The following is a 116,867-nucleotide window of genomic DNA, read 5'->3' on the forward strand; positions in this document are numbered from 1 at the left end:
TGGGTTCACAGAGTCGAACACAACTTAGCGACTGAGCACACACACACACCATATGATCAGTAGAGCTGGAGATAGGAATACCAACTCCTTCTGACACTGGAGCAGTTTAATGAGGATCCCACTTCAGTGAGAGGCCTTTCCATCTCTTCTCAAAAGTAATCTTAAGAGCACCCAGTTAGAGACAAGATTTTCCCAAAAACTTTTGGATCTGTTCCAACTGAACAACTACGTAGAGAATCACATTCTGCCTCCACGGAGTATGAGTACTATGATTTTAGCCTGGAATTAAAAAAAAAAATATGCCCCCGCTGAGTCCCAACTTTATCTGGCTCCAAAGTACTCCTAACGTGCCCATGGACATGGCCCATATTTGACTTTGGTTTGATCAATGCATTTAGAAAGACTGGCAGGAACCCAGAAGGGGCCTGTATGAATGTTGATTCCTACATTCAAACTTGGGACATCAGACTCTCAATCTCATTTACTTTTATATGAAAGGCAAACACAGGTTTTCGTCACAACTGAGGCCACCACAAAGAGTGTATGTCTAAAAAACAAGAGGGAAAACAAAGAAAGTTGGAACTGTATCAAATGGGTATAGAGTAGGTAAATCATATTTCCATTCAAGGCACATTTCAAAAGAATGTTCAGAAAGTTTTAATATAGGCTATGTATATACAATTCCCTATAGCTTTTGTTAGCACCAGTACATATCCTGTGGCCCCATTTTCAAATGGCTTAACAGATTGAGGGATTTTATCAGTGAAGGTGAGGATAGGAGACAAAAGCAGACATTTAAACAGGGAAATTTTAATGAAATCATTGTTAATTAGTAGAAAGTGGCTATTTTAAGAGTTTTTAAAAAAAGAACTCTTAAGGAGTTCAAAAGTAGAAGTGGCAAAAAAAAGGAACTACCTCTAGGCTGGGAAAAAGGAAAAAGAGAATTAAGGAACTAAAGACTAGGAAAGGCTTTCCTCCCCACTCTGAGCACTCAAGCTGAGCGTAGGACTCTTCAGTGAAGGCGTGGCTTCCACAGGAACATTCAGCAACCACCCCCGCGCCCCACCTCCGGTAGTGAAGAAACTGTCAGAGGGCCAGAGTGGGAGACAGTTGCTTGAGGGAGGGGCTGAAAGCAGCCCACTGGAGCTCCTCCAAAGTGGGCCACGTGACTAAGGCACAGCTGGGGCTCTTCTGCTGGGGCTGCTGGGTTCCTGTGGTGATTACAAATGGAGAACCAGAATCCAGAAGGGACTTCATGCTGCTATTGCTTTGCAGTGCCACTTTAGGACATGACCCTCATCAACGAAGCCTAATACTCTGCCAAGCTGGCAAAGGCAGACATGTTTATAGGGTCCAGTATCACAAAGCAGGGTAGAGAAGGATGGATTTGGAGCTGGGAGTTGATATCAACAGTAAGGTGATAATTGCTATAGTTCACTCTTTTGTCTTCTTACCTTCCATGTATACCTACACCAACACAGGAGCTACTAGTCACATGTGGTTGCTGCTGCTAAGGCGCTTCAGTAGTGTCGGACTCTGTGCGACCCCACAGACAGCAGCCCACCAGGCCTCACCGTCCCTGGGATTCTCCAGGCAAGAACACTGGAGTGGGTTGCCATTTCCCGCTCCAGTGCGTGAAAGTGAAGTCGCTCAGTTGTGTCCCACTCTTTGGGAGCCCATGGACTGCAGCCTACCAGGCTCCTCTGTCCATGGGATTCTCCAGGCAAGAGTACTGGAGTGGGGTGCCATTGCCTTCTTCAAGTCACACGTGGTTACTAAGTACTCAAAATGTGACTAACCTGAATTGAGATGTCCTAAGTGTAAAATATACACTGCCTCTCAAGATGAGGTACAAAAAATATATATATATCATTAAATTTTCTATCAATTCATGTTGAAAAGGTATTTTGGCTCTATTAAGTTAAACAAAATATATTACAATTAACTTCATCCATTTTTACTTTCTAATGTGGTTACTAGGAAATTTTAAATTACTTATGTTTTCTGCATTCCATATAGTTAAATCCTCTCTGTGACGCTGGAGCAACTTGGCTGCTTTGGATAAAGCTTTCTATCAATAATAGCTGTGTGTGTGCTGTGCTCAGCTCTTTTCAGCTCTTTGTGACCCCATGGACTATAGCCTGCCAGGCTCCTCTGTCCATGGGAGTATCCCAGCAAGAATACTGGAATGGGTTCCCATTTCCTCCACCATCAATAATATCTAACAAGCTCTAGTATGGTAAAATGGCTTTTTCCACCATACTGCTTCCTCCTCAACCAAAACTGTATGCTTTTATTCTATTATTAATACATGTCTGGGTTCTGCAAGCACTGCTGACCTGGCTCCCCCAACCATTCTCATCACAATTCAGAGAAAAAGCCCAAAGGCTGATTTTGAGCATTTCTATTCTATCACCTTCAGAATGGACTGGCTGGATCTCCTTGCAGTCCAAGGGACTCTCAAGAGTCTTCTCCAACACCACAGTTCAAAAGTATCAATTCTTCGCTGCTCAGCCTTCTTCACAGTCCAACTCTCACATCCATACATGACCACTGGAAAAACCATAGCCTTGACTAGACGAACCTTTGTTGGCAAAGTAATGTCTCTGCTTTTCAATATGCTATCTAGGTTGGTCATAACTTTCCTTCCAAGGAGTAAGCGTCTTTTAATTTCATGGCTGCAGTCACCATCTGTAGTGATTTTGGAGCCCAGAAAAATAAAGTCTGACACTGTTTCCACTGTTTCCCCATCTATTTCCCATGAAGTGGTGGGACCAGATGCCATGATCTTCATTTTCTGAATGTTGAGCTTTAAGCCAACTTTTTCACTCTCTTCTTTCACTTTCATCAAGAGGCTTTTGAGTTCCTCTTCACTTTCTGCCATAAGGGTGGTGTCATCTGCATATCTGAGGTTATTGATATTTCTCCTGGCAATCATTGGAAAAGACTCTGATGCTGGGAAGGATTGGGGGCAGGAGGAGAAGGGGACAACAGAGGATGAGATGGCTGGATGGCATCACTGACTTGATGGACGTGAGTCTCAGTGAACCCTGGGAGTTGGTGATGGACAGGGAGCCCTGGCGTGCTGCGATTCATGGGGTCGCAAAGAGTCGGACACAACTGAGCGACTGACCTGATCTGATCTGATTCTATCACCTCCATCTTCCACTGCAACACCAATTTTTCCAACATAAACATATTTATGGTACCAAATAATTCCTGAACACATAACACTCACCATATTTAACCATTTTGACGAAAGCAACTCCAGAATTCATATAATAAAGGATATAAAGGATGCCACTATGATAAAAAGCACTGGACTGCAGAATAGCGAAAAAAAGAAAATCTAGCCTCTATTTCTGGCCCTAACCTTCTTGGGTTAGGCCATGTAAATCTCTGATCCTCTGTTCCTACACCTGCTTGGAAAAAGAGAGCAATGAATTATTTCAGTTTTACCCAAATGACATAATGAAATCCTTTTAGGGATTATAACCATATTTTTTAAAATTAATAGGATAGAATAATAATAATATACTATATGTGTTAAAGGTTTTATGAAACTTTTGTTTCAGATATAAATCTCATATACTGGGTTTGTAATGTAAGCTATATTTCTTACTGTCACAGTAATAGTTTGAGAGCCAGCCATATAATCTCTTAAAATCCTATACTGTTTGAATTCATATAATTTGTTCTGTTCTAAAATTATTTCAAGACCAGTGAATAACAAAGCATGAAATTACAACTTAATATAGAAAGTTTTATAAAAGCTGAAATTTATTTGGTGCATACTCTGTGCTTGCTATCAGGTACTTTCACATATACCTTTTCCTTTAATATGTAAAAGCAACCATGTGAGGTATTTTACAAGTTGAAAAAAACAGCAAAAACCTATGTCCTTAACTTATTCACATGAAAGGTTATATGTGTCCCCAGATAAAAATAAAATTAAACAAACAAACCCCAACCAAGTACATAGTCTATTTCCATTTTCTTTTGTGCATCCTCCAAATACACCACACACTTTAGCATTAGGAGAATAAAGAACCAATTCAAATAAAGGGAATCTTTCTTGTAATTTTTGGAGACAGGTGCTTTTTAACTACCAATTTTCTACTCTATGCACAAGGGACTTAAATGCTGTCGATGTCTGAAATAATTTTAAGGTAATTCAATACTTTGAAAATTTTGTTCACATAGACATACAAGCCTAAAAACAGCACTATTTTTAGAGGCAATTTCACAACAGAAAAAGGCAATGGTAACAGTTCAAGTGATAGAAAGGACTTAAACAAAATACCTTCAAGAAAGGAGGAAAAATGTATAGAAAATTTTCTAAAAATATAGCACCATTACCTCAATGAATGAACAAATTTCAAGATGTGGAAATTATCCAACAATCACAAATATTTCTCAAATAATCTGTTTTTATATTTAGACTTTCAAATTATATAGTTATAGTAAATTTTATTAGGAGTTTAACACTGACATCAAGTTATTTTATAAAATAAAAAGCAACTTCCTAAAGAACAGTGACTACTGAATTGTTACTATGAAAAATTCTTCAACATTATGCAATTTTATTCCTTATGTAAACTTTTCTCAAGATAGATATTATGTTACAAATAAGACACAATCTGGTATGAATGCATTTGCCAAAAACATTTGATCTCCCTAGTGCTTTTCATTTCTTGGTTAAGTTTCTTCAGCATTCCTGAGTCCTTTCCTAAAACCATGTAAAAAGTACCACTCGAAGAAAAATCAGACATAAAGCTGACTTTTTATTTTTTTAAATACCTTCTTACTGAATGCTGCCAGCAATATTATCAAATTATATCTTATAATTAAGTAGCATATGTTCAATGTGAGGATATATATTTTTTCAATGAATAAATGTAGTGTCAGCACAGTAAAGTTCATAGGATTTATTTTAAATGATTGCTGGTTTCTGATAATTAAAATCCACAACTCTATGGCAGCAGTTACAATATAATACATTATAGTTCTCTGAAAGATCACTTTAAAGTTATAATGATGGAATATAACTTAACAGAGTACAAATGATATCTATGGCATAAGACTCCACAGTTGACTGATTAGCTAATCAAAGAAAAACATCTGAGAAAGGCCTTGAAAAAGAAAGCATATTTCCTGTTAGAATTTATCCTTTTTTTCCCTAAAAATGGCTAATTATGAACATAGAAATGTTTGAATGAAAGACCCTAAAATTCAGAGAAAAGAACTAAACTTCAGATGCAGTAAGTGATGAGGTCAGACTTAACGAGCTGAAACTTAATCTGTTAGCAGCCAGAAGATGCAAGTGCTCATTTTTAGAGAAGTAAAGTTTATTACATTTGAAACAATACAGCAGAAATCTCAAAAGTTTACTCATTAAATATAGTTTAATTCTTACAAATCTCCTTTTGAAAATGCAATTCATATATGCTGCAACCTCTGAAGTTTCAATTCAAAATGAAGCATGAAGGCAGCAATCAGGAAAAAGCACAGAGACGGCTTTGTCAAATACCTGTACAAATCAGTACATACCTCTTCTGTCTGTGACACAGGAGGAAAAAAAGTGACTCTAAACATATCCAAGTAAACAGAGAAAAATACATTACTACTTGAGGCAGACCATGCTAAAAAATAATTTACAATGATCAGTTTGCATTTATGGTAGTTAATAATGCCTTTAGTTTGAACCAATGAAATTAAGGTTAAATTAAATTTTGCAATAGTTTCTCAGTCTTTTGTACTAAACATTAGTTCATCTGAGAAGTAATAAGATTGGAAAAGCAAATGACCTGATCCTTTTCATTATGCGTATCATTTTCTCAGTTGTACTAAATGCAAACAAATCAATACAGCATCAAGATTTTTCACATATTTAAAATGAAAACTAATGACTTGTGAAGGCAGACTGTGTACCATGTAGTATTTAACAGATGAAACTTGCAATTACCATCAACTCAACTTTTAAAATAACACCAAGATATACAAGCCAAAATAAACATTTGATTTAAAAATTCTGCTATTCAAGATACTCAGGTGTCTTTTTGTTCTCATTGAGATTGATATGGGTCGGGTCTTTTAAAAACCTGAAGAGGAGTTGGTAAGAGGAAAAAATCCTCAATGTTTTAAAAACCTCAACTGTTAGGAGTCCATACAACTACTCTGCTGGCATGAAAACAGTTTTTTCCCTATCATAGGACCACTTTCCCATAGAAGTACTTCCTCCAAGCCAGCTATATACAGATGTAAATCAGCTTACCCATGATTAAAACTGAAGTAATCCTTTAAAAATAGGAGCATGACACCTCACCCAAAAAGATCTTTTAAATCATTGCTAGCTGAACTGCTACTGGTCATAGTGGTTGGTGGCTGTGCAAAGTTCTGCGGGTTAAAGAAAGGATTAGCCTGCATTCCAAAGGCAGATTGTCCCATCACGTTCACCTGTGTTCCCATTACTGAACTGCCCATACCTGGAGACCCTTGAGGAGGTACAAACTGATTAAGCCACTGGTTTGGTTTCTGTTGTGATAACTGGTTCATGCTAACTTTGGGTTTCTGAGGGCCAAAGAGATTATTAAGAGCAGACATATCTGTGGGTCTTTGCTGAGTCTGCTTTCCACCTGCAGGAGGAACACTCACAGCATTGAAGTTTGGCAAGGTGGAAGGTGTTCCCAGTGCCATCTTGGTCACTCCAGGTGTGCTTGGACTACTGAAGAAGTTCTGGTTTGTATTAACTGGCATATTGAATCCTGAAGTCTGAAAGCCCATGTTAGCATTTAGGCCATTTGTTAAATTTCTCTTTGTATTGTCAATTGGTGTAGAAAACATCATGCCAAGGCCCGTGGAAGGAACAGAAGTGAAGGAACTTGAAGCAGAAATTTTAGGGGTGCTAACAGAAAGACTGGTCAAAGATGACATGTTATCCATCAAAGTGTCTGTCAGGTCCTTAGTCTGAAAAATACAAGGAAATTACTTTATTCCAAATTACTTTAAAATTAGTAAAATGCTTGATAAATTTTATTATAAAGGACAAGTTAAAATTAAGCTTGTCTACACTGAGACAGCAAACTACACAGTTCACAGGCCAAACCCAGTTTGCCACATACTTAAGGCTCTTTAAAGATGAACATTTGCAACAATTTGATGACAAGGAACAAAACTTTGAACTCCAATTAAATGAAATGTTGTCTCCCCCACTGTGCCTCCACCAAAAAGCAGAATTGCATTTTTCTCATTAGATCTGTACTATAGAAAAAGATGTTGTTGCTGTTTAGTCGCTAAGTTGTGTGCCTCTTTTGCAACCCATGGCCTGTAGCCTGTCAGGCTCTGTGGGATTTCTCAGGCAAGAACACTGGAGCGGGTTGCCATTTCCTTCTCCATGGGATCTTCCCAACACAGGGATAGAACCTGGGTCTCCTGCATGGGCAGGCGGATTCCTTATCAGTGAGCAACCAGGGAAGCCCCACAGAAAAGGATACTTCATTATTTTTGTATTTTGACTTTCATCACAATTGTGTGGAAATTTAGTTTTCTAAATTTATTCTTATATAAGTACATACAAAATGCTTTATTTTGCCTCTTGGCCCACAAAGATTTTTCCCAGAGGAAAAAGTTTAATGATTAGGAGACAAAAACTACAAAAAAAATTTAAAGAAAGCTTTTAAGATAAAGTTATTTCTGAAACCAGTAAGAGTGTAAACTTTCTCCAAGCAGAGAACTTAATCACTGTTCTAAAACTAGCACCTAAAACAGTGCCTAAAACACAGAAGGAAATAAATACTGGTCAAGACATATAGGTAAGAATCCCTAAATCAAGTTACAAACATGACTCTAACAAAAAAGCCAAAAAATGAAAATTATTTCTTGCTCAAAAATACATAAATGCATGAACATAATATTCCTGATCAATTCAAAGTGAGCAGAGTTGAATTAGTATCACAGACCTAGTATTTTTAAAGAACCGTCCCATTAATCTAGCTTCTTCTATATTGGTAACAAGCACTATCACAAAACATCGTACATTAGGCAGGTTATTGAGGAGGTGCTGGAAAATCCTTTATGCCCATACTTCTTAGAAATTACATATTAAAGTATTTTCTGAAATACATTTTCATAAAACACTAGTAGGTAGACTAGGTTCTATACTACCTTACTCCTTAAGAGTAGTATAATTACACAAAAAAATGAACTCTGACCTGCTTGACTGGAGCAATAGGTGTGTGAACTTGAGGTTTAAGAGGCTGCTGGCTTTTCAACTTCTGGGCCTGCTCCTGTTCTTTTGCTAATTTTTGTTTTTCTTCAAGTGTAAGTGATGCCTTAAAACAACAGCAAAAAAAAGTTAACTGACAGCTTTCATAATTTCATTTGTAAAGCAGAACATTGCTTTTTTGTCTGTGTGGCAATACCATGTGACAACACTTGACAGTACCAAGTAGTTTACGAACTACTGTATTGGTGACTGCCACAACAGTATAACTAAGGTCAGTCATACTTTAGTTTTGTGGGTTTTCTATTTGTTTTTTTTCCTTTTTTAATATATACCTTTCATTTATTTATTTTTTTAATTAGAGGATAATTGCTTTACAATGTTGTATCAGTTTCTGCTGTATAACATGAATTAGCCATAAAATTGGGAGATTCTTGTTCAACTGTTTTTATCTTACTCCAAAAAATATTTTAAGAACTCATCAAAAGCTAAGTAAGAATTAAACAACTTAAAAAAAAAAAACATGAACAAACAATATTTTTGATACTAACGTCTGCATCAAATTCAGTGTCTTTTTTCTTAGATCTGCTTTGCCAACCTTTAAGCCCACAGTATGTCCTCGTACAATTTTGTAAACCACAGTGTCTTGGTTCTACACATACAGGTACTCATACATGTTGAATGAATAGAAGAAAACTGCCCTTAGTGAAATTCAAAGTTGATATATTTTTTATATTGGATGCTAACCAATATTTCAGCTGGAAACTACAGTTTTATAGTTTATTATTCAAAATCAGGAGCAAAGAAGAGACACTGTAAAATTTATCAAGGGATGTGACTGGCAAAGTACAATAGAAAGGACAAGAAGTCAGGCAACCTAGAAACATTACCAATGTGGGAGAATGAATAAAAGAGGAAGTTAAAAATATTAAGCATTTTTATTCTCAACATGGTTAGGTCATGATCCACTGATAACTTTTAAATTTCATAAAGATAATTAAAGAATGTTTCTATTAAGCTAAATAGTATTTCTCAACAAAACAATCTATGGTTTATAGAAGTCATATAATATAAATATGAATGTCAAAAGAACAGTAAAGAAACTTACTCTTTTTTGTTTATTCTGTAACCCATCCTCTTTATTTTCTGATTCACCACCAGTCAGAAGGTCTGCTCCAATGTTGTTAAAGACTTTGTCAATCTGCTGAAACAGAAAAAAACCAACCAGTTGAACAATGCGCAAAACTTTACTACTTAAAGATCAGAAGCTTCTGAAATGGAGTGCAATGTCAGGCACTTCCCGCCCCCCCCCCCCCCCCACCCAGAATTAGAATGATCTAAATATCTTCTTACCTGAGACCCAACATTTGTAACTTTTGTCTCCTCGGAAGCATTCATTTGATTTCCTATATCCAAAGATCTGTAAGAAAGAGCTGAGTTATGACAAAGCTATAAAAAGAAATGTTTTTAAAATACTTCTTAAAAATAGTTTACCCACATAGAAGTTATTACAACTTCAACAAACTGCAACTTATTAAGGACAGTCATAATCTTTTTCATTATTTACTACTATTAGTATCTGCTTGCCCCTACAAGTAACATTTGTATACAAGTCTTTTTTTAAAAACTAAACATTTGAGATTAACTGGAGAATTTACTCAGGGTGTCATAAAATCATGCAAGGATGGTTCTTACCATACAAGAGTTCAGAGCTTACTGAGAGACAAGATACAATATGGGAACTTAACATGATTAAGTTCAGAATCTATGATTCTAACAATAAATTCTATAATCACTGAATGAAAGATGTGGGCAAGATCTATGCCTTGAAAAATAGGTAACATTTATTTAGATAGGAAGAAAAAAACGAGAAGGTTCATTTACACCTCAAGTATAAATACTAGATAGAAAATTTCTCTGTTGTAATTTTTAATGATTTTCAGGGTTCCTATGCTAACATAGTCAATCCATTAATAGCATATATATATATATATACACACACACATACATATATACATGTATGTATAGACATATATATCTCACAAAATATTTAGCATATACAAATGGCTATTTCATGTCATTCTACGCCTTGTGTATTTACTTCCATAAAGCCTTTACCTTACACTGGAACAAGACCAAAAAAGCTTCTTTTGGAGGACTTGGCTCGTGACTGGTATCAATTTTACTGATTTTCAGATGTCTTTGGCTCAGGGTTAAACATTAATGGGCATTCTAAACTCATGTGTTTTTCTTTGGAGCAAAGAATATAGTGAAGATTTGATCATAAAAACTAGCACTTTCTGTTGAATAATTTTCATCTTTCCCCTCATCCTTTGTACACTAATATTTTGCAAATAATTTAGAAAATCCTCTCTATAAGACACACACACACAAAAGGTGGATGCTGTGGTACGACATACGGAATGAATTCTCTGTAAATGTTTCAAAGGTTAGATAAAAGAGAAAAGGAGAAATCAAAACACAAGGATTTCACAGATCTGAAAAAAAACTTTTAAGTGGTGCTCCTGGTGATCAGCACCCTGACTTTACAATGCTGGTGGCTAATATGACAAGAGATTTTTCTCAGAAACAGAATTTTCTTTATGTAGAGAAAACATTAAGATTATATCATGTTATGCTTTTGTATTTAGCAATAACATCAGATTTTCAACAACATTCTATTTAAACTCAGTTTAACTTAATCTGCTGGAAAATTTTTACAGGCTTTCAGTTCAGTCGCTCAGTCATGTCCGACTCTTTGCGACCCCATGAATCGCAGCACGCCAGGCCTTCCTGTCCATCACCAACTCCCGGAGTTCACCCAGATTCACGTCCATCGAGTCAGTGATGCCATCCAGCCATCTCATCCTCTGTCGTCCCCTTCTCCTCCTGACCCCAATCCCTCCCAGCATCAGGGTCTTTTCCATATAGTCAAATTGAAATCCTTCAAGTTTTATCATCCATATTCTAGGAAATCAACCATGACATAACTTTAATGTCACTCCTGGACCATGTGCAATTCATATTCAACCTACTTACTTCTGCTGTTCTTGCATTATATGAAGTTGCTCCAGTTTAGTCTTATGTTCTGACTCCAATCTATTAAGCATCTCTTTTATGACGGAAATGAAAGAATTGAACTGATATAATAAGAAATTGATATAGTTAGGATGTTTCAAGTTAGCAACAAAGTTATTGAATAAAAAAATTCAACAAGTTATTCATAATATTCTCTATTTTTACCAGAATATGACAAATAGGTCTGATGACACAAGAATAGATTATACATATTTTAGCTCAGAATATCATAGCAAGCTTTTACAGTATCTTTGTACAGTGGTGATATTTAAAGTTCCAGAAAACATGTCTCAATAAGTTTTATATTCTGAGCTAATTGCTATTACTCAGCAGTCTTAAATAAATTCAACTCCACCAGTTATTACACATTGATTTTTTTTTAGACTAATCCAAAACTGACCACCTAATATGTGCATATCTAAACACAATCTGTTTGCATGCGTGTGTGCCTGCTAAGTCACTTCAGTCATGTCCGACTCTTTGCAACCCCACAGACTCGCCAGCTCCTCTGTCCACGGAATTCTACAGGCAAAAATACTGCAGTGGGTTCCCATGACCTCCTTCAGAGCACCTTCCCAACCTAGGAATTAAACCCGCATCTCTTGTATCTCCTGCTTGGCAAACGGGTTCTTTACCATTAGCACCACCTGGGAAGCCCACAATCTGTTTAATGATGCATAAAAAATTACTCTTTATTCGATCATTATAAAAATGACATGTTTGGCTAAAATAAACCTTGTTTTCTAAAAAGCTAGTAGAAATATTAAATATACATAATCTAACTTTCAAATAATTAAAGTTTATAAGAATACCCAACTCAATGTCTAAACATAGTTCAAGTTTTAGTTAAAATTTAGTTAAATAATTATGGTACTTCAGAAACAATTTATTTCAGTAATACCACATATTACAGGAAGACTCTAGAAACTTTCTTGCCTCCCCAAATGCAGTAGATATATACAAATGTAAGAGCTGGACCATAAAGAAAGCTGAGAGCCAAAGAATTGATGTTTTTGAACTGTGGTGTTGGAGAAGACTCTTGAGAGTCCCTTGGACGGCAAGGAGATCCAACCAGTCCATCCTAAAGGAAATCAGTCCTGAATATTCATTGGAAGGGCTGATGTTGAAGCTGAAACTCCAATACTTTGGCCACCTGATGCGAAGAGCTGACTCATTGGCAAAGACCCTGACGCTGGGAAAGACTGAAGGCAGGAGAGGAAGGGGACAAAGAACTGACTCATTGGAAAAGACCCTGATGCTGGGAAAGACTCAATGCAGGAGAGGAAGCAGACAACAGAGGACTAGATGGTTGGATGGCATCACTGACTCAATGGACATGAGTTTGCACAAGTTCCAGAGTTGGTGATGGACAGGAAGTCTGGCGTGCTGCAGTTCATGGGGTTGCAAAGAGTTGGACACAACTGAGTGACTTAACTGATTGACTGAACAAGGCTTTCAATAATCCCTCTTTCTAACTCACATACTCCTTACTTTGAATATAAAAAGCACTTTCTTCATATACCTCTTCAACGTATTTTTCCTTGTTTTATCAATGTTTATTTGTAATATATTTATACATTCAATGCCGAGAAAAGAGTAAGCTGAATAAACTGAATAAAGCACAAAAATATTCCTACCTGATTGAGATTAAGATTGTTTTCAATACTCAGGGGAATCAGATGAGGCAATACTTTTCCAGCCAGCTGCTCTTTGGTGATTCCCAACTTCTTATGGGTAAATGTACATTTGTAAATACCTGATTTAAAAAAAAGAATGTTATAATTCAATACTACAAAATTAATAGAAATCAGAAAAACAATGTATCTATATAAAATCTCTTGATAATCAGTACAGTTACAAATTTTTCCTTATAAATGCTTTAAGAAGAATGTTCTTACATATGTATCAGAATGATTTCAGCTTTACTGTCGGTTTAGATTTAACATACCATGACACACTTATCCCATATTCTTTGGCTAAAAATAGTGTAACTGTAAAAGCCTGTATTTTTTTTGTAGATATACACATCTGAATGCAGAATTCCAAAGCATAGCAAGGAGAGATAAGAAAGCCTTCCTATGTGAACAATGCAAAGAAATAGAGGAAAATAATAGAATGGGAAAGACTAGAGATCTCTTCAAAAAATTAGAGATACCAAGGGAACATTTCATGCAAAGATGGGCACAATAAAGGACAGAAATGGTATGGACCTAACAGAAGCAGAAGATATTAAGAAGAGGTGAAAAGAATACATAGAAGAACTATACAAAAGACCGTAATGACCCAGTAACCACAATGGTGTGATCGCTCACCTAGAGCCAGACATCTTGCTGTGTGAAGTCAAGTGGGCCTTTGGAAGCATTACTGCAAACAAAGCTAGTGGAGGTAATGGAATTCCAGCTGAGCTATTTCAAATCCTATAAGACGATGCTGTGAAAGTGCTGCACTCAATATGCCAGCAAATTTGGAAACCTCAGCAGTGGCCACAGGGCTGGAAAAGTTCAGTTTTCATTCCAATCCCAAAGAAGAGCAATGCCAAAGAATGTTCAAACTACCACACCACTGCACTCATTTTACAGGCTACCAAAGTAACGCTCAAAATTCTCCAAGCTAGGCTTCAACAGTAAGTGAACTGAGAACTTCCAGATGTTCAAGCTGGACTTAGAAAAGGGAGAGGAACCAGAGATCAAGTTGCCAACATCTACTGGATCACAGAAAAAGCAAGAGAATTCTAGAAAAAATACTTCTGCTTCACTAACTACACTAAAGCCTTTGACTGTGTGGATCACAATAAACTGTGGAAAATTCTTCAAGAGATGGGAATACCAGACCACCTTACCTGCCTCCTGAGAAATCTGCATGCAGGTGAAGAAGCAACAGTCAGAACTGGACATGGAACAACAGACTGGTTCAAAATTGGGAAAAGAGTATGTCAAGGCTGTATATTGTTACCCTGCTCATTTAACTTCTATGCAGAGTACAATCACGGAGGCAGATTAGACCACCCTGGCAGAAAGCGAAGAAGAACTAAAGAGCCTCTTGATGAAGGTGAAAGAGGAGAGTGAAAAAGCTGGCTTAAAACTCAACATTCAAAAAATGAAGATCACGGCATCTGGTCCCATCATTTCATGGCAAATAGACAGGGAAACAATGGAATCAGTGACAGACTTTATTTTGGGGGGCTTCAAAATCACTGCAGATGGTGACTGCAGCCATGAAATTAAAAGACACTTGTTCCTTGGAAGAAAAGCTGTGACAAACCTGCACAGTGTATTAAAAAGCAGAGACATTACTTTGTCAACAAAGGTCCATTTAGTCAAAGCTATGGTTTTTCCTGTAGTCATGTACGGATGTGAGAGTTGGACATAAAGAAGGCTGAGCACTGAAGAACTGATGCTTTTGAACTGTGATGTTGGAAAAGACTCTTGAGAGTCTCTTGGAGAGCAAGAAGATCAAACTAGTCAATCCTAAAGGAAATCAATCTTGAATATTCACTGGAAGGACTGATGCTGAAGCTGAAGCTTCAATACTTTAGCCACCTAATACGAAAGAGCTGCCTCATTACAAAAGGCCCTGATGCTGGGAAAGATTGAAGGCAGGAGGAGAAGGGGACGACAGAGGACAAGATGGTTGGATGGCATCACCAACTCAATGGACATGAGATTGAGCAAGGCCCGGGGAGATGGTGAAGGACAGGAAGCCTGGTGTGCTGCAGTCCATGGTCCGCAGAGAGTCACACACAACTGAGCGAGACTAAACAACAATGACCGTACCAGGAAAAGCCTATTCGAATCAGGTATAGTTCTTACAGTGTAGCAGTAAGGCTACAGAAATGTCTTTGTATTCTGAACACAGCTAAATATATATTTCATACTACTCACTCAAACTTAAAAGTGTCTAAGCATAGGTCTTATACCTTTATTCACTTCAACCAATCAGACTCAACATCTCTAAACTCTAATAATTTAACTCCACAAAATCCTTCCCTGTTGTCTTACATATTTACTCAACTTTCAAGACCCTACTGTTATACCTATTTCACAAAGCCTTCATTTGGTAAACTGGGCACATCTGCTCCTCAATCTCTGAATGCTTTCATTGCATAACAGTTTTGTATATAAGCTAAAGCTTTAGAACACACTACCTCCTATTATTCTCCAGTGAATGCACACTTCACTTATATATTCAAAGAACTCTGTGTGCCCACTAAATGCTTATTTGCAGAGCACTATGCTCATAACTTTCCCTTCAGTTGGTCTCACTGAACTCTCACAAAACTCCTTTAATGATATTATTTTACCCTTATGTGATAGATAAAGAAACTTTTCAAAGTCAATCCAGGAACTGGCACAGCCAGAATTAGGGTTAGGGCTCTTTTCATTGTATCAGACTCCTTGTCAAGAAGACTAATTTCCTTGAGCTCAAAAGTTTCATAACATATCAGAAAATTTCTATGTCCACAGAGGTCCACAACAGATTACTTACTGACCATTCCTATAAATATTTACTGAGGATATTCTATAAATCAGGTGCTATAGTAGGTATTTAAGATACATGGCTGAATAACATAGATTTTCTTCAAAATTAACACAGAACTTCAAGTTTAGTAACGTGTTAATGTTTATGTGATTCTACAGCTAATAGTGTAGCAGACCCTAGCATTTCCAGATTGGACTTCAACTATTTATAAACAATTTCAGAGTTTTTTTAATAGAGTGATTTATAATTAGCACGCTGATGACTAGAAGGTGCTGTAAGGCTCATAATACTTTATCAGCACTTAGCATTGAAAAATATATGCTCATATTTTGTTGTTGTTGCTTAGTTGGTAAGTTGTCTCCAACTCTTTTGCGACCCCATGGGCTGTAACCCACCAGATTCCTCTGTCCATGGGATTTCCCAGGCAAGAATCCTGGAGTGGGTTGCCATTTCCTTCTCCAGACAATCTTCTCAACCCAGGGACTGAACCCATGTCTCCTGCATTGGTAGGTAGGTTCTTTACCAGTGGGCCACCACAGAAGCCCTGTGTTCATATTTAAACATATCTAAATTAAGAGCCAACTCTACCACTTTTTAGCTGTATAATCTTGAATAACTTACTTCATTTAGCTAAACCTCATGGCCTTATTGTAAAACAGAAATAAAAGTACCAAATCTCATTAGATTTTAGAGAGGACAAAATAAGATAATGCAGAAAAGACTTAGCAGAGTGCCTCTTATAAATCGGGTAACAAATAAACATTAGGTATTACTATTATGATTGGTATCAGCATTTCAAGTAGCTTTGTTTGCCTCTCTTATTTAGTATCATTTTTAGAGGGAAAACTACATGCTATTTGTGAAGCTGGGATTCACAAATGTTTTTATCCCTTTGTAAATGTCAGGTACTACCACTTTCGCTAAAATTAACAGAGGGAAAAGTTACATCATGGCATTTACACCATCATTCTTCAGTTACATGAAAAGAGAGCAAAATGGTTTTACAGACTGAGAAGTTTACTTGCATGATTATAAAACAGTAAAGTAGCATCAAATGACATTAAGTTTTCAGCTACCTAAAATTCCCATGAGGACCGCAGGTTCCTTGGATGGAATTTGTTGTAAGAAGGGTAGAATATCATCAAGTACAAACCATTTATCCAAGTATTCCAAAATCTTTCCTAAGCACACTAATGAATTTACACGTACCTATTAAAAGAGGTAAACTGAATTAGTCATTTAAAGTCTTCACAATCTAGACCAAAGTATTTTAAGCATGAGTCTAATCTTCATATAAGTATATGTTAAAATCTCAAAAATGAAAGAAAAGTTAAAAGCTCTCATCCTTTATTAATATAGAAAATTCACATATTTATAAATTCCCCTGATTTGTTTCAGAAAATTTATGATTGCTTTACCAGGACACTAAGTAGCTAAAGGCAAAGAATGATATTACTTTCATGTCATTTTAAGTAAAGTAATTAGGATTTGAAAAGCTTTACTATATATTTGCTTGCTAAGAATATTTTCTTGAGGTCATTTTAACTATAAAAAGGACTACATTCTCCCAACAAATTACTGGGCCTCTAGTATATTTCTCTAATTCATGTTCAAGTCATTCTTAAATATTTTAACAATATGTGAAAATTCTATCTGCCATACCTGAAGTTTTATATTTCTAAATATATTTTTAATATAGTCACTAAAACCTGGTATTTAGGAGCTCTTTTATCAAAATTTTATCTGTAGTCTCTTGACTATTTTGATAAACATTTCACACCCTACTTTCTTTGCTAGAATTTTTTAAGATAGAATACTTTGAATCAGGATCATAATATTAATAAAATTATTTTTTTTTTAAGTAAACTAAGAAAAGCAGAAAACAATTTAGGTGGTTAAAAAAAAATAACTTGTGGCTTAAAGCGAAAGAGGATTAAGAAAAAAATTACTTGAATTTTCTACTGGAACACTAGCAGACAGAGTAATGTCAGGGATGGAATACTATAAAATAATATATCTGGGCAAACTACAGCTATTGCTCACTTTCACTGTACTATTTATAGGCTACTTAGAGCCAAGATGAAACTATATGAACAAACTATAAAAAGATTACTAAACAATAAGAAAATTACTAAGCCAATAAGAAGTGAGAGACAAATAAAAATATGTAATTACTTACAGCAAGGGAAGATGTTTGCAGACATGCATTCTTAATTCTTGGTATTAGAGCATTTTTCATGGATGGGTAGTCTATAAGATTTGCAAAGGTTGGAATGATGTTTAGACAGAGTTCCTATTAATAAAATAAATTGGATCAATCTCAGAGAAACATATTAAAAAGCATTTTGTATTTGCATGGTTAATTTTGTCACATAGTTTGAAATAAACTCTTATCTATCATTTGATCCTTTCAAAAGCTATTTGAAAGAAAAATACTTATTACCAATTTTCTACTTTACAGCCTGAGAAAACAGGCTCAGAAGACCTCATTCAAATTCATGCTAGGTCACACAACTAGCACATATACCAAAATTTCCTGATAACATTCCTAATTTCTTCCTCTGAAAACACAATTCTTCATTTAATTTTAAAAACAGGAACATCTTAAAAAAAGAAAGTAACATCTAAGTTTTGCTATCTCTCACGAGAGAAAAATCAAATATTATACCAATTCACGTAAAACTATTCCTCCTAAATAATGAATTTCTTAGCTGTTACAATATCCATATCATGGAATATAATACAAATATTTTAAAATACATGTTCAAAGATTGTTTAATAATATCGATGATAAATGTAATAAAACACTATTATATCATTCCAATTTTTAAAACATGTATGTGTCTACAGACTTAGGAAAAAGAACTGGAAGGATATATCTGGAAATGTTAACTGAACTGTGGGCACCTCTGAGAGAGGATTTAAATTTTCTTTATATTGATATTTTCAAGTATTTCTAAAATCTGAAACTAAAGCAAATATAATGGATAGAAACAGGAAAAGTCATTTAAAACATTCTTGTTAACTAATGCTATGCCACAGTGTAAATGACTGGAACTGGGAACTCTTGAGTATAACAGAGGAAAGGAAGGATGACGGAGGATTGTATGAGATAAGAAAAAGAACAGGAAATGGCTTGAGAAAAAACTGGCTGAAGAACCCACATCTCAGATATCTTATAAGGCAGAATGATTCTTATAGAAAAGCACAAAAGAGATTACTGAAGAAAACAGAGGTATAAATGTGTATCAGAGAAGGAGTTATTGATGATATCTGGCAAACAAATATATACTTATTTGTAGTTAGTAGACAGAAATGAATTAATCACTAAGAATCTGATATCAGAATTTTGGCAAATATTTTATCTACTTAAACTTATTCCCAGATTTCCAAAAGGCAGACAGAAAGAAGAGAGTTAATATTAATATCCATTTAGAAGTATAATAATTAAGCAGGTGACATAATTTGAAGATAAGAAATACAAGCTACATTTAAGGGACTGTTTTTCCACAGTTGGTAGAGGAGAATGAGCAAGGCTGAGCAGTCAGTGAGACACTGTGCTCCTGTTACCAGAGGGGAACAGTAAAGTTCAGTCTTTAATTCATCTGAGACAGACTGGACTGAACACGCCATATAGGCACTATGCCATACAATCGAGGAGTAGGTTATAAAGAGGCAAATGTCTAAATCACTTAGCTAAAGGAGGGGAGAGCTCTCTCCATACAAGGAGACCTAAGAACAGGGGACTGAAAAAATAAAACAAAAAGAAGTCCAATTAGTGTGTTTGCAGCAACTTCTGCCTTTTCCGTTCTATTTTCTCTATAATCGGTGGTGGGGAGGGGAGAACGAACACAAGTTCTCCATGTAATTTTAAAGGTAAATAATTTTAAAAACTGGTTCTCATTTATCAATGTCTCTAATGATCCTAACTTTTCTAAACCATCTTTTAATTTTCCAAATGTTTTTCTAAACTCTCTCTAGCCTCTTAAATGTTCATAGTTCCAATCAAACTTCACTTTAAAAATACCACTCCAAAAATGAGTTTCACGTTACTTCCTAGCCTTCTTACTTGCATGAGGCCTGAGGAAAAAAGATTTTTGTTTCATGCTCTTGCTCTCTCTCCCAAACCTTAGACAGGTTTTAACTTTATCAGACTCTTACCAAGCAATGCAGATACTAGTTAATTGGACTGGTGACTAAACACTTCTACTGAAATGACATCAGAAATGCTGGTTTCTAAAACTTGGCAAAGTTGCACAAGTCCATTTGAATTATATATTAATTATTTTAGTAAAATACTGGCTGATAACTTATTTGCCAAACTAACCCCCTTATGAAGAAAAGACTTCCCTGGTGGCTCAGACAGTAAAGCGTCTGCCTACAATGCGGGAGACCGGGGTTCAATCCCTGGGTGGGGAAGATCCTCTGGAGAAGGAAATGGAATACTCCATGCCAGTATTCTTGCCTGGAGAATCCCATGGACGGAGGAGCCTGGTAGGCTACAGTCCATGGGGTCGCAAAGAGTCGGACACAACTGAGCAACTTCACTTCATTTCATTTTATGAAGAAAAATGACTTTCACATCACTTTACCCTCCCTTTCCTCCCTAATCTCGCTGAATATATAATCAGGTTGGTTACACAGGGCCTGTGGGAATGTTTCAAGCTGTAATTCACAATTCCTTTGTAAAGTGCCAAAAAGTAACAGTAAGTACACCTTTCCCAATCATTCCATGTCATTTGGACAAAGGAAGTAAGAAATGATGTTATAAGGAAAAATTTTTAAATCAACTTCACAACTTTGAATAATATAAAAGACCTCAGATAAAGACTGAAGTGAATCAAAAAAGTGACCATGTATGTATGGTATTAGGTTCACATTAAAAAAAAAAAAAAGCTTGGTCATCAACTTATAAAAATTAAACTTCTATGTTTTTCTTTACTAGAATCTCTACACTGGCAAAGAGAGTATAAACTTTTAAATATGAAACCTTTTATGCAATGAGATGTTCTTTCTACAGTAGGGGGGAAAAAGCTCAAACTAAATTATGCTTTTAATAGCAATCCAAACTTTTTTTCTAGATAATCCATAGAACCAAAATTTTAGTAGCAAAGAACTAAAAGTTTGGCAAAGTATGCGATGAACCGGAAGTTTGGCAAAGTATGCCATGTTTTAAAGCACTTCTGTAACATGAATGCATGACTTTTCATGCATTAGGGATGCTCACACTAAATTATTATCTGCTTTTCTACCTACCTGCTATACAAATTAACTTCAATTCAAAAGCAACAACATTTCTGAATAGAAGACTGAGTTACCAAGCATGAAAAAATCATGAGTATGGGGAGTACCTGCTTAATGCTTCCATAAGAAAAAGGCACATACATGTTTGTCATTTTCATTCATACGTTAATTACTCATTTAGGAAGAAGGTATATAGCAATACAAACTATAGTAAATCAAACCTTCCAGAATAGTACATTTCTGATAAGTAAAAAGAACAATAATCATTTTACTTTATTAATACCGGTATTCATCAACTGATTCTTCAAATTAGTTAGGAGTGGATATACTTTAAAAGTACATAATGAAATTCACTAACTCATTAATATGTATTATTGAGCTTTATATACAAATTTTATGACAAACTTAAAATGTACTTTACTTTTTTCTTTTGCTTTACTAATCAAAATCATCATTAAAAGAAAAAAACTGAATATTATACCTGGATCTGAATGGAGGGAGCCTCTAAGGCTCTGTAAACCATTGGTAGGACACTGTTCTTTATCTCGTCAGGAGGAGTTTTGGTTAGTAGCAAATCCATTTTTTGGAGGAAGATTAATAAAATCTGTGTATACAAGGGGAACAACATATCAAAGTTTAGAATTTTTATTCCACTTTACATATGCCAAAATTTAAAGTTGCTTCAAAAGAATAAGTTATGTGCTTTGACACTTACCATGTTGCTAGCCTGAAGGCATGGAAGACAAAAACATATAAATCAAGTCTCTTATGTTTCTAGAAGTACAATATTTAACATCTGTTCTTGGCTTAAATATTTAAATAAAAGCTAATTTCCTAACTTTCACATATCTTCAGTAATACATCACTCACCCACAAGTACCAACTATCTACAAAGCTACTGGGTAAAAAATAAAAGTCTGGGGGCAGCAAAGTCAGACGTTGCAAAGAATAAATTACATCACTTGGCTTCTATGAAGTTCAAAACAAGAAAAGGTACAGAAATGAAAAGGACTGTCAGGAAAAATTCTAGAAAGAAACATTTTCAGTTGTCCCTGATCATTTGTCTGCCACCTCATAGCTAAGTGATAGGAACAAACCATCCCTTCTATTTATGCAGACTAGTTTTGTCAAGGCTCAGTTAAAATTTTTCAGAAGGGATTTTTAGCTAGACTAGTAAGGGGGAAAAAAATGCAAAGAATGAAGGCAAATAAGTGCTCAGATGATAGATTCCTTAGGTTCCTATATGATGCACAGCTTGGTGGACATGAGACTTCACTGCTTTTCTTCCAGACACCTTGACCATGTTTGGAGAACTCTGCTTCAAACCCTACATTTCCCTCACCTGCCCCTTTCTTAGGCAGAGGAATTCTTGCCTTACTACCACAGACTTCCTTCTGTTTCCCTCCCTTCAAGGGAAGGACCACAAACAGCCTGTCATTAAACCGTTAAATTAGGTAATCAACAGTTTACCAATAAGTTACTGCCGTGTAGTATCAGAAACTTAGTAATATTTCCCATGTGCTAGAAAATTTCAATTAATTTCAACAACTCCTTTCACTTCAGAAATGATGAAAATAGAAGCTGTAAGAGAGTAATGACTTGTCCAAGGAAATGAAAGTGGTCAGATTCTAACTGAAGTATGGGACCCTACTGCTCCCTTAAATCCAAGTCCACCTTGAATCTGGGGGATAAATATTTTAATAGAGTCTATATCAGATTCTAATTAAATTTTCTCTTAACAATACACATAATACTTCCATGGTGCTGGAAGCATTTTCCCTCTTCTAGTGAAACTATTTATTAGCAATAAAATAAAGGGAACAACTGGCACAAACCATCTACAAATTAAAGATTCAATAACAAAGCTGAAAAACAGAAATATTTAAAAGTGCAGGAGAAAAATAAATATTTATTTTACTAAATCTGTAACATTCAATAAGGTCAATGGGAACAATATAACACATGTAAAACCTCACTACAATTTGTTTTTTGAGATAGTAACTTGTTGAGAGCTATAGACATTCACTTGCAAAGTTCAACTATAACTTTGGGAATGGTTCACTTCAAGCATATGAAAAATAGCTTCTGACTAATGGAAAAGCAAGTCTTTCACATTTACCTCAATTTTTAAAAAGCCAGATATCCATTCCTTTTGTTTTCAGTGATAGTTATCATTGATTAAGACCACTGAATAACCGCAGATAAACAGGAAAAAATAACTACATACATACCTGGATTGGCTCCTGCTGTTTAAAGACAGGCCCAAGTTCAGGTAGAATTAACTTAACGTATTCTTCTTTGGTACATTCTTCAGCAATGAGTAGAACATTGGGCAAAACAAAAGGTACCATGTCAGGGTTTACAAATTCTGAAGTCAAACAAGGCAAAATTCTCTGCACAATCACACGCTGAAAAGCAAAAATGTTTTCTTAAAATTAATCTTTATATCAGGTTTTTGTATTAACATTGAAGTTAAGCGTCTAACACCTCCAATCCCTTTGGGTAAAGTGACTATATAATTGATAGCTGAAACTGGGACACTTTTGAGAATAAAATATTACTATTGCTAACTATGCCAGGACAAAAGACATAACCTGGGAACATTACAGAGAAAGGGGGACATATGGTCACTTTTTAGGAAAACTTTCCTAATTAGTCTTCATTAATATAGTTCTCCTCTTAATTTCTTCATTACTTATGATTTATATCCCATATTGTAAATTATAGTTTCGTGCACGTTAACTCCATTTACATTTACTAAAAGGGCCTTGAAAACAAGGACAATATTTTGTTTCCCATTTATTCTCCAGGGAGTCTAGGTAAAGGGCTAGACAAACAGTATATAACCAATGAATATCTGATAGATTAAACAATGGAATTATTTTTACAAAAGAATTAGCTAGTTTTCCAGACAGTGGCTTTTTCAGCATTCATTAATATTTTTAGACTATGTTATCCTCACAATTTACTAAGCCAGGAAGGGAGAGTAGAAGAATTGGAGAGACTAGTATCATACCGAAGTAACCTCTTAATTGCTAGTGAGACAGTGATTTCCACAACAGTTTACAACTTCTCTTCTGATGTTTAATGTCCAAGTGCTGACAGAATGTGGTCCACTGGAGAAGGGAATGGCAAACCACTTCAGTATTCTTGCCTTGAGAACCCATGAACAATATGAAAAGGCAAAAAGACAGGACAGTGAAAGATGAACTCCCCAGGTTGGTCAGTGCCCAATATGCTACTGGAAATCAGTGGAAAATAACTCCAGAAAGAATGAAGGGATGGAGCCAAAACAAAAACAACACCCAGTGTGGATTTGACTGGTGATGGAAGCAAGGTCCGATGCTGTAAAAAGCAATATTGCATTGGAACCTGGAATGTTAGGTCCATGAATCAAGGCAAATTGGAAGTGGTCAAACAGGAGATGGCAAGAGCAAACGTCATCATTCTAGGAATCGGTGAACTAAGATGGACTGGAATGGGTGAATTTAACTCAGATGACCATTATATCTACTACTGAGGGCAGAAATCCCTTAGAAGAAATGGATAGCCACCATAGTCAACAAAAGAGTCCGAAATGCAGTATTCAGACGCAATCCCAAAATCGAAAGAATGAACTCTGTTCGTTTCCAAGGCAAACCATTCAATATCATGGTAATCCAAGCCTATACCCCAACCAGTAACACTGAAGAAGCTGAAGTTGAACGGTTCTGTGAAGACCTACAAGACCTTTTAGAACTAACACTCAAAAAAGATGTCCTTTTCATTATAGGGGACTGGAATACAAAAGTAGGAAGTCAAGAAATACCTGGAGTAACAAGCAAATTTGGCCTTGGAATACAAAATGAAGCAGGGCAATGACTAATAGAGTTTTGCCAAAGAACGCACTGGTCATAGCAAACACCTTCTTCCAACAACACAAGAGAAGACTCTACACATGGACATCACCAGATGGTCAACACCAAAATCAGATTGATTATATTCTTTGCAGCCAAAGATGGAGAAGCTCTATACAGTCAGCAAAAACAAGACTGGGAGCTGACTGTGACTCAGATCATGAACTCCTTATTGCCAAATTCAGACTTAAATTGAAGAAAGTGGGGAAAACCACTAGACCATTCAGGTATGACCTAAATCAAATCCCTTACAATTATACAGTGGAAGTGAGAAATAGATTTAAGGGCCTAGATCTGATAGATAGAGTGCCTGATGAACTATGGACAGAGGTTTGTGACACTGTACAGGAGACAGGGATCAAAACTATCCCCAAGAAAAAGAAATGCAAAAAAGCAAAATGGCTGTCTGAGGAGGCCTTACAAATAGCTATGAAAAGAAGAGAAGCCAAAAGCAAAGGAGGAAAGGAAAGATATAAGCATCTGAATGCAGAGTTCCAAAGAATAGCAAGGAGAGATATGAAAGCCTTCCTCAGCGAGCAATGCAAATAGAGGAAAACAACAGAATGGGAAAGACTAGCAAGAAAATTAGAGTTACCAAGGGAACATTTCATGCAAAGATGGGCACAATAAAGGACAGAAATGGTATGGACCTGACAGAAGCAGAAGATATTAAAAAGAGGTGGCAAGAATACACAGAAGAACTGTACAAAAAAGAGGTTCACGACCCAGATAATCACGATGGTGTGCTCACTCACCTAGAGCCAGACATCCTGGAATGTGAAGTCAAGTGGGCCTTAGAAAGCATCACTACGAACAAAGCTAGCGGAGCTGATAGAATTCCAGTTAAGCTATTTCAAATTCTGAAAGATGATGCTGTAAAAGTGCTGCACTCAATATGCCAGCAAATTTGGAAAACTCAGCAGTTGCCATGGGACTGGAAAAGGTCAGTGTTTATTCCAATCCCAAAGAAAGGCAATGCCAAAGAATGCTCAAACTACTGCACAACTGCACTCACCTCACACGCTAGTAAAGTAATGCTCAAAATTCTCCAAGCCAGGCTTCAGCAATATGTGAACCGTGAACTTCCTGATGTTCAAGCTGGTTTTAGAAAAGGCAGAGGAACCAGAGATCAAATTGCCAACATCTGCTGGATCATGGAAAAACCAGGAGAGTTCCAGAAAAACATCTATTTCTGCTTTATTGACTATGTCAAAGCCTTTGACTGTGTGGATCACAATAAACTGTGGAAAATTCTGAAAGAGATGGGAATACCAGACCACCTGACCTGCCTCTTGAGAAACCTGTATGCAAGTCAGGAAGCAACAGTTAGAACTGGACATGGAACAGACTGGTTCCAAATAAAAAAAGGAGTACGTCAAGGCTGTATATTGTCACCCTGCTTATTTAACTTCTATGCAGAGTACATCATGAGAAACACTGGGCTGGATGAAGCACAAGCTGGAATCAAGATTGCCGGGAGAAATATCAATAACCTCAGATATGCAGATGACACCACCCTTATGGCAGAAAGTGAAGAGGAACTAAAGAGCCTCTTGATAAAAGTGAAAGAGGAGAGTGAAAAAGTTGGCTTAAAACTCAACATTCGGAAAACGAAGATCATGGCATCTGGTCTGATCACTTCATGGCAAATAGATGGGGAAACAGTGGAAACAGTGGCTGACTTTATTTTTTTGGGCTGCAAAATCACTAGATGGTGATTGCAACCATGAAATTAAAAGACGCTTACTCCTTGAAAGGAAAGTTATGACCAACCTAGACAGCATATTAAAAAGCAGAGACATTACTTTATCAACAAAGGTCTGTCTAGTCAAAGCTACGGTTTTTCCAGTAGTCATATATGGATGTGAGAATTGAACTATAAAGAAAGCTGAGCTCAGAAGAATTGATGCTTTTGAACTGTGGTGTTGGAGAAGACTCTTGAGAGCCCCTTGGACTGCAAGGAGATCCAACCAACTAAAGGAGATCAGTCCTGGGTGTTCATTGGAAGGACTGATGTTGAAGCTGAAACTCCAATATTTTGGCTATCTGATGCGAAGAGCTGACCTATTTGAAAAGACCCTGATGTTGGGAAAGACTGAAAGCAGGAGAAGGGGACAACAGAGGATGAGATGGTTAGATGGCATCATCAACTCAACGGACATGAGTTTGGGTAGACTCCGGGAGTTGGTGATGGACAGGAAGGCCTGGCGTGCTGCGGTTCATGGAGTCGCAAAGAGTTGGACACTACTGAGCAACTCAACTGAACTGAACCCTTCTAATTTTTTTATCCTATTTAATTATTTTTCCACCATGTAAAAAAGTACCACTAAACTTTTATGACTTCAGTCGGTAGCCTTTTAGACATTTATGTATCCTTGGCAAAAGTTACATTTTGGGGGCAAGTGTTATTATAGTGAAGTCAAAGTAAATTTTAAATGCTTAACTCCTGACTACAATAACAGACTGATCAACAGCAAACCTTAGGGTTCCCTGGTGGCCCCAGTGGAAAAGAACCCACCTACCAAGGTAGGAGATACGAGTTTTATCCCTGATACAGAAAGATCCCACATGCCACAGAGAAACTAAGGCCATGCACCACATCTATTGAGCCTGTGCTCTGCAACAAGAGAAGCCACCGGAATGGGAAACCTGTGCATCACAACTAGAGAGTAGCCCCTGCTTGCTACAACTAGAGAAAAGCCCATGTAGCAACAAAGACCTAGCACAGCCAAAAATACACACATGCAACGCCCCTCTCTGCAAACAAGTGGAAGACAGCATATAATGAAACATAGAGAAGGGACCATTTGTTTAAAAAAACAACAACAAACCTTAGGCAGTTTTGGCAGAACCTTTGGCAGTCCTTTGAAAAATTGTGATTTCTGAAGGTTATCTCTTTGGAATAAGGTATCAAAATATTGCAGTGTTACTGCACCAACATCATCAAAGAAGGGAATCTAAAAACAGAAAAGTAAAATTATTTTGATAAATATTGAAATACTTCTCATATGTGAAACTGACACAGTATGGTGAAAAAAAATACTCAGAAACATTTAGCAAAATGCTTAAGACAACTTAATAAAAATGCTAATTGTAAAAATCAGAATAAGAAAAAATAAACTACTCCTCTTTTTGAAGTCAATTTTTCAGAATCAAAATCTGTGAACTGGCTACACGATAACATTTACTTTACATAACTAGTAAAATATTAAAACATTAACTAAAATATCTTGAGGCCATAAACAGTACCATTTATTAAAATCCATGCTTATATGAGTGAATTAAGAGGGTTATAAACTCTTAGCATGTCTAGAACTTCTGCATGCCCAATTATAACTATTATGTCTCTTTATTTGAAATCTTAACTTTATATCAGAGCACTTATATCATAAATTGTTTAATTCCTTAAGATTAAAGGACACTGAATATTTAATACACTCACAAACATAGACGTTATCTGGGGACTATATATTAAATCTTCAGAAGCATTTAATCAACTTGAACTCATCTTTCATCCCTCCATCTAAGGCAGGAATTAATACATACTCACCTTTGTCATTTGATCTGCATCTGGTCTTACAGTTGGAGCTACATTTAACAGTAGCTTTACATGTTCGCGGACTTCCTCAGGTATGTTTGTAAGTGAACTAGATCCTAAACGACTCAACTGTTCAAGAGTAATAATGTTAAATATGAATATAAAGTATTCAAAAGATATACATTTATATTGTGAACAGTCCATTTCAATCTTTTTGAAATTTACTAAATGTATTTTTAGACTGAACAAACTGCTGTTGCAAGATAACTAAAACATGTCTTTTAATACCTGAAATTGCCTCTATTCCTAAAGCAAAATGCCCAGTATTTTAGGCCATATTTCATTTTTCACTCTAGTAAATAAATGCCATGATTAAAGTTGTAGTAACAAATATTAATCCTAAGAATTACTTTTGTTAAGTTGACTTTATGAAAACAAAATATGAGACACTCCTCCCAGTTTGGAGAATTTTCTGAAAATATTTTAGAAAAAAATACTAAGAAACACTTCATACATTTTTAATGCAAGCAAATATTTAAAGGCAAATACCTGATCCAATTGTCTGCTGAAACTCTTGTAAATATCTTGCTTGTTAACTTCAAATACAGGTTTCCCTTTATTAAATACAGCATACATGACAGTTCCTAAAGAGTACATATCACTGGCTGTTTCACAGGTCACAGAAAGTATATATTCAGGAGCCAAATATTCAGGATTTGGAAGACACAATGATGGTAAATTTGGGTCCCATTCTTTACATGGAAACTTAGGCTATAAAAGGATAGAAAAATGATCACATGGATTAAATATGTCAAATTAAAGCAAACCATTGTCAAGTACTAACAATTGAGTTTTAAATTCATACTCAGTCATGCAAGTAAAAATGTCACCACCACTTTCAATTCTAAATTTCCCCAAATCCCAAAACTACAACATGCATGAAAAAGCTAAGAGATAGAATAAGAACTCTTATAACTTTGAGATTATTGGCACTCTCTTCCAGAAAACAAATTATCAGTATACTATATGATGCATTTTGAATGTGAGAAGGTATGGCCTATGTTTTCTGATACAGGCTTCAAACTTACAAGCTCAAGTAGATTATAGTTGTTTGATACCTTGTTCTTTCACTAATGAGCTATGTGATTTAATTAACAGGTTCAAAAAGCTGTTGTAAAATTAAACAAATGTATGGAAAACAGGCCCAGCACAATGCCTGACCCATAGTATATCTCAACCAATACTAATTCTTTCTGCTTCCCCTGAAAATGTTTACTTATGTTACAAATATATCTTAGGTCAAATCATAGTTTCTTTAACAACTACATAGTAAAAACGAAATATTGCAGTGTTTTCCTAAGTATAAATAGGTAGGTTTTATAATCACTAAGTAACAGGTGCTTTTTAGCCAGAAAAACTGGGTTCAAATCTTAGCTCTACTGCTTACCACCTGCCTAAACTTAAAGCAGGTTAGTTCATTCTGTGAGTCTAAGTTGCTCATCTGTATTATTCCTATACCTCACTGAGTTGTTGCAAGGATAATAAGTAAATACACAGGTAGTGTTTAGAAAGAGCTTCAATAAACATTAGCCATAACTGTCACTGCTACTGTTGCTATCATGCTCCCTAAACAAGATTCTGTGGTTCAATAAGTTGGGGAAACACTGCTAAATTCACAATGTTTGTTCCTGCATCTGACATTCTGAGGGGGAAAAAACCAACCTAACCCAAAAGTGCTCAAATTTGCTTAACTCTAGCACCTTCTTCTCAAGTAACATTAGTGTGGAATTAGTGTACTAAATATTTGTAGGTACAATGAACATTAGAAATTTTCTGTAAAGCTATAAATTTAAACATACCATTGTACCACAAAGCCTATTTATACACATTTATCAGACTTCCCAGGTGACGCCAGTGGTAAAAAATCTGCCTGCCAGTGTAGGAGACATAAGAGATGCAAGTTAGATCCCTGGGTTGGGAAGATCCCCTGGAGGAGGAAATGGCAACCCACTCCAGTATTCTTTTCTGAAAACTCTCATGGATGGAGGAGCCTGGCACACTGTGTAGTCCATGGGGTCACAAAGAGTTAGACACGACTAAGCAACTAAGCACAGGCTTCTCTGTCCTCTACTATCTATCTACTCTCAAACTCATGTCCACTGAGTTGGTGATACCATCCAATCATCTCATCATTAGACATATAAATTCTGTAATTTATTTCAGATGCAATTCAAAAATTTTCAGAGCTTTAAAAAAAATTAGAAGAATAAAACCTTTATTACCTCTTGTTCAGAAGGATTGGTTGATGATACACAAAAATCAAAGCCCATTATTTTCCAGGCTCCACTTTTATTCAAAATTATATTTTCAGGTGTAATATTTCTATGAACCATTTTCACACTGCTGTGCAAAAATGACAATCCTTCAGAAACCTGTAAATGGGAATAAAAGTTTTTTTACATTCAAGTACATTAATAAATGTCTCATACTAATCAAATTTGCTGTTTCTCCCAATAAAAATTTTTACTTGTCAGGTTATTAAATTTCATAAATGCAAACGTGTAGAGAAAGTTGCCAGAGCATTCTAAGCATTAGCAAGAAAAACTCCCAAAACAGAGAGCAACTACTTATTTAAGTTCCTTTCTACATACACAAAAGCAAAAGAAAAGACTTTGTGTTCCAAATTTATTCAGTTCCTGAGTTTGAAAAGTGAGAGAATCTGGTTTCTGAGTTAACAGTAAATATCAAGAAATACCTTCGTAAATTTGATTCTAATTCTTAATATTTTTTATACTTACACTCCACATTGAAATTAAGTTTTTCTTATTATTGTGCTCAGTTTTCAAACTGATGTTCACTCATTCTTACTTTGGATTAATATTTGATAATTTTATATTTGTGCCTGAGATCACCATGGTATTTGTTAACAAAAAGCGAAGACTGGATTTGAAAGGACCAACCATACCAAGTTTTGGAAAGATGTGAAAAAATATGTAACTTTTATATACTGCAATGGGAATGCAAAATGGTATTACCATTTCTGAAACAGTTTTTCATTTTCTTAGAATATGCACTATATTCATACTGTTTGATTTAGTCACCCCACTCCCTGGTAATTAACCAAGAGAAGTGAAATTAAATGTCCATCAAGAACATGTACATGAATGTTCATAGCAGCTTTATTCACATTTGCCCAAAACACACAACCCAAATGACTGTCAATGAGTGAATGGACAAGCAAACTATGGTATAGCCATTCTACGGACTACTACTCAGCAATAAAAAGAAGTACTGATAAACACAACTATATGAATGAATATCAAAATAATTTGACTGATTGAAAGAAGCCCAGCCAAAAATACAGTACATATTGTATGATTTCATTTAGAAAATTCTAGAAAATACAAACTAATTCATAGTGACAGAAAGCAGGTCAGTGGTTTCCTGGGATGAGAGACAGAAAGGTAGCACGGAGAAAGAGGTAAAGATTACAATAGGTATGAGGACACTCTGGAGGGTCATGGATACGTACATTATTTTTACTGCAGTGATGGTTCTACCTGGGAACTTAATAACTGTGTATTTTTAAATATGTGAAGTTTACTGTATGCTAATTAACTATACCTTAATAAAGCTGTTAAAAATAATGAACAAAATTATCTCTGTCCCCAAAACAAAGAATCTACTGTATAAATTTAGTCTATAAAGCTGAAGATATTTTGGTAAGTACAGGAAGGAAATCAGCAAAAGTGAAATGGACTTATGAGATGCATTCTGAAGGTTTAAAACTCAAAAAAATAAAAAAGGAACCACACACCCACCAATCAACAAGTGCTCTTCTCCAAAGGTTACTAATGTTATGTTTCATACATTCAAAATACAATTTAAGCCTAACAATAAACTGTAGAGAAATTCTAGAACATAAAAATGATTTTTAAATTACTAAAAAGATGCAAAGGTTTACATAAAGCAGTTTATATGGCTAAATTTGAAATGGCTATAAAAATACTTTGGAAGGAAAATATTCCATCCACGCGATGAATAAAAATACATACCTGAAGCAAACCATATTTGGTTTCTACATCATAAAGTTTATAATCCTTAATGTCTGGAGACACAGGGGAAGGTAGATTTTCCCAGTTACCCAGAACATTGGCTAAACTGGCAAAAACTGGTTCCGTGCAAAACGCCAAGCAGTCCCTGTTTTAAAAAAAGAAAAATATGAGTGGTCCTATTTAACTATCAAGAAGGTAGACAAGTTTAGATTTATTTTCACCATTACTATAACATACTTAGACTAACAAAGTCAGGAAGCTCTGTATATGAATTACACTGGATAATTACCACTGTGCTTTTTGAATAATTGATATTCTTTATGGAAAACCAATACATTAATTTAGAATACTGTTATATTACCCTTATTTCTAAGGCTATAATTTTCAGAATATGCTCACAGGAAACTATAGACTTCCCAGATGCCTCTGGAGCAAGAGTCATCAGGACATAGTTCGAGTTCACACAAGCCGGCCACATTTCTTTTTTTTACTGTTAAGAACAAATATCTGGATGTTGGTGGGGAGGCGGTGGGGGGCGCGTCCCTGAATTATGTCACTTGAGACCTTTGTGAGTTGTTGGAGCCCTGGAAGAGCATGTTATTTTTGCATCTTTTGGACTGTCTTTTGCACCTAGAAACAATGTGAATTATCTTTTTGTTCTTGCTTTAGGAAACATGGTATCCCGTGGGGCCTCCTCTGGTACTTTGCAAGCTCTGGTACTTATCCTCCATAACACATTGCTAGGAGAGGTGTGCATGCTGAGTGCTGGCCAGGGGCTGAGGGGTGTCCTGTTTCTGGGTGGTGAGTGGGTGGGAGTGTCCAGAAGTCTCTGGCGTAGGCATGGGTCAACAGTGGCCTGCTGCAGGGTTGGGGGCACTGAGTGTAGCAGTGCCTGCATGGGACCTTTTGAAGAAAGTCACCTTTATCTTTATTATATTCTACCTCCACTATAGTTTGAAACTGAAACTGAAGCTGAAGTCGCTCAGTCCTGTCCCACTCTTTGCGGCCACCATAGTTTGGCCCCAGATAAATAACAGAGAGAGAACACAGCCCCACCCAAAACAGAAAATTGGATTAAAGATTTACTAAGAATGGCCCCGCCCATCAAAACAAGACTCAGTTTTCCCCCTCAGTCAGTCTATCTCATCAGGAAGCTTCTATAAGCCTCTTATCCTTCTCCATCAGTGGGCAGACAGGCTGAAAACCACAACCACAGAAAACTAACCAATCTGATGACATGGACCACAGCCTTGTCTAACTCAATGAAACTATGAGCCATGCCTTGAAGGGCCACCCAAGATGGACGGGTGATGGTGGAGAGTTCTGACAAAATGTGGTCCACTGGAGAAGGGAATGGCAAACCACTTCAGTATTCTTGCCTTGAGAACCCCATGAACAGTATGAAAAGGCAAAAAGACAGGACACTGAAAGATAAACTCCCTAGGTCGGTAGGTGCCCAATATACTACTGGAGGTCAGTGGAGAAATAACTCCAGAAAGAATGAAGGGATGGAGCCAAAGCAAAAACACCCAGTTGTAGATGTGACTGGCAATGCTGTAAAGAGCAATATTGCATAGGAACCTGGAATGTTAGGTCCATGAATCAAGGCAAATTAGAAGTGGTCAAACAGGAGATGACAAGAGTGAACATCGACATTTTAGGAATCAGCAAACTAAAATGGACTGGAATGGGTGAATTTAACTCAGATGACCATTATATCTAATACTGTGTGCAAGAATTCCTTAGAAAAAAATGGAGTAGCCATCATAGTCAACAAAAGAGTCCGAAATGCAATACTTGGATGCAATACCAAAAATGACAGAATGATCTCTGTTCACTTCCAAGGCAAACAATTCAATATCACAGTAATCCAAGTCTATGCCTTGACCAGTAATGCTGAAGAAGATGAAAACTTGAACGGTTCTACGAAGACATACAAGACCTTCTAGAACGAACACACAAAAAAGATGTCCTTTTCATTATAGGGGACTGGAATGCAAAAGTAGGAAGTCAAGAAACACCTGGAAATTTGGCAAATTTGGCCTTGGAGTACGGAATGAAGAAGGGCAAAGGCTAATAGAGTTTTGCCAAGAGAACACACCGGTCATAGCAAACACCCTCTTCCAACAACACAAGAGAAGACTCTACACATGGACATCACCAGATGGTCAATACTGAAATCAGATTGATTATATTCTTTGCAGCCAAAGATGGAGAAGCTCTACACAGTCAGCAAAAACAAGACCAGGAGCTGAGTGTGGCTCAAATCATGAACTCCTTAGTGCCAAATTCAGACTTAAATTGAAGAAAGTAGGGAAAACCACTAGACCATTCAGGTATGACCTAAATCAAATCCCTTATGATTACACAGTGGAAGTGAGAGTCAAGTGATTAGATCTGATAGACAGAGTGCCTGATGAACTATGGACAGAGGTTCGTGACACTGTACAAAAGGCAGGGATCAAGACCATCCCCAAGAAAAAGAAATGCAAAAAAGCAAAATGGCTGATTGAGGAGGCCTTACAAACAGCTGTGAAAAGAAGAGAAGTTAAAGGCAAAGGAGAAAAGGAAAGATATACCCATTTGAATGCACAGTTCCAAAGAACAGCAAGGAGAGATATAAGAAAGTCTTCCTCAGTAATCAATGCAAAGAAATACAGAAAAACAATAGAATGGTAAAGACTAGAGATCTCTTCAAGAAAATTAGAGATACCAAGGGAACATTTTATGCAAAGATCGGCACAATAAAGGACAGAAATGGTATGGACCTAACAGAAGCAGAAGATAGTAAGAAGAGGTGGCAAGAATACACAGAAGAACTATGCAAAAAAGATTTTCATGACTCAGACAACCATGATAGTGTGATCACTCACTTAGAGCCAGATATCCTGGAATGGGAAGTCAAATGGGCCTTAGGAACCATCACTATGAACAAAGCTAGTAGAGGTGATAGAATTCCAGTTGAGCTATTTCAAATCCTAAAAGATGATGCTGTAAAAGTGCTGCACTCAATATGTCAGCAAATTTGGAAAACTCCACAGTTGCCATGGGACTGGAAAAGGTCAGTGTTCATTCCAATCCCAAAGAAAGGCAATGCCAAAGAATGCTCAAACTACCACACAATTGCACTCATCTCACACGCTAGTAAAGTAATGTTCAAAATTCTCCAAGCCAGGCTTAAACAGTATGTGATCTGAGAACTTCCAGATGTTCAAGCTGGTTTTACAAAAGGTAGAGGAACCAGAGATCAAATTGCCAACATCTGATGGATTATCAAAAAAGCAAGAGAGTTCCAGAAAAACATCTACTTGTGCTTTATCAAGTACGTCAAAGCCTTTGACTGTGTGGATCACAATAAACTGTGGAAAATTCTGAAAGAGATGGGAATACCAGACCACCTGACCTGCCTCCAGAGAAATCTATATGCAGCTCAGGAAGCAACAGTTAGAACTGGACATGGAACAACAGACTGATTCCAAATAGGAAAAGGAGTACGTCAAGGCTGTATATTGTCACCCTGCTTATTTAACTTCTATGCAGAGTACATCATGAGAAACGCTGGGCTGGATGAAGCCCAAGCTGGAATCAAGATTGCCGGGAGAAATATCAATAACCTCAGATATGCAGATGACCCCGCTTTTATGGCAGAAAGCAAAGAAGAACTCAAGGGCCTCTTAATGAAAGTGAAAGAGGAGAATGAAAAAGTTGGCTTAAAGCTCAACATTCAGAAAACTAAGATCATGGCATCTGGGCCCATCACTTCATGGCAAATAGATGGGGAAACAATGGAAAGAGTGACAGACTTTATTTCTGGGGGCTCCATAATCACTGCAGATGGTGATTGCAGCCATGAAATTAAAAGACGCTTGCTCCTTGGAAGAAAAGTTATGACCAACCTAGACAGCATATTAAAAAGCAGAGACATTACTTTGCCAACAAAGGTCTGTCTAGTCAAAGCTATGGTTTTTCCAGTAGTCATGTATGGATATGAGAGCTGTACTATAAAGAAAGCTGAGCACTGAAGAATTGATGCTTTGACTTGTGGTGTTGGAGAAGGCTCTTGAGAGTCCCTTGGACTGCAAGGAGATCCAAACAGTCCATCCTAAAGGAAATCAGTCCTGAATATTTACTGGAAAGACTGATGCTGAAGCTGAAACTCCATACTTCCACCACCTACCTGATTGGAAGAACTGACTCATTTGAATAGACCCTAATGCTGCGAAAGATTGAAGGTGGGAGAAGGGGACAGTGAGGATGAGGTGGTTGGATGGCATCAACAACTCAATGGACACAAGTCTGAGTAGATTCCGGGATTTGGTGATGGACAGCCTGGTGTGCTACAGTCCACTGGGTCGCAAAGAGTTGGACATGACTGAGCGACTGAACTGAGCTGAACTGACTGGAAATGACTATGGAGCCCATGTGCAGAGAATCAACAAGGCTCCCCCAGGTTGCCGAGGGGCCAGGAGATATGATGTTCTGTTCAGAGCACAGCCCATGGACACACCTGGAGCTGAGGGAGCTCACTAGGAGGTCCATGTGGAAGATTTCAGGGCCAGGCAGTTAGGTCCAGATACTGGTTGGAGTGACTGGCCTCATGACAACCTAAATCTCAGAGCAGCTTTGTTTTTATCTGTCATTTTTAAAGGTGTCACAAGTTTCTAATTTTTAAAATTAGCATTCTTGATTTTTTTTGTATTGCTTTGGGCATACTGCGTGGCTTGCGGCATCTTAGTTCCCAGACCAGGGATTGAACTTGGGCTGTCAGCATTAGAAGCTCAGAGTCTAACCACTGGATGGCCAGGGGATTCTCTATTGTTTTTTGATTATAAGAATGTTTAGAAATTCAGAAAATGTTCAGTTCAGTTCAGTCACTCAGTTGTGTCCAACTCTTTGCGACCCCATGAATTACAGCATGCCAGGCCTCCCTGTCCATCACCAACTCCTGGAGTTCACTCAGACTCACGTCCATCGAGTCAGTGATGCCATCCAGCCATCTCATCCTCTGTCGTCCTCTTCTCCTCCTACCTCCAATCCCTCCCAGCATCAGAGTCTTTTCCAATGAGTCAACTCTTCGCATGAGGTGGCCAAAGTACTGGAGTTTCAGCTTTAGCATCATTCCTTCCAAAGAAATCCCAGGGCTGATCTCCTTCAGAATGGACTGGTTGGATCTCCTTGCAGTCCAAGGGACTCTCAAGAGTCGTCTCCAACACCACAGTTCAAAAGCAGCAATTCTTCAGTGCTCAGCTTTCTTCACAGTCCAACTCTCACATCCATACATGACCACAGGAAAAACCATAGCCTTGACTAGACGGACCTTTGTTGGCAAAGTAATGTCTCTGCTTTTCAATATGCTATCTGGGTTGGTCATAACTTGTCTTCCAAGGAGTAAGCGTCTTTTAATTTCATGGCTGCAGTCACCATCTGCAGTGATTTTGGAGCCCCAAAAAATAAAGTCTGACACTGTTTCCACTGTTTCCCCATCTATTTCCCATGAAGTGATGGGACCAGATGCTATGATCTTCGTTTTCTGAATGCTGAGTTTTAAGCCAACTTTTTCACTCTCCTCTTTCACCTTCATCAAGAGGCTTTTTAGTTCCTCTTCACTTTCTGCCATTCAATAAGCCTTGTAGACTAATGATCAAGAACTCAAGCTCTGAAGACAAATACTCAACTTCAAGTCCCAGAATCCTTATTCTTTGTTGGTCTCACTTAGACACTTTGAGTCTCACTTTGTCCATTTGTAAAATGGTGATGCAAGACCACCATGAAGGGTTACCGTGAAGATCAAATGCATGTGAGATACATAACATGCTGACTAAAATATAAGCTCAATAAATGCTTACAATTGCTACTATAATTACCAAGTGTCTGAGACTTCAAGTCCTAACATTTCATGCCTTCGGGCTTAGGCTATGGTAATGAAGAACTATAAGGCAGCAGAGTAACAAAGCTATCCCAAGCCTCTGCACCTAGACAGTGATTGCTAAATGGCAAACATGCTTTCTGCTATTCCCTCTGTCAGTAGTACTGAGTAACTTTTTTTTTCACCTTGAACCTATTTTTCAAATGAAAGCATATGCAGAAGTTCAACATGTATAAGAGATAAAGACAGAGCTGCTTAGATTGAAGGAGAAAGTTACACTGTCCTGCCAGCTCAGTTATCATGAAAGATAATGATCCTGATCTTGCTCTTCACTCCCTCACTAAGCTTATTAACACAGCGGACACCAGGCTTTCCTTCACTGAACTGTACTGGAGGAAAACTGCCAAATACTCCTAGGGTTTGTCTACAGTTTTCAATGATTCCCAGGACTCATTTATTTTACCAACTATAATTTTTTTCCTTTGCTGTCTTGTCCTCAGAATCATCCTTGGCCATATCAATATTCATAGTTATTCTTCAAGTTTGAAGGCCTTATTATCTTTCATGAATATTTATTTCCATCATTGTTACAAATACAAACAGTTACACACCAGAAGCACCATAGCCCATCTCAAGGACCATCTTCCCCAACCACAGGTATTTACTAACCATTCATCTCCTACCTTTTACTACCACCACCTAATCTAGCTTCCCAGTAACTTTATTCAACAAGTCTGAAGTATTCAGTCCTGACAACACTTTACCCCTTTCTTTTTCCCTACTGCGTCAACAATCATCCTTACTACCCTTTACTGAGCAAACACTTATTAACCCTGTAGTTACCATCACTGGTTTCTTTTACTCTCTTGCTTCTGTCAGAAGCTGAAGCAACAATACAAAATCCAAGACTTCATAAACTCATCGTCTAAAGACATAATATACTTAACCTTGCTCTTTTATTTTTTAACATTCAAGAATATCCCTTCATAGCCCTCTTATATTAACTCCTCATTCTTTTACCCACTACTCATCTATGATCCATGTTCTACCTGAAAAAAAGCAAAGTTCATTTAACATGAATGATCTCCTTTTCCTTTACTTTACCTCAGTATATTAGTGATTCATAACTATCCTCCTGAAATTTCCTTTTAGTTCCTTCTATGGGATTTGATTCACATAATGATGTCTTCTCTGCTGGGTTCCTTTCTAGCTTCCAAACTGCCATCCTACTGAAATTACTGAATATCACTAATAACTTCTCCCTAGCCAAATGCAATGGTCCTTCTCAGCCTGTCTTTCCTTTTTATTAGGTGGTCTCCAGTGTTAGGGAGTCCTTTCTTCCCTTATTTGGCTCCCATAACACAATGCCAATTTTTCTCCTGCCATACAACACATATGGCATTTCTGCTCCAGCTTCTTTCCCTGGCCCTTCTTTCCCCTTTTTAAGTTCTGTCATCACTACTCTGCTCTTTTGATTCATGCTCCTGAAATTCATTTTTTTCATGGTTTTAATTAATGCCTCTATGTTACTAGGGCTTCCCTTGTGGCTCAGCTGGGAATCCACCTGTAATGCGGGAGACCTGGGTTCGATCTCTGGGTTGGGAAGATCCCCTGGAGAAAGAAACAGCTTCCCACTCCATATTCTGGACTGGAGAATTCCATGGACTGTATAGTCCATGGGGTCGCAAAGAGTCAGACACAACTGAGCGATTTCACTACCACTATGTAATTCACCTCCATAGACATCACCACTCTGACCTTTTGTCTGGCTTACTGTTCTATAGCACATTTCTTTTGGATGATTCCAGTGTCATTTCCACATTATTAAGTCATTAAAAACTGGAAGTTACTTTTTTCTTCTGTAACATGTTCCTATTTCCATCAATGCTACTGTAATTTTTACACCTCGCCATGAAAATGCCTTAAAGTAACCTCTGAATTATCTCTCTTCATGAATGCCAATAAAGCTCAAGTTCTGCAGTATTTAAATCAGTATAAAGGGAGCTGCAGGGTCAGATAGTGGAGTAACTGAGAGCTATGGGCTGACATACAGGGCCTAGTAAAAAGTTAAACACCCAGAACAGCACTACCTGGGAACACACATTAAAAACAACCTGTGAACACTGAATCAATGAAAAGGGCACAATGAATTCTAGTAAATTAACAAGAACCACTTCTTTCAGGCAGAGACTTCTCTTGTAGCTTCCACTTGGAGTAATGTAGTCTTGAGCATAGAATAAACACATAGAGACTCACAGCAAATGTAGGGAAAACTCTTATTAATACTTCAAAAAGAGATATATACATAGCACATGCAAGTAAATTTTAAAGAATTAATCCATAAGAACTCAACTCTCAAAGTTTATAAAAATTTTTCACTGAAAGTATGTTGCACAGATAGAATGCAAATATAAAGGGTTTTTTTAAAACTATTTTTTTAGGAAGTCTCTAATGTAAGTTTTCATAAAAAATTTACCTGGATTCTTCTAAAGGATGCTGGACAGTAAGAAGTCGAGGGTGTCGTAGTCGAGTTAACTGCTGGACTCCTCGTTTTAGAGAATCGATGATTTGATCTTTTTCAAATTTTTGATATTTGTCAATCAGCTTTTTATCAAAGACAAAAACAGCCACTTCCTAGTAAAAGAAATGTGTAATTTTAATCAAGAATATATAAAAGTAATAAAATTTGAGCTATGCGTTATCTACAAATGCGTAATGCTATGCAAATTTTAGCACCATTGTAATACTTTTTTGATATCAAAAAGTTGGTTTCTTCACAATTACTAAACTTAAAGATTTTTAAAGGTATAAGATTCAGGCTTCCCAGTTGGTGCAGTGGTAAAGAGTACACCTACCAATGCAAGAGACACAAGAGACACGGGTTTAATACCTGGGTTGGGAAGATCCTCTGGAGAAGGAAATGACAACCCACTCCAGTATTCTTGCCTGGGAAGTCCCATGGATAGAGGAGGTTGGCGGGCAACAGTCCACAGGGTCTCAAAAGAGTCAGACACAACTTAGTGACTGAACAACAACAAAATGTGATATATGCCTCCAGGAAACTATTTGAGTGAGAGCTTTAAATAGCACTCACATATATACTGCCTTTATAAGTTAGCCTGGCATACACACACACACACAATATTAGCTCTTTCGATCAGTTTGAGACACAGAACAAACAGGAGCTAAGAACATTATGTAATATTATTTTGAACTAAAAACAAATGACCTACAAGTTCAAGCTCCTATCTCACTATTCATGCATACAATCTTATTTAGTAAGTGTTCTAACACATTTTAAAATGCATCTAATTTAAATGTGTTTATTTTTTCAAGATATTTTAAGTCTTTAAAAAAAGATGTGACTTCTGAGCTCCTACGGATTCACCTCTCTGAAGGAAGAACACTACAGTTCATAAAGAAAAAGAAACAACACACTCTCTTGAGGCATCCATTCATTGTCTCAGGTCAAAGATGAAAGATTTCAGATCAGAATAGGTTATCAACTATCTTAAAATATTTTCTTTGGTCCAAATAGTTAATTAAAATTAACCAATGTCAACAAAGTAGTGACTAGTTAACTAAACTTTAGGCCTCATATTGATTTTCTAAAAGAAAACTTAGCCTGTACCTCAAAACTTTTCAACGGAAGAGATTATCACCTAATCTCTAGTTTGTGTCTTGCTTCTACTACTTCACTATACTACCCCCTCTGGTAACACATATCATCTGTATAAAACTCCTATCCTGTCTATGTTTGTATAACCATTATAACCCTAAATATGCTACACTGTAAAAAGACTAAGTCAGTTTCAAAGCTTTAAGAGAAATATAGCAGAATAAACTCTAAGCCCAGCAATTATCTACTAGACATTACAAGAGTTATTTTATAGCATCTCTAGAAAGAGATTGAAGAAAGACTAATGGTTAGGAAGTAAGAGCTGCTTTAAATAAACACTCAAAAAGGAAACTAAATAGTACTTATGACTAAATAGTAGCTTCAAGTGCTAATGAACTATAATTGAAGATCTATCCATTTCCACATGTTAACATGTTGTATTTGGTTAAGTTTATCTAGATAATAACTTTAAAAAATCTCAATGGCGCATTTTATATACAAAACTAGCCTAAGAACTTTATTTTACTACAAAATATACACTTGCCATGAAGATTCTTAGGAAATCTTAATTTCACTTTGCTAAATTATTCACTATGAGCTACTTCTTCAATGAATGTCTTTTAAAAATAATAAAGAGCAGCAGAAATTGGTTTTTGGAAGCATAAAGACAGAATAATAATACAGATGTCCAATCAGGTTCAACGAAAGCACAAGTAACCAGGCACAAGAAACTTTGTGTTTACCAAGTCTTCTTATCTTGCTATATTCCAGAATTCATAAATATGTTCTTTTTTCATCAGTTTTTTAAGTGCTGTTCTAACAACTCTTCTCAGAGGGTTTCAAACATTTAAGTTAAAAATTTTAAAGTTGTATGTAATCTGAAAATTTTAATTAATCATCTACTAATGTGACAAAAGAGTCCGAAATGCAGTACTTGGATGCAATCTCAAAAACAACAGAATGATCTCTGTTCGTTTCCAAGGCAAACCATTCAATATCACAGTAATCCAAGTCTATGCCCCAACCAGTAACACTGAAGAAGCTGAAGTTGAACGGTTCTATGAAGACCTACAAGACCTTTTAGAACTAACACCCCAAAAAAGATGTCCTTTTCATTATACGGGACTGGAATGCAAAAGTAGGAAGTCAAGAAACACCTTGAGTAACAAGCAAATTTGGCCTTAGAATACGGAATGAAGCAGGACAAAGACTAATAGAGTTTTGCCAAGAAAATGCACTGGTCATAACAAACACCCTCTTCCAGCACAAGAGAAGACTCTATACATGGACATCACCAGATGGTCAACACCAAAATCAGATTGATTATATTCTTTGCAGCCAAAGATGGAGAAGCTCTATACAGTCAGCAAAAACAAGACCAGGAGCTGACTGTGGCTCAGACCATGAACTCCTTATTGCCAAATTCAGACTTAAATTGAAGAAAGTAGGGAAAACCACTATACTATTCAGGTATGACCTAAATCAAATCCCTTATGATTATACAGTGGAACTGAGAAATAGATTTAAGGGTCTAGATCTGATTGATAGAGAGCCTGATGAACTATGGAATGAGGTTCATGACATTGTACAGGAGACAGGGATCAAAACCATCCGCACAAAAAAGACATGCAAACAAGCAAAATGGCTGTCTGTGGAGGCCTTACAAATAGCTGTGAAAAGAAGAGAAGCGAAAAGCAAAGGAGAAAAGGAAAGATATAAACATCTGAATGCAGAGTTCCAAAGAATAGCAAGAAGAGATAAGAAAACCTTCTTCAGCAATCAATGCAAAGAAATAGAGGAAAACAACAGAATGGGAAAGAAAATCAGAGATACCAAGGGAACATTTCATGCAAAGATGGGCTTGATAAAGGACAGAAATGGTATGGACCTAACAGAAGCAGAAGATATTAAGAAGAGATGGCAAGAATACACAGAAGAACTGTACAAAAAAGATCTTCACCACCCAGATAATCACGATGGTGTGATCACTCACCTAGAGCCAGACATCCTGGAATGTGAAGTCGAGTGGGCCTTAGAAAGCATCACTACGAACAACGCTAGTGGAGGTGATGGAATTCCAGTTGAGCTATTTCAAATCCTGAAAGATGATGCTGTGAAAGTGCTGCACTCAATATGCCAGCAAATTTGGAAAACTCAGCAGTGGCCACAGGACTGGAAAAGGTCAGTTTTCATTCCAATCCCAAAGAAAGGCAATGCCAAAGAATGCTCAAACTACTGTACAATTGCACTCATCTCACGTGCTAGTAAAGTAATGCTCAAAATTCTCCAAGCCAGGTTTCAGCAATATGTGAACCGTGAACTTCCTGATGTTCAAGCTGGTTTTAGAAAAGGCAGAGGAACGAGAGATCAAATTGCCAACATCCGCTGGATCATGGAAAAAGCAAGAGAGTTCCAGAAAAGCATCTATTTCTGCTTTATTGACTATGCCAAAGCCTTTGACTGTGTGGATCACAATAAACTGTAGAAAATTCTGAAAGAGATGGGAATACCAGACCACCTGACCTGCCTCTAAAGAAATATGTATGCAGGTCAGGAAGCAACAGTTAGAACTGGACATGGAACAACAGACTGGTTCCAAATAGGAAAAGGAGTACGTCAAGGCTGTATATTGTCACCCTGTTTATTTAACTTATATGCAGAGCACATAATGAGAAACGCTGGACTGGAGGAAGCACAAGCTGGAATCAAGATTGCCGGGAGAAATATAAAATAACCTCAGATATGCAGATGACACCAACCTTATGGCAGAAAGTGAAGAGGAACTCAAAAGCCTCTTGATGAAAATGAAAGAGGAGAGTGAAAAAGTTGGCTTAAAGCTCAACATTCAGAAAACGAAGATCATGGCATCTGGTTCCATCACTTCATGGGAAATAGATGGGGAAACAGTGGAAACAGTGTCAGACTTTATTTTTCTGGGCTCCAAAATCACTGCAGATGGTGACTGCAGCCATGAAAATAAAAGATACTTACTCCTTGGAAGACAAATTATGACCAACCTAGATAGCATATTGAAAAGCAGAGACATTACTTTGCCAACAAAGGTTCGTCTAGTCAAGGCTATGGTTTTTCCTGTGGTCATGTATGGATGTGAGAGTTGGACTGTGAAGAAGGCTGAGCACCGAAAAATTGATGTTTTTGTACTGTGGTGTTGGAGAAGACTCTTGAGAGTCCCTTGGACTGCAAGGAGATCCAACCAGTCCATTCTGAAGGACATCAGCCCTGGGATTTCTTTGGAAGGAATGATGCTAAAGCTGAAACTCCAGTACTTTGGCCACCTCATGCGAAGAGTTGACTCATTGGAAAAGACTGATGCTGGGAGGGATTGGGGGCAAGAGGAGAAGGGGACGACAGAGGATGAGATGGCTGGATGGCATCACTGACTTGATGGAAGTGAGTCTCAGTGAACTCCGGGAGTTGGTAATGGACAGGGAGGCCTGGCGTGCTGCGATTCATGGGGTCGCAAAGAGTCAGACACGACTGAGCGACTGATCTGAATGTGAACTTGCAATAACCAATCCTAGGAAAAAATACATAGATATCCCTCAAAGGGCTATGTATACAAACCCTAAAAATACTAATATAAGGATTGTTTTTACTTGGAAATACTGCTGTATTTTTTGTGGGTTTTTTTTTTAATACAATGTGAAATTAGGATACTTTTTGAAAATCATGTAAAAAACAGTAAAATGTGAAATGGAGGAAAGAACAAGATGTAAACTTTAAATGCAATAGTTTGAATATCATAGGCAATGGCACCCCACTCCAGTACTCTTGCCTGGAAAATCCCATGGACGGAGGAGCCTGGTAGGCTGCAGTCCATGGGGTCGCTAAGAGTCGGACACGACTGAGTGACTTCACTTTCACTTTTCACTTTCATGCACTGGAGGAGGAAATGGCAACCCACTCCAATGTTCTTGCCTGGAGAATCCCATGGACAGAGGAGCCTGGTGGGCTGCCGTCTATGGGGTCGCACAGAGTTGGACACAACTTAAGTGACTTAGCAGCAGCAGTATTAATTTCACTGCCATGTAACAAGAGAAAACACTTTCTTATTTTTAACTATTAAAACCAGATATAAGAATCTCCTAGCCCAAAGTATCTTACCTGATGTTTACCTCGAAGTCAAATTTAAGATAATATATCGTGCTATAAGGGCTGCCCTGGGGGCTCAGATGGTAAAGAATCAGTCTGCAATGTGGGAGATCCAGGTTCAATCCCTGGGTCAGGAAGATCCCCCAGAGAAGGGAATGGCTACCCACTCCAGTATTCTTGCCTGGAGAATCCCATGGTGAGAAAAGCCTTGCAGACTACAATCCATGGGGTCACAAAGAGTTGGACACGACTGAGTGACTAACACTTTCACTTCACTTTCATTCTGCTATAAACACAACTACAATCAAGTACAGTATATGCTAAGTAAAAAAAAGCTGAGAGGGTAGGCAAGATTCCTTCAGCCTCATTGTCACTTTAAGAGGGAAGAAAAGGACAAAGAGTATTCTTTTCCATTATTTTTCTCCCAGTTTCTCTAAAATCAGCACAGAACTTTCTGCGATGATAGAAAGTTCTATACCTGCATTGTCCAATATGGTAATACTAGCCACATGTGGCAATGCAGCATTTGAAATGTGATCAGTGCAACAACAGAAAAACTAAATTTAATCTTAATTTTAATTAATTGAAAAAGCCATAAGTATTGTATGGCTACCAATACTGTATTAAGTACAGCTCTAGATTATCTATTTTCTCTGATTCTCTTTTAATAAATATGAGGCTACTGAAAAAAGAATTAACATTTTTCAATTAAGGGAGAAATTCAAATGAGGCTTCAGTGCCAAGCTGGTTAGACACTCAGCCCTTCCTTAAGCAACCAATCAGCATTCCAGACAAGATACTCGAGTTCTGACCTCTGAGGTTTGAAAGAGGCAAAGAAAGAAAATTCAAAATCATATCCACAGAGAGCAATGATATAGTCTCAAACTACTTTTTCCCTCAAAGCAATAATTTTGTCAGAAAAAAAAAAGGAGTACAGTATAGTTTCATAAGAGAACTCAGTTCTGAAAGTCAGCCACTGAGAAATGCTATATTAACGTGCAATATCTAAGCAATCATCTATTATTTGTGCCTGGTTCTCACGTTCTATGGCAACAACAGAAGCGCCAATAGTAGACGGTTTCAGCATATGAACTAATGATATAAACACAAACACCCTGAACACTTTTGATTAAGGACAAAGACACTATTAGGTTATCGCATTCTTAATAAACAATGCAAAATTTAGTAAATGTGGTAGTCTTTCACTTTTCCTTTACATAACTGATTATAAAAACAATTTGTACTGGCATTGGAGGTTGGTCATTTACATAACTTCATGATTTCATTTATAGCTTTCTAAGTAGTCAATACTCAAGGAACCATTATTTTTTGGATGAGCTGCTGGTGAAAGTGAAAACAATGGTCAAAAATGACCAATCAATATCTAAGGTACAGATCAACTTTGGACTTAAGGACTTCCAAACAAATGGGAATAAAAACAAGATTTAAGGTCAAACCACATACCAGCAATCTATCACAGGACCAAGACTCCTCCTTCATAAAAGGATAACCAAAGCCAATTCAGTCTTTAATATACTTATTTGGGAATAATGTGATTTTGGAAAAGTCATAATGTATACCTACAATTATACAATTTTGATACTCATTGGAAAATATGTGTAATAAACCCCACATGTCTTAAAGTCTATATGTTTCACATATAGGGAAGTGAAGTACTTTTGGAAACTAATTTTTCTTTTTAAAGAATATATTTCCATACAGCTTTTAAACCTGGAGATTTTCCAATTCTTCAACAATTCCAAAAGAAAGTGATTAGTAAATTTTAACAATCCTCCACGTTTCTCAGCACTATCTGTTGGTTTCTTAAATTAATAAAAATACAACTCAAACTACTCTTCACTAAAAGAACAGTCTCCAAATAACTTTTAAATCAATATACCCCAAAACATACTACTGATTATATCCCACAAATGTATCGCCCTTTGATGGTAAAAACTAACAGGTTAATAAACATGAAAAAATATTACAGAAGTCTATTTTCTGAAAGACTGTAGAAGAAAAGAGGGAAGTAACAGTGCTTAAAAAAAGAATGCACTTAACATTAAAAAAGTTGAACTGAGTAGTATGTCATAACTTATTGATAAAGATAAAAGGAACATGGGAATTTTTATTCTAAAACATTTTGCTAAATATCTAATACACTCATTTGCTCAACTGATATGTTTGTTATTAAGTAAACAAAATTAAATCACAAGATGAGTTGATACATCAAATAATGTGTTTGTAACTAGGACATTCAAGGGCATGTTTAAAAGCACTTGTTTTCTATGACTTCCTTAGATGAATGAAATGACAACTAAAAACCGATTACTTTCAGCATTTCTTAAAATAAAAATGCGTACATGCACAGTATGGTCATTATTAGCATGTGTGTTTTTTTTCCAGCTGAACTCTAAATTAAAACTTACCTGCTTTGTTGACTTTTTTGTGCCATTAAAAATCTTCCAAGCTAGCCCATTGCCACCACTGGCAATGTGTCGACCAACATCAAATTCTCTAGTGACAGGATTTCCCATCACAGCACTAGTGACGTCAGCTGTTACTTTTGTAACAGTACTCTTCAACTTATTTAGCATGGACTCCATGGCTGCAGTTCTGGGTAGTTATAGTTACCTAGAAACATAGAAGTATAGGAGAGCAGTGATCATTGGTTCTTGCTTCTTTAAGCACTTATTCATTACTTACTTTGAAAGTTTAATATACCCCAAACAACAAGCAAAATAATCCTAAACAGACAAAGGTATATGTTAGTTTTGCCTTCAGAGAACCCAATATACTTGAGTCTAGGAGCCAAACTGTGCTTCAACCTTAACTGTCACAGACTAATAAGGAAAAAGACACAGTCACACTTGACGCTAACGTCAACATTGCTCAACTATATAATAACGGTGCATATTATAAGACCCTTTAAGACTTGAAGTGGTACAGAGGGTCTGAATCTTTCTTCTCAGTAAAAATAACTATACGAAACCTGAAAGGCTCTACTGTTATACTAAACTATACCAGCTGGAAATCTGAATCTACAAATGGAATGGAGGACTCTAAAAGTAAAAATTATTCAGGTATATAAAAAACTTCTCTTACATTATCTCTAAAAGATAGCTAATCATTTAAAGAAAAAATGGCAAAAATGTATTGCACTTACATGTAAAAGTAAAAATATGACAAGACAAACCAAGGATAAGAGAGGGGAAGTGAAAGTATATTTTTGAAATATTCTTTTATGTGAGGTAGTATAATATCATTTGAAGTTAGACTGTGGCACATTAAAGACATATTACAGACCCTAGAGCAATACCTAAAATAATAAAGAGACAAACCTAAACAGCCAATAGTGGAAATAAAATGGAACCCTTCAGTAAACTGAGTTAATTTTTTAAAAAATAGGAAAAGAAAAAAAACAAATTACAAACGTGAAAAATAGAAAGTAAGTAACAAGATAGACGTGAACCGTGAACTTCCAGATGTTCAAGCTGGTTTTAGAAAAGGCAGAGGAACCAGAGATCAAATTGCCAACATCTGCTGGATCATGGAAAAAGCAAGAGAGTTCCAGAAAAACATCTATTTCTGCTTTATTGACTATGCCAAAGCCTTTGACTGTGTGGATCACAATAAACTGTGGAAAATTCTGAAAGAGATGGGAATACCAGACCACCTGACCTGCCTCTTGAGAAACCTGTATGCAGGCCAGGAAGCAACAGTTAGAACTGGACATGGAACAACAGACTGGTTCCAAATAGGAAAAGGAGTACGTCAAGGCTGTATATTGTTACCGGGCTTATTTAACTTATACGCAGAGTACATCATGAGAAACGCTGGGCTGGAAGAAGCACAAGCTGGAATCAAGATTGCCAGGAGAAACAGCAATAACCTCAGATATGCAGATGACACCACCCTTATGGCAGAAAGTGAAGAGGAACTAAAAAGCCTCTTGATGAAAGTGAAAGAGGAGAGTGAAAAAGTTGGCTTAAAGCTCAACATTCAGAAAACGAAGATCATGGCATCTGGTCCCATCACTTCATGGCAGATAGATGGGAAAACAGTGTCAGACTTTATTTTTCTGGGCTCCAAAATCACTGCAGATGGTGATTTAAGCCATGAAATTAAAAGACACTTACTCCTTGGAAGAAAAGTTATGAGCAACCTAGACAGCATATTCAAAAGCAGAGACATTACTTTGCCAACAAAGGTCCGTCTAGTCAAGGCTATGGTTTTCCCAGTGGTCATGTATGGATGTGAGAGTTGGATTGTGAAGAAAGCTGAGCGCCGAAGAATTGATGCTTTTGAACTGTGGTGTTGGAGAAGACTCTTGAGAGTCCCTTGGACTGCAAGGAGATCCAATCAGTCTATTCTGAAGGAGATCAGTCCTGGGTATTCTTTGGAAGGACTGATACTAAAGCTGAAACTCCAGTACTTTGGCCACCTCATGCGAAGAGTTAACTCACTGGAAAAGACTCTGATGCTGGGAGGGATTGGGGGCAGGAGGAGAAGGGGACTACAATGGATGAGATGGCTGGATGGCATCACTGACTCGATGGACATGAGTTTGGGTAAACTCCGGGAGTTCGTGATGGACAGGGAGGCCTGGTGTGCTGCAGTTCATGGTGTCGCAGAGTCAGACACAACTGAGCTACTGAACTGAACTGAACAAGATAGAGTTAAATCCAACCATATAAATAACTACATTAGATGTAAATGATTTAAAGCCCTGTTAAATGACTGAGACTATCAAACTATATTAAAAAAGCAAGACTCAATTATACACTGTTTACAAGAAACCCACTTTATAGGATGATTTAAAAGTTTAAAAATGGGGACTTCCCTGGTGGTTCACTGGTTAAGACTTGGGCTTACACTGGTCAGGGAACTGGATCCCACATGCTGCAACTAAGTTTAAAAATGTGAAAATATACCAAGCTGGAGTGGCTATATTAATAACGGACAGAACAGGCTTCAGGACAAAGAGGGACACTTTACAGTGACAAAGTTGTCAATTCTCAAGAAGATATAACAATCCTAAATGTGTACATACTGAACTAAGAGAGCTTCAAAATAAATGCAGCAAAAACTAATAGAACTGAAGGAAGAAACAGACAAATCTTCAAGTGTATCTGGAGACTTCACAGATCCATTCTTAGTGGCTGATGGACAGAAAGACCAAAAAGACAGAAAATCAGTAAGGATGTAGAAGTCCTGAACACTGAAGATGTGGGTTCAGTCCCTGGGTTGGGAAGATCCCATGGAGAAAGAAAACGGCAATCCATTACAGTATTCTTGCCTGGGAAATCCCATGGACACAGGAGCCTGGTGGGCTATATAGTCCATGGGGTCACAAAAGAGCAGGACACGACTTAGCGACTTAACAACAACAAATCAAGTAACCTAAAACACTCCATTCAACAAAAGCAGAATGAATTTTGTTTTCATAGGTACATGGTATATTCACTAAGATAGACTATATGCTGGACCATAAAACAAGTCTCAAAATGAGTGAAACTACTGGAATAATATAAAATATGCTCAACAAGGACAATGAAATTAAGCTAGAAGTCAGTGATAGATAAATATCTAGAAAAATGCAAACACCTGGAAATTAAACAACACTTCTAAATACTCAAGGGTTAAAAAAGAAATCACAGAAAAAAATTTAAAGTATCTGGAAATGAACAAAATTGAGAAATCTGTGGTATGTAGGCAAAGCATGCCTTGTAGGAAATTCATAGCTTTAAATGTTTATATTAGGGGAAAAAATTTCAAAATCAATGGTATAAGTTTCCAACTTAGGAAGTTAGAAAAAAGAAGAGAATTAAACTCAAAATAAATTTTAAAAGTAGAAAGAAGAAAATAAAGAATAGACTTAAATGGAATAGACTGAATTCAATTTAATAAGAGAAATGAAAAAGAAAAGCAATGAAGCCACACACTTTTTTAAGATAAATCTCTAACTACATTAAGAAAACTTTTAAAAACACAAATGACCACTATTGTAAATAGAGGAAATCCTGCAGACGCTAATCCCTTGCAGATTCTATAGATTCTGAATCAATCAGGTATTATATTATGGACAATCTTATGCCAGCCAATTAATTCAACAACTTGGATAAAGTGAAAAAATTCTTTGGAAGGTACAACTACCATAACTGAAGAGAAAGTCAGAATAACCCTATAGTTCCTGTAAAATGTTACAGAAAAAACCCGAATGACCTTTCTGGCCAATCCAGTAAAAGAAATGCATTTCATAACTACAACTCTTACCACAAACAGAACTCCAAGCTTAGATGGGTTGACTGTTGAGTATGGGGTGACTGCAGCCAAGAAATTAAAAGACATTCGATCCTTGGATGAAAAGTTATGACAAACCTAGACAGCATATTAAAAAGCAGACACATCACTATGTCGACAAAGCTCCATATAGTCAAAATTATGGTTTTCCAGTAGTCGTTTGTGGATGTGAGAGGTGGACCATAAAGAAGGCTGAGCACTGAAGAATTGATGCTTTCCAACTGTGGTGCTGGAGAAGACTCTTAAGAGTCCCTTGGACTGCAAGGAGATCAAACCAGCTAATCCTAAAGGAAATCAACCCTTAATATTCATTGGAAGGATTGAAGCTAAAGCTGAAAGCTCCAGTACTTCAGCCACCATTTGCAAAGAGCAGACTCTCTGGAAAAGACCCTGATGCTGGAAAAGACTGAGGGCAGGAGAAGGGGGCAACAGAGGATGAGATAGTTGGACGGCATCATCGACTCAATGGACATGAGTTTGAACAAACTCGGTGAGATAGTGAGGGCACAGAGGCCTGGCGAGCTGTAGTCCATGGGGTTGTAAACATTCAGACACAACTGAGCTACTGAACAACAATAACTAGGTTAAGGCAGAAAAAATTTTTTTGACAAAAGTCAAAACTCATTCAGTATAAAAACTCTCAGCAAACTAAGAACAGAAAGGAGCTTCCTCAACCTGATAAATGGTATCTCTGAATATCTACAGGAAGGAAGAGAAGAAGTAAAATTCTGTATTCTCAATAACATGATCATACACAGAGAAAGTCAGAAGTAATCCACAAAAACAGCTACTGGAATTAATATTTAAGTTAGCATGAAGGCAGAATATGAAAATACTTTTTTAAAAAGACTACTTTTATATTTTAGAAACAGACAACTGAACATGGAAATTTCAAAATTACCATTTTGAAGGGAGGAATGGCCAAGATGGTGGAATAGAAGGAACCTAAGCTCATCTCCTCTCTTGAGCACATCAAAATCAAAACAATCCACTGAAAAGGACTGAAATCTACCAGAAAAGATCCTCTACAACTAAGGACATAAAGATAGAACCACAAGACGGGTAAGAGGAGTGGACTCACAATATAATCAAATCTCTTACTCCCCCAGGATACGAGATATTTCCCCACAAACTAGAGAAAAATTTTATTACACAGCTTCTCTCACAGGAGTGAGCTCTGAGCCCCACATTAGGCTCCCCAGTCCAGAGCTCTAGCACACTGGGAGGAGGAAGCCCCAGAGCATGTGGCCTTGAAGGCCAGCTGGGCTTAGCCAGGGGAGTTCCACAGACTTCACTCTTAAAGGATGCACACAAAAATCTCACAAGCACTGGAACCAAGGGTAAAAGCAGTGATTTCATGGGAGCCTAGACCTATGTATGAGAAAGTATCTTGTAGTAATTTATAATGGAAAATGACCTGGAAAAGAAAATACATATACGTATGTATGTATGCATAACTGAATCACTTTGGTGTATGCTTGAAACTGAACATTATAAATCAAACCTACTTCAATTAAAAAAATTAAGGAACTAAAAAAAAAGCTGACATGCAAAGTAAAAAATTTAAAAGGCAAACACTGATGCAAATAAATACAGCAAATGGAAAAAAGAGCATCTCAAGGACACAAAATACTTATGAATAAATTTAACAAGATACAAGGACTTAAAAAAGATACAAAGACACAAAGACTTGCATAATGAAAATAAAATTTTCTGTGAAAAATTGAAGATGACTTAAATGGAAAAAGCTGTACAGACAATATTGTTGTTTGTACAATATTGGTAAGATATTGTCAATTTTCCCCATCAATCTATAGACACAATGCAATCCAATCAGAATCCCAGAGGCTTCTGTAAAAAGAAACTGACAAGCTGTGAAAATGTTACTCTGAGAACAGGTCCATAGGCTTCACTAGACTGTTTTAAGAGTCTGCCGCACAGAAAGAGGTCCAAAGGCCTATCACTCATGGCATGTGTGGTTGTTGTTTAGATGCTAAGTCCTGTTCCACTCTTTTGCAACTCCATAGACCCCGTCAGGCTCCTCTGTCCATGGGATTTCCCAGACAAGAATACTGGGGTGGGCTGCCATTTCCTCCTCCAGGGGATCTTTTCAGTTCAGTGACTGAAACCCCGTCTCCCGCGCTGGCAGCACTCGACCAGTGAGCCACCAGGGACGCCATGTGTATTCTTCCTAAAATTGATTTGCCTGACAACAAGTGTGTGTCTTGCAAATTTTCCTAACCAACTCTTTTTCACAATTTTCTCCCACTTGACCAAAGTAAAATGTTTTTCTCAGCCATCCCAGTCTTATTATAGGGCATTTCTCTGGGTATACAAAACCTTAGCAGGCAAGCCAAAAGGGAAAATGCAGTTCTAGAATACATTAATCCTGAAAGTCTCTTAAGAGTAAAGAAAAAAGAAGTTTGGTAAGAAATTCTGAAGGGGCTTGTGCTTTAGTTCTTAACGGCAAAATCCTATGCCTTATCTGTCACAGAACTACAATTAAGAAACAAGATAGTTATTACAGGAGTGTACAGAACAAGCTTATTTCAATTAATAAGCAAAAACTCCAAGGTTCTGATAAAAATAAAACATAATCTAGAAATTAGAAACTTTGTAACTATCTAAACCCTTGACAAAAAAAAAATTCTGATGCTATCAACTTAAAGCACAAAAAGCACAATGTCTTACAAAATTAGAGAATACATAAGCAAAAATATCTAGAAGGCACTGGACAAAGGTAGCATTAGTTTGTGTCCTATTTTCTCAGTTAATTAAATTATATTTATTTAGATATAACTTACTTTCTTCTGTTAAAGATTTGAACTGTCTGTAAATAGAAATAAAAATTCACTTTCCTTTTTCTATTTAATACTGCATTTCTGAAAGCAGTTGGAAAATGTTGCTACTGGAATTATGAAAACATTTATTGCCACGCCAAGTTGTTTTCTATGAACATCTGCTACTGATTTTGATGGGAAGGTGCAAGAGACATTAAAATCCTATTTAAAACCTACATATCCTTTCCTCTAACTCTGCCTAAGCTATGTATTACATGCCATGCACTTGTCATATGTTGGGAATACAGATGTAAATGGAAACATTTCTGCTATTTAGGGACTCAGTTGAGTAGCACACTCTGACCTGCAAAGACTTATACCAGTTAACTAGAGTATGACTGTAACATGCTTTGGGAACATGAAGATGGGCTCAAAAATGAAATGTTTGTAAATCAGTAAAAAAAAATTTAAAAGAAAAAAAGAAGAGAAGTGTTTTTCAAGTAGGAGAAAAGTGAAGGAGTTTCCAGAAAGGACTGTGCCAAGACATGAAGGGGAGGAAGACTATATATGATATGATTTGAAAACTATAAATAGTTGAGTATCAAAACAAAGGATATTTTCAGAGTTAATATTCAAATTTGAGTTGCCTATCCATTAGCCAGAGTCAACACTGGTGTACCCAAGGTAGAAATAGACATGAAAATTCATCTGGTGAACTATTTAATATTTATTGAGCACCCACTATGTACCTGACACCACATAAGAAACTGGGGAAAAAAGAAGTAAAGGAAAAATAAGCCATGAAAGAGCTTACCATCCAAGTGGCAAGAGGTAGAGAAGTAAACCAATCACAGAATTTTTGAAATACTTTTTTTTTTGTAGGGGGTGCTTACAGATTACTAAAGTTTTTAAAAAGATAGTGTTTTTAAAAAATGGTTAAAAACATTCTTTGGCCTATACAGAAACCATGTTTAGTTTTACTTGGGAAACAAAGATTGTATCAGCTGAACACAATCATTCTCTTTATAACTACAAACAGTATGTAATTATTATAAGTTGAGCTAGAACCGATTATTTCAAGAGACATCCCTGATTTAAGAAACAAAAAACTAAGAAGACTTAGCAATGTAAAGTGAAGCACACATCACTCAATAAATTACTGGGTAGAGAAGAGGTGAAAAACACCAGGCTAGGCACAGTAGGAGAAACAAGAAGTAAAATACTGTTTTCATCATTAAGTTTGTATACAGTAAGATTTTAAAAGCAAAATGTGAGGTTACAAGGCAACATATGCTAAAGTATCAAATAACTAATTTGAACAATAAGTAAAATTTGAGGAAAAATTACATCCAACTCTTTAGAAGGCACTTTCAGCCCATGAACTAAGTACAGTTTTTACTACAGAAAGTCAACCAGACGCTTAGAAATTATTATAATTAAAAAAAAAAAGGAAACAGCACTGGGCTGGCAGTGTCTCACTGTTCAGCAACTCTGTTGTTCAGTCGCTAAGGTGTGTCTGACTCTTTGTGACCCCATGAACTGCAGCACGCCAGGCTTCCCTGTCCTTCACTATCTCCCAGAGTTTGCTCAAACTCATGTCCATTGAGTCAATGCCATCCAACCATCTCATCCTCTGTTGTCCCCTTCTCCTCCTGCCCTCAATCTTTTCCAGGATCAGGGTCTTTTCTAGTGAGTCGGCTCTTCGCATTAGGTGGCCAAAGTACTGGAGCTTCAGCTTCAGCATCAGTCCTTCCAATGAATATTTAGTTTATTTAGTTGATTTCCTTTAGGATTGGCTGGTTTGATCTCCTTGCTGTTCAAGGGACTCTAAAGAGTCTTCTCCAGCACCACAGTTCAAAAGCATCAATTCTTCAGCGCTCAGCCTTCTTTATCGTCCAACGTTCACATCCATAGATGAATACTGGAAAAACCATAGCTTTGACCATAAGGACCTCTGTCAGCGAAGTGACTTCTCTACTTTTAATTCAGCAACTCTAGCCAGAAGAAAAAGAATAACTGACTAGGAAATTAGATAAAATGATAACTATGCTTATTTCCTTAGGACTGTGATTATTCCTTGCTGCTGCTGCTAAGTCACTTCAGTCATGTCCGACTCTGTGCGACCCCATAGATGGCAGCCCACCAGGCTCCCCCGTCCCTGGGATTCTCCAGGCAAGAACACTGGAATGGGTTGCCATTTCCTTCTCCAATGCATGAAAGTGAAAAGTGAAAATGAAGTCTCTCAGTCGTGTCCAACTCCTAGCGACCCCATGGACTGCAGCCCACCAGGCTCCTCCGTCCATGGGATTTTCCAGGCAAGAGTACTGGAGTGGGGTGCAAGACCTAAAATCTGAAATACAGTGCAGTAAAACTGAAATGCGTGAAAACCGAAACTCATACAGCACAGAAGTGTTGTCGAAAAAAATGGTTTTCGAACTTCAAAGCAATGATCTTCAAATTCTGGTGAACGTCTAAACTGTGGTGCTGGAGAAGACTCTTGAGAGTCCCCTGGACTGTAAAGAGATCAAACCAGTCAATCCTAAAGGAAATCAGGCCTGAATATTCATTGGAAGGACTGATGCTGAAGCTGAAGCTCCAATAATCTGGGCATCTGATGGGAAGAGCCGACTCATTGGAAAAGACTCTGATGCTCGGAAGACTGAAGGCAAAAGGAAAAGAGGGCGGCAGAGGATTAGATGGTTAGACAGCATCACCGACTCAACCAACATGAATTTCAGCAAACTCCAGAAGATAGTGAAGGACAAGGAAGCCTGGGGTGCTGCAGTCCACCGGGCTGCAAAAAGTTGGATACAATTTGTTAAAACATACAAATGCCAAGCTACCATCTCAAGCCTTTGGAGTCAGAATCCATAAATGTGCAGTCAAGACATTCATATTTTGAGCAGCTCCCCAGGTGATTACGACACACAATATGAGACTTACATGATTAAGTATAGTCTTCAGTGGCAGCAAAACCTGGGTTCAAATGCCAGGTTTCATAAAAGCACTATAACCACCAACTAGCCTCCCTAACACTATTTTCAGTCTTTAATAAAGGGAAACTGTCACCCATGCCTCAAGTAACTGTTGTGAGGATTAAAGACAATGATGCACACAAAATACTGAGAACAATTCCTGCCACATTTCATAAGTAGTCAATAAATTCATACATTTAACAAACATTTATTAAGCACTTACACAGTATCAAGACATGAGGGAAATCTCATTAATTTAATAAGTATTCATCAGTATGGCAATTCTGCAATGGCATCATGAGAACATATAATCAGGGGAATGTATCCTAATTAGGAAAGTCTTCCCTGATGTAAGCTGAATGAAGAGCAGGCATTAACTGGATGAAAAGGAAAGGAAGAGCATTTCCAGGCAAAGGAAGTATCATAATCAAATGCCATACACCTGAAGCAAACAGAAAGAACAAAGTGACTAGGAGAAGAAAAGGAGGCCAGAAGGCACTGTGGAGATGAGGTTGCAAAGGCAATTAAGAGCTGCCCAAACAACCTGTTAAGGATTTTAGTTTCTCTTAAAAAAAGTGAAGAGTTTCAAACATGAAGATTATGTGATCAGATCTGCATTTTGAAAAATCACTCAGTCTCACGTGCAAAACTATAGAAGAAGCCAACAGTAAATGCAGGTAGACCCTAATTGTGTGCTGTGTGTGTGCTAAGTTGCTTCAGTCGTGCCTGCCCTTTGTGACCCTATGGACTGTAGCCTGCCAGGCTCCTCTATCCATGGAATTCTCTAAGCAAGAATACTGCAGTGGGTTGCCATTTCCTACTCCAGGGATCTCCCCGATCCAGGGATCAAACCTGTGTCTCTTATGTCTCCTGCAGTGGCAGGCAGGTTCTTTACCGCTAGGGCCACCTGCTACTGCTACTAAGTCACTTCAGTCGTGTCCGACTCTGTGCGACCCCACAGACGGCAGCCCCCCAGGCTCCCCCATCCCTGGGATTCTCCAGGCAAGAATACTGGAGTGGGTTGCCATTTCCTTCTCCAATGCATGAAAGTGAAAGTGAAGTCGCTCAGCTGTGTGCAATCCTAGCGACCCCATGGACTGCAGCCTACCAGGCTCCTCCGTCCATGGGATTTTCCAGGCAAGAGTACTGGAGTGGGTTGCCATTGCCTTCTCCGTAGGGCCACCTGGGAAGACCCTAATTAGGAGACCGTAAATAATTCAAATGAGAAATGATAGTGGCTGGAACTCGAATACTAGTGTAAAGATCAGGAGTAGACTCAACAGATATTCAAATAAGACTCCAGGACAGACTGATATGAAACAGGAAGTTGTCAAACTTGAACTCCTATAGAAAGGATGGATGATGAAAACTAGTCACTTGAGTCAAACACAGTAAGAGGACCTATTTTTCTTGGGAGATAAGTCATGACTTTCAAACATGTGAGCATGAGTAGTTATTCCTAATTATGGGATTGGTTTTTATAGAAACATTTCAGTGTACATTGCGCTTGTATTTTACTGGGTGTTTTATTTTACTGGGTGTTTCTGGATATCAGACAGAACAGAATAGGTTTCTGCATGTGTGTAAAATGGATCTGAACAGAATGAAGGTCCTTACTTTCCTTTAGGTTCTTTCCTTTAAACACTCCCTCAAAATTGTCTTTTATGACTACAGTTTAATAGTGTCTCAAGAATTCTACTTATATACTCAGCTGATAAATTATTTTAAAACTTAAAAAAAATTAGTATTAAAATGAAAAAAAAAAAAGATAAGAAGCCAAACAAACGAAAAAATAACCTGTAAAGTCCAAAAGGAAGCTTCAACCACGTGACTTTCAATCTGTTACCAGAACATGAAGGGGGTTTTATTGTGACAGGCTGGTTTGGAGCATTAACCTTAAACCATATTAATACTCCAGAATGAAAGGTATGCGACTTAGGAAACTTCTTACTCATAGAATCCAATTTGAAAATTTTTTGACTCCAGACCTTGATCTATAAAAATACTAGTTTGCAACTTAAAACTGTGTCACTACTGACTTAGTGCTTTTAAGTCGCTTGAGACTGGAGCCTCAGGAAGACTGTTATGGGAGCTGACTTGACAACACTGGTTCGTTCCCTTAATTACTGACCACAGGTATGTACTCTGTCGGATCCCAAGTTTTTGCAAGCTTCATGGGTCTCAACCTTCTTCCATCCTTTCTCTCCCACTTAGAAAAACAGGAGAGCAGGAGCCTCGGAGAGGGTATTTAACAAAACACCTGCCCCACCCACCTCACAAACAATAACCTTCCATTCCAGAATTAAAGCTCCTGTCAGAAAAGGACGCTGGGCCGGACGGCCTCAGATGGTAACCCAGGTTATCAGAGGCGCACCTCAACACTGAGGGGAGCTCTTCTCACCCAGTCCCGGAGTAGTGTCCTATTTCCCAAAAGGGAACCAAGATCTCCACCGCGGAAACCCGAGCTCCTGAGCCTGAGCACGGGGCTCTCCCTCCAGCAGATGGCTCCAGCCCGGGGTCTCCAGTCGCTTTCAGGCCTCTTCGGGAGACTCGGGCCTCCCGGATCCGCTCCCCGCAGCTTCCCGCTCCCCTAGCCCGGCTTCGCGCGAGGGCACCTACCGCCCAGCTGGCCCCACCTGCAGCCAGCAGGCCCGTCACCAGGCAACAGTCTCCAGCCCCTGGGACCTTGGGAGGCCTACCCCGGGCGCGGGTCCTTCCCCATTCCTTCTCTCTGCCTGGGGAGCCCGGGCGGGTGCGCGATCGGTGAAGGAGGTCGTTCGGTGCCCATGGGCGGTCACTCACCTCTTCCCCTTCTCCCTCAGGAGGGGCGGCCCTGGGGCTCTTCCCCACCCCGCCCCCCAAACGCCTCTCGGCTGCTTCTGCTCAGCCTCGGCGCCTGGCCGCTGCCGCCGGCTTACTCCATAGCCTCCTACACTCGTGCGGCCTCAAAGGCTGGAACCGGAGGAGGGGAAAGGGGAGGGGAGGGGCGGGAGAGGGGAGGAAGAGTAAAGGAGGTGGAAGAAGACCGAAAGATCGGACGGTCCTGGCATGACGTCACTTCCGGCTTGTTCGGAAGGGGCGGGACCGGGACGTCTTTGACCCCCCCCAAGACAGCCAAGTGGGGGCGGGGCCACGGGCCGGAGGCGGAGCCCGGTGGACGAGTTTATGGCAGTTCGTTTGACTCCGCGGTTCCGTAATCTTGCCTTGACTGCCAGATCCAGCTTCCCGGCCCTGGGCGGAACGGATCGAGCTTCGTGAGCCCTAGAGGCTCCAGGAAAAGAAGGACAGGTAGCCCTTTAGAGCCTAGCCAAATGTGCCCTAAAGAGGGGGACAGCTGAGGAGAGCGAAGGTTTGGACTTTGAGCTCAGGCCTCTGGGGCTCGCCCCTTTCCTGGATCCGCCCCTTTCCCCGCCCACCTGTCCTCTCAGTCTGACTGAGGACCGCCTCTGGGTCTTTTCAGAAGCTACGCTTCTTGGGGAGTCCTGGAAAGCAGTGCTTCTCAGACTTTAACACGAACACATGATTTGGGGGTGTTATTAAAATACAGCGTGGATTCAAGAGTACGGTCTGATGGTCTATGTTTCTAAGACGTTCATAAGATGATGCCAATGCTGCAAGTCCTTGAGCTCGAGGACTATTTCTTTAACCTGGCCTACTTGTTTAATGACGCTTAGCGAGGCAGATGGTCCGTGGAAAATAACTCTTGTCTCCAGCGCTCATAGACTCCTAGGCTTATCTACCCCACCCTACCCTAACTTCGACCCTACTTGCTTCTACTTCTCAAACCTTCCCCTTTTCCACTCTGCTCTCCACCCCCTGCTCCTGTCTACGCACTGTCCACAAGGTCTCGCGCTGTAATAGTTCAAGGATAGACAGCTTCTGCTACAGAAGGCGTTTGAAGGTGACTGTTTCTTTGCTCTAAACATCACACCATTATGTAAAATTGGCACCCAGTTTCCTGTTACTTACTCCTTGGAAGAAAGTTATGACCAACCTAGACAGCATATTAAAAAGCAGAGACATTACTTTGCCAACAAAGGTCTGTCTAGTCAAAGCTATGGTTTTTCCAGTAGTCATGTATGGATGTGAGAGTTAGACTATAAAGAAAGCTGAGCGCCGAAGAATTCATGCTTTTGAACTGTGGTGTTGGAGAAGACTCTTGAGAGTCCCTTGGACTGCAAGGAGATCCAACCAGTCCATCCTAAAGGAAATCGGTCCTGAATGTTCATTGGAAGGACTGATATTGAAGCTGAAACTCCAATACTTTGGCCACCTGATGCGAAGAGCTGACTCATTTGAAAAGACCCTGATGCTGGGAAAGATTGAATGCAAGAGGAGCAGGGGACGACAGAGGCTAAGATGGTTGGATGGCATCACCGATTCAATGGACATGAGTTTGGGTAAACTCCGGGAGTTGGTGATGGACAGGGAGGCCTGGCGTTCTGCGGTCCATGGGGTTGCAGAGTCGGACAGGACTGAGCGACTGAACTGAATTGAACTTTCAGTTATTCATAGGCAAAGGAAGAAAGACCTTAAATTCTTGGATTATAACAACAAAAATCTAGAAACAACATTCTAGATGTTTCAATTTATTCCCTTATCTTACTAAAAAAATTTTTATTAAAAATTCACTGGGGTAGGAGGGAATGAAGAGTGACTGCTAACTGTATGAAGTCTTCTTTTTGAAGTGATGAAATGGTCTGGAGTTAGATGAAAGATGGCTGCACAGAGTTGTGAATGAAAAGTCATTGAATTGTACACTTTAAAAGAGTGAATTTTGTGAAATGTAAATTATATCTAAATTTTTAAATTTTATTGTCTCCAATTAATTGAAAAACTTTATATATGTACATTATAAAAATCAGAAATATGTATGCTGAAAAGTGAACATGCTTTCATTATGTCTATTTCCCAAAGGTTAGTTTGAATTTTATCCTTCCAGACCTTTCTTTCTGTTTTCGTATATTTGTGTATAGGTTGGGAATTTATTTTTGCATAACTAGGATGATATTAATAGTATACAAATTGTTCCGCCCAACTCTGTTTTTACTACTTAATGAAATCCTTCATGCTATAAATGTCATTCTTCCTAATGGGTGTTTAATATTCTGTAACAAAGCTATACTATAATCTATTTAACTATTCCCCATGTGCTGGACATTTTACTGTCTTCAGGTTTTCATTATTTCTAAGTTTTTTTTTTCAACAAGAACAACTGACAGATAAATCAGTTTTTTCAGCTCCTTGCCCTAGATTTCTTTCATGCAAAGGTTGTCATTGTTCAAAAGTCAAAAAGAAGAAATAAAAACAGAGTCTGATGAAGCCACAGCTCTGTAATAAGCAAAATTTCAGTAAGTGTGTGCATTCCTTTTGAATGTATCCTAAATTAATATTCTTCAAGACTATACATTCACATAATAGTATATGTTTTATCAGTAGATCAAATTCCTAGGTTTACTCTGATTTTATTGGGAGGTGAACCTGTGCAATCTTAGTAAACCTATTATAGTTTCCATAAGATGCTAGGAGAAGAAACTTAAGAAAGGCATTGGCAGCAGATATGACATAAAAAAACATAAGGTTGCAAAAAAAGTATATATTTTTGTGTAATCTAAACTTGCTAGAAACATATGTTTAAATTTTTTTCATGATGCTCTGGTCCCTTTCAAGCTACTCAGCTATGGGATGGTATTTTTCACTCCCTTCAGACTCAAGTGGAAATAAAAAGAAGGAAGCAGCATTTACAAACATAAAAGACTTTTACCAGTTCCTATGCTGTCAATGCAGTATTAGGTCATCTTATGCAAAATATGTGCCTAAGTAGTAATGACATCTTTCGTCTTAAAGGAGTTTGTCTTTGCCAAGTTCTAATGAATCATAAAGTATTTGAACCAGTAGGAACAAAGCTATTCAAAAATGAAAAGGAATTGGAATTTGAAGATTCAAACAATAGTCTCTACAGATTTCTAGGCAATAAATCATCTTATGTTTTTTGCAAAAGAAAAAAGAATTCTGAGACTGGGTTAACTGATGAAATAAAAGCAAAGAAGCATATAAGGTTAGTGTTAACCAAGATATTGTAGTATTTTGTGTTTAGATGCTGGCAGAACAGTCTTCATTGAGCGAACCTTAAATATTCTACTTTCAAGTTTTTTCAGAAATTAATAAAAGAAATAGCCATATATAAATTAATCTATTTCTGCATTTGCTCTAAAACAGTTATGAGGAAATGATCACATAAATACTTAGAATTTATACCAGGAAAAACTTTATCTCCTCTGATGAATTGTGTGCTTCCTAGTTTTTGAAAAGTGACTTAACCAAAGTAGATAAAGTCAAAGTTATGGAAACTAGAGCAAAAGTCTTCTTTGTTATAGAAACCATGATAACCTTAGAATTAACATATATATTTTTCTGTTTATTTACAATCCTAACATCCTCTTTTGGTGATATTCTGTTATCTAATAAATTTATTACTTGTATCTTTTGGGCTTCCCTGGTGGCTCAGATGGTAAAGTGTCTGCCCGCAATGCGGGAGACCCCGGTTCGATTCCTGGATTGGGAAGATCCCCTGGAGAAGGAAATGGCAATCCACTCCAGCACTCTTGCCTAGAAAACCCCATAGACAGAGGAGCCTGATAGGCTACAGTCCATGGGGTCGCAAAGAGTTGGACACGACTGAGCGACTTCACTTCTTCACTTCTTCACTTGTATCTTTTACTGTAAGCTGCCTGACATCTTTTTGAAAATAGGAAATGTGTAAGTAAGTTTTAATAAGTAAATTTAAGTGCATATTTGAAATATTGGTCCTATATATAATAGAGAAATTCACATATTGTTTCTTTCAACTGACCAGAAGAGGAAATGATTTCAAATCCTCTAGCACGAGATTGGTGAGGAAAGAATTGAGGAACTTATTGACACAATGAGAGGGACTCTGGCTTTACCTGTAAGCATCACAGTTGACAAACCTGTTCTCCCACTTTCAAAAGGTAATTTCAGTTTCCGCTAGTTCTTTTCAGAACTTTTAAGGAAGAACTGACTTTTAAAATTGACTTTACTTTTTTACAACATTGTTAGGTTCACAGAAAAATTGAACAGAAAGTACAGGGAATTCCCATATATACACAGCCTCCCCCACTATCAACACCCTACACCAGAGTGGTTGTTTGCTATAATCCATGCACTTACACTGACATATCATTATCACTCAAAGCCCATGATTTACATTAGTGGTCACTCTTGGTGGTGTATATTATGATGTGGGTTTTGACAAATGTCTGATGACTGTTCCACCATTATAGTATTATACAGAATAGTTTCATGGCTCTGTAAATGCTCTGTATGTTCAATTGCTCAGTCGTGTCCAACTCTTTGCAACACTATAGACTGTAGCCCCACCAAGCTCCTCTGTCCATGGGATTCTCCAGGCAAGAATACTGGAGTAGGTTGCCATTGTCTCATTTAGGGAATCTTCCCAACCCAGTGATCAAACCCAAATTTTCTGCACTGCAGGTGGGTTTTTTAAATTAGCCATCGAGGCATTGTCCTTCCTTCCCCAATACTTCATCTACTTGTGGTTTTGTGCTTATAATGCCACTTAACAGTGGAAAAAACAGCCCCATGCCCAGGGCAGTTAGGAGGGATGCAATCACAATTCATAATGGTTACATACTATAATGTGTGTGGTCAAACCATGACAGAAGCAAAACAAGCATGATTTGCACACTGGAGGAGCAAAAGTTATCAATGATAACTAGGATGAGTGTGAGAAGAGAAATGCATGGTGCCCAAAGAAAGGGTGCAAATGAGAAGAGAAGAGGAACTAGAAGAAAACTCTGAGAAAGATGAATATTTAGAGGACAGGCTGAAAAAGAGGAGCCAACAGAAATTTGATTTTTACCTGTTATGAGTGAAAAAGAAAAACTTGTCTCATCATTTTCCCATGAGGATATAGGATACCTTACTTGTCTCTGGAGAAACCTGTATGCAGGTCAAGAAGCATTAATATCAGTAACCTCAGATACGCACATGACACCACCCTAATGGCAGAAAGTGAAGAGGAACTAAAGAGCCTCTTGATGAAGGTGAAAGAGGAGTGAAAACACTGGCTTAAAACTCGACATTCAAAAACCAAAGATCATGGCATCAGGTCCCATCACTTCATGGCAAATAGATGGGGGGAAAGTGGAAACTGATAGATTTCATTTTCTTAGGCTCCAAAATCACTGTGGATGGTGACTCAAGCCATGAAATTAAAGGACACTTGCTTCAAGGAAATCCATGACAAACCTAAATAATGTATTGAAAAGCAGAGACATCACCTGGCTGACAAAGGTCTGTACAGTCAAAGCTATGGTTTTTCCAGTAGTCATGTATGGATGTAAGAGTCGGACCATAAGGAAGGCTGAGTGCTGAAGCCTTGATGCTTTCAAATTGTGGTGCTGGAGAACTCTCAAGAGTCCGTTGGACAGCAAGGAGATCAAACCAGTCAATCCTAAAGTACGTCAACCTTGAATATTCATTGGAAGGACTGATGCTGAAGCTGAAGCTTCAATCCTTTGGCCAACTGATACAAAGAGTTGACACATTTGAAAGACCCTGATGCTGGGAAAGATTGAAGGCAGCAGGAGAAGGGGATAACAGAGGATGTGATGGTTAGATAGCATCACCAATTCAGTGGACATGAGTTTGAGCAAACTCTGGGAGATAGTGAAGAACAGGGAAGCCTGACGAGCTGCAATCCATGGGATTACAAAGAATCAGACACAGTTTAGTGACTAAACAAAAACAAAAAGAAATTCCTAACTAAAGATGGATATAATTTATCAGTGAAGATGCTTATAAAAGTAATTTTCATTTGTTGGGCCTTTCTCTGGGCCAAGTAACTTGTTAATGCATTTTATATTTGTTATCTATAATTTAACAATAGACCTGTAAAGTGAGGGTAGAACTTTCATTTTATAGTTGGAGAAACAGACTCAAAAGGATAAATAAATAAGACATGGTAAGGGAAAGAAAGATGGCACTCTTATGTACTTTTAAAAACATTTTTATTTTTATCTTTGTTATACATATACATAATATAAAATATTAAAGTAGTTCTACAGATTTTCTCACCAAAAAATTAGTTTCCTACCCTTCTCCTCTCATGCATTTGCTGCTGCTAAGTCGCTTCAGTCGTGTCCGACTCTTCGCGACCCCATGGACTGCAGCCCACCAGGCTCCTCGGTCCATGGGACTTTCTAGGCAAGAGTACTGGAGTGGGGTGCCATTGCCTTCTCCGTCTCATGCATTTGCCCCTCTCCAAAGACAACCATTTACAATTCTGTATATTGTAACTCATGTATGTTATAAATGTATCTCATGTCTCTAAATGTCATGCTTATACTGCTGCTTCATGCTTTTTCAGTTTTACAGACATCTATTAATTTTCTAAAAAGGAAAATAGGGTTTATGTCTCTTCTTTTTCTTGCATTTGTCTCCCAAATACTTTAAATGGTTCACATGCATTTATATACTCTTCTATGAATAACATATTTAACAAAAAATGTTAGGTGAAAATAGAAATATCTTTAGTTTGAAATATCTTTTAGTTTGAAATATCTTTAGTTAGAAATATCTTTTGTGTTTAGCCAGATATTTTAAACATTGTTACAAAACAATAATTACTAAGTTTTGCATTTTAAAAAAGGAAATTTTTTTGGCTGTACTGTGTATCTTGTGGGATCTTAGTTCCCCTACCAGGGATTGAACCTGGGTCATGGCTTACCTGGTGACTCAGCTGATAAAGAATCCACCTGCAGTGCAGGAGACCTGGGTTCGATCCCTGAGTTGGGAAGATTCCCTGGAGAAGGGAACGTCTACCTACTCCAGTATTTTGGCCTGGAGAATTCCATGGACTATCCATGCAAAAAGTCGGACACAACTGAGTGACTTTCACTTTCACAGCAGTAAAAGTTCTGAGTTCTGACCACTGAACTGCCAGGGAATCCCCTAAAAAAGGAGACTTTATGTTAAAACAAAAATCAGCCAAGTCCGGGAACATCTACTTTACTTTAGTTTAGACTATTTATTTTATAGACAAGGAAACTGAGACTCAGAAAAGTTAGATAACTTGCAAAGTTTCCACAGTTAACTAATGGCATCAAGACTCAGACCTGGGAACTTCCCTGGTGGGTCAGTGGTTGAGAATCCACCTTGCACTTTAGGGGATGGGGGTTCAATCCCTTGTCGGGGAACTAGGATCCCACATGCCTTGGAGGAACTAAGCCTGTGGGCTGCATCATGTGCCAGAAGATCTGATGTGCTGCAACTAAGACTCAACACAGTAAAATAAATTTTTAAAAAGGACTCACACCTAGATTTCCATACTTTTACCCAGTGTCTTATCATTATTGTTGCAACAAAGTATTGTAAACTATTAAATGGGTACAGTTGAAATATATGTAGTTGATATGTTTGCTCTTTGTCTCAACTGAACGTGTCAGCCTTCAGAATACAGAAACAGAGAACCTATTTTAGTTGTTCTTTCTAATAAAACATGGTTTTGAGAGAGGTACTCTTTCATAAGTTACTAATAACAAGTCTCTTTATTTTTGAAAGTCTTAAATCCACTTAAGTAAGTTTTTTATTGTTTTTTGTTTTGTAAAAGGGCTTGCAAAAGAGAACTAACTTTCAAATGGATTGTTCTTATATCTAATGAGTAAAAAAAATTCACTCTAAAAAAATTTTCATACCAAAATTTTTGGAAAAATGCATTTGGAAGTTTCTCTAAATTCTAACAAATCAGGCATGGTTGTAGGTTTTGTTGTTATTATTATCCACTGAAATCTGACTATTCTGTGATCCTCAAGCACAAAAACACCCCCTCAGATGTATTAACACATATAAAACTGTCTGGTTTTATAAAATTAAATAATTAGCTGGCCCACAAGAAAATCTAGGCTACTTTCTATTTGGAAAAATATGGCTGGCTAAAGGTATGCAGTTGGCAATACACCTGTATAAATGTCAGCCAAGAAATAAAAGTATCAAGTCCTTCTTTTCTTTGTTTTTAAAAAAGGTCATTCCTTAGTTCCCCCAAAACTGAGAAACCTACTTCACTTGAATTGAGTCGAAAATTCTGCCAGCAGTGATAAAGCCAGGACTGCAGGCTTCTTGCAAATTTGCATTTGTGTGACTAGTAGAGTCAAGGTGAACCTTTGCTGAGATTTGTTTATTTTTTACAAGTGAGATCTGTTCTTTGCTGAGATTTGTTTATTTTTTACAGGTGTTTCTTTCTGATAACACCTATAAAATGTATTAGAAATATAAAAAAATATAATGACTAATATTTTGAAGCTAATATACTAATATTTTTGAAATATATTTTAGAAATGTTAGGGATTCTAAAGATGCAGGTACTCTCCCTCTCTCCTGAGGGGAATGTCCAGATCGGCTAGAGCAATTCCATACTATTCATCAGTTTTACTTGACTTCCAGAAGAATACATTGTACAAAGGTTTCCTCAGCCAAAGCGAAGTGTGATTCCTACTGAACACACTGTACTTCTCCCACCAAAACATTTACACACCGAATGAAATTGCCTGTTGACTTGTCTTTATTTCCTACTGGAGTGTGAGGTACTTAGGGACAGTCCTCATCTTTGTTCACCATTGTATTTCCCATTGAATGACCCAGTGCTTAGCTGTTGGTATGTAACATTTAATGAATGGCTCATATACTGCCTCCTCATTTTATAAAAATTTTCTTTATATGGACAGAGAAGTCTGGTAGGCTGCAGTCCATGGGGTCACTAAGAGTCGGACACGACTGAGCGACTTCACTTTTACTTTTCACTTTCATACATTGGAGAAGGAAATGGCAACCCACTTCAGTGTTCTTGCCTGGAGAATCCCAGGGACGGGGGAGCCTGGTGGGCTGCCGTGTATGGGGTCGCACAGAGTCGGACACTATTGACGTGACTTAGCAGCAGCAGCAGCATATACACATATACTCATCTGTACATATATTTGTGTTTAGGCTATCCTAAACGCTGGATGGACTGTATGCTCTTCAAATGCAAAGTGTATCCCCTTGTATCCCCTTCACCCAGCACAGAGATGATTGGATAAGAAATGCTCCATTAAGAATACGGTGGTGACTGTATGCGTTGTCACAACATCCTTCTTGAGTCTTAATTTCCTCACATGGAGCTAGCTATTCTGTTAATCAGCTCTGCACTTGGCTAGTATGTCCAGACATGCACATTTCTCTGCTCCCTCTCCTTCAGGTCTTCGCTCAAATATCATCTTCCTGATGATAATTCCCACACATCTTATTTAAAATCACAACACTAATCCCATAGTGTAGTCTGATCTCCATTTTTTCCCTTCATTTCTATCCAGAGAAAACAAACTGACACAGACATATTTCACTTTTTGTTATTTATTGTCTGCCTCCCTCTTCTCCGTAGACTATAAGCTCCATTAAGGCAAGAATTTTGCCTGTTTTGGTTACCACTATGCCCCTGGAACCTAGAACATTGTCTAATACAAAATAGGTCTCAAAATATTTGTTGAGTAAATGAATATTCTGTCTTGATGCTATTGCTGAATAGTCTTTTTTCTACTTTTGGATTTGTTCATAAGAATCTATTCATGCTTCTTGGCGACTTGATAAAATTTGCCTTCATCCATTTCATGTGTGGCTATCCTTTCCTCCTCACCTATGGATGGCTGCTGAAGGGTCATTATTGTTATATATATCTTTTTCTAGCACTTGATTCAGTGCTATGCCCAAAGGTTGGTATTAACAAATATGGACTGATTGATTAGAGGCTATTTTTCTCCTGAGAAACCTGTATGCAGGACAAGAAGCAGCAGTTAGAACTAGATATGGAACAACAGACTGGTTCAAAATTGGGAAAGGAGTACATCAGGGCTGTATATTGTCACCCTGCTTACTTAATTTATATGCAGAGTACATCATGCGAAATGCTGGGCTGAATGAATCATAAGCTGGACTCAAGATTGCCAGGAGAAATATCAACAACCTGAGATATGCAGATGATACCACTTTAATGGCAGAAAGTGAAGAGGAAGTAAAGAGCCTCTTAATGAAGGTGAAAGAGGAGAGTGAGAAAGCTGGCTTGAAACTCAACATTCAAAAAACTAAGATTTGGCCTCTGGTCCTATCACTTCATGGCAAGTAGATGGGGAAATTGTGGAAACGGTGTCAGTTTTCATTCTCTTGGGCTCCAAAATCAATGCAGACAGTGACTATAGCCACGAAATTAAAAAATGCTTGCTTCTGGGAAGAATAGCTATGACAAACCTAGACAGTGTATTAAAAAGCAGAGACATCATTTTGCTGACAAAGGTCCGTCTGGTCAAAACTATGGTTTTTCCAGTAGTCATGTATGGATGTGAGAGTTGTACCATAAAGAAGGCTGAGCACTGACAAATTGATACTTTCCAACTGTGTTGCTGGAGAAGACTCTTGAGAGTCCTTTGGACAGCAAGGAGATCAAACCAGTCCATTCTAAAAGAAATAAAACCTTGAATATTCATTGGAAGGACAGTTGCTGAAGTTGAAGTGCCAATACTTTGGCCACCTGATGCAAAAAGCTGACTCACTGGAAAAGACCTTGATGCTGGGAAAGATTGAGGGCAAGAGGAGAAGGTGGCAACAGAAGATGAGATGGTTGGATGGCATCACTGATTCAGTGGACATGAGTTTGAGCAAACTCTGGGAGAATAGTGAAGGACAGGGAAGCCTGGAGCGCTGCAGTTCATGCAAAGAATCAGACACGACTTACAGACTGAACAGTAACAAATGATCTCAGGTCTTTACTAAAAGATTGTTGATATATTTTTTGTCAGTAACTCAGCAGTAGCAAACTCAGATGCCTTTAGGAGCCAGGCAGATCGGACAGCGTGTGAGGATTTCATTTTCAAACATGTAGGGAAAATATACGCTGTCGTTTTGCTTGAAATGCATGACCCTTGTTGTTTAGTCTCTAAGTTGTGTCTGACTCCTTTGCGACCCCACCAGGCTCCTCTGTCCATGGGATTTGCCAAGCAATGGCCCCATTGGCTGTTTTTCCTTTTCCTGCTTAAGACAGAGATATAACTCTAGGGAAATTAATTTCTACTGTAGCAAAACCAGTAGCATGATACCATGAAAATGGAGCTGACAGTCAACTTCACTGTTGGGCAACAGCAGGAAGTGCTGGGGTTTGTGGTGAGCTGGAAATGACATGTCAGTGTAAATATGGTAGCCACTAACTTATATCAGCTAACTCTGGTCAGACATGAATTCAAGCCCAGTGTTATGAGATCTTCAGTTCAGTTCAGTTCAGTCGCTCAGTCGTGTCCGACTCTTTGCAACCCCATGAATTGCAGCATGCCAGGCCTCCCTGTCCATCACCAACTCCCGCAGTTCACTCAAACTCATGTCCATCGAGTCGGTGATACCATCCAGCCATCTCATCCTCTGTCATCCCCTTCTCCTCCTGCCTCCAATCCCTCCCAGCATCAGAGTCTTTTCCAATGAGTCATCAGGTGGCCAAAGTACTGGAGTTTCAACTTTAGCATCATTCCTTCCAAAGAACACCCAGGACTGATCTCCTTTAGAATGGACTGGTTGGATTTCCTTGCAGTCCAAAGGACTCTCAAGAGTCTTCTCCAACACAACAGTTCAAAAGCATCAATTCTTCGGCACTCAGCGTTCTTCACAGTCCAACTCTCACATCCATACATGACTACTGGAAAAACCATAGCCTTGACTAGACGAACCTTTGTTGGCAAAGTAATGTCTCTGCTTTTCAATATGCTATCTAGGTTGGTCATAACTTTTCTTCTAAGGAGTAAGCATCTTTTAATTTCATGGTTGAAATCACCATCTGCACTGATTTTGGAGCCCCCCAAAATAAAGTCTGACACTGTTTCCACTGTTTCCCCATCTATTTCCCATGAAGTGATGGGACCAGATGCCATGATCTTCGTTTTCTGAATGTTGAGCTTTAAGCCAACTTTTTCACTCTCCTCTTTCACTTTCATCAAGAGGCTTTTTAGTTCCTCTTCACTTTCTGCCATAAGGGTGGTGTCATCTGCATATCTGAGGTTATTGATATTTCTCCCAGCAATCTTGATTCCAGCTTGTGCTTCTTCCATCTTATGATACTTTGAAAAAGAAGCTAGAAACCGAGAATTTTATATGAAATCTCCCATTTTTAAACAAATTAATTTTATTCAAAATACTATATTCAAAATTCTATTTAAAATAACCAGATAAGTCATGGCTATGATCCAAATTTCATGCATAGGCTATTAGCAGTACCCCTTTATAGATAACAGCCTTGTCATGGCGAAAGGGGTTACATAACTCAATGAAGCTATGAGCCATGCCATGCAGGGCCACTCAGGATGGACAGGTTATAGTGAAGAGTTCTGACAAAACATGATCCAGTGGAAGAGGAAATGGCAAACCACTCCAGTATTCTTGCCACAAGAACCCCATGAACAGTATGAAAAAGCAAAAAGATATGGCACTGGAAGATGAACCCCCCAGGTTGGGAGATGTCCAGTATGCTACTGGGAAGAACAGAGGGCAACCATGGGGTTGCAAAGAGTCAGACACGACTTACTGACTGAACAACAATGATTGGCAGTAAAGCTCTGCAAGAGATTTACTGTAGCTTTAGCTTCTGCAATTTTCTTTCATTTAAAGAAAAACACAATATTAATGATGATCCAATGCTTAGAATTGTACTACTCCAGTACTTTTGCCTGGAAAATCCCATGGGTGGAGGAGCCTGGTAGGCTGCAGTCCATGGGGTCGCTAGAGTTGGACGCGACTGAGCAACTTCACTTTCACTTTTCACTTTCATGCATTGGAGGAGGAAATGGCAACCCACTCCAGTGTTCTTGCCTGGAGAATCCCAGGGACGGGGAAGCCTGGGATTCCATAGATGGTGGGCTGCCGTCTATGGGGTTGCACAGAGTCGGACACGACTAAAGCGACTTAGCAGTAGCAGCAATGCTTAGAATAATAAAAAAAACTTTATGAACTCTTAACATAAATGACCAGAAACCCAAGTTAAAATTAACCTAATACTATATTTGAATTTAAAAACAATTTAACTACAACTATCCCTGCTTTTAATAAAATTGTAAATAATTAGTAATCTCATTCTCTCAGATGCACAAAATAATTTATAAGCAGGACCAATAGCTTTTTATATCTGGAATTAACCTATTGATAATACCCCTTAAAAGCTAGATAATATCACTTTATAATTAACATAACCAGAAAATAAAAGTAATATGACTCATAACCCTGGTGTCTATTTAAAGGTCAATCTTGAAAAGAAAAACTGTAATTTAGCCAATTTAATTATCCCAGTACTAAATTCATCCATTATGTTAATGCTTTTGTATTGCTGGAAATAGAATTTTATAACACTGACTGAAGTGTTATTTATTAGTCTGATAGTTGTATTATTTTTCTTTCTAAGCTGTGGAAGATGTTTGAAAACAACAAACATTGTTATGTATTCTTCAATTTATTCACCTTCCATTCTTGGAAAGTATTTTGGAAACTCTAGTTAAAACACAAATTCTTCAATTAAATAGAGAGGAAGATCTTGTTATTGCAAACTCTAAACTAGACAGAGAGGTGATTCCAAACTTACGTCTACCTGAGTCAGTTCAGTTCAGTCGCTCAGTCGTGTCCAACTCTTGGTGACCCCATGAACCACAGCACACCAGGCCTCCCTGTCCATCACCAACTCCTGGAGCCCACCCAAACCCATGTCCATCGAGTTGGTGATGCCATCCAGCCATCTCATCCTCTGTCGTCCCCTTCTCCTCCTGCCTTCAATCTTTCCCAGAATCAGGGTCTTTTCAAATGAGTCAGCTCTTCTCATCAGGTGGCCAAAGTACTGGAGTTTCAGCTTCAACATCAGTCCTTCCAATGAACACCCAGGGCTGATCTCCTTTAGGATGGACTGGTTGGATCTCCTTACAGTCCAAGGGACTCTCAAGAGTCTTCTCCAAAACTGCAGTTCAAAAGCACCAATTCTTCAGTGCTCAGCTTTCTTCACAGTCCAACTTTCACATCCATACATGACTACTGGAAAAACCATAGCCTTGACTAGATGGACCTTTGTTGGCAAAGTAATGTCTCTGCTTTTTAATATGCTGTCTAGGTTGGTCATAACTTTCCTTCCAAGGAGTAAGCGTCTTTTAATCTCATGACTGCAATCATCATCTGCAGTGATTTTGGAGCCCAGAAAAATAAAGTCAGCCACTGTTTCCCCGTCTATTTGCCATGAAGTGATGGGACCAGATGCCATGATCTTAGCTTTAGGGGACCATTTTTATTGTCAATTTATAACTAAAATGTTCTTTCACATCTTTTATCCTTGTTTTTTTAAATGTATGAGAACGTAATCGTATATATGAGCAAACACCAGCTTTGATTTAGAAATTAATCACTGAATTCTCCTTTGATCTAAAATAGAAAGTCCCTGGTTCTGACCTGTGAGAAGATAACCAGATATCTTAGTGGTTTAATTCATTTGAGCTCAGTCATGATTTGTCAATCTTCTTTCCCTGCACCAGCCCTGAGTGTTTTGCCACAGTTCTATTATTTCCATTTTATAACCATAAATAACAACCATGACGGTTTTTACTGATTTATTCATCCCTGCTGTAAAAGACGCCACAGTCTAGTAGGGGAGATGTTCATGAAACAAAACATTACAGTACAATGAAATAAGGCCTATCATAAAAGCAGTCTCATTTGTGGAGATGTTCCAGGACCCCTGTAACCTGAATGAGGTCCCTTCTCTTACACTCCCAACTCCAAGGTATTTGTCACTCCTGGTAAACCAGTTGCTAGGAACCATGGGTATATGACCTTGGGTACTTCTGGGATTCAGGCAGAGAGAACTGATATGATTTTTTCTCCCATGTGGGTCAAACAAGAAAAGAACATCAGACTCCAGGCCTGGGAACCAGAAAGCTTCAGATCCTGGGAAGAGCTAGTGATCAGACCTGTGAACCATCTTAATCAGCCATGGTCCTGTTTGCACATGACATGCATGCGTGTATGTGTATGCTAAGTCACTTCAGTTGTGTCCGGCTCTTTGTGACCCTATGGATCATAGGCCACCAGTCTTCTCTGTCCAAGGGATTCTCCGGACAAGAATATTGAAGTGGGTTGCTGTGCCCTCCTCCAGGGGGTTTTCCTGACCCAGGGATCAAACTTGTGTCTCTTATGTCTCCTCCATTGGCAGGCAGGCTCTTTACCACTAGTGCTACCTGGGAAGCCCCTTGCACATGACACGCTTGCTCCTAATTTACAATAGGCCAAGAATGACCCAACAAGTGGCTGAGACTTCCCCAGTCCCTGAGTCAGAGAGAATACAGGGACACCAACAAAGAAACACGATTTCTTTAGAAGCCTTTGCAGGAATCAGACAGCAGCCGGTCAGCCTTTATGAGCTTCTAGGCAGAAAGGGTAGGCTACCTGCAAGAAAAATGCAATCCAACTACCCTTAATCTTTTCACCTGCAACACTAGGAGCCGAAAAATAATGAGTTACACCTTTAAGCAATATGTTCCATTTACCTTGGGGGTAGAGGGGAGGGAAGTGAAGGAAGGAAGGAGAAGGAAGTGAAGAGAAGAAGGAAAGATATTTCAGGATCATCAAGAATTCATAGTGTGTATCACTTAGGAACCCCATCCTAAGAAAATATTCGAAGATACATTTTAATCTGTTTACAAAGGAATAGCCAGAACCCCAAGATGAAGACAGGTGAAGAAGAAGGAAATATTGGTAAGCAATGAACTTTGGTCTGGGTGCTCTATTTTCTCTTCTCCTTAATTTTGAACCCACATATGTGCATGCATAGAAACATACATGCATGGGTTCAAACATATATGCCTGCATACAGACACACATACACACATAAATTCCAAGTTGATAAGGTAAAACTGTGTGAGAATGTACAAAGTGTAAGTGCTAAATATGATGTCAACAAAGAAGGTACATAGTATTAAGGGAAATTATAATAAATACTAACCTATCTCAGCAAAATCTGGGGTTGGGAAGGTGGCAGATGCGGAGAAGGGGGAATTATAGGCCTTCCAAAGTTGTCACTGAAGGGAGGGAAGAGTGAAAGAATCTTAAATTTATTTTATTTTATAAAGAAATACTGAATTCAGAGACTTTTAAATACATATTCATGGCTGTGCAGGATCTTAGCTGCAGCACAAAGGATGTTTGATATTTCTTGCAGCATGCATGATCTTTAGTTGCAGCATGTGGGATCTAGTTCCCTGACCAGGGATCAAAAGCAGTCCCCCTGCATTGGAAGTGAAGAATCTTAGCCACTGGACCATCACTGAAGTCCCCTAAATTTCTTATCTATTGGGGTTGGGAGATTAAAAGGGGAAAAGAGTGTGCAGTGGGATTTAAACAGTGCATCTTGATGGGAAAGCATTTAGTATCTTATTTTCAAATAAAATACAACCATATGCACCTAATGATCAGAGTGGGAAATGAGAGAGGAACCGCCAATGGAATAGAGCAATACAGATGAACTCTTCGCCACAAAATCTAACAAAGGTAGAAACAAATAATGAAATGGTGGCTCCCAGATATTATAATTCCCTGAAAGTCAAGGTAGAGAAAAGTATGGTGGTATCTAGTAAGGAAAAATCTATTTTACTCCCTTATCATCCAAAAATAATTACTGAAAAGATTTTCTAGTTGTTTCTTCTTAGATTGTTAATTATAAGCTAGATTTCATTATGCTTTATCAAAGAATGTTTTAGGTAGATAAATGTAAACATCAACCATTGATTTATTTTGTTTTTGCCTCCAGGATTGATAATTGGCTTAATTAGTGCAGCAATTGAATGCTTGGAATATTTCCCTGGTCAGTTAATAGTTACTGTTGGCCAGCAGTTAGTACAACACAGAAACGAAGAGACAAGACTGAATACAGAGAAGTTACTCTTTGATGTCATAGTAAAATATTATAATCAGGAGTTCAGTTCAGTTCAGTTCAGCCGCTCAGTCATGACCAACTCTTTGCGACCCTATGAACCACAGCACACCAGGCCTCCCTCTCCATCACCAACTCCCAGTGTCTACCCAAACTCCTGTCCCTTGAGTCGGTGATACCATCCAACCATCTCATCCTCTAACATCCCCTTCTCCTCCTGCCCTCAATCTTTCCCAGCATCAGGGTCTTTTCAAATGAGTCAGCTCTTCCCATCAGGTGGCCAAAGTATTGGAGTTTCAGCTTCAATATCAGTCCTTCCAATGAACACCCAGGACTGATCTCCTTTAGAATAGACTGGTTGGATCTCCTTGCAGTCCAAGGGACTCTCAAGAATCTTCTCCAACACCACAGTTCAAAAGCATCAATTCTTCGGCACTCAACTTTCTTTATAGTCCAACTCTCACATCCATACATGACCACTGGAAAAACCATAGCCTTGACTAGGCAGACCTTTGTTGACAAAGTAATGTCTCTGCTTTTTAATATGTTGTCTAGGTTGGTCATAACTTTCCTTCCAAGGAGTAAGTGTCTTTTAATTTCATGGCTGCAAGCACCATCTGCAGTGATTTTGGAGCCCCCCAAAATAGTCAGCTACTGTTTCCACTGTTTCCCCATCTCTCTGCCATGAAGTGATGGGACTGGATGCCATGATCTTAGTTTTCTGAATGTTTAGCTTTAAGCCAACTTCTTCCCTCTCCTCTTTTACTTTCATCAAGAGGCTCTTTAGTTCTTTACTTTCTACCATAAGGGTGGTGTCATCTGCATATCTGAGGTTATTGATATTTCTCCCAGCAATCTTGATTCCAGCTTTTACTTCTTCCAGCCCAGCGTTTCTCATGATGTACTCTGCATAGAAGTTAAATAAGAAGGGCAACAATATACAGCCTTGATGTACTCCTTTTCCTATTTGGAACCAGTCTGTTGCTCCATGTCCAGTTCTAACTGTTGCTTCCTGACCTGCATACAGTTTTCTCAAGAGGCCGGTCAGGTGGTCTGGTATTCCCATTTGTTTCAGAATTTTCCACAGTTTATTGTGATCCACACAGTCAAAGGCTTTGGTATAGTCAATAAAGCAGAAATAGATGTTTTTCTGGAACTCTCTTGCTTTTTCAATGATCCAGCAGATGTTGGCAATTTGATCTGTGGTTCCTCTGCCTTTTCTAAAACCAGCTTGAACATCTGGAAGTTCACAGTTCACGTATTGTTGAAGCCTGGCTTGGAGAATTTTGAGCATTACTTTACTAGCGTGTGAGAGGAGTGCAATTGTGCAGTAGTTTGAGCATTCTTTGGCATTGCCTTTCTTTGGGACTGGAATGAACACTGACCTTTTCCAGTCCTGTGGCCACTGCTGAGTTTTCCAAATCAGGAGAGAGGCTGCTTATTAACTGATGAGTATATTGGTATTTATTCAGGAATTATTGAACTTTTAGTTAAGTGATGTTTAAACTTCAGTTTTCTTGCATAATAATAAAACCTGAAGATACAAGTTGATGGAAATGTATTATATGGGTATTGCTTTTTTTGGCTGTGCTCTGCAGCAGGTAGGATCTTAGTTCCCCAAGAAGGGATTGAACCCATGCCCCCTATAGTGGAAGCATGGATTCCTAACCACTGGACCTCCATGGAATTCCCTGAATGTTGCATTTTAATATTTTTTTCTATGGTGTCAAATTACTTCATGGAGTCTTATTTTTTTTTTTTTGCCAAAGACCATGGCTTATGGAATCTTAGTTCCCCCACCGCAGACGAAACCAAGGGACCTGTCAGTGAAAGAACCAAGTCCTAACAACTAGATCACCAGCAAATTCCCTCATAGAGTTCTTTTTTCACTACTTTTTGCCTGTCACGTAAATTGTAATGCCAAATGTAATAATGTAGTATAGGAATTAGATCTAAGGTAATTCTCTCATAGGGACATTCTAAGAAATATTATGATACACTACAGGACTAGAGAGGGGCTTCCCTTGTGGCTCAGCTGGTAAGGAATCTACTTTCAATGCTGGAGACCTGGGTTCGATCCCTGGGTTGCGAAGATCCCCTGGAGAAGGGAAAGGCTACCCACTCTAATATTCTGGGCTGGAGACTTCCATGGACTATACAGTCACAAAGAGTTGGACACGACTGAACGACTTTCACTTTCACTTTTCACTTTCACAGGACTAGAGAATTGAGGTATCTGTAAATATTAATTTCTGATGTACTAATTTGGTGATCTTTTAGTAAAATAAAAGTTGAGTGACATATCATGTCTTTTTTTAGCTATGTAGGTGGCCATATAATTTCACATTAAAAACAAATTAAGGGGACTTCTCTGGTGGTCCAGTGATTAAGACTCTGGGCTTCCAGTGCAGAGGTTGCCGGTTTGATTCCTGGTCGGGGAACTAAGATCCCACAGGCTGTGGCATGCAGCCAGAAAAAAGAAATTAATTAATGTTTGACAGTGCCGGATATAATTATGCATGTGTTTGGCATATTATATAGATAATTTCCTATATGTTTGAGATATTTTATAATAAAAACTTTTTGAATGTAAAAATGAATCTGCAAATCAAATACAGCATCACAGCATTTTAATTGACTGCTAAGTAGTATAATCTGCATTTATTTTTTCCCCTTGCTTTGTCGTCTTTGTAAACCTATGTAACAGAAAATGAAAAAAGAACAGAAGCACTTGAAGCAACACAACTATATCTAAGATTGTTGTTGTCCAACGTTAGAGAAGAATTACGATGGCTACTTACTTTCATGGCAATTGCATCAGAAGCTAATGCCAACAAGTTGCAAAAAAGGTGAAAAAAATTGCAACAGTTTTAAAACCTTCTATTTATTTCGTTTAAAACCAACTCAAGCTAATGAATCTTTTTGTTTACAGTTTGATAACAAAATGGTGGTCCTGAAAACTCTTGCGAAAGCAGTTTTGCAATCCAAATTATTATTAAAAGTACATGCAGGACAACTAGTCTTGTTCCTGTTGGAGCTCCACTATGAGCTCTTCAAGGTATGTCTGGCATTTTGCCAGACACTTATTACTTATTACTAAGCTATTTGTGTCAGATGAAAAAGCAAAGCATTCACTTAATAAATGATTTACTGAGTACCTATAATGGGCAAAGATTGAAGGAATGCTCTCTCCCCACACCCACTAAAGAGAAGAAACCAAATTCAAAACAACATTGGTATTTAGTTGATATTTACAAGTATACTGATTAATTTCTTCAACCTATTTCTGCTGCTGTTGTTGCTGCTAAGTCGCTTCAGTCGTGTCTGACTCTGTGAAACCCATAGACGGCAGCTCGCCAGGCTCCCCTGTCCCTGGGATTCTCCAGGCAAGAACACTGGAGTGGGTTGCCATTTCCTTCTCCAATGCATGAAAGTGAAAAGTGAAAGTGAAGTCGCTCAGTCGTGTCTGATTCTTAGCGACCCCATGGACTGCAGCCCACCAGGCTCCTCCGTCCATGGGATTTTTCAGGCAAGAGTACTGGAGTGGGATGCCATTGCCATTTCTGGTGCATTACTATGTGCCAGACACTGTCTTAGGTACTTGGAACACATTAGCAAACAAAACACAAAGATGCAGGCCCTTTTTCACTTTTGCTTCAGGGACCCAGGTTCGACCCCTGGTCAGGAAACCAGGATTCCACAGGCTGCATGGTGCAGACAAAAATAAAAACATACCCAATAAGTTATCATCATATAGTTTGATGGAAAGCAACAAATGCAATAGGAAAAAAAAGGAGCAGTTTAAGGGAATTTTGATGTGACAGGGTGGGGGTTAGTAGGAGCTTATGGTATTAAATGCTGTGGCCAAGGTTGGGCTCACTGAGAAAGTGAGATTTGAACAGATAGTGGAACGAGGACAGTCAACTAAATTGCCATGAGTGTGGGAGGGTTTGTTTGGGGCAGAAAAAATGGTTCCTAGAGCAGAGGCCTTGGAGGTGATGCTTGCTGGGTGCTGAGGAACAAGAGCAAGAAAGCGGTGAGCAGAGGGGAGAGTAGTGTGAGATGAGGTTGGAGAGGAGGTGGCCCTTGTAGACCATTGGAGAGACCTTGCCTGTCCTTGGAATAAAGTGGGGAATCGTGAGAAGTTTTCAGCACAACAGTGGGCTCATCTGACTGATATTTATGAAGATAACTGGCCTTTGTGTTGTGGACAGATTATAAAGGGGGAAGGAAGGAAGCAGAAAAATCTTTTAGGAGGCTATTGTAATAACCTGGCAAGAAATGTGGCGACTTGAAACAAAGGAGTAGCAATGGAGTTAGAGAGTCATTGTCAAATTCTTGATATATTTTGAAAAAGATCTTAGAAAAAGATTTTTTTTTCCTAACATAAGAAAAAAGATTACCTTTTAGCCTCACTACTATATTTTAGTACCAGACACTGGCACTTTTAGTGGCATTATTTCTCCAAAGCCTCTATAAAGAAATATTCCCTTCTTAACTGGATGGGAGGGGAGTTTGGGGGAGTGTAGATATATTTAAAACAAATTGTTCCCTTCTCAATTTTTTTGTGTGTAAAAAATGTTATCTCGTGTCATTAGAAACACATTGGTTTGAATTTTGTAGCAGTTCTCTCACCCTTAACTGAAGTTTCTTTTCCATTATTTCAGAGAAAAAGGTGGTACTAAGTATATACAATAGAAGCAGTCCCTCTTTTATGACTTTTGAATGAAATATATTCTAAAGCTCATTTAAAAATCAGTTGTTACTCTGCACCTCATTTTTCATCATAAAATATAATAAATAGAGATTAGGGCAGTGGTTACATAAATGTTTAATTCTATAGTCACTAAACCATAATTCATGTTTATTCCTTACTTATAAAAAGATCCAACCAGGAATTTAGAATGTTTTCTCTCCTCCTCTTCCTTACCACTTAGCATCTCCACTTTGTTCTCACTCTGCCGCCTCCTCTGGGTAAATGAATTCTCCTCTTTGCTACATATGGTTGAGAAGTTAGAAAGGATTTTTTACCTCCCCCTCGTGTTAGAACTAGCAATGTCATAAAGAAAGTTACTGGTTCAAATTTTGTAGCAGGACTGAAAGGGAGAAGGAACTTGACATGGGCTGGAGGATGTGCTGGTATGGAATTCAGGAAGCTGGGAGAAGTGACTCCAGTGACTGGTTTCTGGAGATTAGGGGATGAAGTATTTCAGGGAAATTGAGATGGGGGTATTTATAATATGGGATCTCAAGCAAACCAAGCTTTTCCCTGTTACAGGGCTTTACTTGTGCTGTCTTGGTTATGTCTGGGACATTTTCTATTTAGTCTTTTTATGGCCTCACTCTTTCACATCACTTCAGGCCTCTGCTCAAAATGATAGTCTCTCAGTAAGTAAGAGGGGTATCTTTCTATCTTCTCTAACTAAGATAGCTACCCATCTTCTTCACTCTAGCTTTGTATCCTGCTTTATGCTTTCTTAATGGCACTTATCACTACCTGAAGTTATATATTTGCTGATTTTTGAAATTGTCTTTATCTCATGTGCTGTCATGTCTGAGAATGCAAATTCCATGAGTTCAGACTTGATGTGCTTATTTATCACCTAGAACTGTCCTAGAAATCACTCACTAAATTTTTGTTGCATGGCAGAATGAATTGATGGGGATGGCTTCATGTTTGTAAATTTTCAGGACAATAGAAGCTAATGGAAAGGTACCTACCTTGGGGCTCAAGATGAAGGAGCTATGTGGATATGAGGTTCAACGTTGGTAGGTCTACCCTCTATAACAATGTTAGCTGAGGAATTTTTTCGTCAGATACATGTTGTAATCTGGGATTTCCTTTGTGTAATAACTAAGACTGGAAAAAGAGTATATATCTATTTTAAGAGAATGATATTATTATGTATTTTAGAGCTACTATTTACATACAGATCATGTGATTGCAGTGCAAGATTATCTAGTCCAGTGCTGTTAAAGTGAAAGTGGAGTCGCTCAGTTGTGTCCGACTCTGCAACCCTGTGGACTGTAGCCCACCAGGCTCTTCAGTCCATGGGATTCTCCAGGCAAGAATACTGGAGTGGGTTGTCATTTCCTTCTCCAGGGGATCTTCCTGACCCAGGGATGGAACCCAGGTCTCCTGCATTGCAGACAGACGCTTTAATGGAAGTACAAATAATTTTTATTATAGTAGAACACTGTACTAATGATTGGTTAACCTAGTTTCAGATATATCACATATGTGGAAGTAGAAAATAGAATTTTAAGAATTCTAAAAAAGTTTCAAGTATTTATATACCCTTTATAATTCAGAGGCTTTCTGCTGCCCGCCCCCTTTCCCCATCTGTAATCCTCTTCCCCTATGCATTGGTCAAAAAAACTGAGATTTTTTTTGCCATTCCCTTCTCCAGGGTATCTTCCTGACCTAAGGATCAAACCTGGGTCTTTTGCATTGCAGGCTGATTCTTTACCGTCTGAGCCACCAGGAAAGCCCCCTATATTAGATTAAGCCCCCTATAGTAGATTACTGGCTAGAAAAATTCATATTAGAAACTTGAAAATATCTGTTTTTATGTAGATATAAAATCAGAAGTTACTGTAGGACTTCCCTGGTGGCTCATAGGTTAAAGTGTCTGCCTCCAATGTGGGAGACCCTGGTTTGATCCCTGGGTTGGGAAGATCCCCTGGAGAAGGAAATGGCAACCCACTCCAGTATTCTTGCCTGGAGAATCCCATGGATTCCCATGGAATCCCATGGACTGCAGGGCTACAGTCCATGGGGTCGCAAAGAGTCACAAAGAGTTGGACATGACTGAGCCACTTCACTCACTCACTCACTCACTCATGTAGACACCAGTTACTTTATTGGATCTGGTTAGTAAGAAATTTAAGAAGCTTCTGCATGGAGAAGATCCAGATGCCATATCAGGTATTGACTCAGACTTATTCTTTCTATATCATTAAGTGACTGTTATATAAGTTGGAAGGGAACCAAGGATGAGTATGTAATAAATGTATAATGCTATAAAAGGTGGTTACATTAAGGTTATTTTTAAATATCTCTAGAGTAAGTTCTTCTCTAGTTCTTTTTGGAAGCTCTCTGTTTGATTACCTTTCTTCTAAAAACGTAAATACTTTCTGTATCTCATTGCTGCTTCCAGATGGGGGTATTTATAATAGGGAATCTCAAACAAGCCAAGCTTTTTCCTATTATAGGGCTTTACCTGTGCTGTCTTGATTATAAAGACAGGGATAAATATTTGATATCAGAAACATTTAAAATCAACTGACTGAGAAAGTGGTTCAGATGATCAGATATGTGTCTGACTAAGGATGGAAAAAAGATGATGAACAAAGAAAAATGGCATGGCAGGTTTTTGTGTTCTGAGACTGATGTGAGTTGTTACAGGGCTAAAGGCAGTATGGTATAGTATAGAGACTTCAAACCCTGCGAGTGGGGCAATCCCAGGTTCAGACCTTAGCTCAGCCATGTGGTCCAAGCTTCTGTTTCTTTATTGATAAGGCAGGGCTAATAATAATGCCAACAACTCTACACCTTAGAACATTGAAGATTTAGTGAGAAAAAGTTCAAAAGGTTTGATATATGTAAACATTCATTGTAAGCTATTATTATATTATTATTTGAAGGGCAGTAGGTTCTGAACAGAGAGTTAGGTGTAGGATTTTAAGTTTTCAGAGGCAATGTAATTCCAGGGTGTCAGCACGTGTGATTAAGCAAAGGCCATTATAGTGAAAATAGAAAAAAACAAAACAAAACACAAAACCTAATATTAATGGGCTGTAGGATTTCAGAAGTTACCATGATTGAGAATTGCTTTGCTGTGTCTGGAGACTAAGGTGTCCCCATCTGTAGATCAGCATACAGAAAGGCTTAGTTGACTATACATGCTAAGACAGCTCACAGGGCTATGCAAAAAAGACTGCTCACATTCATGAAATTCTTTGTTCATGTTTTGTACATGCTTCTGATGGTTCAGGACACACTACCCCAAAACATGGCACATTACATTGAATATTTTAAGCTGAAAGAGTTTGAAAAAATGGCAGAAGCAGGAGGGTTGCTCTGACCTACTCCCCTCTTGCCATTTCTCCCTGAAATAGGCTGTAACACCTTCATATGAAAGATGCCTTCTCTACACCAGGAGCAAAGGACTATCCTTATCTCCCAATGCAAAGGGAAGTCAAGAAGAATCTGAACAAACAGGCTTTGCTAACTTTTCCCAGTTTATTACAATTACCTCATACCTTACCTTGCAACATTCTTCTGGGACTGTGGATTCTTCATCAAAGAAAAGAAAGTGAAGTCGCTCAGTCATGTCTGACTCTTTGCGACCCCATGGACTGTAGCCATGGGATTTTCCAGGGCAAGAGTACAGGAGTGGGTTGCCATTTCCTTCTCCAATTCTTCATCAAACCTAGCATAAAGTATATAGGTCTGTTTCTTTGAGTCTTCATTTCCTTATGAAGGCTCCTATGTCACATAAAACTTACTAAATACATTTGTGTGCTTTTTCTCCAGTTTTTGTATTTATCAGTTTACTTCTCAGACCTAGCCAGGGACCCTAAGAAAGTCAAGGAAAACTTTTTCCTCCCCTTCACCTTCTATCTGTGAGTCATGTCACTTAAATTCCAGTGTGTTCTACTTGAAACTAGTATAGTAGTACATTGGTTCTCCTACTTCATGGACTTATTTTGGAAATAAAATCAAACAATGTATGTAAAATAAGACAAGGTATGTTTTGCTATAGAGCACATGTAAAGAAACAGTATTACTCTGAAGCAAAGACAATATAAGTAATGTCATATACCATATTTGAGGAAAAAGGTCCAGCATAACACCAGTTTGAATAGGTACATTTTCATGATTTTCTTTTTTTAACTTGCTTTTTCAATTGTACTTTTTTTTTTTCAGGTTTCACATCTTGCCAATGCTTGACGTACAAGGAGTTTGAAAAACATAAGGAAAGGACAAGCCAATATCTTCACCAGTTGGCTCTTGAGATTAATAGTAACCCTAGTATCTCTTTAAAATGAAAAAATAAATTAATTAAAGAATTCCAAAAACACCATCCAGAAGTTTTGCACTAACGTTTCTGGGATAGGAAACTATAATTTGTTAATATAAAGAACTCCTTTGGTAGTTTTCTCAAACTGCCAATACCCACACTACAGAGAAAGGATAGCCTATAAACATTTTAAATGTAATTATGCTTACTTTGTTAAGGAAGAGTCAAAAGGTATACACGTTCAGTCATAAAATACATTACTCCTGGGATGTAATGTATAGCATAGCAACTATAGTTAACAATACTCTAGTTAGTATTTGGAGGTTGCTAAGAGAGTAGATCTCTAAAAAACTGTAAAGGATGTTTTTTATCTTTAAAAGGGAATGTAAGTTAAATTCTTGTATGCTGATTCATTTAATTACTATGCTGCTTATTAAATGTGGTGCTATTATTAGGGATCTGATACAGTTCATTTCCTTAGAATTTTTTTTCCATAGAAAAAGAACATTTCATCTATGAGTTCTCCAAAGAAAGCATGTTTTTTCCTTAGTACATACTACTTTTAAGCTACCCCTTTCAGTTCAGTTCAGTTCAGTCGCTCAGTCGTGTCCGACTCTTTGCGACCCCATGAATCGCAGCACGCCAGGCCTCCCTGTCCATCACCAACTCCCGCAGTTCACTCAGACTCACGTCCATCGAGTCAGTGATGCCATCCAGCCATCTCATCCTCTGTCGTCCCCTTCTCTTCCTGCCCCCAATCCCTCCCAGCATCAGAGTCTTTTCCAATGAGTCAACTCTTTGCATGAGGTGGCCAAAGTACTGGAATTTCAGCTTCAGAATCATTCCCTCCAAAGAACACCCAGGGCTGATCTCCTTCAGAATGGACTGGTTGGATCTCCTTGCAGTCCAAGGGACTCTCAAGAGTCTTCTCCAACACCACAGTTCAACAGCATCAATTCTTCACCACTCAGCCTTCTTCACAGTCCAACTCTCACATCCATACATGACCACAGGAAAAATCATAGCCTTGACTAGATGGACCTTTGTTGGCAAAGTAATGTCTCTGCTTTTCAATATGCAGTCTAGGTTGGTCATAACTTTCCTTCCAAGGGGTAAGTGTCTTTTAATTTCATGGCTGCAGTCACCATCTGTAGTGATTTTGGAGCCCCCCAAAATAAAGTCTGACACTGTTTCCACTGTTTTCCCATCTATTTCCCATGAAGTGATGGGACCAGATGCCATGATCTTCATTTTCTGAATGTTGAGCTTTAAGCCAACTTTTTCACTCTCCACTTTCACTTTCATTAAGAGGCTTTTGAGTTCCTCTTCACTTTCTGCCATAAGGGTGGTGTCATCTGCATATCTGAGGTTACTGATATTTCTCCCAGCAATCTTGATTCCAGCTTGTGTTTCTTCCAGTCCAGCGTTTCTCATGATGTACTCTGCATATAAGTTAAATAAGCAGGGTGATAATATACAGCCTTGACATACTCTTTTTCCTATTTGGAACCAGTCTGTTGTTCCATGTCCAGTTCTAACTGTTGCTTCCTCACCTGCATACAGATTACCACTTTAGGCTACTGTAACTTAAATGCTGTGAATCATCTAAGAAGGAAAAGACTTATTAAGCATTAGACTAAAAGCCACAAATTTAAAATTCATGAATATCTAAAACCATGATTTTGCCTTCTGATTCTTTTTTAGTCCATCAAGGAATTTATGGTTTTCTTCTTTTTTCCCTCTGTTTTTAAATTGATTAGTTTACTTTATGGGATCATTCTCTCAACGTGACACAGGTTGAGGATTCAGTCTGTTGCAGCTTACACAAAAGTACGTTCTTCTGTGGTCTTAATTTATGCCTTGATCACAGGGAAGAGGTGTGTATCGTTAAGTACTTGAAACATATATAACTAATGTCATCAGTTTTGTCTTTTTGTGTAAAAACTGTGCCAGTTGGGTTGAATTTGAATGCTTAGTCAACATTCTCAACTAAGAGTCTATGAACAGGTTTCAGAGTGCTGAAGTACAGTGTACTTTCTGGGATTGTATGCGACTTTGTGAGTGTATGTGCTTATTTTTCTAGGAAGATTCATAGCTTTCCACCAGATTCTCCAAGGGAATTATAAGTGAAGCACATTAAGAACCACTGAGTTAGAGAATCATTATTTATTCTGTCTTCAGAGATACACTTAAGGCCCTTAATGACCTATATTTATATATTTTCCAAATTTTGCTCTTACTTTGTGGATAAACTATTGGTCTAAATGCTAAAGTGTTACGTTAAAAATTAGAGCATTAGCTAGGTGAATTCTAAATTCCTGTGACTTTAAAAGAAAAACAAAAACAAAGTAGAACAATTCTGACATTAGATGTTAACTGTCCTCATGTACATGGTTATTTTGAATTGGGGAGGAAATTAGCATACCTCCAGTGCAAGAGCTGAGAGGGTGATTCTAGACAGGAAAAAAGTGGAAACATGCAGCCCAACCCTCATTATTAGTTGGGGTGCAGGGGAACGTCTCCTTATTAGGAGTCTCCATTTTAATGCTGCGTGTTAATCAGGTGGAGAATTGCTAGCTACCACTAAGAATGGATGGCACTTTGAGAAATGTGTTAAAGATACTACTGTGTCCTTGGATCTGCTGCTCAGATTAATTATAACCTTGAACAGATATCTTCCTTCTGAGCCTCATTTTGTTTTTAATCTCTAGAATAAAAATATACATGCATAATTTGTGTTTATAAGACTGGACCAGAAATATCAAAGGTCTGAGAGACTGTGGTAGGGAACAAGGAAGGGCCTGCGCTCTGGGGTCAGAGATCTGGATTTACTACCTGACCTATTTGGGTTCATAAGGGAAAATGTTAGCAAGTGAGAACCCTGGGTTGAGATAAAATCCAATTTAGAAATAGTAGACTCACTAGTGCTTGAGATGTTTAATTTGAATGACATATCCTATAGCATTCCCTAATGGAGACTATTTTGAATATACTACTGTTCAATTAAACTTGTTTACAAAGTAAAATGATTTTTACTGAATGGTTTTGAAGGTTCTGGGGCATTAATTCCTAGAGAAATTCCTATCCCAGCTACTCCACCTAGTGTCAGCTCCATACAGTTTATCAGGCTTAAAGCAAATTCCCAAGGGTATTGTCATTCAATTTTAGGCTAAACCTTTTTGAGCAATGTAGGGACAAAGTTTTTCTTCCCTGTATAAATAAAGTCCATTTCCAATCACTGAAAAGCTTATCCCCTATTAGAATATTCAGTAAATTATGTTCATGACAATTAACATCACTATCCATCCTGCTTAACACTTCTTAGACTTCTTATTCACATTTTTAGGTCCTATTCAGGTAAATATTTAACTTGGAGAAATAAATGTTGAGATAAAAATTCTATCTTATAGAATTTACATACATAAAGAATGTTCAGTGGACTTCCCTGGCAGTCCAGCGGTTAAGAATCTGCCTGCCAATGTAGGGGACATGGTTTTGCTCCCTGGTCTGGGAAGATTCCATGTGTGGCGAGGCAGTTAAGCCTGTGAACCACAACTACTGAAGCCCATGCACCGTACAGCTTGTGCTCTGCAGCAAGAGAAGCTCTGTAGAGCAGTTATCCACCAATTTAAAATAAATTAGAAAAAGAAAAAAGAGAAGCCACCACAATGAGAAGTTTACACACTGCAACTAGAGAGTAGCCCCCGCTTGCCACAACTAGAGAAAGCCCATGTACAGCAATGAAGACCCAGCGCAGCCAAAAATAAAAAATTAATTAATTAAAAAGAATGTTCAAGACTGAAAACCATTCCTTTCTAAATTTTGTATTTATTTTGTATTAGGGTATAGCTGATTAACAATGTTGTGATAGTTTCAGGTGAACAGCAAAGGGGCTCAGCCACGTATGTCCATGTATCCATTCTCCCTAAACTCTCCTCCCATTGAGACTGCCACGTAACACTGAGAAGAGTTCCATGTGCTATATAGTAGGTCTTTGTTGGTTATCCATTTTAAATATAGCAGTGTGTACATGTCCATCCCAAACTCTCAAACTATCCCTTCCCCCAAATCCGCAACTGTAAGTTCCCTCTCTGAGTCTGTTTGCTTTGTGAGTTCATTTGTATCATTTCTTTTTAGATTCCACATATAAAGGATGTCACACTATATTTCTCCTTCTCTGTCCAATTTAGTTCAATTCAGTATGACAAGCTCTAGGTTCATATATGTTGCTGCAAATGGCATTTCATTCTTTTTAATGTGAAAGCCATTCTTGAGACCTCTTTTCTGTGTAATTGCTTATGTGCTAAAAAGGTTTTTGAACATAAAAACCAAAAGGCTGCTGTTGCAGATCAACTCTGTCACTTAACTCTGACCAGTGATACTATGAGGCAACTCTTTATTTATGGGTGTGATAGCTCAACTTTTAATCTTTGCCAGCACACCACTTCTGGCTACTGCCAGCCACATCATGCATAATCCACTCATAAACTAGGCCTAAATTTTTTCTCTTTGGTCAGATGTGGGTTGAGAGAAAGGTAAACAGTACAGTAAGAATAAATGCTCTAAGTGTGAGCTCTTGTGATTAACTTGTCCATCCGGAGTCCAGTCTTGTATAGAGCACTTCCACTTGACACGGCATGCCACTGAACAAGCCTAACCTGCACTGGGGAAGGGAAATGATGCCAGAGCAGAACTGACAGCAGCATCCTGGTTGTTCAATTTGCATGAAGATATGGCTGGCTATGACGACTCAAGTTTGAACTAGTGGATCAGAGACTTGAAAACTATGAGATAAGATTCTAATATAATGAATACCCATGTGCCCAAATGCTGCCCAGCATCACAAGAAAGTAACATACCACATATCACTAGGTCGGGAAAAGATCAAAATTCAAAATTCGAAGAACAGGGGCTTTCCTGGTGGTCTAGTGGTTAAGAACCTATCTGCTAATGCACAGGGCAGTTTCAATCCCTGGCCCAGTGAGATCCCACATGTGCAGAGCAACTAAAGCTGAGTGCCACAACTACTGAGTCCAAGCGTCACACTTCTGTAACCTGTGCGCCTAGAGCCTGTGCTCTGCAACAAGAGAAGCCACAGCAATCAGAGGCCCATGCACTGCAGTGAAGAGCAGCTGCTGCTCGCCAAAATCAGACAGAGCCCACACAAAGCAACAAAGACCCAGTACAGCCAAAAATAAATAAATCAATCTGAACAATTTGAAGAACAGTCTCTACTAAATGCATACTGCTTTTGCACCATTGTAGAGTCAAAAAATCATTAAGTCGAACCACTGTTGAGTCAGGGACCATCCATATAATCCAGATGTAATTGTAGTGGACAGTTCTTTCACCCTGCACAGCATCTGTCTCTTTATCTTAATTTTCCTTTGAAAAACTACCTTTTTTCACTCTAGGCTGTTAAAATTCCTGAAGCCATGGGGTAGGCGCAAGATTTTAGCTAAGGCAGAGAGACTGGTAGGAATTTGATTCAGGAGCCCGATGACATAAGAATTTCATCCTGAAAAATGGTATATGAGAAAAATAAACAAAAAATGGTATAGTGTTTTTATGAGTGAAATAATACACTTCTGAAACATGGTAGTGATCAAAAACACTCGACTAAATTGGTTTATATTGTCATCTTTTCACACTAATGCCAAGTAAAAAATAAACATGATACACACATAGTTTTTCCAACTTTAGTATATATAAATAAAAATGACAAGTTAAAAATAAAATACTTTTCTAAAAGAGAGAAATTGTATCTCCACTGAGGAAGGGAAATGATGAACACACATCGGTCAATTCTGAGTCCGTCACACAAAACTACCTTCTAAGGAAACCTGAGTAGTGAGACAGTTAAGTTTGTGTTTTTGGCTATAAAGAATTAAACTTAAATTACACTCACTTTTTCATCTTTTAATGAAAGATAACTTACTCTCAGAAACAGCATAAGCATTGTTAGAATAAGTCTAGCTCCTAAATGAAAATATGGGGTGAGTTACAGTTTACTTACTAACCTAGCTAAGAAACCTTTGAAAATTAGCCATGGATCAAAGTATTTACATAAGTTCAAGATGTTATCTTAGGATGAAAGCTAACACAGGTCCTTAACTTCCTTTAAAAAGAACGCTGAAAATTAAACCTTTGTCATAGTAAGTCAGAACTTTCAGAAATGTTTCTTAAATATCAAATTTCTCTTCACAGATGCTATGTCCATTTTCTTCATAATCTTCTCTTGTTACCACCATATCTTCAAAATCATCATTCTCCGATATCAATTTTCCACCTTCCCAGGCATAAGTAATAGGGCTAAAAATAAAGGTAAGATAAATGAACTCAGATGATTTACAGAACTGAAATGCCAAAAACATTAATTAGTAACTAAAATGTGGCAATCTTTACCCAACTTGATTTAACAGAAAACCATTTCAAGTGTGAAAATAAGTATAAACTTCAGAGGAGGGGCTTCCCTGGTGGCTCAAAGGGTAAAGAATCTGCCTGCAATGCAGGAGATTGGGTTCAGTCCAATCTCTTGGAGAAGAAAATCCCCGGGAGAAGGAAATAGCAACCCACTCCAGTACTCTTGCCTGGAAAATTCCGTGAACAGGGGAGCCTGGAGGGCTATAGTCCATCAGGTTGCAAACAGTGATTAACTTTCACTTTTCACTTTCAAAGAAGTAAAGAAACTCATAAAGAAAGGAAACTTGGTTACCACTATAAATAGATCTTCAATTTTTCCCTGTGCTCTGAATTTACAGATCTTCTAAGAAAAATCAAGAATAGAAACAAAAGATCAAAAATGCATAAAAAGAAAAACTGGAATATATCTGAGTCTAACTTTTTTATGCGGCAAAGATACATCATCTCATCAATTCACTCAACAACCGACGAACTGCTATTATAAACTCACTTTATATATCTGGAAAATGAGGTTCAAAGAGCTTAAGACTGAAACTAGGATTCAGCTTGGAGCTGTTTTCACAGTCTGTGCTTTTGCTCCTATACTTTGTTCCCTCTAATAAATGAGACATTTAGAAAACACAGTGCAGTGCAGGGGAGCGGGTAATAAGAGGAAGAAAAGAAAAAAAGCAAGCACAGCGCACGACAAACCTGTTACACGGTTGGAAAGGGCACTAAGTAAAGAGCACATCAGACTTTCAATTTATGTACAACCAAGGTTATACTGGTTCTACTTTGTGTACTTCTACCATTCCTCTCCCCTAGTTCAATTTTAAATCTGAAAAATGATACAGAAAATTTCCCTTATTGTATTTACTGAATTTCTTAACCTTAAAAAAACTAAATCTGTATCTAGATCTATCTGTAAAGATGTGCAAAAAAGATCTGATGGATAAAAGAATAAAAACTATTTCTCTTTTCATATCCATAATGTGTGTTCATGACTTGCATTTTAAAATTCAGGATAAAAAGTCAATATACTTCATAATCAAAAGAGTATATGAACATTAATGCTGATAAAAATCATTCCAACATCTAATGGTTGTTTATTCTTTTATCTGATGGCTATCAAATTAAGTGACCAGATGAGGGCCTTCTATTAACTGCTATTGATTTAAAAAAACTCCACTTTATCTTTAAAATAAAATTCTAAAATTAAAAATCAGGTATGTGGGGGACTTCCCTGGCAGTCCAGTGGTTAAGATTCTCTGCGATGATGCAGGGGATGGGGGTTCAATCCCTGGTTGGAAAACTAAGATCCCACGTGCCTTGCGGCCCACGTTAGGTGTGTGGGGTCTTGTTTTCAACTCTGCTACAGTGGAGCAGTGAGGGGGGATTACTGGAATTTGGTGAGAACTCCTGCCTCCAATTAAAGAGAACTAAATTTTAGTCTGGCTACTGTAATTAACTTCCCTGGTGGCTCAGATGGTAAAGCGTCTGCCTGCAATGTGGGAGACCTGGGTTCGATTCCTGGGTTGGGAAGATCCCCTGGAGAAGGAAATGGCACCCCACTCCAGCATTCTTGCCTGGAAAATCCCATGGACGGAGGAGCCTGATAGGCTACAGTCCATGGGGTCGCGAAGAGTTGGACACGACTGAGCGACTTCACTTTCACTTTCAAGGACTTTGTTAACTCACCAGCCCTTGTTTATTTAGAAAGTAAGTACATAGAACTAGACAGATCTGTAAGCCTTGCTGACAGCTCTAAAATTCTACCTTAATTATCTGCTTTTTCTCATAAAACAGGATAGGGGGTACATGTGAAATAGCTTTGATTTTTTTTAAAAAAAGACTACTTAAATATAAAAGTTTATTTTAAATATTTTAAATTATTTTAAAACAACTTATCAGTTGACATAATTTATCTTATTGGTTAAATCCTCATATTTGTATTCTTGATAGAAACTCTCAAAAAATGACAGCTCAGAGAAATCGAATAGATAATAACCTAACTGCTTTGTCTGTAAAAATTTCTTAGGAATGAGGACTGACACAGGGAAATGATGTTCTATTAACTGAGCACCTGTTATTTACTAAACATGATGGTCAGTACTTTACATATTTCACCCCATTTTAATCCACTTAAATGTAAGGTTTGTCATTTCAATTTTTGAGAAAAGAAAAACGAGCATCCCAAAGGTGAAATAAACCTGCCAACATGGTAGAAGAAGTAGGCTTTAAACTCAAGTCTGTCTATAGACCTCTTTTATCTACAAACTAACTTCCAGGATTTGTTTCTATATAAGCCAAGACTTACTTTTCAGGCAGCACGACAGAAACATCGTAATCTGTTGGAGTGAGACATCGAACTTCCGAGTAAACTCGATCCCTAAATCCTGGGAAAAGGGAATTTCCTCCTGTCAAAACGATGTTCTTAAAAAAATGTGGCTGCATTTCTTTTAAAAGAGATAAAAAAAGAGAGAGAAAAGAGACATTAGAAAATCTGTTTACTTATCTTTCTGGAGAAATAGGGAAGTGGGCTTAGGTAAAAGCAATTAGGAATTCAAGTTACTAGTTGGGAAACCATTTTTTTTTAACAACCATATAAATTATATGGTTGTTAATGAGATTATCATTTATACAAATAAATACATTAAACAGAAATATGACCTCATAAATCTTTAAAAGCAAGGCAAAAGTGAAGGGGTTGAACTACTAGCAATTTATTACATATACACATAAGCTTTATGTAAATGAGTAAAATTCTAGTACCAGACATATGAAAATTACAACTGTTCTTCCATAAAATCGAAGAGGTCTTTATGTAGGCTGAGATGGTTAGCTGGTGTAAAGATAAAAGGGAGGTCCATTTTTAACTTGAGAATTCAAGTTTCCATGTTATCTCACTGAGACACACATACTTACTGTGTAATACAAATGACAGTGAAAAATACTGTTTATATAAAATGAGAAATCAACATGAAATATTAATATGAAAATAGCTGTAAAATAGCTGTATTAAAACAACTGGCTAGTTATGGCTCAGATGGTAAAAAATCTGCCTGCAATGTGGGAGACCTGGGTTTGATCCCTGGGTTGAAAAGATATACTGGAGAAGCTATATTAAGGTAATGGCATTATCTTTCTTTTTCTTCTTCTTTAATGAGAGGAAAGGGCATTGCATGTGCAAGATTTTTTACAATGCCTAAATTGTTCCTTAAGAAGAAGGGAGACATTTTCAAGGTATAAAAGTACTCCAAAACTCTAGAACATCATTTCATTAAATCATGCTTCAAGAGAACCCAGACAACTCTGTGAAGCACCGTACTTTAATTTCAATAAAACTAACTTCCAAAAAAAACCCCCCTAACTTCCAGTATATTAATCTAAATATAACAGAAGGAATAAACCAGTCTCATCAAAAACTAAAAACCATTAAATTGTTAAATTATAAATTTCTATTCTGTGCAAATTTGGCTTAAAACTTTTCTAAAAGGGATATAGCAATTTAATACTCTTAAAGAGATGAATTACTTTAAGTTTAAATAGACCATAAATACTTATATTAAATTTATCATGTGGGACCAATAAAGAATCATTCAAGTACATTACTGGATCTGAAGTCTCTGCAAATAAAGTAGCCATTTGTTCAAATTATTCAAAAGAAACAGCTGACTTCTTAGGATTCAGAGAGCTTATAATTTTTAAAAAATATAATTGTACGAAAGTCACTCAGTTGTGTCTGATTCTTTGCAACCCCATGGACTATACAGTCCATGGAATTCTCTAGGCCACAATACTGGAGTGGGTAGCCTTTTCGTTCTCCAGGGGATCTTCCCAACTCAGGGATCGAACCCAGGTCTCCCACACTGCAGGCGGATTCTTTACCAGCTGAGCAACAAGGATATCATTATTCCTCATTAATTTATTAATGTACCTTCAGGTAAGTTCTGAATTGAATAGACAATAGCTTCTGGAATCCCCATTTCTTGAATGCCTATATCAGAAGGATTGAAGAGTATTTCTGGAACAGCAAATCTCTCATTGGCCAAACGAAGAATTTGTTCCCCAGATTTGTATTTTCCACTTAACACCATCTCTTCTCTTGGCTTAAAGAAAAATAAGATGAAAAGTATGCTATATTATCTAGCTCATATAAGAAATAACATTTAGTAATCTTAATACTATGAAATACCAATATATTAACCATATTCTTGGAAGTTTCAGGAGTCTCCAAAATTAGAAAAATGCGGTCTTCTTTCCTGTTACCTAAACCACACAATTGAGTGAATATTTACTCTTAATGCAGCTATTCCCCCAAAGATGTGCTGGCTTTATTCCACACATTTTAAAACAAAGAAAGTAAAGGATAATAGAGCAGAAGGAATTTCATAATCTATCTGTAATAGCAGAGTGAATCCACTTTCTAAAGAAGAACATACATAAAAATTTTTTTTATTATGTATTCAATCTCTATTCAAAAATCAGTTACCAAATGATTTAAGCAAATAAATGGACTTTATCACTGAAATTCTTCTGTTATTTATTTTCTGCTAACCCATTCAACTCTGTGAGCTGTAATTCCTGAAGGGCCCAGGAAAAAAATAATTTCCTTTTATAACATTCTACATCATTAAAATAATGGTTCCTCTCAGCTGTACTAAGAATCATCAGCTCTTCTAGATGGTTAAAGACATAAACTTCATTTGACTCATATATGCATTTTTACCTGTAACTGACTATATCCAAATCCTTTATATAAATATAAAATTATTTAAAATGTATGAAGAGAAATATTAATTTGTTGTTAGACAGTAAAGTATATAAAGACTGTAACAGATTCCTCAATGTAATCAGTCATCCATTCTCTGTTCAGGTTTCAGCTTCCTCAGAGAAGCTTTTTCTGCCTCCCAAATAAAAGGTCCCTCCAGTAATCATCCTCTATTATCTTTTGTTGTCCATATTGTTCACTATCACAAATCCGCTACCCAGTATAGGATGCAAGCCAACAATGTGGAATTTTCTTTAGGTGTTTTTCATACCTTATCACTCTGAATTCTCATATAACCCAGTAAGGTAGGCATATTTTCCTTTTATTAACGATCCAACTGGGTTAGGCAAGGTTATGTGACTTGCTCAAGATCATTCAGCTAATAACCCCAAAACAGACAGTATTTCCTCCTACTACATTTCATAGGAGACCAGGTTCAATCCCTGGGTCAGGAAGATCCCCTGGAGGAGGGCATGGCAACCCACTCCAGTATTCTTGCCTGAAGAATCCCATGGACAGAGGAGCCTGGCAGGCTACAGTCCATGGGGTTGCAAAGAGTCGGACACAACTGAAGCAACTTAGCACGCATGCACTACATTGCTACTCCTAACCTGGACGTGAATGATTCTGATTGCTATTATTTGGAAATTTCTCATTTGAAACATTATTTTTAAATAAAAATATCCTAAAAACTACAATAAATTCACAATACTCTAGGAAGAACAGGGAAAATTACACATCATTTTTTACCCAGTTAAACTACTGCTGCACTGGCAAAGAGAAGATTATTATTTCTTCACAGATAAAGTATTCTTTATCTGAAGAATGGAAAATACTTCCTATAAATTTACAAATTCATTTAAAAATGATATTGGTTTGAGTGTACAGGATATAACTCATCTTGTCAACACTCAAAATAATTTGAGACAGATACAGATATGGAGAATTTCACTTGACAAAAAAGAAGTTTTCTAGTCCACACTCCTAATTTTACAGAAGATCAAATGACTGGCCCAGGGTCAAATAACTAACTAGGGGAAAGAGCCAGAAGTAGAAATCCTTGCTGAATGTTAGCTCTGAAGTCATTGTTAATATGTAATCTGGAACTACAAGCAGTTTCTGTTTCTAAGAGTACAATCCCAAAATGAATTTTGTTTTAGACATAGATGAAGAGATTTAAAAGGGCTGCCAGGAGTTGCTATTTTAGTTAATGCAGGCCATGAATGATTGTACAGTCCTCATAAATTTCATTCTGGTAGCATGAAAAAAATGTTTAAAAGTGGCAACGGGTAACTATTAAGTAACTAACTGTTAACTTAATTTTCTCAATTAAGGTCAGTAAAGCATTCATTACACGTTAGTAGGCATTCTCTTTCTGTTAAAGAATAAAACTGGAATTTCTATCAGCTGTAATCAGTAACAATATTACAGACCTCATCATTATTGCTGTCATCAATACTAGAAAATCAAGGTTGTAACTTTTCCTGAGTATTTAAACATATTCTTGAATAAACAATCAAGGTCTAAGTTTTAACAATATTCTAAGTATAAAGACTCTGAAACAAATTCTCTTTCATTTTATGCAGTATGGCTTTTCTAATTTCAAACATATTTTATCAGCTTTCATCAAAGATTTTGATTATCAGGCAACAATGAAAACAAGTTAATCAAGTATTAAATTTAAAAAGATACATTTTAGGAGTAATCCTAACATATACAAAATATAGTCATTTCTAAACCTTAAAAATTATTATTATGTACACAATTTAACATGTAGTGAAATATAAAATTTAATATTAATTAGCAAAGTAGAAATTAAACTGTTATTTTTTAAACAGACATTTGAGGTAACATTCCATCATCTGGTAAAAGTCCAGTCCAACTATGTCCACTCAATTGATATTAAAGTGTACATGTAACAAGGAGTCCATGGAAGTGCAGTCAGACCAAGATTCTGATCACAAGGCCAAAAGTCAATAAAAGAGCTGCAAACAGTACAATGTGGCTTTTGCCTTTTTTCTCTGATGAGAAGCAATACAATAGTCAATTGATGGAACCACCACACCTCTACTAGCTCACTATGTACGGTGGCGTGCCAAGAAATCAAGGCTTATGATTTGGGAAGGAAACTGGCAGAGTTCAGCAGATAATGTTCAATAAACTGGTAAGTTGTCCTTTGTAGGGCAGGAGAGAACTACATTTTACAAAAGAGAAAGATTTCCAAGCCTAGCTAATAGTCCAATCACCTGGAAGAGAATTTTTTCTCTTTTAGAGATTAAGTTTCCAAACTTAGGTACTAAATATTTCCAGGGACAGGAACAAAGAACATGGACATCAATTGTTCTTCAACTGGCCCAGGTGATTTTCAGTCAGGTTTAGAGACATAGGGTCCATCGTTCAGGGTCCATCCTGGTAGAAATACCGATTACTTTATCATCTTAAGTTCAGAGTGCTGTAAATTCTCTATAAGGTGTTAATATCACTGGACTGCTTTAAACAGCTATAGTTGTATGAGGATGATCAAACATGCCTGATGAGAAAGAGACCTGCTATCTATATGTTTGGGGCAGTTTTCCTTGGCTTATAAAGAAAAAATACATCTTCCATATTCTATGTGGGATTCAGGCTTCCAGTTCCTCCCCCCAGTTCATGTCCAGATAACCAGATTCCATAATCTGTCATAATTCTCACTTCTTAAAGTCAGCCTCGGTCCTTCCACAAGGATCTATTTCTAAGGACATAATAGGATGATACTGATTTTATAAGGACTTGGGTAGCCGTCTCTGAATTCTGATTTGTATTTCACCTTAAAAATCTGGCCAAAAAAATTATTTTTTAAATTTCAGGCATAAAAATAAGTATAAATAATTGTATAAAACCCATGTATCCAGTCAGTTTAACGTAACTTCACAGGTAACACTCCCATTTTTAATGTGGTGTTATTCACACACACAGTTTTTATACTTTTACTTCATTTTTATAAATACCCACATATAAAGAATTATTCTACATATCCTGAAATGGTATATAGTCTTCTAATCAGAAATACATTTCTGAGATTTATCCATGATGATCACATACCTCTTACTATACTTTTACTGCTTATTTTATAACATGAGGATCTTCCCTGGTGGCTCAGACGGTAAAGCATCTGCCTACAATGCCTACCACGTGGGAGACCTGGGTTCAATCCCTGGGTCGGGAAGATCTCCTGGAGAAGGAAATGGCAACCAACTCCAGTATTCTTGCCTGGAAAATCCCATGGATGGTGGAACCTGGTAGGCTACATACAGTCCATGGGGTCACAAACAGTCGGACACGACTGAGTGACTTCACACTTTCACTTATAATATGAATAAATAAAAATGTATTCTTCTTCCATTAGTGAGTATTTAGGCTCTTCCCAAGTTTTCACTCAATGTATACTGCAATGAACATTACCATAAATGTCTCATGAAAATATTTGTGTGCTTAGGTTTCTGACCAAAGACTTAACTTCTAAAAGTCCTCACCAAGCCAGTAACTGTAAGGGCAAACTTCACATTTACCCAAACATAAAACTGAGCTGATCAAAGATAGGGAGAGATTATATTGTTTTGACATCCAAGATAAACCCTACTCAACATTTTCAAAGTGCACTGGATTTTGACCTTTTCAACTACAATCTGATACCACAGCCCTGGGTCTGCTGTGTCAATAACATTCACAATAGGCAAATAATCTACTTTTAACTGGACTTACACTAATTCTTAAGAAAACAGAAATGGGTAAACCATAATATAGGTAAAGTTACTGTTTATCTCCAGATTTGTCCCATAAGCCACAGTGGATAGTTCTTTTTCTAAATAAATTTAATACAAATATTAATTAATCATTCATACTCTGCTGTCTACAGAAATGGCCAACAGGCAAGAAGGCTATCATCAACAACTCTGACATTCCATCAAACCTCAGTGATCGCTTGAAGAAAAACTTAAAAATTACCTTACATCACAGATTTAAAAAAACAAACTTATGGTTGTCAAAAGAGAAAGGTGGGGAGAAGGATAAATTAGGACATTGGGATTAACATACACTTCTATATAGGTGGCTCAGATGGTCAAGAATCTGCCTGCAACATAAGATTCAGGTTCAATCCCTGGGTCAGGAAGATCCCCTGGAGAAGGGAATGGCTATCCACTCCAATATTCTTGCCTAGAAAATTCCATGAACAGAGGAGCCTGGCGAGCTACAGTCCATGGAGTTACTACAGGCTTCCCTGGTGGCTTAGACAGTATATAGTTTGCCTGCAACACAGGAGACTCGGGTTCAATCACTGGGTCAGGAAAATCCCTTGGAAAAGGGAATGGCTACCCATCCGAGTAGTCTTGCCTAGAGAATCCCAAGGACGGAGGAATCTAGGAGGCTACAGTCCTGGGGTCGCAAAGAGTTGGACATAAATGAAGCAACTAAGTATGCATCCATGCACAATATATATAAAATAAATAATCAATAAGAACCTACTGTATAGCACAGGGAACTCTACTTAATATTTTGTAATAACAGAAAGCAAACACTTGAAAAAGAATAATGTATAACTGAATCACTTATTATACACCTGAAACTATTATAAATTAACTTCATGCTAATACAAAATTTTTTTAAAAATTACCTTACAAAAGCCCTTTTTAATTGTACTAAAGTCAGGCAAAACATAGTCTACCATTACTGTATTTTCTTCTCCTTTCAACCTGGAAAACAAAACAGAGACTTATGAAGTATTTTAACTAAGCTTAACACTAGCCAAGAATCAACTTTCCAATTCTTAGGCTACCGTTATACATACTTGGCAATATCCATGTCTCTGTAAAAATCCTGAGACACATAGCATACATCTTCTTTCACTTGATTAATCACATGTGTTTCATCCATAACGTGTAACTGCCTGAACAGAAATAAAAATGGCAATGTGAAATGAAAAAAATTTAAATGCAACTTATCATTGAAAGTATTTTTTTGGAATTAAATGCCCAGGTAACTGATCTTTAAAAAGTATTAAATTTTTGAATCTGTAAAATATTTTTAACTTTATGGAATACCCATTCCATTATCTTATTTAAATTGTGCTTAGTCACTCAGTCATGTCTAACTCTTCGCAATCCCATGGATGGTAGCCCACCGAGCTCCTCTGTCCATGGGGATTCTGCAGGCAAGAATACTGGAATGGGTTGCTTTGCCCTCCTTGGGAGGTGATTAAGTACACTAACACCTAATCTTTTAATAGTGGATAGTCAACTAATATCAGCTAATCCAGAAACATATCTATCCATATATTTTTCTTTGGGGAGGGGGTGGGTATAGTTGCTTTACAATGTTGTGTTAGTTTCTGTTATATAACAAAGTGAACCAGCTATATGTATACATATAGAACCTCCCTCCTGGACCTCCCTCCCACACCCACCCCAACATCCTATCCCTCTAGGTCATTACAGAGCACTGAGCTGAGCTCCCTGTACTATAAAGTACTCCTACTAGCTATTGTTTTATACATGGCAGTGCACATTATTAAGGCTTTTAGAGATTAAAAAAGGATAAAAGATAAATAAAGTTCAAGTATTATACTGTGTATGGAGAACTGACAAGTGGAAAAGGGAAGCAGAGATTTATTTTCTTTTTAGACCCTTATATCCTTATATGCACTGTAAAATGTTTTACAAGGTATATGTACATTTGCAATTTTAAAATATTATTAATGTATTAAACTCCCGAGAAATTGGAAATGTCTTTTTGGTGGACACTACCATTTCATATGTCAGAAAGCTTTTTAATTTGAACATCATTGGTATTTACTGAATTGGTCAAAAAGTTCATGTAAGTTCTTGCTGGAGAGGGTATGGAGAAAAGGGAACCCTCTTACACTGTTGGTGGGAATGCAAACTAGTACAGCCACTATGGAGAACAGTGTGGAGATTCCTTAAAAAACTGGAAATAGAACTGCCTTATGACCCAGCAATCCCACTGCTGGGCATACACACTGAGGAAACCAGAATTGAAAGAGACACGTGTACCCCAATGTTCATCGCAGCACTGTTTTTAATAGCCAGGACATGGAAGCAACCTAGATGTCCATCAGCAGATGAATGGATAAGAAAGCTGTGGTACATATACACAATGGAGTATTACTCAGCCATTAAAAAGAATACACTTGAATCAGTTCTAATGAGGTGGATGAAACTGGAGCCTATTATACAGAGTGAAGTAAGCCAGAAAGAAAAACACCAATACAGTATACTAACACATATATATGGAATTTAGAAAGATGGTAACAATAACCCTGTATACGAGACAGCAAAAGAGACACTGATGTATAGAACAGTCTTTTGGACTCTGTGGGAGACGGAGAGGGTGGGATGATTTGGGAGAATGGCATTGAAATACATATAATATCATATATGAAATGAGTCGCCAGTCCAGGTTCGATGCACGATACTGGATGCTTGGGGCTGGTGCACTGGGACGACCCAGAGGGATGGTATGGGGAGGGAGGAGGGAGGAGGGTTCAGGATGGGGAACACATGTATACCTGTGGAGGACTCATTTTGATATTTGGCAAAACCAATATTGTAAAGTTTAAAAAAAAAAAAAAAGTTCATGTAAGTTCTTCCATAAGGTGTTACAGAAAAACCCAAATGAACTTTTTGGCCAACCCAGTATCTATGTAATACAGTCTTTAAAGCAATAATTCACCTGAAATTAGAACTAAAGGGAAGGAATAATTTTAAATTACTTTAAAAATTTCACCCCCAGCATCTCATTTTCCCATAGAATCAAAGCTAAGTATTACCTATAAGATATGATTTCTTTTAGATGATTGGTTAGGAGTTTTCCTCCCACATTTATCCTAGAAAGGAAGAATTCAAATTTAGTTCAGTTTATCACACATTTCATCCAGTTTTATTATAAGAAATAAGATGAAAATTGAATGCAACTCACCGAATAATTGCTTCTTTTTTCTTCTTACTTCTACAGTAAGGAACTATATGTGTAAAGGAATATCCACTATCTACAATGATACAGCATAACTCAGAAGGATTATCTCGGAAATACCTGTGTGCGCTGAGAGCCCCAGCTATTAAGAAAACAAAAGATAAAGAAAAAATAAACACACTGAATAAAAGTACAACTAATTTAAAACAAGAAGTAGAGAAAAGCAGCAAACTAAAGCAAACAGAAAGACAGAAATTTTCCTTTGTAAAAAAAAAAGTTAATCTAAAATAACATTCCTAATTCTGTCAGATATTTAAACATTAAAACATGATATTTTTGTGGAAAATGATAAAAACTTTGTGATCAACCTTGAAGGTAAATATTTACTTCACAACTTATAATAATTATTTTAATCGCAAATAATTTTGCTGAGCATTTATTACATGCTGGGCACTATTCTAAACTCCATGAGTATGTGTGTTTTAATCCTCCAAATCCCATTTTTACAGATGTAGAAACTGAAGCAGAGACGTTAATAATGTGCCCAAGGCCAAGTGATTAGAAAATAACAGAGCCAGGAATCAAACGTAAGCAGTATGACTCTACAGCAGTTTTTCTCAACTTCAGAACTACTGACACTGTGGGTCAGAAACTTGCCCAGCGTTGGGGGCTTTACTGTGCACTGTTTGAGCAGCATCTTGGTCCTCTGTGTATTAGATGCAAGAAGCACCGTCCCAGTTGTGACAATGAAAACTGTCTCCAGACATTGTTAAATGTCCCCAGGAGCAATATCACTCTTGGTTGAGAACACTGTTCTAGAGATTATGTTCCTAACCATTACAGTATATTGTTGTTTATACAGACTTAAATGCTACATGCTAAATAGGTGAATACTTTCTTTGTACAGTCATTTAATTCTAGCCTTTAAAAAACTAACTTCCAGATGGTATTTATAGATTGTTTTTCCTCATATTGGCAGTCTGAGCTATTAACATTATTTCAAACAATAATAAGAATATTATTATTATTATATTCTATCAGTGATATAATATAATATATATATTCTGATATATACTGATATATTCTATCAGTGATAGAAAAGACAACTATCTCAGAAAAAATAAGCTTTCAGAGATTAGAAATACGTTGCTAGTTAACTTCATTAGAGAGAAATACCATATTAAAAAGACATAGCGAGAGAAGTCCAACTAATAAGCTCAAGGGCTTCATCTAGTTTTAAATTTCATCAAATCTAAAAGAACGTCACTCAATAGTCTTGGATTTAAAGTATTTATTCATATTCACATAACTCAATTTCAATCAGAACTTTAACTCACCATTTACTCTTAATACTGCTTGAAACTGGTATTCTTCAAATAAGATTTCATTCATTGATTCTTGAATTGAAGTGAAGTTAAAATATGGTTCTGTGATAATAATATTAGTGTCTAGAAAGTCAACCTATAAGAGGAAAAAAATTCCCAGTTTGGTAGCTTTATAGTTGTAATTGTAAACATCTGCTTTACGTACATACATCTATTTAATTCTCACAATAACCCTAGTAGACATGTCTTACTATTATCCCCTTTTGAAAGGTGAGCAAACTGAGACACAGAAGAGCTGAGTGAGTTACCGAGGGTCATGTAACTAATGACAAACTTAGGACTGAACTTGGGAAGTCTGGTTACAGCATTCATGGTCTTCAACTATTATTTAACTCTCTTAATGGTAGCACTGATAAAATCGTGCCATCAAATTGTTTAAAGATAATTATGCAAAAGTAATGAATGATACAACTACAAGCACTGGAACTGGTATTTTGTTTTTAAAAGTTAAAAGGTACAAAATAAAAGGTAAAAGGTGAGAAGCTTTGGGATATTTAATGTTTACACAATTCTCTCCTACATACTCTTAAAGAAGCATTAAAATTTGAACATTCTCTCAGTATACCTAAAGTCACACTAAAGATATTAAGAGCACAAAATTCTAACATTGCATCATTCACATATTCAGATACATGAGCAAAAAAATTTTATTGTGAAAATGAGATGATAAAGTGGTCTAAGAATAGTAGATATCTAAGTAAAATTTTAATCTTAAGTTTCATATAGATTAGCTCTTCTCAACCTCAAATTCCACTTCACAATAGAAATTCTATGCACTTGCACTTATTTAGAAGATCAAAGCTAAGCACAGTAGGTTAAGTGACTTAAATACTGTAAGAAATATTCAAAAATTTATAAATCTTAAAATATAACTTCTAATTTTTCATCTGAATGAGACATGGAAATAGAAATTTGAATACATACTCCAACTTGTTACCTGATACATTTCTTTTCCAAAAAGGTAATCCCAAACTTGTCTTTGAACATCCCAATTCACCAAGTAGCCCTAAAAAATTTGTTTTATGAATTAACTATCAAAAATATTTGTAGAATTTTAAAAAAACAGATCAATACATTATAAATCATTGATTACTATCTCTTAATTACTTTCTCTTTACCAGTCTAATACTAGTTGAATCTCAAAGCTATTACACTGGTATGCTTTTCTTCTTTTAAAAATTAAAAACATTACAAATTAACAATAACCAAAACATCAAAGGGCTCAAAAGACACACCAATATGTAGAGATGCCCCTCTATATTTATTTTCTTTAATGTTTGTATTTCATTTAGCTTTAACATAAACAAGTAAAATTCAGTACCCACAAACAGTAACTAAATTATGGTCATTTATTTTTATTTATTGAAGTATAGTTGATTCTTTTTCATAGAGGTATAATTATTCATGGCTATTTTTTAACCGGACAATTTAAATTCAATTTTTGGTTTTAATAAGCTCTTAATTCAACTTTAAATAACGCTTTCTCAGAGATCTAAAAATATTTTCAAACACACAAAATCTTACATTTCAAATTATCTTTAAATGTAGGTCCTTAATGCTAGTAATGTCATAGAGTTGGATTACCTTTTGAAAAGGAAGAATATAAAAGAGTCCAGAAGGGTCCTTTATTTCATCTATCTGGTTAGCAGTAAAAGTTTTAAGACGTGCTGTTTTTGATCTGAACTGACAGTTTGGAATAACTCTACAAAGAAACAAATAATGTAATTACTCCCTAAATACTTAGTTCTTAAAAATATAATTACCTAACAACTACTTTTACTTTCTAAAAGAAAGAACATGAAAATTTCCAGAACCAGTGTTTCTCATTCTGTCTTCAAAATATTTAAAAATGACTTTTTTTTTTTTTAATGTTCTACCACATACCAGGGCTTCCCGGATAGCTCAGTTGGTAAAAAATCTGCCTGCAATGCAGGAGAATCCGGTTCCCATTCCTCCATCGGGAAGATCCGCTGGAGAAGGGATAGGCTACCCACTCCAGTATTCTTGGGCTTTCCTTGTGGCTCAGCAGGTAAAGCACCTGCCTGCAATGCAGGAAACCTGGGTTGGATCCCCGGGTTGGGAAGATCCCCTGGAGAAAAGAACAGCTACCCATTCCAGTATTCTGGCCTGGAGAATTCCATGGACTGTATAGTCCATGGGGACGCAAAGAGTCGGACAGAAATGAGGGACTTCCACTTTCACCATATATCAGGTTCTGCACTGGACCCATTATCTTCCTCAAATAATCCTCAAGATATTATTACAGGTGGGCATAGATTCTGCCACTGCACACACGTGAAGAGGGGCTGAAGTAAAGTTAAAGTTTCTGGGAAAAACTCTTAATACCATTCTAGTTAAAAAAAAAAAAAAAGCAAGTTCAAAAATCTGACCATAAAATTAAGTTTCCATGGAGTCAAAGATCTTCAGTTGCAAGATACTATAGGGTACAGAAGTAGGAGGTAGTTTTAAATATAGTTGCTGCCCACAATGAGCTTACAATCTGGTTAGGAAGACAAACTAGACCCATTATCCATCATACATATCTACACATATATGTATGTATGTGTCTGTGTGTGCATATATATATATATAAAACCAAAACATCAAAGGGTGTGTATATATATATATATATATATCCAAAACATATATATATATATATATATATATATAGAGAGAGAGAGAGAGAGAGAGAGAGACAGGGATAGAGAGAAAGTGAGGGGGAACAGAATTTGCCACCCTCAAATATGCCACTATGGCCTGAGGATTACTTTGCACTAAACGCAATCAAAATCCTTGCATTAATTGAGACAATACAGTGAAAGTGTATCTTTCAGGACATGATTTTTAAACCCTGCATTGTAGTCAATCTTATGGCTATAATATTATTTTAGTCAATGTACTATCCTTATTTAGCTTCCTTCTTCCCCCACCCCTTTTGTCACTATACCGAGGCTCCTCGGCCCATGGGATTTTCCAGGCAAGAGTACTGCAGTGGATTGCCATTTCCTTCTCCAGGGGATCTTCCTGACCCAGGGATTCAACCCAGGTCTCCCTCATTGCAGGCAGATGCTTTACTGTCTGAGCCCCAGAGAAGCCCGAGTATTCTGCACCTACTCTTATCAAGACTTTTAAATTAGTCCTTTAGTAAATGATAAGAGACTTGCTGTTAAAAGGTAAGTACAATAATACACACTGCGGAAATAAGACTGCGAGTAAAATTTACATTTTTACTCAGTTTAAAAAAAAAAGCAAAGGAGGAAGTAAAAAAAGCCCCCGGGTCCCCTGTGAATACGCTACAGGAAAAGCGAGTCTTTAAATTTGCTTAGTCTTTACTCAAACGTAGTTTATGAATGCCAGTGTATTATGTTTCAGTTCAGTTCAGTCGCTCAGATGTGTCTGACTTTTTGCGACCCCATGAATCGCAGCACGCCAGGCCTCCCTGTCCATCACCAACTCCCGGAGTTTACCCAAATTCATGTCCATCAAGTCGGTGATGCCATCCAGCCATCTCATCCTCTGTCTTCCCCTTCTCCTCCTGCCCCCAATCCCTCCCAGCATCAGAGTCTTTTCCAATGAGTCAACTCTTCACACGAGGTGGCCAAAGTATTGGAGTTTCAGCTTCAGCATCAGTCCTCCAATGAACACCCAGGACTGATCTCCCCTAGAATGGACTTGCAGTCCAAGGGACTCTCAAGAGTCTTCTCCAACACCACAGTTGAAAAGCATCAATTCTTCGGCGCTCAGTGTTCTTCACAGTCCAACTCTCACATCCATACATGACCACAGGAAAAACCACAGCCTTGACTAGACGGACCTTTGTTGGCAAAGTAATATCTCTGCTTTTCAATATGCTATCTAGGTTGGTCATAACTTTCCTTCCAAGGAGTAAGCATCTTTTAATTTCATGGCTGCAATCACCATCTGCACTGATTTTGGAGCCCCAAAAAATAAAGTCTGACACTGTTTCCACTGTTTCCCCATCTATCTGCCACGAAGTGATGGGACCAGATGCCATGATCTTTGTTTTCTGAATGTTGAGCTTTAAGCCAACTTTTTCACTCTCCTCTTTCACTTTCATCAAGAGGCTTTTGAGTTCCTCTTCACTTTCTGCCATAAGGGTGGTGTCATCTGAATATCTGAGGTTATTGATATACCTCCCGGCAATCTTGATTCCAGCTTGTGCTTCCTCCAGCCCAGCGTTTCTCATGATGTACTCTGCATATAAGTTAAATAAGCAGGGTGACAATATACAGCCTTGAAGTACTCCTTTTCCTATTTGGAACCAGTCTGTTGTTCCATGTCCAGTTCTAACTGTTGCTTCCTGACCTGCATACAGGTTTCTCAAGAGGCAGGTCAGGTGGTCTGGTATTCCCATCTCTTTCAGAATTTTCCACAGTTTGTTGTGATCCCCACAGTCAAAGGCTTTGGCATAGTCAAGAAAGCAGAAATAGATGCTTTTCTGGAACTCTCTTGCTCTTTCGATGATCCAGCGGATGTTGGCAATTTGATCTGTGGTTCCTCTGCCTTTTCTAAAACCAGCTTGAACATCAGGAAGTTCACAGTTCACGTACTGCTGAAGCCTGGCTTGGAGAATTTTGAGCATTACTTTAGTAGCGTGTGAGATGAGTGCAATTGTGCGGTAGTTTGAGCATTCTTTGGCATTGCCTTTCTTTGGGATTGGAATTAAAACTGACCTTTCCAGTCCTGTGGCCACTGCTGAGTTTTCCAAATTTGCTGGCATATTGAGTGCAGCACTTTCACAGCATCATCTTTCAGGATTTGAACTAGCTCAACTGGAATTCCATCACCTCCACTAGCTTTGTTCGTAGTGATGCTTTGTTTAAATGAGTCTAAATCAACCAAGTCAGTCAGAGAGCACTTAGAAGGGCTTGAATACAAAGCCTTCAAAGTCTTCAGTCACTGACACAGTGGTTTTTACACTTGGGGTGTGGGCGGAGGGCATTGAACCCGTGGAGGATTTGACGGAAGCCATAACTGCTTCCCAGCAAAAATGCATATACACGCAAAACGTTGCCCACGATTCCTGACGGCTCAGGAACCTTGTGTACAGGTCCCTCATTCGGGAACCTCTTTCTTAGAAGCCTACTTTGCTATTTCCTGTTACGAACCAAACACACATCCCACTTCCGGGGCCACAAATTCCAAAATTAGTAACCCAAGCCCCACTTCAAAGCTTCCCAGCTACCCAGTTCCAAGCCGAGCATCCCTCAAACAGAGTATGAGCTGCGCGGCGGCGTTTGCAGTTCACAGAGGTCCCAAAATGAAGCGTAGCACATGAAACTACTAAGCATATATGCTTTGTCCCTCGCGGGCAGCGAACACTTACGAGACAGTTTCATGGCTGTAACCGATTTTGGCGTTGTAAGCTCCGTTATCCAGCACTAACGTCGTCATTTCAGCGTAAACCAAGTCGCCGCAGCCTTCTTTTCCGACCCCTTCTGCTCACGCTTTTCCCAGCACTCTGTTGTTACTGCTTCCGGCACTCTATGGTTGCATCCACGGAGCACACGGGCGCTTCCGGTCTCCCTTAGCAACCGAGGACGCCGGAAACCAGAGCTTGCACGGCCGCCCTACCGGCTCGCACGAGTCATACCTTACTTCCTTCCTATCCTAACGTTTTTACTTCTTGGCCAGATCCAATAAGAGAGAAAATGCTAAAGTTTTTTTTCTTTCAATGCGTGATTGTTCTTTACTTTTGTAGATTTGAGTTGCTTTTGGAAGTTTCTTATAACGCCTATAACGAACCATCTCTGTGGGAGGGTTGGGAGGAAAGGTTGTATGTTCGAATAGTATTATTCAGTGACGTCTTTTGAAGAATACATTGCAAAACCATACGCAGCATGGAATTGGGTATGAAGACTCTTCAGCTTCATCATGCGCCACTGCTTCCGAGTGTTGGATCCAGTCACCTTGTTACAAATACGCTGTTCCGTAAACCGCCTCGCTGTTTTACTCACACTCTTCCCTCTCCGCTTGCTCTTCTGGACCGAATTTTGTGTCTTACCGAAAAAAGCTTCTCGACACCTGACACACTCCCTCTCCGTTCCCCTTCCTAAAATTAGGTATTCCTCCTGTATGTTCCCGTGATGACTTGGGCTCACTGCACAGTATCGTATTGGTTAAGAGAATTAATTTAAAATTGGAATCCGGACCTGCCACAAAATGGCTGTGTAACCTTGGGTGATGAAGATAAGGGTTAATACTTACACAACATTTAATGCATGTGGTTAAATTTTGGGTTTTGGGTGTATTTCTTAATCTTGAAGTTAATTTAATCTTTAATTTTAATTTAATCTTTTGAATTAGGTCCTATTACTGAAATCAAAGATAGTGGTTAAGAGTGCTGTTTCTTCTTTCAAACTCTTGGGTCAAATCCTCACTCTGCCACTACATGTGTTACCTTAGTTTCCTCATCTGTAAAATGGAGTAGTATAATAATTTCTCCTTGCAGAATTGCTTTATGAAGAGTAAATGATAAAAGTCAAGTACCTGGTAGTAGTAATCATCATTGTCATTGTCATCATCATCCTTTTATTTTATGATCATCCTATTGCCTTTGCCATGGCAAACTTCTCAAAGTCAGGCACTCTCAGTTCAGTTCAGTTGCTCAGTCGTGTCCGACTCTTTGTGACTCCATGAACCGCCGCAGCCAGGCCTCTCTGTCCATCACCAACTCCTGGAGTCCACCCAAACCCATGTTCATCGAGTCGGTGATGCCATCCAACCATCTCATCCTCTGCCGTCCCCTTCTCCTCCTGCCCTCAATCTTTCCCAGCATCAGGGTCTTTTCAAATGAGTCAGCTTTTCTCATCAGGTGGCCAAAGTATTGGAGTTTCAGCTTCAAAGTCAGTCTCTCCAATGAACACCCAGGATTGATCTCCTTTAGGATGGACTGGTTGGATCTCCTTGCAGTCCAAGGGACTCTCAGGAGTCTTCTCCAACACCTCAGGCACTCTACTGGTGTCTATAATTCTTTGTAAAAAAAGTCATTGAAACTTCAAATTTAGTTGTATCCAATTTTAGTAATCAATTTTCTAACTATTAAATCGATAGCCTCCCTCATGTAAAAAATATTTTATCAATCTTACATCATAGAGTGGTCACCATTTCTATTTACCTCTCATTTTTTTAAAATAGGCTGTTTCCATTCTATCTCTACTGGTTTTAAGCCCTTTCTCACTTAAGCTTTTCTTTTTGCTTTCCTTCATTTTTCCCTGATCCCAGATCAAGGTTATTTTTGTTCTTGGCTTCAGCTATCCTTGAACAAATCCTAAAGAACTTCCACCCCCAATTGCAACCCGAATGTTTCTATCCAGACAGCGTGAAATAACCTTAAATGTAACATTCAAAACAATTTTATCTCCAAAACTGCTTGTTCCACCTCTATTACTTGTCTCAATTAGTGGTATGCCCCAGTATCTACCTACTGCCTCAAACGAGAAGCCTCAATTACCTTCAACTGCAATCCTTCACTTAATCCTGGAATTTTTCCTTGACTTTTTTGTTTTGGTTGTTTGTTTGCCTCTACTGATACTGCTTCATCTTTCACCAGAAATAGTAATGTTACAAGCTTCTCAAGGTTCCTATTTCCATTCTCTTCTCAATATGTTCTGTCCTCTATACTGCCAGTATGATTATCAGAAATATTTTTCTAAATCAAAGATCTCATCATATTTCCCAAATTCAATCACCATAGTTTTCCAGGGCTTGAAACTGCCTATGAAATAATGTCCATGCATTTGCAATCTCATCTCCCTTCCACCCATCCTACATTGTCTGCTGGTAAATATTTAACAACTGGATATCCAGGGGAAAAAGTCCAGATTTTAGTGTTTACCATTTTATACAATGAAAATACTGTTACAATGGCTGATTACAAGCTTTCCTGAAGTTACCAAACACTGGAACACACAGTTGGAAAGAGACGTGCACAGCTGGTTCATAAGCCACTATGAACTGGCTGAGTATGAAGTTGAGCCAACTTCAGCACAGACTGTTCAGTAAAAGCTCTGACTGCATTCACCTTCACACCATGCAATCTCTCTTCCCACCCCTCCAGGTTTTAGTAGACATAATCTCAAGCCTGTGACTATTACTTTTCAAATACATGTATATTTTGGCAGTGTGTAATTTTAAAAGGGTTAAAAATATCACTCTGATATACATACTGAACATGTGCAAATATTTAAGTTGCATTAATGAGTGAACTAACTTTATATCCTATCTTGCTGGTTCCTGCATTAATGTGAGTTAAATTTTTGATGCACATTCATTATATATTTGTATGACAGTCGCAACTTCACTTTCACTTTTCACTTTCATGCATTGGAGAAGGAAATGGCAACCCACTCCAGTGTTCTTGCCTGGAGAATCCCAGGGATGGGGGAGCCTGGTGGGCTGCCGTCTATGGGGTCGCACAGAGTTGACTGAAGCGACTTAGCAGCAGCAGCAGCATGTTTTTAACTTTTTGAAAATCATACTTTGAAAATTAAGTAGCAATGAACAAAAACGTAAATTTAAACCATAGAATTTTTGGTGGGTTTATGATAGGTGTTCTCTCAGTTAAAGGAGATTCAAGTTGAAATTACTGCCATGTGTTTTCTAAAGAAAAAGATATTGTAACTACACTTATTAACCTGAAATATTCTTTAATAGTTCTTACTTTGAAAAGGAATTCTCATGTTGTTCCAGCACATTAGATTACTTGCCATTTAGAAGTCATGGACTTTGACACTTCTGTCCTTTTTCATAATTATGTTCCACCTACTTGAAACGTTCTAGTGAGTTAGTAATGATAGCCAACATTCTGTTGTCTGGCACTCTCTAAGTATTTAACCTGCATTAGCTTAGTTAATCCTCACAACAACCTCATGAAGGTAAATAATACCACAGGGCTGGAGAGGTTCGGTACTTTCCCTACCATTACAAAGCTAAAAATCCACAGAGTGAAGTTTCAAATACAAGGCTGACTTTGGAGCCCATTCATTTAACGTTAGGGCTTCCCTGATAGCTCAGTTGGTAAAGAATCTGCCTGCAATGCAGGAGACCCTGGTTTGATTCCTGGGTTGGGAAGATCCACTGGAGAAGGGAAAGGCTACCCACTCCAGTATTCTTGGGCTTCCCTTGTGGCTCAGCTGATAGAGTGAAGTTTCAAATCCAAGTCTGACTTTGGAGCCAGTTCATTTAACATTAAGCTGACATTCTCACCCTTGAAATAACATCTCCACTAAAATCCCATCTCTGACTAAACAAGATAGAATCACTTCATCCTTTGTGTTCTCATGACCTTTTTCTTCTGTTTCCAATATGCCAAGGATAATAATAGCATTAAGAGCTTGACATATGCTAGGTACTTTGTTGAACACTGTATATGTGTTTAATCCTCACAAAATTGTGAGATACTTTTATCTCCAATAGATGAGGTACTGAGGCTGAGATTGAAATAAGTTGCCCAAGTTTACACTCTGCCTGCAAAGTGGCCAAGTCAGCCTTTGAACAAGAGTCTAATTACAGAGCTCAGGGTCTTAGCATAGGAATTTATCTTTCATCTGAGGCTGTTAATTAACTTCTTGATGACAGGAAAAGTTTGTTTTCGTTCAGGCTACCTAGTTACTTAAATAGTCCCTTATTTTTAGTGCATTATAAATGAGTAAATTGAGTATAGTCAATCCACAAGTATCTGCTTTCCCTTGCTTTAAAAGGGTCAGGATTATATGTAAACTATCCCCTTGCCATTCCCATACACTCCCGCAGACTTTTCTGATACATCCCTCAGAGGTAGTGTAATTTCCCCTTCCCTTTTCAGATGACACTGGATGGTCATTTTCATCTCTTAAAGTGTTGGTTTGGGGCTGGGTCGAATGAAGGTGCAGAGCTGTAATAGCTCTCCCTGATTTCAACTATTTCCTTCCTTTTCACAGAAATTTTAAAGTGAAATTTTACACCTTTATTTCTCTAGATACAGCAACCTAGTGAGTTGGGTAAGGCTGATATTAACCTATTGTATAGATAATTAAACTGAGGCTAAAAGTAAGAAATTATTTTCTCCAGGTTAATAGAACTAGGAAATACTAGAGCCAAAACTAGAATTTAGGCTTCTAACGTCCTGGTCCTGGACTCTATTAACA

The 116,867-nt window shown here is 37.8% G+C and overlaps 3 protein-coding genes across 4 annotated transcripts; 1 reads left to right on the forward strand and 2 right to left on the reverse strand.

Moving 5' to 3' along the window:
- Positions 1–4,684: 4,684 nt before the first annotated feature.
- SCYL2 (SCY1 like pseudokinase 2) lies at positions 4,685–61,227 on the reverse strand. Of its 2 annotated transcripts, none has more exons than XM_055576162.1 (18): positions 60,970–61,227; positions 48,539–48,743; positions 40,854–41,011; positions 32,512–32,656; positions 30,739–30,888; positions 29,006–29,227; positions 28,469–28,585; positions 27,750–27,875; positions 23,254–23,430; positions 21,504–21,626; positions 17,958–18,071; positions 16,855–16,987; positions 12,937–13,055; positions 11,261–11,361; positions 9,575–9,641; positions 9,330–9,422; positions 8,211–8,330; positions 4,685–6,966 (listed from the first exon to the last, which is right to left on the reverse strand). In XM_055576162.1, the coding sequence occupies exons 2-18, from the start codon at positions 48,713–48,715 to the stop codon at positions 6,322–6,324; spliced, it is 2,787 nt and encodes a 928-aa protein (XP_055432137.1). In that variant the 5' UTR covers positions 48,716–48,743; positions 60,970–61,227; the 3' UTR covers positions 4,685–6,321. The 2 variants fall into 2 exon arrangements, with proteins under 2 accessions (XP_055432137.1, XP_055432128.1); XM_055576153.1 differs by having other exon boundaries at positions 9,330–9,425.
- Positions 61,228–61,332: 105 nt separating this feature from the next.
- Positions 61,333–87,429, forward strand: DEPDC4 (DEP domain containing 4). The gene is given in 13 exon segments (XM_055576171.1): positions 61,333–61,371; positions 61,374–61,455; positions 64,015–64,206; positions 65,018–65,051; positions 65,053–65,159; positions 74,669–74,855; positions 78,047–78,065; positions 78,067–78,217; positions 79,603–79,657; positions 80,875–81,015; positions 81,098–81,227; positions 85,019–85,097; positions 87,102–87,429. Coding segments are annotated over 13 exon segments (1,392 nt in total). The 3' UTR covers positions 87,278–87,429.
- Positions 87,430–92,794: 5,365 nt separating this feature from the next.
- On the reverse strand, positions 92,795–112,254 carry ACTR6 (actin related protein 6). Its single transcript, XM_055576179.1, has 11 exons — positions 112,067–112,254; positions 108,304–108,421; positions 107,657–107,725; positions 106,672–106,795; positions 105,341–105,476; positions 105,192–105,248; positions 103,194–103,292; positions 103,020–103,098; positions 97,535–97,706; positions 95,915–96,053; positions 92,795–93,507 (listed from the first exon to the last, which is right to left on the reverse strand). The coding sequence occupies exons 1-11, from the start codon at positions 112,132–112,134 to the stop codon at positions 93,378–93,380; spliced, it is 1,191 nt and encodes a 396-aa protein (XP_055432154.1). The 5' UTR covers positions 112,135–112,254; the 3' UTR covers positions 92,795–93,377.
- Positions 112,255–116,867: the final 4,613 nt, after the last annotated feature.

Source organism: Bubalus kerabau, chromosome 1, assembly GCF_029407905.1.
Source record: "Bubalus kerabau isolate K-KA32 ecotype Philippines breed swamp buffalo chromosome 1, PCC_UOA_SB_1v2, whole genome shotgun sequence".
NCBI lineage: Eukaryota > Metazoa > Chordata > Mammalia > Artiodactyla > Bovidae > Bubalus > Bubalus kerabau.

What these genes read in the sequence shown, in the direction of transcription:
- SCYL2 (XM_055576153.1), bottom strand. Translation starts at nt 48,715, where the DNA reads ATGGAGTCCATGCTAAATAAGTTGAAGAGTACTGTTACAAAAGTAACA. An exon ending in CCAATCCTTCTGAACAAGAG is followed by an intron (nt 29,228 to 30,738) that starts GTAATAAAGGTT and finishes ATCCTTTTATAG; the next exon opens with CCTAAGTTTCCATGTAAAGA. An exon ending in CTATTGCTCCAGTCAAGCAG is followed by an intron (nt 6,967 to 8,210) that starts GTCAGAGTTCAT and finishes TGTATTTTTCAG; the next exon opens with ACTAAGGACCTGACAGACAC.
- ACTR6 (XM_055576179.1), bottom strand. Translation starts at nt 112,134, where the DNA reads ATGACGACGTTAGTGCTGGATAACGGAGCTTACAACGCCAAAATCGGT. An exon ending in TTGGAAAAGAAATGTATCAG is followed by an intron (nt 106,796 to 107,656) that starts GTAACAAGTTGG and finishes TTCCTCTTATAG; the next exon opens with GTTGACTTTCTAGACACTAA. An exon ending in TCTGTCGTGCTGCCTGAAAA is followed by an intron (nt 93,508 to 95,914) that starts GTAAGTCTTGGC and finishes CTTTATTTTTAG; the next exon opens with CCCTATTACTTATGCCTGGG.